The sequence below is a fragment of the Taudactylus pleione genome, unplaced genomic scaffold (genome assembly GCF_031769625.1).
Source record: "Taudactylus pleione unplaced genomic scaffold, aTauple2 ptg000726l, whole genome shotgun sequence".
Classification (NCBI taxonomy): domain Eukaryota; kingdom Metazoa; phylum Chordata; class Amphibia; order Anura; family Myobatrachidae; genus Taudactylus; species Taudactylus pleione.
In genome coordinates, this window is record NW_028285128.1 from 4,010,981 (window position 1) to 4,155,159 (window position 144,179).

General features: G+C 45.7%; 2 protein-coding genes across 4 annotated transcripts; both read right to left on the reverse strand.

Annotated features, from left to right (window-relative positions):
• Positions 1–5,069: 5,069 nt before the first annotated feature.
• Positions 5,070–65,012, reverse strand: STIMATE (STIM activating enhancer). Of its 3 annotated transcripts, XM_088456941.1 has the most exons (9): positions 64,734–65,003; positions 56,588–56,636; positions 53,160–53,258; positions 46,179–46,300; positions 33,727–33,839; positions 33,343–33,426; positions 31,845–31,994; positions 10,235–10,355; positions 5,070–6,500 (listed from the first exon to the last, which is right to left on the reverse strand). In XM_088456941.1, exons 1-9 carry the CDS (start codon positions 64,879–64,881, stop codon positions 6,394–6,396), a joined length of 993 nt encoding a protein of 330 aa, XP_088313067.1. In that variant the 5' UTR covers positions 64,882–65,003; the 3' UTR covers positions 5,070–6,393. The 3 variants fall into 3 exon arrangements, with proteins under 3 accessions (XP_088313067.1, XP_088313066.1, XP_088313065.1); XM_088456939.1 differs by lacking the exons at positions 5,070–6,500; positions 10,235–10,355 and adding an exon at positions 26,370–28,351 and having other exon boundaries at positions 64,734–65,012; XM_088456940.1 differs by lacking the exons at positions 31,845–31,994; positions 33,343–33,426; positions 33,727–33,839; ... (2 more) ...; positions 56,588–56,636; positions 64,734–65,003 and adding an exon at positions 16,154–16,246.
• A 46,914-nt stretch (positions 65,013–111,926) lies between these two features.
• On the reverse strand, positions 111,927–130,023 carry LOC148477309 (uncharacterized). Its single transcript, XM_088456889.1, has 4 exons — positions 129,557–130,023; positions 125,294–125,456; positions 119,797–119,909; positions 111,927–112,971 (listed from the first exon to the last, which is right to left on the reverse strand). The coding sequence occupies exons 1-4, from the start codon at positions 129,615–129,617 to the stop codon at positions 112,964–112,966; spliced, it is 345 nt and encodes a 114-aa protein (XP_088313015.1). The 5' UTR covers positions 129,618–130,023; the 3' UTR covers positions 111,927–112,963.
• Positions 130,024–144,179: the final 14,156 nt, after the last annotated feature.

Below are 144,179 nucleotides of genomic sequence, written 5' to 3' on the forward strand. Positions count from 1 at the left end.
TGTGTCCACTGCCATTCCTTGCCAGCCAACCCCCACCACACAGCAGCCAGCCCAGCAGCTCCTCATCGACCTTTGTGAGCCTTGGGCGGGGAGATGTCATGACGTCTCCCTCTCTCCTGCCCAGGCTGCCCTAATAGGTTGCCGGAGTAGGGACATCAGAAGGAGGCGGGGAGGCTGTGTCTGTCTGCCCTGCCTCCTCTGTGCTGGGCACCGCGGACACACAGCAGCAGCCGCCCGGCACTAGATAAAAGAACAGGGATTGCAATATACTATTATGAGATGGTGGGCGGTCGGTGTTCCGCCCTCAGCAATGTTGCGCTCTGTGCGGAGGCACCGACCGCACCACCCTAGCTACAGCCCTGGCTGCTTCACCTGTAATATCACTGGTGCATCCCTCTTCTAGAGTGGGGATTCAGGTAAGTGGTATTTTTTATTATTTATTACATGTTTGTGTGTACTGTGGGAGGGGGGCACTATAAGGGGGAGAGCACTACTGGGGACACTACAATGGGGAATACTACTGGGGGCATTACAAGGGGGGACTACTACTGGGGGCACTACAAGGGGGAGAGCACTACTGGGGGCACTACAAGGGGGGCTGCTACTGGGGGAACTACAAGGGGGGACACTACTACTGGGGGCACTACAAGGGGGGGCTACTACTGGGGGCACTACAAGGGGGAGACTACTACTGGGGGCACTACAAGGGGGATAGCACTACTGGGGCTCTACAAGGGGGGACTACTACTGGGGGCACTGCACAGGGGGGACCACTACTGGGGGCACTGCATAGGAGGATCACTACTGGTGGCTTGTATAAGGGGGTCCTCTCCTCTGGCACAGGGGGCACTGCATATGGGCACCACTACAGGGGGCTGCCCCATATCTTTATTTTTACTTTACATTAATTCCATATGGACCCGCCTCCTCCCTGGAACACTTGAGAGGGGGGCGCCTAAGCACGCACGTGCTCTGGACACCCTGGCTACACGCTACTCTGCCAGGGCCACCTGCATGCATTTGCCCCCCAGGCTAAAAGTTGCCAGCCAGCCCCTGTCTAGAGTGCAGCCTCTCAGCTACAGGGATATACTGCGACTCCACCCACTGTCTGCTTCCCACGAACCCTTCACTGGCCTCTATCTTTCGGGGTCCCCGCCTCCTCAGACAGCCCGGAATGTCTCCTCTCCACCAACACAGCTCCACAACTGTGCTGATCAGTGGCGGCTCTGTTTCCTCTATCCCCACCCGGCGTTCAGCTGCCACTGCAGCACCGCTCTGGCCGCTGGGACCATTGCTGCTGCTCACTCGCCCCAGGAAAAGCTTTTAGAAGCCGCTGCCACTAATTTCTTCCCAGGGAGCTGCTGACTGCTTTTCAGCCGCAGTTCCTCTCACAGCTCCTGCTGTGATAGGCTTTCTCTCCGGCTCCACCCCCCTCTGCCTGGCAGGGCACAGAGGGGTGTGAGCACCCAAGGAAGGGAAGTCCTGACTGTCAACTGCTGCTGACAGGAACCAAATCACTCCCATCCATATCACTCCGCCTCTCCTTCTACAGTGCATGTGTATTCCCATACACTGGGGTATATTTTTACCTCATTTAGAGCCCATAAAAGGTTTTACATACACAATGCATTACTCAAGTATATATTTCATGCATTACATACATCTACATACTTAGTTTTACCTCACAAATTGTACATTTATGAATATTGCATAAATATATGAGTGCACTTCTTCTTTTAACCCATAGCCAGGGTTACATACAGTTGGGAGGTAAGGTATACAGTATGTGCCAGGTTGCAGAGTTGGGCATATCTTGCACTGCGGCCATCTCTGTAACGGCATTTGCACCAGTTGTATGGATAGCAAACTGTAGTATACAGTATGTGCCAGGTTAAAGCCAGGAGAAAACACTAGTACAGTATACAGTATTAGCTTGGTTTACTGCAGGACCATCCAACCTGACGCACTTTGGGGCCACATTGGGAGGCCCTCAAACCTTTATAAGGGCCACACATTGGGATACTGTGATAATGATGATTCCATGTCCTGCTAGCATGATGGGTATCAATGATAAATGTGAAACTGGCCTTATTTGAAAGGTAATTTATATTTATACTATTGTGCTCATTTAATGGCTGGCCACTTCTCTCAGGGCAGATGGCCACACTCCTTTCAGCAACTGGTCACGCCTCTTAGTGTGCCCTTCATGCGCCAGTCTGGCACTGGTACAGATAAATATACACATCTGGTGCACAGCATATGACTAATCCTAGCATTCACTGCAAACGTTTCCCAAGTTAAGCATTGATAGTATAATCTTCCACAGAACTTATTTAGCATTTTATGTTATGATGTTTCATGCATGCTGCACTATCATTAGCCCTCTCGTTTTTTGTGTGTTTTAATCTATTGCATTTGTCCTTTAATGGTTGGATAAGTAACTGAGAGCAGCAGCTGGAAAAAAAGTTTTAACAAAGGATTTATTCCATTACATATATTTTCTGCATGTATTTATCACCTGAAGTGTAAATCGATCTGAGCACTGATTATAAGAATATATAATAAAGTGTGAGCGTATAAATATATGTGCCCTCTGAAATATAACCGGTACAAAATAACTGAAAGGCTTTCAGAATATAGTCGCATGATATCTATATGTTGCACACTTCTACCCTGACCTTTTGGTCCTTTGGGGACTAAAAACAAGTTACAATAAATTACAGGGGCAGGTCACCAGATATACATGCATAGTACGCACATCATGTCCCCCATTTTGCTACCAAATCACCATGACCATATACTCTCAGAATGTAGAAATAGTATGAATATCTAGAACTATACATAGAGTATTACTGCCGTGCTTAGTACGTATGATTTGTACAGTATGCGAGTGAGTTCACCTTCTAAAGGCCATATTCAATTAGCGGCAAAATCAGCCGATTTTCGCCAAAAATAGGCGAAAAAGTCAGGACAAGCAGGAAAATTGTGTCTGTACATTGGAAAATAATTTCGAAGTGTATTATTGGCTGTAATAAAAGTGTTTAGGCTACTTAAATTGTGTCAGTTGGAGGTAATTTACATATATGAAAACATTTTCAAAAATTATAGAATGCAAATTTTTTTCTATCACACTACTGTGCCACGTAAATTCAGGGTATGTTAAAATAGGTGCAAGTATATTTTTGTGTCTTAAAAGCGCACTTTTAAAAACCGGTAAGAAAGCACCCCTTCACGCATTCAATTCGCCCCCCAAAATACCAGACCCAAATAAGTTAAACACATTTTCAACTGTTTTTTTTTTTCTCCAAAAATTTGACTAGTCATTTTTTTTGCCAATTACAAAACTTTCAAAACATTTTTAGGGTAATTTATCATTAGGGGTGTGTCCAAAGGGTTCTGAAAGAAATCCCCACATTTTTAGTCAAAAATAGGGATTTTGCTTTTTTTTTTTCACCAGGTCTGAGATGGTGAAAACTTTTCGCCTGTTTTTTGGCAAAATCTTGCCGCTAATTGAATACGGCCAAAAGTGTTGTTCTTACCTTGCTGCATGTTGCCTCAGACCAGAGTTTCCCAACTCCAATCCTCAAGTGCATGATTTCCATATCTCATAGTTGATGCCCAGGTGTATTTATCACTGGCTGACACATTTTAAAGATCCGCAGGTGGATCTCTAATTATTTCAATTGCGATACTGAGGACATCTGCAAAACATGAACTGTTAGGGGTCCCTGAAGGCTGGAGTTGGGAAACGCTGGTTTAGACCAATGACACTGCTTCAAAGAAACAAAAAGAAATCTATGTAATAAGCGAGAAAGTGTGTGTGTGTTTGTCTTTCCTTAATGCATGGCCAGAATTTTGACCAGGATTAGGTTTTTGCCTAGGTTTGGACTTTGTCAGGGCCACACCCTGTCACAAAATCCCATAAAACTGGGACACTCCTAAATTACACAGGTTCTGGGGCTGAGGGTCTGGCTTTATACACCCACTATCACACTCTGGCAGGCTCATGAGCAGCTCAGCACTTGATACATTCAGACTCTGGCAGAGAGCATAATCAATTCACAATCATTGGTCCTGGCAAAGCTTAGCATATGGACATTACAGCAGGGGAGATTGATCGCAGCCACACAGTGCCACTGCGGATGGGCCCCCTTCTGTCTGGGAATGGGACTCCAGTCCCAGTATTCCCCCCTGATGGCAGCCCTGCTAGACATGGTTTTCAATGTAGGTCTGCAGAGTGATTTCAGTGGGTGGGTCAGCTGCAGACGCAGTGACCGGGAACAAAAAAATTCCCGATTATCGGGAATCTGCGCATGCGCCTGATTTGTACTGTGCAGTACGGGTCTGCTATCCCGCATGCAGTCTGGCAGTACACTGTCAGTGATTGATAGTCTGCTGCTTTTTGTGGGCACGGAGTGGGCATCAACGGATTCGTCTCCCAAAACGGAGGCTTGTTGCCACCGTTGGGAGGAGTGGAGAGGCCAGGATCTCCAGCGGCTGACAGATTTCCTGGCCTATTTTATTCATCTGCGGCGACCAGTTTGCGTAACCCCATGGTCACTGAGTCGGCCAAAGGGATTGCAGATGATACGATGCTACATCCTTGGACGCAGATCGAATCAGTATTGCATACAGGAGGCGTAACGCCTCCTGCTGCATTACCATATTACAGCTGCGATATCATATCCGTCCACAGCTGAATCACCCCCTCTGTTCTGCAGTGATTTCTGAAACTCAAGTGATTTGGAAGCTACAGTATACGGATTTCTGTTCTGTAAGTCAGTCTGCTCCTGATATACTCTATTCCAAACAGTATGAGCATGCGCCAGCCTGCACTGTCATTTACTCCTAATTTGCATAATTATCCAGTTTAAAGGTAAGGACAATATAAAAAAAATTAAGGCAGCAGGTGTAATTCAGTGTCCAGTCTTCAAAACCGGCAATGCCGGGTATCACAGATAGTAAATTAAAAAAAAAAGATGACGGATTATTATCTATAGATTGTCCAACACTAATTAGTTAGACATTTTAGGTGATTATTAAATTAACACTTAGCTGCACAACCTTCGTCATTTTTACATGTTTATTGGCAAAAAAAAAAAAGTAGAAAAACAGCAGAAATTAAAACAAAAACAGTAACCTGTACCCAAGTTAGGAAACAAAAGTGAAACTTGCTCAGAAAGCCAGTTAGCTTGAGGGTTATACAGTATGTACTGATGCTGTCTGTAGTTCTCCATAACTACTGAAGTGGTTAGAAGAGGATGATGGACTGAACTTGCTAGGCCCCATAAACACAGCACCCCTTGCAATGGCAGGAACTCCCCCACAGTATTTAGCAACATTTAGAGAGCAAATCCTTAGAACAAAGTTTTGTCTATGCATTATCTTGAGGGGATTTATACATAGCTTTCACTCATTGTATATGTACTATTAATAACAAAGGTGTTACATGCACTACAGCAGTGATAACATTAGGTGAAGAGTCAATTTGCCTCTAGGCCAGAGGTTCCCAAACTCGGTCCTCAAGGCACCCTAACAGTCCAAGTTTTAAGGATATCCATGTTTGACCTAAAACCCTAACTGTTGCGGTGCCTTAAGGACCACATTTGGGAACCTCTGCTTTAGGCCAATTGAGTCTTACATATATAAAAGGATAGACAAATAACAAAATGTATATTGCCTGGTTACATTAAGCTGGTAATTTTTAAGTCAATGCCAACAGGCATGAAGAAACGTAGAAATGGGCACATAAATCTGGATAGCACACCCTAATCACAGGCAGGGGCACTGAGAGCCGCGGCCGGGGGAAAGGGCATGGTCACGCCCCCTTCAGATTTATAAAAATAAATAAAAAAATTCAGCGCTGGGAGGGGGGGGTGTGATCCCCTCAGCTCTGCGGAAAGCCGGGGGGGCTCGATCAGTGTGATCGCCCCCCACAGGCATAGGAGACTGCTACGGCTGCTGTTCAGCTGCCGCGAGCAGTCTCCCACTGCAGCCCAGCACACAGCAGTGAGTGCTGGACCCGTGCCCGTCGGGCCTCTCCAGCAAGCCCGTCCCGGGTAATTAGTGCCCCCCTTGGCGCCGCTGATCACAGGTGCCACTTCTTTATTTTACAGTTTTGTCTAAAACTCTACTCATTTTATAACTAAAGTTAATTCTGATAAGTTCCATCAATTTAATTTCTAATTCTAGTTTCTAAATTTGATTTCATTCCAAGTGGCCATAGTCCACCCATGACTTGTATGCAAAATTAGGCAGCTTTCATCTCATATAAGCAACTGCAGCACAAACAACTTTAAAAGTTAATGGTTGAAAACAGCCAGCAGAATGTAAGACTTTCAGGCGGTGCATTCACAATCATAGATGTTAAAGTTCCTTTATCCTTAATGATATTCATCCAAATACACTCTTTGCCGGTCCTTCTTTTGGCTTCTCAAAGGCTGTCTCCACTCCCGTCCTGTTCTGGCTAAACACAGATGGAGCTGCGCATCCAGCTTGTTCTGGAAATAAATAAGGAGAAATTGAATATATGTAGAAGTTATCCGCTACAAAATGCAAGTCTCTGACTGCAAAGGTCATCTAGGTGGAAATTGCCAACAACTTCCTGTATTCTATTCTAGAAGTGACCCAGTGGTCACCACTATGGTCTCAACATCCAGAATGTTGACCCTACTTGTATGAAATGACAAATAGATATGAATAAGGAACGGGGGACAGGGTTAGGGTGGACACTGCCATAGGCATTGTGTGTAAATTAGTGATTGTGCCCCTTACAGGCACTCCAATCCAACATTCATTCCTTTAAATGTAAACAAAAAAGAAAGAAATTGGTAACATGGTCAAGTATGGGTGTTGATTATTATTTTGTTTTTTATATTTGTTTTTTTTTTGTTCCTTTGGGTTTTATATATTACTAAATGCTATTTTAATTTTGCATCAATTGCTCATGGCTAGATGATTACCTAGTTGCCCTATTTTGTTATAAATAATCTATTTCTAGGTCTTCTTGTTTGGTAATTTATCTCCACATTGATGTCTAGGAATGTCTGAGACGCTGCAAGAGCACAACAGAACCCTACAGTGGCGTAACTTCATCCCAGGTGCCCGGAGGAAAGATAAATGTTGGTGCCCCCCCCAAATTAAAATGTACCACCCCCCAGCACCTATGTCAGCCCCAGCTGCCACCACCCTCCCCTATGCAGTTCTTTTTATACAATGCCGCCAGTAGAGGTTCCCCTATGCAGTGCTCGCCTATGCAGTGCCTCCAATAGTGGTCCCCCTATGCAGTACCTCCAGTAGTGAGCCCCCAGTAGTTGCCCCAAGTAGTGAGCCCCCTGTAGTTGTCCCCAGTAGTGAGCCCCAAGTAGTTGCCTCATTTAGTGAGCCCCCTGTAGTTGCACCGAGCCCCCTGCAGTTGCCCCCAGTAGTGAGCCCCCCCTCCGCGCACAAACACAAAAAAACAAACACTTACCTTTATCCCCGCTCCAGTGCTGCTGCCGACCATCCCCGGCGTCCGCTCCTCGGCACTATGGGAGTGACGTCATGATGTCACTCCCATAGTGCACTGCGGGACCCGGAAGACAGAGCTCACTCCCGAGCTCCGTCCTCGGTGTCCGCTCCTTGGCACTATGGGAGTGACGTCATGATGTCACTCCCATAGTGCTCTGCGTGACCCGGAAGACGGAGGGAGCTCCGTCCTCCGGCTGCCGCCGGGGGTTTGAATGGGAGCCAGGTGCCCGCTGGTAACACACTCAGCGGGCGCCCGGCAAATGGAGGGTGCAGGGGGTGCGACTGCAACCCCTGCACCCTCCATCGTTACGCCAATGGAAGGTGGAGCGCCGATGAGCGGCGCTCCATCTCCATGCAGCTCCCGAGGACAATGGAGCCAGGTGCCCCCTTCAGGGCTGGCACCCAGCGGCAAATGACTCCATTGTCTCCGGGACTTCCGCCACTGGAACCCTATTTGTACTAGATTCACAGAAGGGAAATTTTCATATTCTCAGTATATGTATGATCCACACGCCAACAAGCATCATGTACTGCATCTCATGCCTTGAAAAAGTTACAGCACCTACTGCTCTGCACAGGAGAAGCAATTGTAAAGGCGTTACCAACCAATCCCAGTGTATGTCCTGATTTTCTTGGCCACACCCATTGCAGTGTCAGTCGTTTGACCACTGACTGAGACACATTCATTGTGTTTGCTGGTAGAAACTGTCCCAATATTAAGGAGAAGTTTTTTCTGTTGCTTCAGCTAAGTTCGATTTTAGGAATGTGGCTATTTTGTTGGTCGCTTTGGCTGGTTTAGTGCCCAAAACAACCACAACCTTGAACCTATTACAGATTGTAAGTACACTTGTGTGATTGATTTGGCTGCATCCTGCCTGTGTTAGCAGTCACCTGCCGGTCATAGGGCCAGATTAACAATGCTGCAGATGGGACTACAGCCCTAGGCCTCTACATAAAAATAGGCCCATCGTCACTACGGCATGATAATGACCAGCTGGATACATGGCCATATATAGTATAAAGGGTAACAAAGCAGAAATTGCTTGTGTCCAACCTCTTAAAGAGGACAAGTAGAGGTTCTGCCCATGGCAGCCAATCAGATTCTAGCTATTATTTTTGTAGAATGTTTTAGATAAAGGATAACTATAATCTCAATGGTTGCTATTGGGAACACCTCCATTTGTCATCTTTAGAAGGTTTTGTGCATCTCCCCATAGGGAAACATTGGGGCTGATGTGTGCCATGACACTGTACTCACCCACACAGTACTGGTCACAGCCACACAGCACTGGTTCTGGTCACCACTCCTCCGCTTCTCATAATTGGCCCTTCATCTTTTTCAGCCCCAAGTCCGTGTGACACTTATGCTGGATAAACATTTAAATGACGGACCACCATCCAAGCGGCTGATTTGTAAGCTACACACACTTACCAATCAGCTGCTCTATATGTCTGTTTATTAAGAGAGTGCTCAATCATAAAGAATGATTCAGCAGAACAGAAATTTTCCTTTTTGGTGCACTCTTAATGATTTTAATATCTTCCTTATGTTTAAGGATTATAAAACTTAACGTTTAATAAATCTTATATAGCACTTACTGACATCCTGACATCATAACTAGGTAGGCATTTAAATTTGCTAGTCCAGTTGTCATGTCAGTGTTGGCAGTCCTTGCAGCCAGTGTACTGATATATCTGCAAGATGTAACAGCATCGGCTGTGCTGCAGGGCCGACCTAATAGGTCTGTACACACCTGTGATATCTTGTTCGTCTATCGAACTATATATCGACAAGTGTGTACCCAGCTTAAATCCGGCTCTGGATGGCCATAAGTGTTTCCACATCAGTGGCATCACTATGGGGGTGCAGGCCGCAACGGGTGTAACCCTCAGAGGGGGTGACACCAAAATGCCAGCTCCTCCTCAGTGACAGGAGCTGAGCTACGTGCTGCAATATGACAGTATCCTGCAGCACTTGGCTCCTGTCACAGAAGAGGAGCAGACAGTGCAAGAACTAGTCCCCGGGGGCAGTCAAGCATCTCTGGGGATGCTGGGCACACCCCAAATGGATTTCCAATGAGGGCAGTGTCTCTTTTGGTAGGCCACGCCCCCTATTGACCCAGTGATGACTCAGGCCTACATGTCCACCAAAGGATCATCTGGAGTTCCGTGGGGACAAATTTGTAATCAACCACATGTGGCCAAACATTTAACAAAGTCCTTTCAGTGCTCAAACAGAACAAAAGGATTTGCCCACATGTGCATCCTTATTATTTAACAAAACTAAATCTCAGTGAAGTCATAAGATGCATACACACGTAACGATTTTTTGAACGATTTAACTATAACGACGTCGTTATCGTTCAAAAAATCGTTCAGGTTCTGAGTTATAACTATGAACGATTATCGTTCATGCGCGTTCCCGTTTGTAGTTTATTCTGACTGACCAACTGAACGATTTTCATTAAGGGACGTTACAAAAATCATTTTTAGTTAAAAAAATTGTTCATTACACTTTGCTGGTAACAAAATCGTTGTGTGTGCATGCAGCTTTAGAAGTAGGCTTGGTTGGGCTCTTTATAGCATACACATAAACAAGTGGATCTGTTGAGCCCATTGGATTGTTGTAATATTTGGCAAAACACAAGCACAAAAAGCTCTAAATATGGTTTTGGAAGATGTCCTGGCATTCTAATGCAAAACGTATTTATTATCCTGCACTCACCACATTCTTTCATAACCTTGTATGTCTTGGATTTGATCGGAGTTTGGTGGCCTAGCTTAGTTTTTGCCCCTTTGAGATCTTCCTCCTTCATCACTGGTCTCTTCTTTTTAATGGGAGCATCCTGGAAATGGAAAGTAAGTTTGAATCAACAATTATTCATCTGCAAATGCCAAAAATCTAAATATAATTACTAACACAAACAAAGCAACCTGTGTCTCCTACAGTATACTCTACAACTGAAATATTGTTATAGTCTGCTTATAAAAACACACTAGAAGGATAAATAGAAAGTTGAATGAACCACACAAAAGTAAACAGAATTACAGCCAAATAAAGCATTAACTTCACAATTGGTCTTTTAGAGCAAAATTTACAGATTTAGATCTAAAAAACAAAACAACTTTCCATGCAAGAAAAAATTAATAAATTAAAATCATTTAATTATATATTTTTGTAAATAAATAAACACATTATGAGAAGAAATATTCAAATGAGCAGATTATGCATTTACGGGGTGTTACGTGGCTAGCAGGTGGTCACAGAGGCCATTTCCCCCCCTTTATTGTTATATGACTTCAGAGAAGTCAGTAATTGGTTGTAGATCCATACCTTTAATAGAGGACCTTTTAATATCAGATTATAATTTTCATCATATATTTATAAAGACAACATACCTCTCAACATCTTAGGTTCAGGAATCAGGGCAGGGGATGTTGCCACATTATAAGTGAGCATGTCTATTGTCTTATTCCTCTAAACTCTCCCAATTTGAGGGTTCGTTCCCACTGTCCCACCCCTATACACAGGACAGCTGAGAGGTATCATTCGTTCACAGTTAGTAGGTACATGTGCAGTGGAATGTTACTGAAATACCGACGGCTAAATCCTGACAGCGAATGCCCGACAGGATGAAGATCCCAACTGGGCAGGTAAGTACCCTAACCTCCCCCCGGGGGTGCCTAAAGTTAACCCCCTCTTACCGCTCCCTAAACCTAACACTAATCTCTCTCTGGGAGTGCCTAACCCTCCCCCCCTAGAGGTGCCTAACCCTAATCTCCCCCCCAAAACCTAACCCCACTAGACTCCCCAATCCTACTAATCCCCCCCCCCCACACCCCCTTGAGGCTAACGCTAAGGGCACCCCGGACTTACCTTCGTTCGGGCTGGCACCCTCTGCGTTCTGGTATCGGGATTAAGATAGGCGTCGGTATTTCAACGCCTATCTTGAATCCCTTGCTGGGATTCTGATATCGGGATTGAGACCGGCAGACTGGAGGCCACCGGTCTCATAGCTACATCCCTGTGTAGTAAACGGTGTTCGGGTGTTGAGGGAAGAGAGATGAGAAGTGACTAAAAGGCTAACTAGATCTTCATATCCAGAGCCGTAACTACACTTTTTGGTGCCCTGTGCCAGAAAGAGCATTGCCCCCCCCCCCATTTTTTAAATAGGGACATAATATAGTGCACCTGAAAAAAGGCCATGGCCTCATGGAGAAGAGCCAGGGAAGAGATAGGGGAGGCCAGGAGATGCTGAGGATAAAATAAGAGGAAGCCTCAAGTGATAATGATAACAGGAAAATTGACATGCCCAAACAGCACCCCCTGCCCTACGGTGCCCTGTGCCATGACAGTGGTCGCACCACCCTAGTTATGGCCCTGTTCATATCAAACTCTACTATGAAAGCAGTTCCTGTGTGATAGGTCTGATTCCGAGCAGCACCTTTTTCGTGACAGGTTTGTTCTCCCCATGGGTGCTTCCTTTTCCTCCCATGCTCCAGACATACTGGTAGTATAAATTGGCTTCTGATGAAATTAACCCATGTGAGTTTGTGTGTAGCTCCATTGGGGCAGGGAGCAATTAGATATCATCTGTAAAGTGCTGCATAGTATGTAGACATTATATAAATAACTATAAATAAGTAGTATCTGATCTGATCTGAAAGTCCAATGAAAGGTAGGTGACTATTCCCAGCACACAGGAGCCGATAGGAGGAAATTACCATCCTCTATTTTTTCAGTATCCAATAGTAAATTTAGGGTGGTACCATTAAGAAACTGGTAGCTGGTACACTGTAATTGCTCTGGCCACCTTACCGCCATCATAAGGAGCACTGCAGACCAAGTCACAGCGCTCAACGGCAAGATGGACCCTGGCACCTGGACTTGCTAGTCAGTAACTGCGCATACCCCCAGCTTGCCAAGAAATAGGGGTGTGCCATGATGCGTCCCCCATGACCATGCCCTTGTGATGTGTGGCTGTGCCCATTTTTACATGCACGCACCTGTAAATAAATGTACCACATACCTGTATAAAATGTATCTACTTGAGCCACTGTCAGTACCAACATATTACACAGCACTTTATCAATTTATACCAGTGCTAACGTCCCGCCCCAGCTTCACACAGGAGCAATTGCATGCCAAATCCCTCTGCATCTCATAACCTACGCCATGTCACCACAGTCCTCTGCATATCACCAGTGTCACCGCAACCCCCACTGCTGCTGCCCTGCAGCTGGCTGGGGTCAGCAACTAGAATGTGCTGGGAAGTGCAGGAGGATCATGGATGAGAGATTTGTATTGCTACTACCGTAAGCATTATCAGCAGTATGTCCCAGGGTCCGGGGCAACTGTGCATATTTCCACAACCTCCATGTGCACTCCTTCCCAGCTGCTGAACATAGCTATAAACAATGTCCTCTTTGCACAATGTATCCTATATTTCCTGGGCTTCCTTTTGAACATGCTCAGGGTGATGCCCCTGTCCGAGAACAGCATTGACTTCCATGGGAGGTGTCTCCTGTTCACGAGGGTGTATGGCTGAGTGGGCACTTCACGGTGGAGGGGTAGTGACCAGAGTCCGCCTGCAGGTTCAGTGCAGGGATGTACAGTACATCGGAGTCCGATAATTACTAACCATCATTGTTTTTGTTCCAATGGTAGTGGGTTTGTTTACCATTTGATGTTGGCGGTCCAATGTTTTCCAACATCGGCATTTCATGGTGTTCCGATGGTTGTTTGTTTTTTAATTCCTGATAGCGAAGCCTCTCCTGGCTACTGTGTCTGCATCAGGGCATCTTCATGGGTTGATTGGAGGCTATTTCTCACTCTCAGCCTGCATGACCCTGCTCAGGGCCCGGCTCCCTCTTCTCTCTGCTAAGCAGCAGGGCATATTGCTATCTCTGATTGGCTCTCGCTGTCTCAGAGAGCCAATCAGAGTGCAGTCCACTGCCCTGTAGCAGCAGCAGTCAGTCACACATACAGCACAACAGTTTTTTCTGTGACTTGCTTCATTCCAAGCCTCAGTTTCAGATGCTCTCTTGTGGTTTCAGCACCCTGGCCAGCTCCTGTACAGTTGGTGCAAGAATAATTTCTGTGACTTGCTTCACTAAAATAGTCACTGCACGGCTCCCTTTTGTCACAGATGGATGATTCATACAGTTAAACCTTCCTCAACCAATGCTGTATAGAATAGTGAAAACCCCATCAAAATCTGTCCAGTAGTTTAAGAGACTAGCCAGAGCAAACAGATTCCTAAACCAGGGACTTTCTCATGTTATAAAAATAATTTTATATATATATATATATATATATATATATGTATTTAAATTAGTATTAAAGGAATCCGGTACAATATTGTCCATTATACACTAGGTTACATTTATCGGTTGAAAAACAGCTGTCTAATTGTGCCAGTAAAAATGTTATAATAACTACTTGGCTTCTAAGAGCCTTTCTAGGAATTTCTCCCTCTCAAGGGACGGAAAATAATCGTATACCACTGAGTGTTCTAACCAGTTCCATATCTCCGAGTGTTTATTCAGACCAGTTCCATTTTTGTATTTATTCCTGATGAAGTCCCGTATGTGGACGAAACAAGTAGGGTCATTGTTTTGAAAAACCTGCACCTACCACGTGAGGTCCACCTAAGAGCTCACATCCGTAAGGGTGTAGGTGGCAGATAACATCTATCCTTCTGTACTGGGCAGGTTTACTAAAAGTTGTTTTATGCTATTTATGTATTGATTTGTATTGTGAATTATTTTATATATTTTTACCTCTGTTGATATACCAAGAATAAAATATTCAGATATAAGAATTATTGGCTGCCATAGGGCTTTTATTTTATGAATAATATCCAAAGCATAAAGAAATGGTGATTTGAAGAGCAACTAGAAGGTTGTGTTTGACCAGCAATAAATCCCCCTAAGTGGTGTAAATTTCTACTATTCAATTAATATTCAAAGCCGTAGCGCACCAAAGGTACCTCCTTTTTTCATTTTATATATAATATATATATATATATATATATATATATACATACACATACATACATACATACATACACACATACATACATACACACACACAATTTGGACAAAAGTATTCAGACACCTGACCATTACACAAAAGGGACTGTAATGACATTGTATTCACATACTGTACATATACTTTAATATGGAGTTGGTCCCCCTTTTGCAGCTATAACAGCTTCCAATCTTCTTGGAAGGCTTTCCACAAGATCTGTGGGAATTTGTACCCATTCATTCTGTAGAGCATTTAGGGGGTTAGGCACGGATGTTGGACAAGAAGGCCTGGCTCGCAATCTCCGTTCCAGTTCATCCCAAAGGTGCTCAATGGGGTTGAGGTCAGGGTTTTGTGTGGGCCAGTCAATTTCTTTCACACCAAACCATGTCTAGCCCCAGTTGATATTACAGTCTAAATTCTCTACCACTAACCTTCCACTATGTTTTAGCACTGTGGGTAGAAACGTATACTAAATTATGTTAACACAAGAAATATTTTAAAACATACAATTGTGAGAAATTGCAGAGAGGAGAAGTTACTTCAGCAAGTTAAAAAGTGCTGAGCAACAAATCCCACCAGTGTGACTCCCCCATGTAACACTAGTTTAATATATGCAAAGGTAATGGAATTTAAATACAATTTCAAGTTACATAATAAGTTTACTCAATGTGAGTGACTGTATTATAAACACAGGCAAAGAAAACCTCACGTATTAGGATAACAGAAACCATTCACCCCTTTACATAGGCATTATGGCATGCTAAAGTCATTTAGATGGGGAGGGGTGAGATCATGGTTTTAACCCTCCAGTGCTGGGAGAAAGCTGCTCACTATGCTCCCATCAACTTTGGTATCTGGATAATGGTCAAGACATTTAGTAGTCACATCGCTTAGAAACAAGAGTGACAAAGACAAGAGTTTCTAATTTAGACACATTGAGTCACAGGGTCACCTTGGCGAGGTCTGATCCATCCACAGCTGAAATGGTGGTATACCTCATATAACATTCCCTTTGTGAGTGAGAAAGCTTTGCAGGGTTATAATAAATGAGCCTTATGACAATGTGTGCTGAAGTTGATTTAATTGTTTCAGTCGCAAAGTATTTTAGAATAACCTGGGATCTATTTATTTCAAAGAATAATCCTATACGAGAAAATTGTTCTTGACAAAACATTAGCATGAGAGAGAGAGAATATATATACACAAACACACATATATACATACACACATACGTACAGAAAAGCATGCATACACACATACTTGTTCACCAGCATAGTACAGTTACAAATATTACAAGTAATAGTGCCTGTAACGGCAACTCAAACAGTATTTGGTGGAGGCAAACGAGACAACCGTAAACAAAATATTTTGGAGATACCAATAATCCACAAGGAGACGTTTGAGCAATAGTACCATGTACACTAGAAGGCATTATATACAATAGGAACAATCTGTAAAAACAAACGCAAGATATAAATATATTACAGACTGCCGATAACTTCACCAACACTCTTGAATCCCAAAAGTTGTACGAGAGTTCCAATAGCAGAGTGATAGTGAGTTTCAGTATGAAAATGTAAAACGCAATGCTGTTAGCAGTACAGTACTTACCTCAGGCTGGGACATCTCTAATCTCTCAGTTGAAGAAAAGCACCAGCACAATGCCACGGAGAGGGTTCTGAGCCCACTGCTTGACAGCTGCATTTATACTATATGCAAGAAGGGGGGGGGGGGGGTACGGGGGGGAGTGGGTGTCACACCAGATTACAGGCACTGCCTTACCCAGAGACGCAGGATGCTGTGCTTATTCTGATACATGACTCCAGTGCAAAGAATCTAAGCAACTGTTCTACGTTACGACAGTTGCCATATTTATAAAAGAACACAACAGCCAGCAAAACATAGAAGACAGATTCCTTAAGGCACGCAGGGGGAGATGCACTAAACCTTAGAGCGTGATAAAGTGGAGAGTGATAAAGTACCAACCAATCAAGTCCTGCTATGTTACAGACTGTTTGAAAAATGACAGCTAGGAGCTGAATGGTTGGTACTTTATTACTCTACAATTTATCACTCTCCAAGGCTTCATGCATCTCCCCCCAAGAGAGTTAACAGACTTACCTTTATTTTGCTACAATACACATTGTGGCAGGAGTAAAAAATATTATTACTGTACAGCAGAGTGATCCATCTAAAATGGTATGCCATGTATAATTTCATTGTTCTGTTTAGTAGTGAATTTGCTTAACTGCCCTTCTTGAGAATTGTAAGGATGTAGAAAACTGCACCTGTAAGTGACATTGGCCCTCATTCAGAGCCATACGCTCTGAGCAGAGCGCACGCTCTGAATGAGGGCCGGGCTCCATTTTCATGGAGCGTCCTCCTGGACGCTCGTATAGCTGTGGGTCACCACCCACAGGCTATACGAGCGTGCATTGTGATGGTCGCGATGGTCGAGACCATCGAATTTGCGAGCCGGAGCCTGCGGTTGAGGTTTTCAACCGCAAGCTCCGGAGTGATTTTGGCTCTATCAGAGCCAAAATCACTCCCACTGACATCACTAGTGATGTCAGTGGGCCAGCTTCTGACGGGAGGCGTTCCCGTGGGAACGCCCCCGTCAGGGAGGCACGCCCCCGGCACGCCCACCAAAGGGGGCGTGCTGTCAATCAACATTGACAGCACGCCCCCTTTGATCGGACACAACGAGCGAAGGACTTTCCTTCGCTCGTCGCATCTGGCGCATGCGCACGACGGAGCTCCCTCCGTCGTGCGCATGCTCAGTCCATAACATCGACCCACTTGCGAGCGGACAGCCGCTCGCGAGTGGGTCTGAATCAGGCCCATTGATGGTAATAATTCATACTTTATGTAAACACAGAACTTTTGAAACTAATACAAAGTGTCAATTCGATTAGATGTGAGTTTGCAAAAGCACATTTGCATCACAAAAGTCACAAACATCGCAGCAATGTACGCACCCGAGAAATGCCAGATTCAATTAGAAATGAGGATTGGCAGGACTCATGGCGGGGTCGCACGACTTTTCTACATAAAGCAACTTGGCAGAAGTGCATGAAAGAGTAGGGAAATTGTCCTGTACCCCCAAAAAGTGGCAACTTAGCTAGCAGGCCTGTATAGTAGGCTGTTGGTGACCATAAAAAACAGTATTGGAGGTTCTTAAAAGGTGTAAAATTACTAATTGTTGCAATTTATATTAATAATGGAAAGATCAAAGCTAACAAATGATTTTCAGCAAATATAAGTCTTCACAATAGTTTGGCGGTATAGAAATATGTATTTAATGTGATTTTTCAGTTTTTTTATACAAGTTTTAAAAAGTTTAAAAAAATACTTAACTCCCATCTGCAAGTTTTAAAATTCCTCTCCATCATTTACACCTCCACATGCCTGTCCCACGTAATTCACACCTCCACATGCCTGTCCCACTGCCACATGCCTGTCCCACGTCAGTCCCACCGCCGCATGCCTGTCCCACGTCATACACACCTCCGCATGCCTGTCCCACGTCAGTCACACCTCCGCATGCCTGTCCCACGTCAGTCACACCTCCGCATGCCTGTCCCACGTCAGTCACACCTCCGCATGCCTGTCCCACGTCAGTCACACCTCCGCATGCCTGTCCCACGTCAGACACACCTCCGCATGCCTGTCTCACGTCAGTCACACCTCCGCATGCCTGTCTCACGTCAGTCACACCTCCGCATGCCTGTCCCACGTCAGTCACACCTCCGCATGCCTGTCCCACGTCAGTCACACCTCTGCATGCCTGTCCCACGTCAGTCACACCTCTGCATGCCTGTCCCACGTCAGTCACACCTCCGCATGCCTGTCCCACATCATTTAACCCATTATTGAGCTTTATAGAGCTTTCACCTGAACACTGACATGTCTTTATTGGCCAAATTATGCTATTTATACTCCCCCAAGTGCATGATTATTTATTGGGAGGGCTGTACCAGACGACCTGCAAAGTCCCCCAACAGTTGCAAATTTATTGTATTTATGTACAAACATACATAGCTTTACATAGGGCCGTATTCAATTAGACGCGAAAAGCCGTTATCTGCAGAAAAGTATCGCCGATTTCAGCTTTTCACGTGGTTGGAACTTATCTTCAAATTCAATTCCAGCTGGGTTTTGCGTACGCGGAAAGTCAATGCAATGTAAAAGATCCAACCGAGATTAGCAGTTGAAAAAAAGTGCAATTTTTTTATTTTGGTGTGCAGAGGTGGAGAAACCATTTAGAACCCTTGGTACCCCTCCCACCACCAAAAAAGTGGGGAAAAAACAAGGAACACCCCAAAAATGCCTTTGAAATTTGGGGCAAAAATGAAAAAAGTGGGGGGGACAACTTCAAAAACTAGCGAAATAAGGTTCTGGGGGTGCTCCAAGATGGGGCCAATTGTTTTTGTATTTCGCTTTGTCTAAAACTTCACTATACAGACATTAAAATATGCTAGTACCCATTTTCCAGTACCTCAAATTTGATGGAACTACTTATTTTCTCCAAAAAACACTGCCTTATGCCATTCTTTACCACTTTTACCAAGACACTAATAGCAAGCAATTATCACCACAAGTAGCCTAACTAGTTAAATTAGGTCTGATACTAGCATAATGATTTCTGAAGTCAGCCCATCTCTTTCTGGGGTACACAGTGATTCCCCCAATTCTGACAGTACTTTTCGCCTGTTTTGGAATTGAATATTGCGAATAGCGGGGATGTGCACGATAAGTTTCCACTTCTGAAACACGCGATATACTGTAGGCGATAAGTCCGGCAGGCGGAACTTTATCGCGGACGCTAAACTAATTGAATACCATCCATAGGGCCTGATTCAGACCCGGTCGCTAAGCTGCGCTCGCTCGATACCAAAAGGGGCAGGGTATGCAAATCCCGCGATCGCACTGTCTGGCTTAAGGAGGCCCTCTCTCTTAGAGGGCGACGGCAGTGAGCGTATGCAGGAGTATAAAGCCGCCGCTTACTTCTCTCTCTTAGCACACGTCATCTCCAGGAAGTGAGTGATTAATCGGTAACATCGAGACCCATCGGAGCTGCACGCAGCACTTGAGGTAGCCCCTACCCCACCGCAAGCACTGCGATCAGTTCAGGCAAAAAAATCAACCAAGTGACGTGTTCAATTACGCTACTTTGCTACTTATGCGCACCCATTAAACTCCGTGTTGACGCTCAGACATGCCTGCGTTCGCACATCCACTCCCCCTTTCACAAGCACCTTCCCCTGTCACCACCCTCAAACCGCGCTGTCATTCAAAGTAGCGTCCAGTCTGTGTACTAAGAGCGCACGATTTCCGACCGCAGTGACTGGTTCGCGCATGCGTATTTTGACGCATACGCATGCGCAGATGGGCGATAATCACCTCTAGTGAGCGAGCGCAGTTTAGCGACCGGGTCCGAATCAGGCCCATAATCTCTAATCGCATATGGCATACAATAAAGAGTGTTGTAGAAAAACTAGCCTATCACAAAAATCAACATCATCATCCCAAGTCTTCTCATTACGGGGTTAATGTAGAGTTGAACGTAAGTCAGCCATAATTGTAACTGCATTGCGCACACAAAACTGAATGCGGGGTATTTGCCCTTATACAGAGTTGTACACACCTGTGAGGCTGAACCACACTAACTGTACGCCTGCTTTGATAGCAGTCATGGTTATCCGTGCACACCTGTACCAGTCCTTACACACCCACATCTGCAACACGTCCTCGCTGAACGCTTCATTACCACCCACATACAGTACTCACCTGCAAGTGGATTGTGTACGACTCTGCATAGCCCTGCGTACACCCTGCTCCGCCGGATGCGCAGTGCCAAAATACGCAAGATCCATCCGCAAAACAGACATAGACTCAGCTCTGCATCATACCCTGAATGTACACACTTTGTCATGTCATAGGCAAGCGCTTCGCAGCTCCTTAAAGGGAAACGTTTGATGCTTAGTTTACCCAACAGGTATAACCCTATGCCAGGGCCATGATGTATGATTCATTTGTCATCAGCTACGTTATTTCTGAATAAATGTACTTTTGCACTTGTATTTCACAGACTCATTTTATATCTTTTGCAACGTGTCGGCTATACTGTAAATATGGCAGAGGCAGATTAGATTGTTTTTTTCTATCCAGTAAAAAAAAAAAAAAAAATTATATTCTTTTCAATTTATAATGACTTAGGGCCTGATTCACTACGGATCGCTATTGTGATCGCAGCTGCCATTACGCACAGAGGGCTGCTGCAAAAATATGCTAATGAATGCAATAGCAAAGCCGTCGCACAGCCAGCATAGAGATGCCCACTACCGCTATCTCACACCCGTAATACCTTGCAGTCCTGCGTATACATCGGCCCCTCACACACAATTACAGGTCTGACCTTACTCAGAAATTGCTAAACTCATTGTACACAGTGAGTGCACAAGCTGCACATGCCGTCGCAGTAGCTAATTTAGGTACGCCCATGCAACGGAGTTCAACTGGTCAGGCACGCCTGCGTTTCTCTGACCACTTCACCACCCCCAAACGCTGACCTCCCGTCATGCACTCTCCGATAGCCATCTTTCTGTGCGAGTGATCGCAGAGCAATCGCAATGCTAACTCACACACACGCACTGCGGTGCATACAGTGCGCACCATCTACCAATTTGCATACGCTGTTGCAGTTGCGATCCGTGATGAATCAGGCCCTTAGTACAGATAGTGTTCACAGTTAAAGTGAACCAAGTCCATTTTTTGCCCAATTCGTACTAACACTGCCATGGCACAGTAGAAGCCTCATGTTTTATAAAATAGAACAAACTAAACGTGGTACTACATTATTGAAGCAGTAAAAACAATTAGATGGTCGTGATTATCGCGACCATCGGCATTGCAAGGAGACCCTTGTGGTAGGGTCTCAGCACTCGCAATGCCATGTGGACTTCCAGCTCTAATAGAGCCGGAAGTCCACTAATGACATCACGAGTGATGTCAGCAGGGCCGCCTACAAAACGGGGCGAGCTGTCGATCAACATTGACAGCCGTCCTGTTTTGCTGTGAGCTCCGGAGTGAAGGTCTTACTCGCTCCGGGGCTCGCTTGCGTTGCGCACGCCGTGCGTGCACACTGGGCCACCATCAACCCGCGTGCGAGCGCTATGCGCTCGCAAGCAGGTTTGAAACAGGCCAAGTTCACTAACTCTGAACCCTCTATACAGACACCACTTTTTGCTTATTGTACATATACAGATGGCACAAGCCTGGCTGCAGCTGGAGGGAGGATGGGGCCAGTGCTGACGCCAGCTGCTTGGCAGTTTTTCATTTCTGTTGTACAGCAGAACCAAATAGGACATGTTAGTGAGGCACTAGCTTGTTTATTCTCTCCATGTATACTTTAGCTACAATTCTTTTCTTCAGAGATACACGTTGTTTTCTGGGGAGTTCTGCATCACAAGAAAGTATTTTCATTTGTATGTTTTTATGATATATGTAATTAGTACCTGTACCACTTATACTTAATGGAATGCGTGAAAACCATTATATGCGAGAGCACAGTTTTAAAAACAAAATTCACCGATAATTAAAATGCAAACAATTGTAAGGCTCCCCATTAAGTCAATACACTTAATATAGAAAATTACCTTTAGATGACCGCCTGGCAGGTCTATTAAGTTTACTCTACATATATACGACATTCAAATATATACAGTCAGGTGCATAAATATTGGGACATTGACAGAATTTTCATATTTTGGCCTCTATTCACCACAATGGCTTTAAAATGAAACAAACATTAGAGTGTTTGTCGAATGAGACCAGTGCGGTAGTTCTTTGTTGTCAACAAGATCTATTAGGTTTATCAGTATTTATAGCCACTCCATTTGTTGTGAACTCCATTATTGTAACATAGCTACCTCCAGCAGTACAATGCCCCTCAATGGTATGCCATATATTTAATATGGAAGGGTAACAAGAGCCAGGGGTAGATCAACAAAATGGGGCGTGTGTGAAGAATTTTGGGAGACACTTCATTGTTATTTTGAGATGGGGGGGGTGCTGTAGACAATCTAAAGGGGCAGGGCATTTAATCATGCTGCAAAACTGGCATTTTGGCTGGACATATATAATGTGAGAGGTTGGGTAGTGGTTAGGAAACCCTAATAGTCATGGGATAGGTGCCTAGTATCATGTAGGACTCCCTCTAGCCTGGCGAAGTGCGGCTCCTCGATGTGGTATTGATTCCATAAGTGGTCAGAAGACCTCTGGAGAAATGTTGACCAATGCCTCTCCACCATTCCCAAAAATGCTTGATTGAGCTCATGTTGGGCAAACATGGTGGCCACATCATTCGTCGGAACTCTCCAGAATGCTCCTCGAACCAATTCTGGACAACATGGGACCTAGCATTATCCTGCTGGAATATTCCATTGTTGTGGGTATACATGAAGTCCATGAAAGGCTGCACATTGTCATCAAGCAGTGCAATGTAGTGGTTACTGGCCAATGATGTATTCAGGCTTAACAGCAGACCCAACCCATGCCCCACACTATTATGGAACCACCACCAGCCTGCATGGTGTCTGTACCACAGCCAGGACTCATCAGACCGCACCACATGTTGCCAGTCCTCCAGGGTCCAATTAGTGGTACACACGTGACACAGTAGATTGAGGAATGTTGAATGGCAGCAAAACTTCAGAAATGGAATGTCCCATCTGTTAGCACCTGCTATCATGTCCCTTTCGGTCTTCAATAATTCACATCGCCTTGCCATGAACAGCCTAGCCAGTGTCCAAACTGACTCACAAGATGTCAGATTACAACTGAAGCAGGTCTGGGCATTTCCAAGACGTCATAGTACGGTGGCACCACATACATGCTGCTATCCTATGACTTTTGTTACTTCAGTGTACAGTACTGTTCTCTTCAGATAACATTTGGACAGCAATGCTATGAAGAGTACAGCAAGTGGCATGTTGATTAAAACCTAAACATTTTTTTTCCTTTATACTCTACTTCACAGAAAAGCCGTATTTACCATAGGTCATTATATTTTCAGTCATAAGAATGGATCGTTGATCAACAAGCAGAAGAATGAAACCATGTAGTTAATAAATATGAGCTGCAGCCAGGCCGTACCGTACACAACTCTCTCTGACACTGCCAATCAAAGCGCTGCTATCACACAGGGCTCATCTCTTCACATCTGTAAGCAGAGCGAACAGAAAGCTGATAATTGCATCTTTTGGGTGAAAAGTTTAAATGAATCCCCATCACCTACCCAAACTGGAGGAGCCCCCCGAGGAAATGGGGGGCAGAAAACTGATCTCCTGCGGCCTGCTCCAATGAAACACTGAGGTTACATTTACGGAGTAGGAATATTTATTCAGAGATGTGGCTTCTCAAGAGCTGCTGTTACCCATGGGATGCCAGCGGTCAGAATCCAGACGCCGCCATCCCATCATGTTTAGAATACCGACCTGGGCACCCCGACAGGGATAGAATACCAACACTTGTCAGTAAGTATCCTAACCCACCCCCTTCCCCTACCCTAACCTCCCCCCCTTAGTGCCTAAACCTAACCTCCCCCCTTAGTGCCTGACTCTAACCTTCCAACCCCACTACTTACCTTTGGGATTGTGGCGGTCGGGATTGCGGCGGTGGGATTCTGAGTGCCGGAATTCCCGCAGGCCGGATATTGACCGCATCCCATTACTTACTTACACTAAAGCTGGATACACACTACACAATATTTTGAACAATTTGGCCTATTCACACAGCCCATGCGCCAAACAGCGTGTGCGTACAGAGGGTCTGATGCAGATGTACACTAATGCCACCGCAGCTGACAATTTGTTTGCAGCGGACGCAAAAATATGCAAATGTCAGACTCCTGGATTTGTACTGAGACGCCCATCGCCGGCTTCACAAATCCAAGCAACTGCATCCTAAGACGCAGCATCAGCCCCATTACCAGCCTTCTAAATAACTCTACAGTTGCGCAAAATGGTTGCGGAAACTGAGAGACTGAAGCGATTTTTACGGCAGTCTCAGGCTGAGACAACCCTGTGGGTGGCAATGAATAAACACGTCTGAGTTTATTCATTGCCACCCACAAATGGTCCTTGCCTGTCAATCACCTTGTGCATAAATCCTCACTGAGGGCCTGATTCAGCAAGGAACGCAGTTGCTAATACGCTCGCAATTGGCCGATTGTTGCATACTGCGCACACATCAGTGCGCGTGCTAGCCACTGCAATCGGGATTGCAGTGACTACGCAGACCCATTGCAGTGTGATTGACAGGAAGTGCCATCTATGAGTGGTAACGGGTGGGTGGTCAGGCGAATGCAGGCGTGCCAGTGCATTTCAATGGCGTTGCAGCAGCATGCATAAATTAGCCACTGCGATGCCCTATGCAGCCTGAGGCCCGATAGAGTGTGTGGAAGTTAGCAAATTCTGAGTAAAGTCAGGGCTTGTGCAAGTGTGCGTGAGGCTGCAATGGGACGATGGTTTTGCAGTCCTGCTAAACATTACGGATAGCATACTATCGCAGTTGAACTGTGTGCGTAATTTCTATTGCATTCGCAGTTGCGTTCCTTGCTGAATCAGGCCCTGAGAGCAACAATTAAACTTGACACATGCGCAGATTACCAATAATCACTAAACTACGTAAACCTCGGCATTGCATACATCTCTGTATGAGGCCCAGAGTCACAGTAATGATTGAAGCACAAAGAAATGCATTGCAAATGTAATGGGCTAGTCAGATGCACAAAGATGGTCCATCTTATGGGCATGTTATGGGAGGGTGCTGAGGGGGTGTCAGAAGTGGTTGTGATCTCATAATTGCGTACACTGGAGGAGACAGACTGTGCTCCTAGCACGGGGTTGCTGCAAGTTTTGGTGGTGCATCAGATGGTTATGTGTAAAGACGCAACAAGCTGTAATTGAGCGTCACAAAACTCACACATGGACACCGCTACATCAGACTCAGGGGGCGATTCAGACCAGCTCGCTAAGGGAGATTGTCGCCCATCTGTGTGTCGCAGTGCGCAAGCCAGTCTGTGCGTTTGGGAAGTAATCGCTCGTAGCCCGCAGACTGAGCACTACTTTGAATGACAGATAGTGCTGTTTGTGGGTGGTAACAGGGGAAGGACCTTGAAAACAGGGGAGTGGGTGGGTGAACGTAGGCATGTCTGAGAGTTAAAACAGCGTTCTTTGGGCGTGCATAATTAACATGGAAGCGTCATAGTACACGTCAGCTGGTTGTATTTCAGCCTGCAGTGATCGCAGTGCTTGCGGCGGGGTAGGGCTGCGAGCAGCTCCGATGGCTCTTGATGTTACTAATTAATCATACACTTCCTGGAGATTACGTGTGATTAGAATGAAAAGTGGGTGTCATTACACCGGCATGCGATCACTCTGCTGTTGCTCTCTAAGACATAGAGGGCGTCCTTAAGCCTGGCCATGCGATCGCGGAATTTGCATATCCGCCCCTGATGGCTGCGAGAGTGCGCAGCATAGCGAACGGGTCTGAGTGAGCTCCTCAGTCCCAAAGGCTGAATAAAATTCAAGCAGTCTTAAAAGTCTACTACACATGAAATCCAAGTCTGCCTACGAAATGCCGTACAGTAACACATCTAAAAATATTCTACTACATGACAAAACCTAAAAGGTTTGGAATCATATGTACCCTTGCTGTTATCATGCTGAGTGTAAGGTACACGTCTTCTATACTATAACCAGTAATTGTCCTCAAGAGCAAAATATGAAATAGTTTTAAACACAAATAAAAACAATTTATGACCAACATTTGGAAACTTGTATTTATGGTGAACACAGAAAACAGTAACCCTTGCTCACCCCACTTCATTTGCTTTTACAAAAAGTGCATTCAACTGATCCTGTAAGGCAAAAGCACTTAAAGCAATGTAACATATTCCGTTCACATGTAACCACATGCCCAGCAAACGGCCTGCAACAGTCGGCTTCAAATCTCAAGCTTCTTTTGGCTAATAGTCTATAGGCTGAACACAAGTTCTATTGCAAAACTTTTTCCTTTCCATGGGAATTATGTACCAAATCCAGACAGAAATACTCTTGTACAGAAACACAAAAAGGAAAAAAAAATAGAATTAGGATGCATCTCCAGTGTATTTCTTGAAACACTTTCTTCTTTTACGAGGAAAAAAACAAAAACAAATTGTCACCTTTATGCAGATTTTTTTTTTTTTAAATTGTAAGAAAATATAAATTAAAAAAAGGTGCAAACACACAAACAGATTACAAAACGTCAACTGAATCGGAAACCCGGTGCTGCTAGATGGTAGAGCAATGCATTGCACAGCAATAGCTTGCTACCATCCCTGTGAGCAAAGGAATTAAGGAATGATCAAATGCTTAGATGACTAACAGTAAAACAGAGTTAAGGCAGTATAGTTCATACAGGTCTGGGGGAAGGGGGTGCAGGTGATTCTATGCATCACATGATCTGTAGAAGGCTTAAAACAGGGATTTAAACCAACATTTCCAACAAGTTGCATTTGGATCAGACAATTATAGCCAAAAGTTCTCTCAGGCCATCTGACGACACAAATGTGGCACTAGAATCTTTTTGAAGGTTCATTTAGTGTTTGAAGATGCTCTGTTCAAAGAATCCTAGATTATGTTAAGGACCTCTAAAAATATAGTTTATGCCTTAAGCCTAAACAAAAAGGTCAAGATGCGAATTATGGAGCCACTAACTTTGAATAAAGCTATTGCAGTTTGTTAAATACATCAGTAAGTTATGGCGGATAAACATTCCGTTACCAAAGTAAAGATGCGCGCCTAGCCTCCTGGAATTCCTCAGGTCATAGAAAAGAGTGAAAGCCATCAGTTGCATTTGTGCTGCAAGGGCCATGGAAGAAAAGTACCTTGGGAGTTTCAGAAAATAAAGCAGTTCTAGCAATGTTGTTCACTTTCTCCTGTAACAGTATGGGATGGGTGTTTTTATCATAGCAACTGGGAAAATGTCCATTACCACTTACACCACTTTAAAACATAGTAATGAAAAGGACTACATTGGAATGCTCGGAGCAGTAGATGTCCATTTTTCTCGTAGGATCTCGATACACAGACTTCAGGATAGATGTATCTGTGTATGTACATCACATTCTTTGACGGCTGATGAGCAGCTCTGGAGCTTGATGCAGAGCTTCTATAAAAAGGATATAAATAAAAAGCAAGCCCTCAGACTGATATATACATAGCTGGTTTAGGAGAATGGTCTAGATACAGACATTAAGATGGCCAAAAATATATTAAAAGGGAGGAATAAAAATTAAAGATGGGTGTAACGAAAAAGTCTTCTCAAACTGAAGGGAAAAATAATGTAACCAACAACCGCTCTTTAGAGAATAGCAGACAGTATCTCTTTTTCCCTTGTATGACCTGCATTGGGTGTGTTAGTGTGCAGCAACCTGTAGTGCAACGAAAGTCTAGTGCCCAATCCTTGGCATTCCCTATTTTGGAGCGTGCCTCCTGAAAACACAACGTTGTTGCACCCCCATCTCTGAAGCCAAGAGGACAGTACAGGTAATGGCTTGAAGAGTTCCTGTGCTAAGAAGCCAGACCCAGCCCTGCAAGCCTTAGTTCAATGGAGGCATTGTTGTGCAAAATGTGAAGAGGAGCATCATACAGGCAGGCCAAAGCGATGCTTCTTTTTCTTAAGAGCCTTGGAATTTGTTAATTTGCGCAAGTCCTCCTCCCCATCAGTCTCCTCCATTTCATCATCTGCCGATATAAGGATCTAAAGAAAAAGGAAAGAAACATCAGACAACTAAGTTACACTTTAATTAATATAAGAGCCCAAAACAATAAAATTCAGCAATAGACATTCTATGTGGAATGATGCAATATAAATACCTACAAAGCAGGAAACTTACCAATATAAAAGGACGAGAAGAATAAGCAAGGGGTGTGCGAGGTGACAGGAGGGTAGGAAAGTTAAATGGGGTTATGGAAAACACCTTAACAAGGGCCACAAGCGTATGTGCTAGCATTTCGGAAGGATTGTATAATTACCCCTCCCCTTCCCCAACACAATAGTGTATCCAGTACATAACTGGTAATATCTTCGCAGGCACTTCCAGATGCAGACAGCAAGTGAAGATTGGCTGTCGTTCCTACAGACATTTTCCAGAAAACAAACAGGCTTTGTCTCTAGAGATAGGAGGTGGATTCCACCAGGACAGAAGCACAGCAGAACAGTCAGTGTAAAGGTGCAATGTTCCTATTGACATGACAGGGTATGGCTTTAAAACATTTTCTAAAACAAATAAAAGACTGCACGGGAGAGTGGTTTGAGCCTGTGCCAAATGCAGCTATGCCGCAGGCCTCACGTACACTGATGGCATTGTGTGCATGGCCAGCGAAGTAGGCTTATAGGAAAACAACAGGAGTGAGCGGCTTCTTCTAAACAGTGTCTTGTACTGAAATCCAATGGTACGCGTTTGCAAACACCAAATAGCAACTTTATATTGCTCTCAACGGCAGAATTAAAGAGGACTTCACACCCATATCCTCCAATACTTTTCTTGCTTTATTACATAATTCTTTGTAAAAAAAAAAAAACCCAGCAAACTGTTGTCCCAGAACAGAACCGATTCTGTTTGGTACATAAACCCAATGGTGGATGAACTGCGCATGTGCAGAATGAGTCCTGCGATCACACAGATGGTCGCAATGGTGATCTGATGCAACATTTTTGGACGTAGCACTCTGATCGCAGATACTGACAGGAGACGTCTATTTCCTCTCACCACTAAAGACATCTGACAGCGGCTCTTCGCCATCGGTGTGGAATTTGCCGGTAATGTGCCTTGCTAGGAGGTGGTATCCAGAGGCTCATTGGGCTCACTTTATTTGCTTTGTGGAGTCTCTCCGGTCACTACGTTTTTTTCATCCTGGAAGGTTATTTCATTTCAGAGCCTATTTTAATTATTACTGCTGAGTCTCTATTATTTTTCTATTAACCCCATAGATCAGCAAGTATATCATGATTTCTTCTATTCACTTCATTTGAGACCCCTTCTATGTGGCGTGCTTATTGTCACTCAAATACTGTTTCAGCTTTTTATTGAGATTTGAACATTGCTCTCTTTTTGTCATTGTATATATTACATTTAACAATAATTGTTCTTTAATGGTCATGTGTGTTTAGATACAGTAAAACTATTATATACATTATACTGCCATTACTCCATTTCTCCAAGAGCCACCTTATTTGTGGTATAAAGCGTATTGTGCTTGAAAATCCCAGGTGATCAGCAGATTGAGATACTCATGCCACCCTGTCTGGCACAAACAATCATTCCACAGGGAAAGACATGTATTCCCCATTGTAGTGTTTGGTCCCAACAACAGCTGAACCTCTTCCCAATGTCTGCATGTTGCCATGCATTGAGTTGCTGCCACGTGGTTGGCAGAGAGGATCTTAGCATTAAGGAGCATTTGTACAGGTGTACCTAATACAGTGGCCACTGAGCGTATTTTAAATGCTGTATATTACGAGGAAAAATACCATACCATACCATGATGGTGGAACGCCATACAAAGTAAACAGGACCGCTATGCTCCCTCCCTCCTCTGCCGCAGGAGCCCATGTTATGAAGGTGCTTCTCACACACAGACGACGGTTACGGACAGGTTAGATGACGTTTTGACAAGAACTGAGAACATGAAAACGTTTTTATAATTGCATGCTCCTGATATTGGCGAGATACTCACCCCGGATTCAATACTGTGGGAGGATTCTAATAAATACATTTTTGAATTAAACAATTACACTGGATGGGCAGTCTCTATATTGACATATTCACTCATCTAGACTGAGTTAGAGGGTTGTTCTTCTACTGTATTCATCTTTACATGGAAAACCAATAAGAAAAATGAGCCTATATTGTTGGAATTAGAACCCATATAATTTCAGGGTTTGAACATTTCCATAAGTGGCTCCATCTCCAGTGCAACAAAATGTCAGGTTTTCACGGTACAATTCATATTTGAAAATGTGAATGTAGAATTTTAGGGGCCATTTACTTACATACAATTTTACAGAGGCCTTTGCAAATATTTTAGTCATTTTATGTTGGTGTATTAAAGCAATCTAACAACTGCAAAGACCAGAGAGATCTAATTTTATCCTGAAGAACTTAGCCAGCTTTTATTAAGCAAGAATGCTCATTTAGTAGAATAGTATTTAGCATGCAGCCAAGACTACTATAAGTCCAGTTACCCGTATGCATTAAAAACGGTGCGTCCAATTTGTATTTTCAATGAAAATACAATGCCTGCTGAAGAATAGAAAATAAATGGGATTGCATTCTGTGTGTCCAAGACTTCCATTTCCATGCATGTTAGCAAGGTTTTCTGGACATCGTTTATTCCATTTCTGTATGTTCAACAAACTTGAACTCTATAGGAGTGCACTGTGTACTTTTCCATTAGGGGTGGCTTAACCAGTTTTCTGCAGTATTTCCCCCCGTCCATTTTTATGGCACATTCATTTATCTATTCACTTATTAATATAGCGCACACATATTACACAGTGCTATTATTTGTTAATTGACATTAGTATGTAATTGGATTTGAGGATAACCAGAGTACACGGAGAAACCCGCGCAAGCACAGGTAGAATATACTAACTCCACACAGTTAGGGTCGTGGTGGGAATCAAATCCAGGACCTCAGTGCTGTCAGGCAGCATTACATTAACCATTACACCAACCATGCTGCATTTCAATGGAGTTGTGAGCTTCTTATAGAAACTCCAGTGACATGAATCGAGCTGCACAGCACAGATGACTGTTGTCTACCTCCACATCAATAGATTCAATATATGTTTTATTGATGTGATTTAAAAAAAAAAAAGGGAGTCCCCGATCTTCAAATAGTCAGCCAGTCACATTGCTGCTATCTTAGGATATCTGCTTGCGATTATCTGAGCGATGACTCCAGGGCATCTGATTTATCCTCATTCTTCACTACAGTTTGATATATCATATTTTTTTTTCTTGTTATGATCTGTAAAAGCAGTTGTTAGTACATCCTTTGGATTATTCTTTTGTTTGTTTTTTTAAATCGAAACAAAAACAAATATGCATTGGATTTAAATATCAACTGCCTTAAAAGCACATTTGGATTAAAAATACTTCAGAGGTGCCGCATTCCATATAAACTGACAGACTGTATGTTTCATGTGCGGTATATTGCTTAAGATCGTAAAATATCTGTTTACTCACTTCAGACTCTGATTCATCGTATGAGGCCGCCCGCCGATATCGCACTTTGTTCCCATTCCGGGATTCTAGGTTACCCACTTTCTCTTCCATCTTAGCCTTTGTCTTGCCTTTCTTCATTAGAAAGTTGTCCACCACCCAGAACATTAATGCCTGTTTGCAGAAGCAGAAATAAGTTCTGACTGATGTAGTTATTGCTTTCACATGGGACTACAGGAGTAATATGGAGACTTACATTGGGGTTTTCATTGCACTATATCACAATCCTTTTCTATCATTAAAAACACTGATTCCATAGGAGTGAATGGGGTAACAGCTGCATGTCAATATAACATGTACTAGATGTATACAAACAAAACAGTTATGGTCATCTTATATCCACAATAATTAAAAAAAAAAAAAAGTGTGGCATGAATTCATATTTTTAGCAAATCAGTTCAGTGTGTATACCTAGTCTTTATTCTGCATAATTTGCAAGATAATTATGGAGAGAAACTTGGGGCAATGTGTTCTCCAGCCCTTCAAATATGTAAAGAAAGTTTAAATAGTTATGAGCCACCACAAACTATCTGGCTGGACCCATTATACCCTTATTTAGTCTCACTTTACCATCAATCGAGGTACAATTTACTGAATCTGCAAAGTCCAACAGTTATCTCCATTGTCCACTCACACTCAGCTACTGTCCTCCCTCAACTCCCTTTCACTGTTCATCATCCTGCCATAACAATGCCAATTGATTACTTACTCCCGCCTCCAAAGATTTTGCCTGCACTGTTCCCAACCTTTGGAACTCCCTCCCTCTCCCCATCAGACTCTGCACCTCTCTACAATCTTTCAAACAAGCTCTTAAGACCCACTACTTCATTAAAGCCTTCCAGCTCTCATCCTAACTTGCTGCTACATCTTCCTTCCTCCCCGCCTACCCCATCTGTGTCACTCCTGTTTGTCTGCCCCTCCCTTAAAGAATGTAAGCTCTTTCGAGCAGGGCCCTCTACCCTCTTATGCTACTCCCTACTGTAATTTAATTTCTCTCTTACTCCCCACTAGGGCAACCAACACTCAGCTGCTTATGTGGGCGTAAAGGTCGCTAATATAGCAATGTTTATTATCCATGTCCATGTCCTGCTTTGTATTGTAAGTCACTGATTACTTATTTGTTCATGTACTTTGTAAGGCGCTGCGGAACACTTGTGGCACCATATAAATAAATGATATTATTATAATTATCATCATCAACATCAACAACAAGCAGGGTCCCCATAATTTGCTAAAACACCCACACAGAAGTACCCATTAGCTCCTATATGCTGTTACAGCTGCACACAACATCACCAAAATTACCGACACACTGATCTACTAAATAATGAAAATAATAATAATAAAAAACGAGATTAAGTAGAGTGCAGGAAACCTACAGATGTAGTTTGGAAATCAGTCTTCACAGATCTATGAAAAACACATCTACTGATTTAAAAATGTGAAAAGGGAAGTAACTCACATTAACAAAGAACGGCACAATGAGCATCACAATAGCCAACTCCAGCTCTGGGCTATTAGAAGCTAATGGATTTAACTTTGCAACCTGAAAAATAAAAATAAAACACAAATATTACGAAGTTGTGGTGTATTTTCCAGCATACCCGCCCTGTTTTACAATGTAACATTCCAAGTCGTTATACAAACAATATTGCTGAAATGTTTGCATGTTTCTCTAGTGATATAGGTCATATACGTTTAAAAGAAACATATTTATGGGAGAAGAACTCCTTACACCGACCTGAATGACATTATTACCAAGTATTATGAAAATAACCAGAGAGAAGGGTGGGCAGAATCAGACATACGTGCACACACTGGTATATGACTGGCACAGACACATCACCTCTTTCAGATTAGGTATAAGCAGGACAAGGACCATTGCAGTCTTCTCAAACATCATAATAAGGATGTAGAGGGCGCACTGCCCAACCCAAGCCTTACACTGGATAGGATCGCCTGAAAGACAGGAGGAAGTGATCAATTCAATGACAACAAAATTCATGGTAAAAAGAACAGTTTAGGAGCAAATTAGGGTTACCATTTTTACATTATATATTTAAGGTATAGATTTCAAAGAGGCTGAAATGAATAGCTCACAGTTAAATTGGTAAATGTTTTCCCAACATATTACTTTAGGAAGAAACCATCATTCAACTAACTTAAATTGACCTGAAAATCTATACAGGTTGAAATTATTCCAAAATAGGGAATACTCCGAAATACAGATTATTTTTTTTTAGCGCGACTGAGATTGTGACACCTTTGCTTTCTGATGGTTCAATGTACACAAACTTTGTTTAAGGCACAAAATTATTACAAATATTGTATAAAATTACCTTCAGGCTGTGTGTATAATGTGTATTAATTTCATGCACACAGACATTGTTTAAGGCACAAAATTATTACAAATATTGTATAGAATTATCTTCAGGCTGTGTGTATATAAAACAAATACATTATGTGTTTAGACTTGGGTCCCCATTCCCAAGATCTCATTATGGTATGCACAAATTATTCCAAAATACTTCTAGCCCCAAGCATTTTGGATATGGGAGACAACCTGTATCTAAGGGAAATCAGTCTGCACCCCATAAAAAGCTTCAGTGACCCTGGGAAACAATATAGAATAGTAGTAGTAGCCCTAATAATAGTATTTAGTGAACTTATTTTGTTGCAAAGGGCTGTTATATTTGCATATGTGTGGAAAAATTATAGAAAGCAATGTTTTTTTTCTGTAAAATAAGTACAGAGGTTGAATTTGGGGTACCTGAAAATGGGTATTAGTATATTTTGATATCTCTAAAATTAAGATTTAAAAAAATCTCACAAATACACCTGCTGCAGCCTCGTGCAATCCCAAAAACACCTGTCCCAACCATATAGCCCCCCACTTTTTTTTTTCCATTTTCAACATCTTTTTCAATTTCACCCCAAAAATGACATGTCATTTTTGGGGTGAATTAAGTTAATTGTTTTATTATTGTTTGCCCTATTAGTCATTAGTGGGTGTCCAAAGGGTTCTGAACCAAGTCCCCACATTTGTACCCCAAAATAAGGGATTTTGCACTTCTTTTTTCCTGCCTTTTACTGGTGAAACTATTTCTCCTGTTTTTGCCTATGGAGTTTTCATGTAGGTGAAAACTCCAGGGAATCGAATTTGGAGATACTTTGAAAACAGCCGAAACTTGCAAATTGGAGAAAACGTCTCCAAACGGCACTTTTCTCGGCTTATTGAATATAGCCCTAAGTGTGAAATAGCTGGTAAGAATTCTCTACTTATCAGTGGCGCTACTCTCACATAGACCCCAATAAATGATCTGGTTTAAATGTATTCCATCTTACTAGCATGGCTTCATTATATTCATTCCCAGAGAATAGTTTATGATGGCAGGATTAATAGTCTAGCATACACTTGTGTCGGTCAGTAAATAACAAAAAGTGTGAAAAACAGGATTTTGGTACTTACCGTTAAATCCATTTCTCCGATTCCACAGGGGACACTGGAGCTTCATGACAGTGGGGTATAGACGGTGGGTTGAGTTGAGCCTGGCACTTTAAAAATCTACAAGTGTGACTGGCTCCTCCCCCTCTATGCCCCATCAACCCCAGTTTTAAAGAACTGAGCCCGAGAGGAGACGGAGAACAGACTGAAGAACAGAGAAGGAGAACAGGAAAAGAAACATCCAACATACTGACACACTGCAAGAACACAGCAGGCTGCAGTGATAAACAGTCACACAATAAAACAGACAAAACTGCAACAGAACTGAAGCAGAACAAACAACTGAGAACAGGCAAGAAGCACTGGGTGGGCGTCCAGTGTCCCCTGTGGAATCGGAGAAATGGATTTAACGGTAAGTACCAAAATCCTGTTTTCTCCTTCATCCACTAGGGGACACTGGAGCTTCATGACAGTGGGGACGTCCCAAAGCTACCCTCCTGGGGGGGAGAGTGCTGAACGCCCTGCAAGACACTACGACCAAAATTTGAAGCAGAAGCCGCAAAAGTGTCAAATCTGTAGAAACGTACAAAAGTATGAACCGAAGACCACGTCGCTGCCCTACAAAGCTGTGAAGCCGAGACACCTCTACGTGCCGCCCAAGAAGTACCCACAGAGCGCGTAGAATGCGCAGAAATGGATACCGGCGGTGGTCGAGCAGAAGCAACATATGCCTGACGAATAGTCAGACGAATCCACCTGGCCAAAGTTTGTTTAGACGCCGGCCAGCCACGCCGATTAGCATCATAAAGGACGAATAGAGCCTCTGATTTACGTAGCCCCTCAGTACGGGACACATAAATGCGAAGTGCCCGAACCACATCCAAGGAGTGAGAATCCCCAGAAGAGTCCGACAACGCTGGCACTACAATCGGCTGATTCAGATGAAAACCCGAGACCACCTTGGGCAAAAAGGAAGGCCGGGTACGAAGTTCCGCCCGATCTTCGTGAAAAATCAAGTAAGGGGAACGGCAGGACAAGGCTCCAAGTTCCGACACACGTCTGGCCGAAGCCAGGGCCAATAAAAGGATCATCTTCCAAGTCAAATACTTCAATTCCACCTCCTGCAAAGGCTCAAAGGTGGATGACTGAAGAAAAGATAAAACAAGATTCAGGTCCCAAGGAGCCGTGGGTGGCACAAAGGGGAGCTGAATTCTAAGAACCCCTTGAAAAAAGGTCTGAACCTCCGGAATCAGAGCTAGGCGACGCTGGAAAAAAATAGAAAGAGCAGAAATCTGCACTTTAAGCGATCCCAAGCGTAACCCCGCATCGAGGCCTTTTTGAAGAAAAAGAAGAAGACGTGGTAAATGAAAAGAGGAAGTGGAGGATCCACGACCTTCACACCAGGAGATATAAGCCCTCCAAATGCGATGATAATGCGCTGATGTTACCGGTTTTCTAGCCCTAAGCATGGTAGGAATGACCGACCTAGGAACTCCATGGCTTCTTAGGATGGCGGTCTCAATAGCCACGCCGTTAAACGAAGCCGCCGTAAATCCGGGTACACACATGGACCCTGTTGTAGAAGGTCCGATCGTAGCGGAAGATGCCAAGGTTCGTCTGCCAGAAGGAATAAAAGATCGGAGTACCAAACCCGACGAGGCCAATCCGGAGCCACTAGGATGACGGTGGACGACTCTCGTTTGATCCGCTTGAGAATCCGAGGGAGGAGCGGAAACGGTGGGAACAGGTACACAAGGCTGTACAGCCAAGGGATCAGTAAAGCATCCGCTCCCACCGCTGCCGGATCCATGGTCCTGGAGCAGTAAAAGGGTAGTTGATGATTTATCCGAGATGCCATCAGGTCTATCTGCAAACCAGTTGATGAAAGACCTCGGGATGAAGGGACCACTCCCCGGGATGAAGATCCTGACGACTGAGGTAGTCCGCTTCCCAGTTGTCGACCCCCGGAATAAACACTGCTGAAATGACCTCTACGTGTCTTTCTGCCCACAGAAGGATGCGACTGGCTTCTCTCATTGCCATCCGACTGCGGGTTCCCCCTTGGCGATTTATGTATGCCACTGCCGTGGCGTTGTCTGATTGTATCCGAACCGGAAGTCCTCGTAACAGAGGAGCAGCCTGTATCAAAGCTCTGTAGACTGCCCGCAGTTCGAGAACATTGATTGGTAAGAGGGACTCCTGCTGCGACCAAAGCCCCTGGAAGTGATTGTCCAGAACCACCGCTCCCCATCCGCGGAGGCTGGCGTCCGTGGTGACCAAGGTCCAATTCCAAATTCCGAAGCGGCGACCCGCTAACAGATGCTCCGTCCGAAGCCACCAGAGCAAGGATATGCGGGTCCGGGGAGACAGACGCACCAGCCGATGCATCTGTAGGTGGGACCCGGACCACTGAGACAGAAGATCCAGTTGAAATATTCTGGAGTGAAATCTGCCGAATTGGATGGCCTCGAAGGAAGCCACCATTTTCCCCAGGAGACGGATGCAAAGATGCACAGATACTTTCCTGGGTCTGAGCACTAGACGAACCAGCTCCTGTATGGCTATGGCCTTGTCCCTTGGCAAGAATATACGAAGCAGAACAGTGTCTAGAATCATTCCTAGGAACTGAAGTCTCTGGGACGGCATCAACTGAGACTTCTGGAAGTTCACAATCCATCCATGTTGTATGAGAATCTGATGTGTAAGGGACACTTGGTGTAAAAGGACTTCTGCCGTCGGAGCCTTGATGAGTAAATCGTCTAGGTACGGAACTATCGTCACCCCCCGAGAGCGCAAGTGAGACACCATGACGGCCATCACTTTGGTGAATACCCTGGGAGCTGACGAGAGACCGAATGGCAGGGCCTGAAACTGGAAATGAGCTTCCCTGATGGCAAATCTGAGGAAAGCCTGGTGAGGAACCCAAATTGGGACATGCAGATAGGCGTCCTTGATATCTATCGACACCAGAAACTCTTCTGCCTCTAGTCCTGCAATGACAGAATGGAGAGATTCCATCTTGAACCTGTGAAATGAAAGATACTGGTTCAATGATTTCAGATTCAGAATGGGTCTGACTGACCCATCTGGTTTCGGAACCACAAAAAGGTTTGAGTAAAACCCTTGTTGCCTTTGTGCAGTGGGAACCGCCACAAGGACCTCGGCCAGCAAAAGTTTCTCGATCGCTTGACGCAAAATTAGTTGCTTCAAGGGATCGACGGGCAAACCTGTTGTAAAATAACGCCGAGGAGGAGTGAAAGCGAACTCGATCTTGTACCCCTGAGATACCAGATTTCGAACCCAAGTGTCTGGAGAAGTCCGTCTCCAAACCTCCGAGAAACGCTGGAGGCGTGCCCCCACCTTCGGATTTCCGAGATGGGATGGGAGCCCGTCATGCCACAGGCTTGTCTGCTGGCTTGGGATCTGGACGGCGGCCAATATTTGCTTGACGTCCTCTAGTACGGCCTCCTCGCCCCGCTGAAGACGAACCTCGCGATCGTCCCTGAAATCTTGCCGATGCTCGAAAGGAACGAAAGGAAGGTCCCCTAAACGAGCGACGCGGAGGAGGTGCTGATGAAGGTAGAAAAGTACTCTTACCTCCAGTGGCCAGCGAAATCCATTTGTCCAGCTCTGGACCAAATAAAATATCGCCTGTGAAAGGAAGAGCTTCCACTGCTCTTTTTGACTCCGCATCCGCTTGCCAGGCACGAAGCCAAAGTGCCCGGCGAGCAGAGACCGCCGAAGCAGAAATCCTAGCGCCTACCTGGCCGATATCTCTGGAGGCGTCTCCTAAGTATACAGCAGACTCCTGAATATGTTCTGCCAAGGTAATCAGATCTGCTCGCGGAGTGCTGGATCTAAGACCCTCAGTCAATTGTTCCGCCCACTTTTCCACAGCCTTGTTGACCCAAGATCCTACCAAGGCCGGGCGGAGAAGTGCACCTGCGGCCGTATAAATGGATTTCAAAGTGGTTTCTAATCTCCGCTCTGAGGTTTCCTTCAATGTAGTAGCTCCTGGAACAGGTAACGTGGTCTTCTTTGACAACCGAGAAACCGAAGAATCCACAGGTGGCGGGGTCTCCCACCTCTTCCTATTTTCCGCAGGAAATGGGTAAAGAGAGAAGAAACGCTTAGGAATCTGGAATTTACGGTCCGGATTCTGCCAGGCTGCCGTCATCTGTTCATCCAACTGGAGAGAAACAGGGAATGTGACGGCCATCTTCTGTGACCTGGCAAATAAGGAGTCTTCTAACGATTCTGGAGCTTCCTGGCCAGAAATCTTAAGAACTTCCCTTACCGCTAGAATGAGTGCGTCAATACCTTGCAATGCCTCAGGTTCTTGTGAGTAAGTCTCTACGTCTGATTCGTCCAGCATCTCCCCTTCCTCCTGAGACGAGTGATCCGCTGCCGAATCCTCATCCGACTGGAGAACCGCCGGAAGAGCCCTCTTTTTAGATGAGCGACTTACCGTAGCTTCAGGAGCTTTAGACGCAGAACCCATCGCTTGAGCAAGGCTATTCACCGAGCGGAATAAATTCTGAGCCCACGCTGGTTCTGCTAGAAAAAGAAGGGTGAGATGTGCCAGGTAGATCTCTGGCAGACTCCCGTTCCCTACGGGAAGCGGCTAATTCAGAAGAAAGGTCCGCCATGACCCCGGCCAAACTATTTATGAAGGAGGGAGTGACAGACTGCGTGTTAGCACTGTCTGCTTCACATGTCTCGCACAGGGAAGACCCTTCGGAGCGAGCATGGGTAAACTTCTTCCTGCACTTAGTGCAGGCAAACAGCTTTTGTGATGCAGTTTTTTCTGTCCTGGATGTCATCTCTATATAAAATTAATATAAGGGCTGGAGACAGCCCCTGTGCACCGGCTCTACTCGGGCACATTCTAAAAACTGGGGTTGATGGGGCATAGAGGGGGAGGAGCCAGTCACACTTGTAGATTTTTAAAGTGCCAGGCTCAACTCAACCCACCGTCTATACCCCACTGTCATGAAGCTCCAGTGTCCCCTAGTGGATGAAGGAGAAAAAGCTAATGAGGTCTTCAGAGATGCCTATATAGGAGAACATTTAAATAATCAAATAGACTACCACAATCAAAACCGCATCAGAGCTATGAAGTGGGTCAAACATTCATCCATTTCTCAAAGGGAAGCCGTAAGATTGCTTAAAATAAAACTGCAGGGCAGGATCCTTCAGTAGTGTATGTTAAAATGTATACACAGGTGTCAAATTTTGTTAACATACGGTTTCCTTTTTTTATATGTAAAAATCTATGCAAAAGAAAAAAAAAAAGTTATTGTATTTCCAATTTTGTCAAAAGAAAAATCATGTTTATTGTTGAACTTTACATACATGACATGTACTGTAGATCTTTCAGTTTGTAATGTAATGTTCGATGCTTTAATAAAAATATAAAAAAAAATAAATAAAAATGTATATACACAGTACAGAGAAACCCTACTGCAACATGCTTACTACAGAACATTCAACCACTGCACAGAGAAACCCTACTGCAACATGTGCTTACTATAGAACATCTATACAGTGTACAGAGAAACAGACTGCAACATGTGCTTACTATAGAGCAGTGATTCCCAACCTCGGTCCTCAAGGCACACTAACAGTCCTGGTTTTAGCGATATCCATGCTTAAGCACAGATCAGTGGCAAACACAGGATTTCTAGAGGGTGGTTTCCAAATGCGTGATTTTAGAGCAAGTGTGGCCTGTCCATGAAGAGGGTATAATTAGCACTTATCCAGCTATAATATGGGTCATACAGAGTATATTGTGTTGCATAATTCCAGCATATACAGGACCAGCGATCACAGTGAGCCATTAGATGCGGCAGTAGGTCCATCCCGTCTGAGCAGAATGTTTTTCTGCAGATGTGGTCATCATTCCAGAGCAGTAGAGCAAAACCTGGAGTCTGGGGGAGCCGCAGTAGAACCTAGCACTGCCCTGGACATATATGTACATATCGGTCTCCTTATGTACTGGATAGTGTATTATTATACAGTATTAATAATTAACCCTATTGATGGTCTATAGCAGTGCACCCCTAACAGTGCATGTTTTCCATATCTCCTAGTTGGTGCACAGGTATATTTATTACTAGCTGACACATTTGAAAAATTCCACAGGTGGTTCTAATCATTTCCTTTGTGATACTGAGAAGAACATGCAGCGCTAGTAACATTCTATTATATTACTATTTCTATTGTGGCCATGGTGTGTGCTGGGGAGGGGGGTTTCCAGGAATAAGACGGAAACCCCCCCTGCGTTTGCCTATGCAGATGGTTAAATCAAAATAACTAAGGTAATAATTAAGTCACCTGTGCTCAACTATGGCTATCCTTAAAACCTGGACTGTTAGTGCGCCTTGAGGAACGTGGTTGGGAACCCCTGCTATAGAACATCTATACAGTGTAGATAAACAGACTGCGACATGTGCTTACTATAGAACAGGGGTTCCCAACCACGGTCCTCAAGGCACACTAACAGTCCAGGTTGTAGGGATAGCCATACTTGAGCACAAGTGACTTAATTAGTACTTCAGTTATTTTGATTTAACCATCTGTGCACAATCATGGATATAACTAAAACCAGGACTGTTAGTGTGCCTTGAGGACAGAGGTTGGGAATCACTGCTATAGAACATCTATACAGTGTACAGAGAAACCCTACTGCAACATGTGCTTACTACAGAACATCTATACAGTGTACAGAGAAACCCTACTGCAACATGTGCTTACTACAGAACATCTATACAGTGTACAGAGAAACCCTACTGCAACATGTGCTTACTACAGAACATCTATACAGTGTACAGAGAAACCCTACTGCAACATGTGCTTACTACAGAACATCTATACAGTGTACAGAGAAACAGACTGCAACATGTGCTTACTACAGAACATCTATACAGTGTAAAAAATAATAATCAAATTAAAGTGTAATAATACAATAAAGAAAGTTGTTTACTTTAGACACAATGGCCGCGATTCATTTCAAAGCGCTGCTGAATAGCCCCTGTAGAAGACGATAGTGCACACACCCTGGTATTAGGGCGCGGGGCTCTCTGGGCTGGTGTGGCTGGACTGTTTCATGGCATCATAATGTACACTTTTTCACTTCTTTAGTTTGCTTTTTATATGTAGCATTTCATACACTTTTAATTATTACCCCTTACTTATGTAGGACTTAACACATAGGAGTTTCTTTATAATTCTTTAGTGTGATGCCATGGGGCGGTTCTGCTGGGTTGGCCTGGGGGGTCCTGTGCCTGTATTTGTTCCATAGGAGTGTTAGGGACCTGCCTGATAGAGGTCACCTGGATGCGGTGGACAGGCCCATAATTATGCTAAGAACCTCTTTGATGCAATATAGCAGTATTATTATTAGGTTTAGCATGGTTGGAGTGTGCACTCGCATTTTTTCTCTTTTTCTGCTTGTAGAATATCTGAGTGTGACTGGGCCTGTATACTAATTACAATGGAACTTGGATTGAATACAAGCCATGCCCGCTGCATCACTGCACTTCATAAACAGACTCCGTCACACACAGGTATAAGTGTCGCATATCAAATTAATCAGCGTAGTCTCGTGGTGCGTCGTAGACCGAAGAAGCTGCAAAAGAGAAGCTTGGCGCTAGCAGGGTCGCATGGTACCTAATGCGCCGAGAGGAACTGTTTGGCGCAGCTGCAGCAATAGTATACGAGGACTCATCTGGATGCAGAGAAGTCAAGTTTCTAACATAAGTTATCCAGTCAGGACAATGTTGCTATAAGTATTTTCACACTTCGGTCATTAATCCAGAAGTCAGAACAATGATGAAATGTATTACTAAACAATGCTCATACAGCACAATGAGTTTCTGTATGCGGAAAGGGTCCATCTTATGTTGACAGATGGAGAGACAAGGCTTCCATGTTTTGCATACAGTAGAACACTATCTGTGACTGGGATCATGTGTGTACTTTGTTACATTCAATAAGAAACTTAGTTATTTGCTGTTCCACTTGCTCCATTTACATGGACAACACCATGGGAAAAAGGTTTTATTGTGTGCTAATTAAATACAGGACAGGTCAAGGTTACTACCATATACTGATGTAAAAACTGCTTAAAACACAGAATTTCGCTGATGGTCATTTTTGCAAATCATACAGATGTGTCCACATACAATACTGTGCAAAAGTTTTAGGCAGGTGTGGAAAAAATGCTGCAAAGTAAGAATGCTTTAAAAAAATACAAGTGTTAATAGTTTATCAATTTACAAAATGCAAAGTGAATGAACAGAAGAGAAATCTAAACCAAATCAATATTTGTTGTGACCACCCTTTGCCTTCAAAACAGCATCAATTTTTCTAGGTACACTTGCACAAAGTCAGGGATTTTGTAGGATTATAGTCAGGTGTATGGCTAACTAGTCATACCAAACAAGTGATAATGATCATCATTTTCCCATGTAGGTTGAAACACAGCCATTCACTTAGACAGAAAACAGCTGTGTAGGAGGCTTAAAACTGGGTGAGGAACAGCCAAACTCTGTCTTCCACAAGCTCCCCTTTGTAGCAGTTTCATGTCACATGTCATACACTACGGCAAGACGGAGCACAGCAACAAGACACAAGGTAGTTTTACTGCATCAGCGAGGTCTCTCCAAGGCAAAGCTTTCAAAGAAGACTGAGGTTTCAAGATGTGCTGCTCAAGCTCTTTGAAAGACGCAGTGGTCGGCCAAAGAAACTTAGGGCCTGATTCAGACCCACTCGCGAGCGGCTGTACGCTCGCAAGTGGGTCGATGGTCTGCACTGAGCATGCGCACGACGGAGGGAGCTCCGTCGTGCGCATGCGCCAGACACGACGAGCGAAGGACTTTCCTTCGCTCGTTGTGTCCGATCAAAGGGGGCGTGCTGTCAATGTTGATTGACAGCACGCCCCCTTTGGTGGGCGTGCCGGGGGCGTGCCTCCCTGACGGGGGCGTTCCCACGGGAACGCCTCCCGTCAGAAGCCGGCCCACTGACATCACTAGTGATGTCAGTGGGAGTGATTTTGGCTCTGATAGAGCCAAAATCACTCCGGAGCTTGCGGTTGAAAACCTCAACCGCAGGCTCCGGCTCGCAATTTCGATGGTCGCGATGGTCACGACCATCGCGGCCATCAAAATGCACGCTCGTATAGCCTGTGGGTGGTGACCCACAGCTATACGAGCGTCCAGGAGGACGCTCCATGAAAATGGAGCCCGGCCCTCATGCAGAGCGTGCGCTCTGCTCAGAGCGTACGGCTCTGAATGAGGGCCTTAGTGCATCAGATAAAATACACATCATGCTTATTTCCCTTCAAAATCGTCCAGCAGCGCCATCAGCTCAGAACTGGCAAAAACCAATGGGACCCAGGTATACCCATCTACTGTTCAGAGAAGTCTGGCCAGAAGTGGTCTTTTTGGAAGAATTGTTTGACGAAGGGCTAGAGAGCGGTACAATAATGAGTGTCTGCAGGCAACAGTGAAGCATGGTGGAGGTTCCTTGCACATTTGGGGCTGCATTTCAGCAAAAAATGGAGTTGGAGATTTTGTCAGGATTAATGGTGTCCTCAATGCTGAGAAATACTGGCAGGTACTTATTCATCATGCAATACCATCAGAGAGGCGTTTGATTGGCTCCAAATTTATTCTGCAGCAGGACAACGACCCCAAACATACAGCCAATGTCATTAAGAAATATCTTCAGCGTATAGAAGAACAAGGAGTCCTGGAAGTGATAATATGGCACCCACAGAGCCCTGATCTCAACATCATTGAGTCTGTCTGGGATTACATGAAGAGAGAGAAAGATTTGAGCAAACCTACATCCACAGAAGATCTGTGGTTAGTTTTCCAAGATTTTTGGCAAACAACCTCCCTGCAGAGTTCCCTCATAAACTGTGTGCCTTCAAAACAGCATCAATTCTTCTAGGTACACTTGCAAAGGGTGGTCACACCAAATATTGATTTGATTAAGATTCATCTACTGTTCATTCACTTTGCATTTTCTTAATTGATAACAATAAACTATTAAAACTTCTATTTTTGAAAGCATTCTTATGCTGGGTACACACTAAACGATCACAAATAGAGCCAATCCCGCACCAGCTTTAAGGTACTTTTATATTTATCCTTTGGTCCCGTACTCTTTTCTCAATCATACTATGTACACATTTATTATTTTTCATATAGAGAATCAGTTTCCTTACAAGAGGTGCCACCCACAACTCAGAACAGACATTACAAATTAGCATAAAGAGAAAAAAGTGCAATTTCAAGGGTGCACAGAGACCAATAATTATTAAAAGAAAAATTCTTTATTAATATACTTTAAAAAGATCTCTCATTCATATCATACGTATGGTGAAATATTTAAAAAAAAAAAAAAGTGTGAAAAAAGGTTAGGAAAATGTGTGTATTAAAAAATATATAACAAATTTGGCTGTTGTCTCAATCAGTTCTTATATAAAATTATCTATTATTTAAGCTCATTGGCTTATTTGTCAATATTTGTATATCAGTTATGACCACCCCATCTGTCACGGTAAGTATATATTAATTTTAATTAGCCATTTCACAGTTTTAGGCATCCAATTCTTGCAATTATATTGGAGACAGAGTTCTAAGTGTAATTAATAAGATACAGTGGGGTAGATGTATGAAGCCCAGAAACGGTATCAGCGCACGTTATGTGCGCTGATACCGCTTCTGACCGATGTATGATTGGGGGTCTGGGAGGTAAATGACAGAGGCGATATCTGACAGAAATTTGTGTAGTGGATGGCCAGCTTAACAACATTATACACACATAAAAATTATTTTATGTACCATATTCTCCAAACCGCAAAGATTCCCACTGCCGCCACTCCACAACACAGCTGACCACTCGGACCCCTGCATAGATAAGTAACATACCGAGTGTAGCATCCAGGAGAAAGTTAATTAGGTACCTGTCAAACAAAAAGAATACAAACCATTACTTTATGCAATGTGTAGATATCTGTAAAACAAAGAACACATTAAAACAATGGTACTGTTTACGCATACCTGCCAACAACTGGCTAAACAATTGAATTGTTCCAAGCACAGTCAGAAAGTATGCAGAAACAAAAACAATACAGCTTGTGCATCAACAAAATCACCTGCTACTGATACACTGGGACAATGAATATAGTCCTATTCATGACCACTGTGGGTGGCATCACTCCTGAGCCAGACACTTCACAGTATCTGTTTCTTTATGTAATTGTATTGAATGGATAGCCAGATATAAAACTGTACTGAAAACTCATGTGTGACCATAACTTTAATTAAATAAATGGTAAACTAAACAAGCTCCCACTTTACATTTTCAAATCCCACAACTTATAGTAAGACTGAACAGCATTTTGTGCACCACTTTCTAATTATTATGGGAAGTGTTCTCCCCAGGCTGATTTTTTGCGGGCACACTGCCTGGCAAGCAACAGCCTACCATCCGGCACTTCCCACCCCACCCCAATGCACCACGTCCCCGCACAACTTACTGCCTGGCACGCCCTCCCGCCCCAAGGCGCCAGGTGGTGCAACTCGGGCCCTTCACAGTGCAGGGCGGTGTCAGGCTGGAGGGCAGAGATCCCTCCCCCTGTATAAGTGCAAAGGCGTACTGTTCGGGCAGGAACAGTCTCCTGAACACATTAAAGAGTAGTCCTGCATCCACTCTCTGTCTGTGTAGGAGCTGAAAAAAAAAAAAATTATCTGTGGGGACAGTATTTGGGAGCCTGCAGGTCATGTACGGATTTTATCATTTCCACATTTTGATATCGAAACACCAGTCTAAGACATTTTAGTAAGATAATAGGAGATATGGTAAGAACTTACCCTTGTTATCTCTATTTCTACGTAGTCCATAGGGTTCCACAGGATACCTTGGGGATATAGGTGATGACGTCAGGCACAGACACCACAGAGTTAAATTTTCAGCCTCCCAGGATGCACCAGGGTCCCCTCTCCTATACCCCACCCCCAAGCCAAGGCAATTCAGTTTCGTAACAAGCCATAGGCCGGAGGAGAACAAAGAGAGAGAAGAAAGTCTGGAACCCACAAGAATCACATTCTCACCAGAAGGAGACGGAGAAACCGGTGACCAGATCAAAGCCCATCTGCAGTACAGGTGCGACAGGGCGGGAGTCCTGTGGAACCCTATGGACTTCATAGAAATAGAGATAACAAGGGTAAGTTCTTACCATATCTCATTTTCTACTTCAGGGTCCATAGGATATCCACAGGATACCTTGGGGATGTCCCAAAGCAGTATCCTTTAAGGGTGGGGACGCTCCTGTGCTGTAAGGAGAATCCGCCGCCCGAAGGAAGCATCCTGAGAGGCGAAGGTATCAAAAGCATAATACCTTACAAAAATATGGACAGATGACCACGTGGCTGCCAATCACCGCTGAGGCGCCACGTCGAGCTGCCCACGAAGGACCCACAGACCTAGTGGAAGAGCTTTAATAGAGGATGGAACAGGAAGACCTGTGAATCCAACCTGCCAAAGTTAGCGTAGTGGCAGGCCAACCCTTTTTATGGAAACCAGAAAGGACAAAACCGAGAGTCTGATTTCCTAAATGGACTGGTATGGTCAACTTACATTCGTAGAGCCCGTACCACATCCAAAGAGGCCACACCAGCAGACAGGACTGGGGAAGTAAAGACCGGTACTATAATTCCTCATTGATGAGGAAACTAGACACCACTGTAGGTAAAAAACCAGGGCAAGTGCGAAACACTGCCCTGTTCCTAGGAAAGAAGAGAAAAAAGGGATTTGAAATCCACTGAGCCCAGTGGATCAAATGGCGGTCCTCGGCGAGCCCTAAGGACCACAGCCAAATCCCAAGGAGCCAACTGTGGAACAAAGGGATGCTGAATATAACGTACACCTTGCACAAAGGTGCGGACCTCAGGAAGAGTAGCAATCGTACGATGAAACCATACGAACAGGGAAGAAACCTGCACCCTCAGGTAAGCAAGGCGAAGACAGTTATCTAAGCCCACCTGTAGGAAAGCCAACACTCTGGATATCCGGAATACCCGAGGCGCACAGCCTCTAGGGCGACACAACTGAAAGTATGCCATACCTGATGGTAAATTCTTGCAGATAAAAGCTTCCGAGCTCTTAGCATGGACAGAGCCCCTGTTAACTATAGAGCTGGAAAACCCCTAGACCTTAAGAGGGCAGTCTCCACCACCACACCGTCAAGGACAGACAACCCAGGTCTGGGTATCAGCCAGGACAACAGGTCCGGGCGTAGAGGCAACAGCTTCGGAGTGTTAACTGAGAGGCTCCGAAGATCTGAGTAATAGTGCCGTTTGGCCCACGCTGGAGCTATCAGCAGGAGCGTGCCTTCTTCCTGCTATTACTGGAGGAAGAAGGGATAATGGAGGGACGAGGTACACAACTTGGAAGGTCCATTGGACCTACATACATCTACCAGAAGAGTCTCATCTCTGAAAGGCTCCACTTGTTCACCAGAAGATTGAACACCTCCGGATGAAGCGGACATTTCCCTGAATGCACGTCTTGACGGCTAAGAAAGCCTGCTTTCCATGTGAGGATTCCTGAATGAACACTGCCGATGATGGCAGGGATATAGCCTTCCACCCAAACCAGAATTCGGGACACCACTGTTAGTGTCGCCTGACTTTGGGAACCTCCTAGGTGGTTTACATAAGCCATCATGATGGCGTTGTCAGACTGTACCTGCACGGTATTTCCGTGGAGGACCTGTCCTGCATGCTGGAGAACCTTGAATACTGCTCAGAGTTCTCAGATGTTTATGGGAAGCGCATAATCTGCTGGTGTCCACCTGCCCTGGAACAAGTGTGGACCAGTCAATGCTTCCCAGCCACGGATACTGGGTCCTTCGTCAGAAGGACCCTGTCCGCAATCCCAAAGGGGATGCCCCTTGTTTAGGTGAGCTTTCCGCAGCCACCAGGCCAGAGAGAGACAAACCTCCGGGGAAAGCACTATTGACTTTATCCTATGTGGCAACCCATCCCATCCGGAGAGTATCAATTTTTTTTTTTCTAGAGGTTCAGAGTGAAACTGGGTACTCTCCACCATGTCGAACAGCGACACCCTGGAACCCAGGAACCACATTGCCGAGTGAATAGACACTCGGCGACTCTGCAGGCAACTGCGTACCTTTGCCTGTAATGCAGAGATCTTTTCCTCAATCACAAAGATCCTCAGATGTTGGGATATGGAGCATCCTCTGTGAGGAATCAGAGAGGACCATTTCCAGTTTATTAGTCAGCCATAACGTAGTAACACAGATACTTCAGTGCCATCTGCAACGGACAATATCTCTGGAGACCCTGGTAACAACAGGAGGCCACCCGGATAGGCTAACAAGTGGACCCCTGTTAAACCGTGAGGCGCGGAGGCCAGACCAAGGGGCAATGCCAGAAACTGGAAATGCTTATCGACCACTGCAAACCTGAGGAAAACACTGGTGTGCTAAGAAAATAGGGATATTCAGGTAGTCACCCTGAATATATCCAACGACACCACAAAATTCCCAGACTCCATTGAATGATGGAATGCAGGGTCCCCCTCCTGAACCGAGGAACCCTTAAGAATTTGTTGAAGGATTCGAGGTTGAGGATGTCCTGGTAAGACCCATTGGGTTTCTGTACCAGAAAGAGGATGGAGTAATACCCCGTTCCCCTTTGGGGCAACGGAATAGGTACTACACTCTATGCTCCAGGCAGGAGTTATAACCCCCTCAAAAACTACAGGGCCTTGTCTTGAATTGACAGAAGACCTGTAATGAAAAACCGGCTGGGAGGCCTTTACCGGGAGGAGAGGACATACCTTCAAGAAAATACTTCTCTTACCCCCAGTGTCCGTGGTGGTCAGACACCAGCACTGGGCGAACTGGAGAAGCCAGGCTCCAACTCTGGGGTCCCCCGAGAGGAGGCCCATCCCGTGAGGCTGAAGGCTTATAGTCCAACTTGGGAGTAGGACGTCTTGTACTCCAAGCCTGTTCTAATGGCTGAACAGATTTCCTGGCTACTGACTGTCTTGGAAAGCTGTATTTTAGACTTACCCATGCCTCACAGGGCCGAAAAGACGAAGCCTCAGACCCCGATGGGACTGTAGCCGATGGCAGACACGCAAACGAAGCTGCTGCCTGCAGGGCCACAATTGTGTCCAGATGAGGGCCAAACAGGACCTGTCCCGTAAAAGGCAAAGCATTCCAAATGGAATCTGCTTCCGCTTTCCAAGAGCTCAACCACAGGGAGCGGCGAGCCGCTACTGCTGCCGAGGAGATTCTGGAAAGGAGCAGGCTATATGTAAGACTGTCTCAATATGAACGTGGCTAAGTCTCTGAGAATCTGCCACTATTCACCTGCTCTGCTGGAGAGTCAGTGTGCAGAGATCCAGTTACCTACCCAGCGCTCCATGGCTCTGGCCCCCCAGCACACGGCCATAGCGGCCTGGACGCCCCTCCAGCAAGGGAATAATTGGATTTTAGATATATTTGCACCTTGCAATCTGTAATCTCCTTCAAGGAGGACCTGGAGGGCATGGGCAGCGTAGCACTCCTCACTAGGCGTGTAACATGAGAATCTACCCGTAAAGGTACCTCCCATTCGGAAAAGTAATTATCCGCAAAGGGGTATGCAAAAGGTCAACCGTTTTTGAGGCTGCAACCGCTCACCCAGATTTTCTACGCCTCCTCTAAATGATCCACCCGACCAGATAGAGGAATTACAGTGGCAACACTCTTATCCTTAAAGAAGGCATATTTGGATTTAGCCACGGGGGATATGTAATAACCAAAGCCGCACGGACTGCCCGTATAAGGCCAGGTATATAAACTTTAGACCCAGACTACGCCTCCTCTGCACTAAGGGGCTCGTGTCTGAAAAAGTCAATAATGTCACCGTCATCAGACGTCATGATCCTTAGCCGTCTGAGACCTGAAAGGCCGTTTAGAAGGCCGAAATGGTGACTCCCCCTGTAAAACGTCCATCAGGTGCTATACCATTTGGACAATAAATTCACCCACACAGGCTCCTGAGAGACCTGGGAGGAGCGAAAAAAGGATACACTGGGGTACCATCAACTGCCCAGGGACCCCGGCATGTGATGAGACCACCACTCGCTGCGATAACCCCTATGGGGAAACACAGGGAGCGTTGCCCACAAGGGCTGTAAGCATCTTAGCCAGCCGAGGGCGGTCCCTTTTTGTGTAGGCACAGTGACAGAAATGGGGCATGATATATTATACAACATGCCCTCCATAAACCCTCAGCGTCTACATATCCCTCCGCTAACTGCACATTATATCAGTACATTATAGCTGGAAGAGGATATCCTCGTTCACTTTCCGACATGAGGAGTGTGAACGGAGCGTATGTGACTTCCCACACAGAAAAAACACGTTTACTGTGAGGTAATAAACACCCTGCAACAGCGCACCGCAAGGGCTGTAGCAGAAGAAGAACAGGGATAGGAAAATGGCTGACAGTCAGAAATGAAAGTACAGGCAAACAGCGCTAGCATTTAAGTCACATACAATGCACAGAGAACATCCTGCATTACAAGCACTGCGATCAACTACACAGACCAGAGCCTGGTAGGAAACAGTGCTGCATACACTGACCTTAATTGAAGGAGAGGTATGCGGGGGACCCGGACCGCAATCAGCTTCCAGCAGCGTTTGCCATCCCCAGCACATGCAGAGAGAAAATGGCCACCGAGGAGCAGAGAGGAGGCGGGCCCGGGGGAGGAGCGCTGACACAGCCCGCTCTGACCGCTGTGGAATGGCACTGTGCAGCAGGGGAGACGCCGGCTGTGAGACAGGGAAGGCGTTCTCCCCTGGCCTGCTATTAACCCCTGGGACGCCGCGCTGTACCGCACATGCTGCGGTCCGCTGTCCCTGGTGGTCTAGTGGAAGGCGCAGGATCAGTACCTGGCCCCACGCGCAGTCGATCCCCAGGGAGTCCCTTGCCTGGGGACCAAAAAGGACTGTCACCGGCGGGTGTCCCACCGCAGGACCCCGCCGCTTACCTTGTCCCCCGTACATCCGGCCACAGTCCAGGTAGCCGGGGTCACCGCTAGCTGTGACCCCAGCTACCTACCATCATCCCCGGATCGGTACCGGCGTTCTGGTACCGGCGGGGTGTAGGAGCAACAGCATGGACGTCAGTACTGACTGTCCATGCTGTAAGGCTCATCTTGTGCAGCCACAGCTGCACTCTGAAGAAATCTCCTGGGGCTATTACAGCCCCCTCTGTGAATGTGAACCGACCTCTGGCTGGACACCCACGAAACTGAATTGCCTTGGCTTGGGGGAGTATAGGAGAGGGACCCTGGTGCATCCTGGGAGGCTGAAAATTTAACTCTGTGGTGTCCGTGCCTGACGTCATAACCTATACCCCCAAGGTATCCTGTGGATACCCTATGGACCCTGAAGTAGAAAAAAAAAAAAAAAATTATAACGTAAGCCCACCTGCATTTTAAAAGGTATTGCTCATATGGTCCCTCAAGGTTTATGATCTACCATCTAATATTAAACAAAATGTGAAGTAGGTAAATCATTCAGCCAAATTGCCAGCAACTGGTTGGAAATGTGCACACTGGGAGGGTGGGTGGGTCTAAAGCTGAGAGCCTTCATTTGTATGCAGACATTCTGCACTTTGGTAATATGGCCGAGATTACAGCTACAACTACCACAATCTGCCAATAGAGATATACACGGAAACAGCTAATGGACGGCTGCACGGACAGACACACATATAAAGATATTGCAGAAGTCTTACAGTGAACATGGGTCCTCCTCCCCTGTTAGATTTGATAAGTAGACATTTGCAAAGTGAATGAACAGCATTCCAATAGCTTGTTTGGACGTATCCAGGAACCTGCACAAGGAAGAGAAAGTGTAAGAATGCAGCTGTATACAAACAGGAAGAATCACAGACCACTATCACTTGAGGAACTCAAATATAAATTACAACGGGTTCTTGCTGAATAGAATAGACCAGAGGTCAATGAGGTGGTTTTCTGTACAGATGAAGCTCAGGCGATTGAAGGAGGTATACTGCAAGCATGAAAAAAATATTTTCTCTCGTTTTTTTTTTTTTTTAAAAAGCCAAAGAAATAAGTAAAAAAATTATTTCTTCCTTTTTTTTTTTTTGCGGTTAAGTTGTATTTTTGGAAAAGTTGAAAATTGTACCTATTTGTCATTTTTTTGCCAAATAATGTGGTCTTTGAGGACTTCTGTGATTATGTGTAGTTAATAAAGTTTGACTGCAAAAAAATAATTAATAATCCTACTCTATAATTACTTACACTCAAATACTGAGACAGGACCAGGTTTTGTAGCATTGTTTCCGTTTTTGTTCATGATAATGGTCTTTGCCTAGTAGTACTTCCTTCAACTCCCATATATATTCTGGATATCAGAAGCTGTTCTTAATAGCTATTCTTATATTCTATGCATTAAAATAGTAACACATTTAACCCTCCAACAGATTTGCATTCCGATTCCAGCAGTTAAACATGGGTTGGGTATGGGATGCCAGCGCTCGGGATCCCAGCGGTCAGAATCCAGACACCGGCATCCCAACAGGGTTAGGATACAGACACTTGCCAGTCAGCATCCTAACCCTCCCTGTCTCCCTAACCCTCCCTGTCTCCCTAACCCTCCCTCCCCAGTGCCTAAACCTAATCTCCTCCCAGTGCCTAACCCCTAACCCCAGTATTTACCATTGGGATGCCGGCGCCAGGATTCTGACAGGTGTTGGGATTCCGGCACCGGCAATCTAAGCACTGCATCCCGACTGTCTGTATTTTGACCAGATCCCATGTTGGATAGATGCAGGGCCCTTGTCCACTATAAAACATACAATAGGAAAGCCCCAAGAGAAATCCTGCTCTGTCATAACAGCAGTGATGATGAATGAGCTCAGCATTTTCTACTGGTAACCTAGCAGAGCTCCATTTTGCTGCTGTAAACAGACACTGCCATGAATATAGAAATACTTAGGATGGGCTCGCTTCTTTCAGATTGTATGACTGGAAACTATGTGAATAAGTAGTCTGCAAAAGACGCATTCGATCGCAAAGTGCACTTTTTATCAGTTCCCCTGGGCTCCCCCCTCATTTGAAACCATTAAAAATGCTTTTAGTCCAGAAAATATGTACTCTTTCCATTCGCCCTCCCCTCTATAACTTACATCATATTGTCTCAGCGCCCTGTGCATGTAAAGTAATATCACTGGCCAGAAGGAAAAGTGGAGGATTTTAAGCTGTTGAAAGCATATCTACGTTTCTATGTTAATCTTGCAAGAAATATCTAAAAATTTATAGTGTAAAAGCAATTATTCTTAATTTGATGTTTTTCAAAAACAAAATTGTGTTTAATACAATTGAAAATGTATTTAATAGAATATAAAGCCAATCGTTCCTTTTAAAACATAATTATTGCATGTTTGGGCAATATTATAAGGACACTAATAGCAATACACAAACAGTGATGGGATCACGAGACAAACAAGGACATGAAACTGAAAGATAATAATCATCTTTTATTTATTTGGCGACAAAAGGGACCACAGTGCCTTACAAAGTACATGAACAGAAACAGTATGAACAAAGCAAGGAATAAAACAAGTGACATAGTACAAAACATTGCAGAACGTGGACAAGGTTTATTAACATTGCTGCACCAACAGTCACAAGACTCCAATAAGCAGCGGGACGACCAAACCCAAAAGGTTTGCTGCTGTTGTTGGTAGATCAATGTAATATTTATATGTATTTGTTTCTAGATCACAGCAATATCTTACAGATGCAGGTCTGGTGTGTTCTTGTATACTGTATATGCTTTTCAGTGATGTCGTCTTTTTTGCATCACCAATTGCTACATTTACATAAACCACCTTGACGACATCATTATGAGGTAATTGTTTTACACATTTGTTTTACCACAGGGTTTGACACATTTTTTTAAAATCTAGGAGCCAGGATGAAAGTGTAGGAGCCAGACCACTGTACTCCCCAAAAAATTACAGGAGTGAGTGAGAAGCACAGCTCTGTGTGTTATGCAACTGTTATACACACTATACTAGTCCACAAAATGGTCACAGTTGAATGGATACAGTAAAACGGAGGCCCCCACACTGCTCTGCACAGCTCCCCTCTCCACCCGCCAGTAGTAATGGACCACAATTCACATAAAATGGTGCCAGAAAGTACAACAACCCCCACCCCCCCTCCCTCATGGTCACACCACTATCCCTCTGAAGCCGCTCCACAACCCCTGGCCACGCATAGACCCTACTACCGGAGAGCTCTATGCAGCCGGAGATAGGAGACATTAGACAGCCGGGACGTACAGGAGCATCAGCGTAGACTGAGTCAGACAGCATGGGTCAGAGCAGGCCAGGATGGAGAGGAGTCATCAGTGCAGCCCGGGACAGAGGCACAGCAGTCACCGCAGGCGACACTCAGCACATGCACTTCTGTGCATGATATGAACATCGCAATACTATAGGCATGAATCTCTGCCGGAGCTGATGAGGATCTGCTTCCTCCCTCACTGCAAAATCTAGTAGCCAGGCAGCAAAATCTAGTAGCAATGGCGACCTGGCCCCGAGATTTGTCGAGCCCTGTTTTACCATTTTGTAACACATGCTCATTTGTTATAAGCCGGCGATGAGGTTAAGGCACCCAAAAGCCCTACTTTGGGCAGATTTCTGCTCGCACATCAGGAGGTTGCAAGCAGAAACTATTCAGAAGCAATTGAACAGTACCGGGTCATTTCTGGTGGGAGCTGCGGTCGTGATAAACAATTGATTACACCCCTACATGTTCAAAATTAAATGGATATTTCCATGTCTGAGGGATGCAAAGATCAAAATAAGCCTAAAAGAAACCATCATTTATTTTAGGAGTTCTGCAGGACAGATGTAGCAGGTCACTGAAGATTATTTATGATATACAGTTTTACCTTGTTGGAATCTAGTCTGGCATTTCCCATGGATGGTAACAATAGTGTGTATGTTTTACTACTCATTAATGGAACACTCTTTATAGAGTGCAAATTTCCCTATGATATTGAACGTTCTAGCTATTATTGTTTCTTCTTGTAATATGTTATCATCACAACAAAACAATCACACCTGACTGCAGTCAACATTATTTGCATAAAGACTATAGTGCTGCATATAAATAATCCAAAACCTACCATATTCTCCAAGGACGTCGCTCGTGCTGTGGCTCTCTTAAACGTTTCACTGAAAAGCAAATTGTACACCATCAGTAGGTTGGTAAGTCATTGGACACTTTTCAGAGTAAGGTTGCATCGAAATACACTCATCCTGTCTCTACAGATCCGTCTGGTGGAAAAATTAATTGCAGCACTTGGATCAGGGTACAGTAACATTGCAATAACATATTTCACTATCAAATCAAGTACTTCTTTATTTAATTTATATATATATATATATATATACACACATGTATATGTATATGGTTGAAGATAGTACTAAAAGTACTGAAACGTTCTATTGATCCTTTGGTCTCTGCTTGATTTATTGAGAGGGGAGTGCTGCACCTTCTTGTTTCTATTTATCCCTATGTGAGGGCACCCCTGCAGGATTTGGTTTATTATCTGGAGTGCCGGACCTGGAGACTTTGTATAATAAATATATATATATATATATATATATATATATATATATATATATAAAAGCTGCACACATTTTACATTGCATTTGGGTGCTGCAATCACATATAAGTAATCTGATCATCCAGCTTCCAGCTCACTCATAGCAGCCAGAGAGAGACCAGCACGCCACCATATAGAAGTTCCAAAAAGTGCTTATATTGGGGAAAAAAAATAGCAGCATATTGTTCACAGCAAGTATGATGATAAAACAGTGGATTATCATGATACTCATCATGTCCAAGGGGAGGCTTGGTATAAAAGCAGATACCACCTTCCGCCCGACAGCTGTTTCGGTGGAATCCCACCTTCCTTATTAATTTATTTATTAAACAAGCATCATTTAATACACCTGCGAATATGGGCACAAACAAGGTGTAAAGCTACTACAGCCTGAGGAAGAAATTGCTCAGTGTACAGGTGCACGCCAATCCGATAATTGCCCTGTGTGATCGAAGCGTTTATCAGATCGGCAGCATTGATTGGATAGTGTGTCCTTAGCTTTACTTTCAGAACTGTTAGGTAGTAGACAGGACGCTGGACTCAACTGACGATGGATTAGAGTTTTAGCTCACATTTGCTGTGCACAGGGATGGTGAAGAGGTCTGTTGCACAGAAGCTCTTAGAAGAGCCGTTACACACAAACCACTACTTTAAGGTTATGATATTGTACACACTTTACCTGGACTTAATGTCCCTTTCTGTACAGTTTTACACAAAACACTGGCAAAATGAGTAAACCAGTATTGGTGAATTCTCTTATATCCGTTCTCTGCCCTAGTGCTATTAACTCTGGCCTGGAGATGTTATCTTTAAATCTCCTGTTCAATCTACTACAAGGTTAAAGTTGGGTACATACTAAATAGATATGTCTGCAGATCGAGTGATCTGCAGATGATGGTTGTTCCTACACACTGAACAACCATCATCTGTGTTCAGTGTGTAGGAGGTGGCGGGTCCCACTGGCCGGGGGGCAGGCCCCCTCCTCGCAGCTGCCGCTGAATGTGTACGGGCGGTCTGCAGATTTATCTGTCTATCGGCTGTGCAGCACAGCCAAGGAGATATGTCTGAACAACGCTGTTCACAGACATATTGCGGGTAGACTATGGCCGACGGGCAGCAGATATATTGGCCAATCAATTTATCAGCCAATATACAGTATCTGTCAGTGTGTACCCATCTTAAAAGTATGTAAACACCTCTTCTAATTTGTGTACTTGGTCATTTCAGCCACCCTCTTTGGTAATAGGTGATTGAAATCAAGCATTCAGCCATGCAATCTCCATATACAAACATCAGCAATAGAATGAATTGCACTGAAGAGCTTAAGCTGGGTACACACTAACAGATACATTGGCCAATCAATTGATCGGCCAATGTATCTGCTGCTGGCCGTCGGGCAGTGTGTACCCGCAATATGTCGGTGAATGCTGGCATTAACCGACATATCGCATTGGCTGTGCTGCACAGCCGATGGGCAGATATGTCTGCAGACATATATGACCATCGGTAGGTGTGTACGTGTGGTCAGCAGACCGCCCGTATACACATAGCAGCAGCCGTGAAAAGGGGGGCGGGAGATGCCCCTGCCCGCCGGGACATGCCCCCGACACACCCCCTGGTCGCCGGGACCTGCGGGCAGACACAGATGATGGTTGTTCAGTCTGTACGAACAACAATCTGCAGATATATCTGTATATAATGTGTACCCAGCATTAGTGACCTGCAACATAGTACAATCATACGATGCCACCTATTCAAGTCACTTTATCAAATTTATGCCCTGCTAGAGTGCAATGGGCAACTATAAGTGCCATTAACGTGAATTGGTGACATTTGGGAGCAACACAAGTTGACAGAATGGTACCACTAAGTGATGAAACACACAAATTTCACGTCGATTGCAACACTCACTACAGAGATCCAAACTACTCCTAGAAGTAACATCCGAGCAATAACTTCATTGGGAGCTTCATGAATTGGGTTTTCATAGCTAAGCAGCTGCACACAAGCCTCAGGTTACTGCGCATAATGCCAAACATCAGTTGGAATGGTGTGAAGCACACCACAGTTGGACTACAGACTGGCAAATCATATTTCACCAACTGTCTATCTAATACAGGGATGGGGAACATCAGACCCAGGGGCCGTATAAGGCCCCCAGAATCATTTGGTCTTGCCTTTGGAGATTTTGTCTGCTAGCCTCATCTGGATAGCAGGGTGCCTATAATGGCACCCTGCAGGCAGAATATATGCAGCAGTGCCACCTGGAGCATCCTTAGGACGATTCAGACGGTCACACTGCTGCCCTTAAAGCTCCCCGGAGCATCCTCAGGATGCTCTAGGCATTGCTGTAATCACTGGCGATTGTGGCCCTGTGCCCGTGTGACATCACACGGAGGGGACGTGGCCTGCACCGGGCCCGCGAATATTGTTATATATATATTAAAATAGCCCTCGGCAGAAAAAAGGTTCCCCACCCCTGATCTAATAGATACATTTGGGTTTGGCAGATGCCAGGAGAAAACTTACTGCCCCAAATGTGTACTGCAAACTGTAAAGTTTGGCATAGGAGGAATAATGGTCTGGGTCCTTAGTTCCAGTGAAGGGCAATCTTAATGCTACCGCATAAAATGATATTCTAGAGAATTGTGTGCTTCCAACTTTGCGGCATCAGTTTTGTGGAAAACCTTTTCCTGTTTCAGCATGACAATGTTCCTGCGCACAATGAGGTTTATAAAAAAAAAATCTTTTGCAGAATTGGGTTTGGAAGAACATAACTGTCCTGCACAGAGTCCTGACCTCAACTCCATAGAACACTATTAGAATGAATAGGAACACCAGGCCTGGTCACCCAAAATCATTGCTCAACCTCATATATGCTCTTGAGGCTAAATTAATGCAAATCTCTGCAGCCATGTTCCAAAGTCTACTGGAAAGCCTTCTTAGAACACAGAACACAGCAACACAAGGGGAAGGGGGATGAGACCAATGTCCATGGTTTTGGAATGAGATTGGTATGATGTTCAGGTGTCTACATACTTTTGTCCATTTAGTGTACTTCCAGCACTCATCTTCCAACTTCAAGTCAAATTAAGCTCCAGGAATTCACACCAGTCCTTATGCTGCTGGGTCACAATAGAAGGATCATGCCTTCCGGATGAATTCCAATCCAGGCAATGCTATTAAAAGGATCTGCAGTGTTGCAACTCCGATCCTCCTCTGGTAAAATTCTGAGAGTGTCAGCCTGAACACCACCAATTCCTTCTTGCAGCTATCACTCCTGCAGGAGTCATGAGAACCCTGCCCAGAATTACTATTTATGTACAAAGCACTATAGTGCCATACTTTGCAGGGTGGAGGGAAGGTAGACCCACAAATCTTATTTTATTTATTATTTATTTATTAACAGTTTCTTATATAGCGCAGCATATTCCGTTGCGCTTTACAATTGTAAGCATTAATAGAACAAAACTGGATAATAACAGACAGATATATAGATAGGAAGGCCCTGCTCGCAAGCTTACAATCTATAGGCCTTAAGCTGGGTACACACTGGCAGATATATTGGCCGATCAATTGAACAGCCAATATATTGGGTGTCTGTCGGCCAGTGTGTACCAACGATATGTCTGAAAGGCGTCATTCACAGATATATCGCATCGGCTGCACAGCCGATGGACAGATATATTTGCAGATATCAGCCGCGGGGAGGGGGTCGAGGTGCGTCCCCCAGCCAGCGGGAGCCACGGCTGCCTGGAAGATGATGGTCGTTCAGTGTATATGTACGACCATCATCTACAGATATATATATCTGTGCAGTGAATACCCAGCATTACACTTAAGCTGGCTAGACTTAAAAATTTGTCCCAATGAATCTTTGCTATTCTAACTTATACTTAAAAACAAACACAACTTAAAAGACACTGGAGAAAAATAAATATGTTTTGTACACAAGTTAATTTACGAATAACATTCGGATAGTCATCATACTTATATTTACAGTGGAATTTCATTGTAAGCAAGTTTTGTTTGCTCTGTCAGTTTCCTGTTATTTACCATTTGTACTCAGTGAAAAGGTCACTGCTAAAACAACTGGATGGGTCTGCTTTGTAAAGGCCTGCTAGGTTTACAGCGTAGACAAACCTCAGGGATATACTGTATAACACTATTGGTATGGCAGGGAAATTTAGTCAAAATGTCGTCAGTTAAGATGTCGACATGAAAAGTGTCAACATGTGAAATGTCTACATTGTCAGAATGTTGACATTATGATAAGGCTGCTGGTGGGTTATGCTGAGGGGGGTGGTCGCATGACCGCTGGGACCTGGAAGAAGCCGCTGCAGCCTTTGGGAGCAGGCAAGTCACCAGGGATGTGTCGACATTTCATTACTGTCTACAAAATGAACGTTGACATGGTCAACATCAGCGTGATGACCAGGTCGACATGATGAATGTAGACATTATGACTGCCGATACATCATACTCAACCCTATAGCAGGATATCCATAAATAAGCTAGCTTTCAACATCTTTTAGGGGTCTGTTTATGTAGGACCTCTCACTAAATGAATATCTATATCACCGTTTTTTGCTGCAAGACAGATTTTAGAAGCGCCGCTATTTAGCTATCTGGGGTGCCTCATTTCAACAGCGGCCTAGCACTGCAGGCGAATGGTACCGTAAAATGCGCAGCCAGTGGAAGATGGTGTTACTTAGTGGTGAAAAGTTTTATTGTCTGCAGCTTGTTAAATTACGCATACAACGTAGTCCACATTGCATGCTGTGCGAGTGCGATAAAAGCAAAAATATAGGGGCCGCAAGAGAATTAAAAGAATTTCTCTGCTGTAACCCTGTTGCTAAGTAGGAGAAAACTGTGATAACCCCTTTCTCTGGCGAAAAAAAAGGAGGTTACCACTGCTTCATATACCAGACCCATTTCTCAATGTAAGAAACATTTTAAAATAAATGTCCAAATCTGAATTTTCATTTTCAGGACGATTCTCTGTGTGATACATGGGACATTTGCATACATTTAAGTACGCGAACTGTTGTTTCAATAAAAAAAATTTTGTTCCTGGTGTCCAAGTCTTAAATACTTCATTGGTAGAATATATACACCAGAGTAAAATTCACTACAGTCAACTTTTTCTTTGGAATTTTTGAAAACTCTGTCTGATGCACAAGACTCATAAGGATGCAAATCCATTGCTTTGGATGCCCCCGCTGGGCATCTATATGAATAGGATGCCCTACGAAGCATTTCAAATGTTGCTCTGTTCGGATGCCTAAAGCTGTGGGGGGACATTTCTTCTCGCAGCCTCCATAAGATGCAAGAAGAAATATGGGCAAAGTCCGTTGTTTTGGGCATCCTAACTTCTTTAGGTCGGGTTTAGCCTCTTTGGGCAACTAAACCCGCTGGTTTTAGGCGTATTAAATACTAACGGACGCCCGAACGGAAAAACAATTGAATTGCTCCATCGGGCTTCTATTAATATAAATGCCCAGCAGGGGGCGCGCAAAACAATAGAATCGCCCCCATAGATTTTGTAATATAGTAGCAATGGAACACACGACATATGTTCGGGTGTGGAATGCCGGTTACATTAAAGACATTTATCATGGAACCTCATTCAGAAAGGAACTTTTCCCTGCCTGCATGTAATTATGTACTGCATATTGTGAACCAATTCCTCCAAACACAAACTAATGTGATAAATATAATTACAAGAGCAATAACATCTTCACAGTGTAAGCTTTAATAAGAAAATACAAAATGGGCTATCTAAACAACATAATTGGATAGGTAAAAATCACTAATACAAAATACTTCTAAACTTGATTATAATATGATATATGGTATGTATAAGCTGTTGGGTGAAGTCCTGGAAACACAAATTTGTCTATTTACATAAAGAAGCAAAAATATATTTCTTTAATATGTGGATCTTTCATTATAAAAACTTCCAAATTCAAGAACACTTCTTTGTAATGAGAATATATGTGTAAGATGCATATTTACAACGATTATGGTAGCATGAATGGTGTAAAGCAGGGGTCTTCAACCTTTGGCCCTCCAGCTGCTGTGGAACTACACATCCCAGCGTTTTGATATAACAGAATGCTAAAACTGTGGCAAGGCATCCTGGGAACTGTAGTTCCACAGCAGCTGGAGGGCCAAAGGTTGAAGACCCATGGTGTAAAGGTTAGCATTACTGCCTCACAGCACTGAGGTCTTGTGTTCGATTACCACCACGGCTCCATTTGTGCAGGGGACTGATGTGAATGGCCAAATATAAAACGCTGCAGAATATTTGTGCGTTATATAAATAACTGGTAATAATAATAGGTTCAGCCGCTGTTGATTGTCTGTTTCCCCCTCTTGTCAGAAAAGAGAGCAGTGATCCAGATAGCTGGGTTATAAAGATTATATTACCTAGTAAAGAACCAAGGTAAAAGCTAACATTTCCAAGGTTTTAATAATTCAAAGACCTCAAGAATACTACAGCAGCAGGCATACAGCCGCCCCCCCCTCCCCAAAGTGGGTAATTGCAAAACACGGGTCAGTAGAAAACCAAAGCATTCAGTGTCCAAAACTTTTACATTAATGAAGTAACACAAAATAATGAGATCTCATGGAAACATAAGTTCCCAGTTGTACGAATATCTCTGCACAGATCCCTTTTAACAAGCAACCAGCAGCTGTTTTTACAACCACTGAACAGGGCAAAGTTGCAACGTAGCTCAGTTTGCAGGGCTACACCCTTACTGCTAGCAGAAAGTAGTCATAACTGTAAATAACAGCAATAACAACATCTACAGTATTAAAAAGATGCATCTTACGTAGGAATAAAGGTTTTGGCAGTCTTGTCAAAGAGAATTCTGCTAGTAAGCCAGCATTTCACACATGCTACCAATGTTTCACAGTATATAACAATAGGCATGCTACAAGACATCTCATTGTGCTTCAACATCTCTATATTCAATTCCAAGCATGAGTACGTAGACTCGGAGTGATCACTAGATTGTAAGCTCTCAAGATCAGGAACTTCCACACATATATTGTTTGCCTGGTAGGTGCTTTGGTTTAAGTATGTTCTGCATTCCCCACTGCCACTTTTAAGTGATAACATACAATTCCCAAAATGTCACCGCAGAATAAAACAATTTAAACGTGTCACATTATAAATCAATAATAATTGGTTCCACTACAATAAATACAAGATTTCAACTACAGATGGAGGCTGAAGAAGTATTATAGATTGTCAGCATGCTACAAGGAACCTCCTACCCCTTTGTCTGTATGTTATTACCAAGTCTTATTTTACTCCCTGTTGTAAAGTGCAGCAGGAATATGCTGGCGATATATAAATAAATGATAATACGTGTATGAAAAGCCATGCATGTAACAGTGCAGGTAATGTTACTCTGCATATATGGGGGGAGACAACAGCACCACCCACACTAAGTAGCAGTATATGCCTGAGGGTAGAGATCTGCACAGCTGTACACAGCCATCTACACAATACATAGCAGAGGGGACCAGTGATCATGTAACACTCACTGCTCCACACACATATATAGTCCTAACTATAACTGACACCCATACACCGCACATGCTCTACACTGACAGGGCTATGCCATAAAGAGAGTACTGGGATACTCACACATAAGGATGCTGAAGGCCATCACCGCCAGAAGGCCCTGCAAGAAGATGCCAAAAGTGCCCATGAGGGCTCCATTGCCACAGCCCGGGGCTGAGCCTGTGGGGTCGGTGCCTGAGGTCAGGCTCCCATTCCCGGTAATGGGGTACATGGCTCCGTTACCGGGCCCGGAGCCAGCCCCAGCTGGTCACCGCGGCAACCACAGGACGGTAGCCGAGAAGGGACGTGTCATAGCGGCGTCTCAGACTGGGAGGCGTCACTCTGAGGGCGGCGCGATTGTGTAGTGTCAGAGAGCCAGGGGGGCGGAGCTGCGTTCTGTCTGAGCTGCTGACATGTCGCGGGGCGGAGCTAGCACGTCAGGGGGAGGGCGTTGTCTCATTCTGCCATGTCGCGCATACGATAAGCAGTGAGCACCCATCCATGTCTGCGACGCTCGTGGTCTGTGTGTACTGTATCTGTGTGCGGGCCACCAGGCTAATTATCATATCTGTCTGCAGGCCACCAGGCTAATTATCATATCTGTCTGATGCGTCTCACAAAAACCACATTTCTTCCACTCCAAAAACACCTACAATACTTGGCATCGAAAGTGCACCAAACTGCTGGATATACCCCTGACCTGAGATGTACCTGAATCAGTGCAAAGTCCTCAACTTGGGACTATGCCACCTAAATAGGGACTGTTGGGAGGCAATGATAGGGTGATATCTGAAAAATAAATGGCCCAGGCGCTGAAGAGTTAAAATATGTCCAAATCGTGAGTGTCTACTCACGATAATGCCGATGCGCGTCTCCGCAGGTTGTATACGGCATCTTCAGATCTTGCCTACAGCAGGCAAGATCTGCCAATCTCGTTAACAAGATTTAAGGTGCATATCCACTACACGAGAGTGGAGCGACTACGATTACAACATTGTAATCGTTCATCATCCTGTGCAGTGGACAATGGGCCTGATTCAGACCCGTTCGCTAGCAAGCGATCGCTTGGAGCGAGCAATGTTTTGCAATGCGTATGCATCGTAGTGCGCGAACTAGGCCGAGCGATCGGAAAGCATTCGCTCGCCCAACAGAAACAGCCCAGCTGAATGAGTAACAGGTCAAGCCATTTGTGGGTGGTAACGGGCAGGCCACTGGAAACGGGAGAGTGGAGGTGCGAACGCAGACTTGCCTGATCATCTTAACGTCGTTTCAGAGGCGTGCATAATTAACAGCCAGCGTCATAGTACACATCATCTGGTTGAACTATACACTGAAGTGCTCGCAGTGCTTGTGGTAGGGTATAGTCAACCTCAAGCGCTGCTTTCACTTCCGATGGAACCCGATGTACCGATGGTTGCATACACTTCCAGAAGATGATTTGCGCTAGTGGGCGTCTAAAGACAGGCTGGTGGGCGTCTGCATTCACACCGCCATTGCACGACGAGACAGTGGGCTTGCTTATGCCTTGCCGTGCGATCGCATGCCTTGCCGTCACTTAGCCGTATTTGCATATGCTGGGAGCAAGCGTACGCATCTAGCGAACGGTTCTGAATCAGGTCCAATGTGCGCACACTGAACGATATGTCATTCAGTGCAGGCACCCTCCCTCATCCCCGAACATGCACAACCTGACGATCTCGTCAGGTTGGCCTGTATGTACAGGCGATGACAAATGCCTACAACGACCAGCGGGAGCACGCCAGCTGGTCGTAGCCAGCATAATTACTGCACGATTAACGAGCAATTGAACGATTACGACGTCGTAATCGTTCAATCGCTCATTTTTCTCGTGTAGTGGATACGTGCCATTAAGGTTGTTGGTCAGATCGTTTGTCAGATTAGACAGTTTATTCCAAATATCGTTTGTCTGGGAGTGCAGGGGAGTTGCCGGGGGAGTTCAAGGGAAATCGTTGACGACTTTTGGGAGTCGTCTAAGGTGTACGTACCTTTAAAAGCTCTAGTACCATGCAGTTGTGTGAGGAAGTCACTCTCGCTTCAACACAAATAGATTTTGAAAAATAACAACCGCAGAGTCTGAAAGTAACAATTGAATTCACTCAAATCATTTACAATTACATAAAGTATTTAATAAGCAACAAAATCAATAGAGCATGTATCAAAATCCAATATCAGCTATGTATTGAATAAAAAGCACTAGATACAAGTCCAGAGAAGAATATGCTACAAGTGTATATTGAAAAGTCCCGGAATTGAGCCACTGGAACAGTTAGGAGCAATTTAAATGTTCCTATAAAGAAAAGTTCCAGTGGAAGTTAATAGCAGCGTGCATATTATCTGCTGGTTGAGCAGAAAACCCGTTGTAGGGGGTCGATGTATAGCAGCAAGAGTATTACCTGTAGCTCAGGTAAGAATGACCCGTCTTGTGCTTAATGGATCCTGCTGTGGCGGTATAGAGAGCCGCGTCCACCGATAGCTGGCTTCTAAGATCAACCCGGCACTCTGGGAGCTTGATGTTGTTTGCTGGATCGTTGCTCTAGAAACCCGTGCTCTGTTATGCCAAAATGTAATAGAGTAACAGAGGCCCCGATTCAGAGCCGGACGCTCTGACAGAGCGATCGCTCTGAATCAGGGTCGGTCTTTTTTTTTTTTAGAACGGCCTCCTGGCCGCTCGCATTGCTGTGGGTGACCACCCACAGCTATAGCGAGCGGCCAGGAAGATGGTCACGATGGTCAAGACCATCACGACCATCGGGATTGCGACGAGACCCTTGTGGTAGGATCTCGTTGCCGCAAGTCCCAGAGAGATTTCGGCTCTAACAGTCGAAATCTCTCCCACTGACATCACTCGTGATGTCAGTGAGGCCGCCCCCAAACGGAGGTGTTCACATGGGAACGCCTCCGTCTGGGCAGCCACCCCCCCGGCCCACCCACCAAAGGGGGCGTGCTGTCACTCAACATCGACAGCACGCCCCCTTTGGTACGAGACCTGGAGTGACGGATTGCCCGTTGCTATCCGGGTCTCGCGCATGCGCACGACGGAGCCGCCTCACCTTTGTGGGGGCCCAAACGAACCAATCATTTCATCCACAGTCATGTGGCAGACCCTGGCGCTGAAATGATTGGTTTGTTAAAGTGTGCATGTCCTGTTTATACAACATAAGGGTGGGTGGGAGGGCCCAAGGACAATTCCATCTTGCACCTCTTTTTTTTCTTTGCATTATGTACTGTTTGGGGCCTAGTTTTTCAAACTGCCATCCTGTCTGCCACTGCAGTGTCACTCCTAGATGGGCCACGTGTTTGTGCCGCCCACTCGTGTCGCTTAGCATAGTCATCCAGCTACCTCGGTGCAACCTTTTGGACATAAAAACACTATTGTGAGGTGTGACGTGTTCAGAATAGACTGGAAATGAGTGGAAATTAAGGTTATTGAGGTTAATAATAGCATAGGAGCAGAAAAACCCACAAACTGATTTTTTGTGGTTTTTATGCTTTTTTTCAAAAAAATACAGATCCAAAACCCAGAACCCAAAACACGGAAGGGTGGTTTTGGCAAAACCAATCCAGATCCAAAACATGAAGAAAGATCCAGATCCAAAACCAAAACACGAAAAGTGGCCAGTGCACACCCCTAGTCAAGACCATCGCGACCATCAGGGCTTGCAACGAGACCCTTGTGGTAGGGTCTCGTCTGCCGCAAGCCCCAGAGAGCTTTCGGCTCTAATAGAGCCGGAAGCTCTCCCACTGACATCACTGGTGATGTCAGTGGGGCCGCCCACAAACGGCAGGCGTTTGCTTGGGAACGCCTCCGTTTGTGAAGTCACCCACCCACCACGCCTACAAAACGGGTCAAGCTGTCGATCAACATCGACAGCCGCCCCTTTTGTAGTGAGCCATGGAGCGAGATAATTTCTCTCGCTCCGGGGCTTGCGCACGCGTAGTGCGGCCGCAGCGCATGCGCACAGCCAAACATCGACATGGGAGGGGGGGATAAGCTGCTGGAGGGAGAGGAGACAGGGACAGGGAGTTGCTGCTAGAGGGACACAGGGAGATAAGTTGCTGGCGGGAGAGGAGACAGGGTCATGGAGCTGCTGCTAGAGGGACTCGGGGGGGTAAGTTGTTGGTGGGAGGGGAGACACGGGCAGGGAGCGGCTGCTACCGCTAGAGGGAACATTGTGGGAGGGGGGGGTGATATAAGCTGCTGGTGGGAGAAAAGACACAGGAGCAGCAGGGGCAGGGAGCTGATGGTGAGGGACACGGGTATGGAGCTGCTGGGAGGACACAAGGGGGTATGGTGTTGGAGTGAAGACACGAGGATGGCACTGCTGAGATGCAAGAAGAGGTTCTAAAGAGACGGTGAGGGATGGCGTTGGAGAGAAGCAGGGGGGATGAAGCTGGTGAAATGCAGGGGGGATAAAGCTGGTTAGACACAAGGCGGATGAAGCTGGTGAGATGCAGGGGGGTGGTACTGATGAGTAGCAAGGAAAGTGGCACTGTAGAGATGCAGAGGGATGACGTTGGAGAGATATAGGAAGATGTCTCCCCAGGATGTTTGTTCAGAGATGTTTACATTTTGCCTTACCCCAAAACATACATTACTATGTATTGTATGAAGTTGAAACATTATTCCTACCCAAAACGGTGGCTACCGTACGTGTTCTTTTATATGCATACTGAATACTGGCTCAAAACACTGGCCCTCATTCAGAGGCGGTCGCAAGAATTGATCGCTCTCTCTGAATGAGGGCGGCCACTTCGTTTTTTTAGTGCGGCCTCCTGGTCGCTAGCTAAGTTGTGGATTACCACCCACAGCTTAGCGACTGACCAGGGTGATGGTCGCGATGGTCTTGTCGGGGCTTGCGACGAGACCTTAAGGTTGGGTCTCGGCAAGCGCAAGCCCCAGGGAGCTTCCTGCTCTGATCGAGCACGAAGCTCCCCACTGACATCATTGCTGATGTCAGTGGGGCCGCCCCCAAATGGCAAGGGTTCCGTCGGGAACGCCTCAGTTTGGCCGGCCACTCCCCCTGCCCGCCTCCCAAATGGGGCGAGCTGTCACTCACCATCGACAGCTCGCCCCCTTTGGTGCGAGACCCGTAGCGACGGAGCGCCCGTCGCTAGCCGGGTCTCGCACATGCGCACTTCGGAGCCGGCTCTGACGTGCACATGCCCATTGGGCAAACAACGACCCGGTTGTGAGCGCTCAGCACTTGCAACCTGGTCTGAATAAGGCCCACTGTCTGCCTAGGGAGGCTCAATATCTTTAGAGGTCCCTCACTACAGAGAAAGCAAAGGCGATACATAGTGTATGCAAAAAAACATGGGGCACCCAAGTAACATAGGCTTGTTTGTGGGGACCCCATAAAAAAACTCAGAGGCACGGCTAAAAAATAATTAAGAGTTACACTGACGATATAGAGCATTTTTTGTTTTCTCTTTAAGTGACCTAACATTGTAGACTCAGCTGATGGCAGGAGTGCTAACAAAGCCCCCAAAGATTCTGGCCCCTGGCCATTCACTTTAAAGTTTCCTATATACAACAGAATGTGTGTGTGTGTAGAGCAGTTGTTCTGGCCTCTCAGTAGCTCTGCCTAGCATGGGGGCTGGGGGGAGCAGGCAGTGGGGAGATGAGTTCCACCACCTCTCCAGGACCACTTTAAGCCCTGCCTTAAGCCACATACACATGGGATGATGTGCTGTATGAACGATATCGGTGAAAGATTTTCCTTGAACTTTCTGTAGTGCAGGACAAACGATATTGGGTGTACACACTGTCATCCTGCCATATCTCTGAACAAGCAATTCATGACGATATCGTCAGATTGGTCTGCATGTATGGACCACCAAAGATATCGTTATCGTCCAGCGGGACCGCGCATCGTTGGTCGTTCACTGCATACACACGGAACGATATGAACAATATCATTATCGTGCAAAGATATCATCTCGTGTGTATGCCCCTTCACAGATATATCTGCAGATGATGGTTGTTCATACACACTGAACAACCATCATCTGTCCATGGGTCCCACTGACCGGGGTCGCATCTGCTTACCTGCCCCCAGATCCGCCACTGTCTGGCCACACCCATTGCATTTCTCCCTTCAGCAGTTCATGTTCCAGTCTGACACTGGCAAAGCCCCCTTATAAAGTGCTCCATCCCATGACGGGAAATGCTGAGATATAGCAGCATGGCTGCAAAACTGAGGGCCTAAATCAGAGATGGACGCATATGCTGCTGCCGCTGCAGTGAATTTGTACAGAGCAGCTGTGCAAAAATATGCAAATGTCACAGCCGCCAGGATTTGTATTGAGACACCCACTGGCGACTTTGCAAATCCAAGAGACTGCATATAAAGACGCAGCATTGGCCGCAGATCAGTCGATAATCGGTTTCCTGAGTTACCCTATGGTCGCACAGAATTTCAGTCTGAATTGAGGCTCCTGAGCATTTTGATTGGATACATGATCACAAACAGTTGCGACATGCCTGCATTTGAGCTGCCACTACCCTGTTACCTCCTCATCTGATAAATCCTCTGAGACCATCGTGGCACATGCACAGTGTGACTCTTAAACGCACAGATCACCGATAATCGCTGAAACTGTAGGGACATCGGAATAGCATCCATCTCTGCATCAGGCCCTGAGGGCCTGATTCAGAGCCGGACGCTATTTGCGCTCGCTCGTCCAGAAAAAGGGGCTGGATATTTAAATTGACTGTTCGCTCTTTGCGGTCTGTTGACGCCTCTATGTCTGAACGAGCGAACAAAACATGCGGACGTTTTTTTATAAAAAACGCCCCCTGGCCGCTCGCATCATACGTCATCTCCGCTATTTATTTGATTAATCGAGTACATCGAAAGGCGTCTGAACTGCTCGCAGTGCTTGTGGTTGGATTTTCCTACCGCAATCATGCGAACAGTTCAGGCTAAGAGACAACCAAGTGACGTGGCCGATGACGCTGCTTTGTTAATTATGCACACCCTTAAAACGCCCGTTTTGACCTTTAGGCACGCCTGCGTTCGGATCTCCACTCCCCGTTTTCAAGCACCATCCCGTTACCACCCACAAACGCCTCATCCTGTCACTCAAATTAGCAGGCATTTGCTATTTTGCGAGCACACGATTTTCGGCCGCAATGACTGGTTCGCGCATGCGTACGAAAACCCATACGTATGCGCAGATGTGCGAACATCGCTCGGAGCGAACGAGCGGCCGCTTACGAGCGGCCGCTTACGAGCGGCTCTGAATCAGGCCCTGAGTTCCTGGATAGGAACTAGGGATGTGTGCCAATCCCGGTGTTTTGGTTTTGGATCTGTATCAGGTTTTGCAAAACCGCCCTTGCGTGTTTTCGTTTTGGATCTGTATTTTCTTCAAAAATGTATAAAAACAGCTAAAATCACATAATTTGGCCCTTTTTTTTCGTTCCTACAGTATTATTAACCTAAATAACATTCATTTCCAGTCAATTTTGAAAACTTCACAGATCACAATATTGTACACCAACATACAGTGCATCCGGAAAGTATTCACAGCGCTTCACTTTTTCCACATTTTGTTATGTTACAGCTTTATTCCAAAATGGAATAAGTTAATTTTTGTCCTCAAAATTCTACACACAATACCCCATAATGACAATGTGTAAAAAGTATTTTTTTTTTAGATGTTTGCTAATTTAATTAAAAAAAAAAAAAGAAATCACATGTACATAAGTATTCACAACCTTTGCTCAATACTTTGTTGATGCATCGTTGGCAGCAATTACAGCCTCAAGTCTTTTTGAATATGATGCCACAAGCTTGGCACGCCTATCTTTGGGCAGTTTCGCCCATTCCTCTTTGCAGCACCTCTCAAGCTCCATCAGGTTGGATGGGAAGCGTCAATGCACAGCCATTTTCAGATCTCTCCAGAGATGTTCAATCGGATTCAAGTCTGGGCTCTGGCTGGGCCACTCAAGGACACTCACAGAGTTTTCCTGCAGCCACTCCTTTGATATCTTGGCTGTGTGCTTAGGGACGTTGTCCTGATGAAAGATTAACTGGCGCCTCAGGTTTTCATCCAAGATATCTCTGTACATTGCTGCATTCATCTTTCCCTCTATCCCGACTAGTCTCACAGTTCCTGCCGCTGAAAAACATTCCAACAGCATGATGCTGCCACCATCATGCTTCGCTGTAGGGATGGTATTGGCTTGGTGATGAGCGGTGCCTGGTTTCCTCCAAACATAACGCGTGGCTTTGACGCCAAAGAGTTCAATCTTTGGTTTCTCATGGTCTGAGAGTCCTTCAGGTACATTTTGGCAAACTCCAGACGGGCTGCCATGTGCTTTTTACTAAGGAGTGGCTTCCGTCTGGCCACTCTACCATACAGGCCTGATTGGTGGATTGCTGCAGAGATGGTTGTCCTTCTGGAAGGTTCTCCTCTATCCACAGAGGAATGCTGTAACTCTGACAGAGTGACCATCGGGTACTTGGTCACCTCCCTGAATAGGGCCCCGATCGCTCAGTTTAGATGGCCGGCAAACTCTAGGAAGAGTCATGGTGGTTCCGAACTTCTTCCATTTACGGACGATGCAGGCCACTGTGCTCATTGGGACCTTCAAAGCAGCAGATATTTTTCTGTACCCTTCCCCAGATTTGTGCCTCGAGACAATCCTGTCTCGGAGGTCTACAGACAATTCCTTGGACATCATGTTTGGTTTGTGCTCTGACATTCACTGTCAAGTGTGGGACCTTATATAGACAGGTGTATGCCTTTCAAAATCATTTCCAAACAACTAAATTTACCACAGTTAGACTCCAATTAAGCTGTAGGAAAATCTGAAGGATGATCATTGGAAACAGGATGCACCTGTGCTCAATTTTGAGCTTCATGGCAAAGGCTGTGAATACTTATGTACATGTGATTTCTTAGTTTTTGTTTTTTTATTAAATTTGCAAAAATCTCGACCATCGGGCTTGCGACGAGACCCTTGTGGTAGAGTCTCGTCCATCGCAAGCCCCAATGAGCTTCCATGGATCGTACTGGCCAAACGATCCATGGCCCCAGCAATGGTCTCCAGGGCCACCGCCACCCTCACGAGAGTGGTCTCCATCCTCAGGAGAACACATCTGTTCTCCTGAGTTTGGGAGACCAACCTGGTGAGGAGAGGCACTGCTCGTTCAGATAGTTGCCCTGGAGTAGACTCCACAGGGTCCCCAGATGGAGTTCTTGGATCCTCCCCTGCAGAGTCTCCATCTGTGCTGGACCCAGACCTGACCTCAGGAACAGGCACTACCTCCTCTGAGTCTGGAAATAAAAATCTAAAAATTAGTTTTAGAAATTTTAAAAAATGCACACACGTTTTAGCTTTATACGTTTTAGAAACAATATTTACATTCTTGACCATGTGGAGCGTTCAAGTAGGCCATGTCAGTGTCCATAGTGGACACGCAGACTATCTCCTCTTCCGCTACACATCCCTGAGCCAACGTCTCCAACCTCGTCAAGGCCAGCTTCTCAGGGATGGGACCACCACCTGTCCCCGCAGCATGGTCCACCCTACTCCGTAGCTTCCTCTTGAGCTGGTATTTAAAATCAGTCCATCTGACAATGATAATTGACATTTTCTCAGGGTTAGTTGATTATATAAATATATCGCTTTTGACTTCAGTACACTCACAATATCATTTCCTTACCTTTTTTTAACGACTTTCATGGTTCTGTGGGTTGTCCCCACAGCATTAACAGCCCTGGATATCTCCTCACAAATCCTCTCTTTGGCTCCAGCCCCCATATTTCTTGGGGCATGTACAAGGTTCTCCATTGTCATGGTCACCAATGTCTCAAGCTCTATCCTTGAAAACGGAGGATTTCTGGGCCTTGGTCTACTGGGACCTGCCTCCTCCTCCTCTCGAGGTGGTTCTGGATTCACAGCACCTACACTAAGTTGTTGTTATTTCTTGCCAAATATTGCATTTTTGGAATATATTAACTGTTATTGTCAATTGTCAAAATGTGTTTCAAACTTACCTGGCTCATTTTGCCTCTGGGCACCATGCTCCTCGCTTGCCATTTTTCAAACTTGTGAGAGAGCATGAAAACTAGTGCTTGTGAAGACTATTTAGACATGTGAGTGCATCCCTGGATTGGTTCCCCGTGCATCCATCTTTCCCTACGCATAAAGCATACCTGTACGTCATTAATTAATCACTAAGTGGGTTGGGCGAGATGTGAGCGCATCCCTGGATTGGTTGCTTCTGCATCCCTATTTGCCTACGTACAATGCACACCTTGCCTGCATTCATTAATCACTAAGTGGGTTGGGCAGTATGTGAGCGTATCCCTGGATTGGTTGCTCCTGCATCCCTATTTGCCTATGTACAATGCACACCTTGACTGCATTATTCAATCAATGTGTTATTTGTGCCCTTATTTAAGGCAAAGCAAAATGGTCCCTTACTTGTGGGTTGTAGTTGGAGTTATTTTTGAGGCTTGAATGGATTTGGAGTGTTTACAGTGTTTGACGTTGTTTGAGTGGTGCTTGTGTGTGTTGTTTGAGTTGTGCTTGTGTGTGTTATTTGAGTGGTGCTTGTGTATGTTGTGTTGGTAGTTTGTGTGTTTGTTTTTGTGTTTTTTTTTATTTTTTTTATTTTTTTTAAAAAAGGTTACTTCGTGTGCTTTGGTGGCCGTGTATTTTTTTGGAAAAAGATCAACGTTGTTTGCAGACTCCAGTAAGTGATTCAGCCTACTGCAAGCATATTTCCATTGTGTGTTTTTTTTTCTTTAAGAAAACATTATTTCACCAATTATAGTCATGTTTTTTATTTTTCGTTTAGGAGTTTAACAGGCCAGTTTGTAGTTGATTCAGGTAAGTGTCTATTTATTTAATCCTAAAAGTTTTTAGATTTTTAAATTTATGGGTTTTATGATGAGTTTTTAGATTTTGAAAATGTTTGAGGCTGTTTTTTTTAAATTTAAACAGTGATTTTGTCATTTATTCATAATGCACAATTTCAAAGTAAAGGATTGTTTTAAAAATAAAAGTAGTAATATACTTGTGTATGACTTCTTTTTTTTAATTTTCCAACACTACAAATTATTCGGAACACAAACAACACATGTAGGGGTTCCAGAAGATGGCACAGCCCGACCTTGTAAGAATATGCACCATTATTACTAAGCTAAGTATTTTTTTATAATTTAAAAATAAACATTATCAACGCAACTAATTTTTGTAATTTAAACTTTACAGAGCGATGTTGGCCAGCTAATAGTGGCCATGTTGCCCCCCACCAACCTTCCTCAGCCTCCTCCTGGGCGTAGGCATAGGAGGCGTGCAAGGGCCAAGATATATAGAACACGTGTCACCCTTTTTGGAATGCCTGATGATGTGGTTTTAACCACTTATCGCCTGCCTCCAAAAATTATCCTAGACACTCTTTCAATAATAAAGAATGATCTAGAAAGTCAGATTAACATTCCTACAGCAATCTCACCACTTACACAGTTGTTGGTGGTGTTACATTTCTGCACCTCAGGGTCCTTCCAAACCACTGTGGGGCTGGTGGGTAGCCTATACCAGCCCTCATTTTCACGGATCCTGAGGCGTGTGCTAGATGCATTATTCAATCATCTAGCACATTTTATTAGTATGCCTTTGGATACAGAAGCCCTTGATGTGGTAAAGCAGAAGTTTTTTGAGATTGCAGGCTTTCCACATGTCATAGGGGTAGTGGATGGCACTCACATAGCACTTCAGCCCCCTGCATGCGGGGAACAAATCTATAGGAACCGAAAACATTTCCATTCGCTAAATGTAATGGTGCTATGTGATGCCTCCATCCAGATCCTCTCCCTGAATGCCAAATTTCCGGGCTGCAGCCATGATGCTTACGTGATCCAGCATTCAGGGATTTGGCCTAAATTAACCACACTGCAAGCTGGTGACGCGTAGCTTCTTGGTAAGTATAAATCCAGTATGTAGCTATAGTAAAAGTGTAAACATGGTTTCATTATAAATTTCACAAACTTATGGTGTCCCATTTCCAACAGGTGACAGTGGATATCCTTGCACGCCCTGGCTATTGACTCCTTATTTGAATCCCACACCAGGGCCACAAACTCAATATAATGCTGCATTTACTGCCACCAGGCAGGTGGTGGAGCGCTGTATCGGCCTTTTAAAGGGCCGGTTCCGGTGTCTCCATCACTCTGGTGGTGCACTCATGTACATGCTGGATATGGTTTCTCGCATTGTGGTCCTGTGTGGGATTTTCCACAACATTGCAATGAGGAGTCAAGTACCAATGCAGCCAGAGGACGCCTTGCCAGAGGATGACCCCCCGGAGGAAGGTGTTGTGATGCTGTCGGGGGGGGCCAGACGCAATGATGTGGTTTCCAGATTTTTTTAGGTATGTTTTTTTTTTTTTTTTTAAATTGAGTAAATTTTTATTGGTTTATAGATATACATTAACAAATAACCAAACAAAATAAATAATAAAAAATATATAATAAAAAATAATAATAATAATATATACATATATATATATACACATATACATACACACACACATATATATATATATATATATATATATATATATACACATACATACATACACACACATACATATATATACACATAAATACATAATCAAATAACAGTATCTGGAATATAAAACCTAGATCTGCAAACTGCATCCCAGATCCATTGCTTATAAAAAATATAATATTAATCTGTATACCAAAACAATAAACATAGAGAAAAAAAAAATATATATATATATATATATATATATATATATATATACATATACACATAAAATATATATATATAAAAAAAAAATTACCACACTATACAAATATTGGAATATTGTCAAAAATAACACCTGAAAAATTGGCAAAATCAACTAGATCCCAATAAATTCTGCTCTCAACTTATCACACAGCACATTACCTCCAACAAAGTAATAATCTACCTCATTATCCTAACAATAATATACCGGTCAATCATTAGGCAGTGCACGGGCATAACAGGATTTAAGCCAACTGCTCCAGATACGATCATACTTCTTCTCAGCTTTGCGACAAATAAACACATGTTTTTCATGTTCAACAGTGGTATGGACCAAGGACAGCCAAGCATTATAATCTGGTCCTGTAGGAGCCATCCACGACCGAGCCACACATACCTTAGCTAATGTACACATATTGACAATGTATTGCTTAAGATATCTGTCCACTACCTCATCGTCCATAGAGCCTAAACAGCACGTCAATGGCGTAGTTAAAGTGGGAGCAATACCTGTATTGGACAAAACTCTCAGAACCTTATTCCAAAAAATGCTAACCACCGGACAATCCCATAGAAGGTGCCAGAAAGTACCGCTACTAATTTTACACTTAGGGCATATGTCAGATGCTCTCCCCCCAAATTTTAGCAAACGAACAGGAGTTAAATAGGTTCGGTGTAGAATAAACAGTTGAATCTGTTGAAATCTTATAGAAGTCATGGAAATACGAGGAGCTTGTAGAGCATTATCCCATTCCGTATCACTTATAAGGCCAATATCTCTCTCCCACTTTGATCTAAGATGTGGTAAACTATCCTTATGATAAGAAGACAATATATAGGAGTATAAGTAAGAAAGCGTCTTCCGGGGACCTAAAGATAAAAGGAATGACTTCAATGGGGATATTTGAATTAGAGGAGGGCCATCTGAAAATGAGCCGAGAGAGCATGCCGTAATTGTAAATAGCTATAGAAATATGATTGAGGGAGATGATGAGCTTCTTGGAGTTGCGCAAAAGATTTAAGAATTGAAGTGTCATATAAATGACCCAATGTAGTTACACCGTTAGAACCCCATGTCACCTCAAGCTGTAAAGAGGCCAGTTCAGGTAATATAAGATAACTACATAGAGAAGTGTCTGGATCTAATCCCGTAAACTGTAGAATACTAGGTACCAATTTCCATATCTTAATAGCTTGCATCAACAGGGGAGGGCCTTTCTGTATAATTCTACCCGCAAGCAAGGCCTGTAATGGTGTAAAGTTAGGGAAAATCTGAGAAACCAACAAAACGTGCAGGGCATTAGGGGAGTCATCTTCAAGCCATAACCGTATATGTGCCATCTGTGCCGCATAATAATAAAATTTGAAATTTGGAAGAGCCAAACCTCCCCCAGACCTAGATCGGGTCAGAGCTACCAATTGAATACGTGGTCGACGATTCACCCAGACCAATGAAGAAAGAAGACTATTCAAATGCCTAAACAATGTATCTGTAATAAAAACAGGAGAATGCTGCAAAACGTACACAAATTTTGGCTGCACCACCATCTTGATTAGGTTAATTCTACCAGTAACGGTAAGAGGGAGCCGGCACCAGGACTGAAGTTTGCCCTTTAAGTAGACAAACAGGGGCTCAACATTCAATACTATATAGTCCTTTGGGGAATTAGTTATCCAGATACCTAAATATTTACATTTATTTACCCAACAGAGAGGGAGAGTGATAATGGGAACAGTCGGATACAACCCCCTAAGAGGAAGGATAGATGATTTGTCCCAGTTTATCTTAAGACCAGAAAAAATTCCAAATTGTTCTATGACTTGAAGAACCACAGGCATAGCTGTTACATAGTCAGACAAAAAAAGTAATAAATCATCTGCATATAAGGAAACTTTGTCCATTCTATTACCCAATTGTAGACCTATAATATCAGGGTGAGAACGTATAATACAGGCTAACGGCTCAATAGCCAATGCAAACAGGGTTGGGGACAAGGGGCAACCCTGTCTTGTGCCCCGAGACAGGGGGAAGGATGGGGAGATAAACCCATTCACTGACACCCTGGCAGTAGGGTACGCATACATAAGTTTTACCCATTTCAAGAACACTGGCCCAAACCCAATACATAACATGACTTCCCACAGAAAGGGCCACTCCACAGAGTCAAATGCTTTTGCAGCATCTAATGACACAATAACAGAGGACAATTCCTCGCCATGGGAGGCCTGCAAGTGAGTGTGCAGCTTTCTAATGTTCTCCGACGTCGACTTGCATGGCATAAATCCTGATTGGTCTGGGTGAATAACCGAAGTAATAACAGTGTTTAGCCGAATAGAAAGGATCTTAGCCAAAATGTTGGCATCTGTGGGAATTAGAGAAATTGGCCTATAGGAATCGGGGTATCTAGGGTCCTTCCCGGGTTTAGGGAGCACAACAATTATGGCTTCAGACATAGATGGAGAGAACAAATTCTCTTCATAGAGCCCATTAAACAGATCTAAAAGTCTTGGAACAAAGATACGAGCATGTTTTTTATATATCTCTATGGGAATCCCATCAGATCCGGGTGCCTTGTTACCGGGAAAGGAACTAATCGCAGCATCTACCTCCTCCAGGGTCAACGGGGCATCTAAATACGCCCGAGCCTCGGATGACAATTTTGGAAGCCTAGCAGAAGCAACATATAATGACAAAGCATTCACGTCCTCAGTCAACTGTGTTTGATATAAGTTTTTATAAAATAAACTAAAAACCTCTGCAATATCTTGTGTAGATGTGACCATAGAACCCTCAGGCCCAATTTGTTCCGAGACAACAGCAGAAGGACGATCAGCATGAACCAAGTGTGCCATAAAACTACCAGTTCTGTCAGCCTGCATATAATATAAATGAGAACGGAATAACAGTCTACGGTTCATTCTATCTGTCAAATGATCAGTCCACTCTGTCTGTGCTGTCAACCATTTTAAACGTGAAGATTCCAACCTGTCCTCCAAGTAATCCAACTCAAGATTTCTACAGGCCATCTCCAAAACACGTTCTTTTTCCCTGTAAAATGTTTTTAATTCTGCTACCCTTTTGATCAGAGACCCACGTACATAGGCCTTGAAGGCGTCCCAAACATTAGCTACAGAGGCAGATCCCACATTGTCAGTAAAATAGCCATCCCACATAACTTCCAGCTCTGAACCTGCACCCATTTGAAGAAGCCAAGAGGGGTGTAGTTTCCATAAACGGAGACCTCTAGGACTACACATATTCAATTCTACCAGAAGTGGGGAGTGATCTGAGATTCCTCTGGCTTTATATTCAATGTTAGTTATATTAGGTACAACAGATGGGGACACCAGGGCCAAATCCAATCTAGAGAAAGAGTGATGCGTGGAGGAAAAACAGGAGAATTGTTGTACACCAGGGTGTTTAACTTGCCACGCATCAACCCATCCCAAATCAGTTACAAACTTAGCAAAGCCCTCACCACATTTAGAAAAAGAACTTGAAGACTCACGCCACTTATCCATAGACTGGTCCATTATATTATTGAAATCTCCCAAACAGAGCACTGGCGTATCTGGAGAACGGGCCACAAATTCAGCAGCTTTTTTTAAAACATCATATGAAAAAGGAGGGGGGATGTACACTGCTAACAATAAAATGGGCTTAGAATACAGTACACAATCCAGAAACACATATCTGCCATAAGGGTCAGTTTGGACCACAGTAAAATAAAAAGGGACAGATTTATTAATAAGAACGGAGACACCCCTGGACGATGAAGTATGTGAGGAGTGATAAGCCCATCCCACCCATGGTCTTTTTAGAGCTAGTACCTTACTCTCGACCAAATGCGTGTCCATTAGACAAGAAATATCAGGGCCATATTGCTTAATCATTTTAAAGACCAAAGAGCTCTTTAAACGATCATTAACCCCCCAGACATTCCATGTTAAAAGTTTCACCATTGTAATACATTGAACTATAAAGCATAATTGAAGTTACCTTGAAAATAGTGTGGTAAAGAAAAAATAAAGAAAAACATTTGTAAGAAAAAAACTGGACAACCCATCCAAAGCCACCCCCCACCCTGTATACCCACCCGAACTTAGGCATACTTAAACCCAAAACTAAACTACACTAAAACCCACAGGATACAACTACTCGATCCTTATAGGTGTAAAAGGCACTGGGATAAAAATAACCACCAATGCAACGGAACTCTCCGGCCGTATTTTGACCGAAATATCAACATAAACAACAAATAAAAAAGAAAAAGAAAAATCCTACCAGAAAAAAAAGAAATATACCCAGTAAGGGGAGCGGGACATAGAACAATATCCTACCAATATCACAACATAAATACTATTGTAGAAATATAAATATTGTAATATCAGAAAAAGGCCTATTTAATGTCGTAATGACACTAGCAATTTCTGGCCATAAACAAGTATAATCAGCAAATGCAATCAGTGCAGTCATTCCGGTGTCATTTGCCTGTTCCCAGGAGATCTCCAGTCCAGCCACGCCGCAGCCTCCCGTGGTGTAGAGAAAAATTTTGACTCTCCATCCGCTACCACTCGCAACTTAGATGGAAAAATCATAGCGTACTGAAGATTTAAATCCCGGAGATGACGCTTTATTGGAAGGAATTTAGCTCTGTCTTTTTGGACATCCATTGCGAAATCAGGAAACACAGAAATTTTTACACCGTTGCGTTCCAGTGGCCCTTTATCTCGAGCCAATCGAAGCACAGTATCACGGTCCTGGTAATGAAGAAATTTGGCTATAAATGTGCGCGGTGTAGCGCCAGGCGGCAGGGGACGGGTAGGGATCCGATGCGCTCTCTCCATAGCAAATTGGTTAGTAAATGAGTCTCTGCCATATGTATCCCCCAACCACTTCTCAAGGAATGTTTCAGGTGAAGACCCCTCCTCTCTTTCCGGGAGACCAACGAACCGCACGTTGTTGCGGCGCAGTCTGCCCTCCATATCGGAAATTTTATGCTGCATTGCGGTCATTTGGGATGTCAGGGAGGCCACTTGAGCCTGTAGTGGGGTCTGGGAATCTTCCAGATTAGATAGACGTGTTTCTGCCTCCCCGACTCTTTTGCGGACCTGCTGGAGACCTTGATGAAGAGAAGATATATCGGATTGAACTTTCTCAATCTTATCTGCCAATTTAGTCTCGCAGGAGGTAACTGTTTCCAGCACTTGTTGCAGCGTAACTTCTGGTGATGAATCTGACCCAGATGCAGCAGGGGGAGGTGGGGTCACAGACTTGGATGTACCCTGGGGATCACAACACACTGGGGGCACAGGAGTGGAGGAACGGGCAAAGCGTTCCAGTTTTGCAGCAGCAGCATGACCTGTTTTCCCCATAGTATTAATATAATGTAGGAGAATAATGTAGGAGACAAGTTATAATGTATAAATGCACAGGTAGTGGCACAGCAGCAGCAACAGGCAGAGATCCCTCCAAACTTAGAAATCACTCATAGGAAGAGAAGTGTTGCTGAGTCCCACAGTTGCAGAGCTGACAGTTCTCCACACAGAGCAGGGAGAAATATTGATGTCTGGCAGAACTCCAGCAGTATCAGACTCAGAGATAACCTCCCTGACCCTGACTCTAAACACAAGCCAGGCAGGAGAAGCAGACCAGAAGCTCCCAGCAAAGCCCCCTTGTCAGGCACAGACAGGCTGTGTAATACAGAAGCCAACAGGAGAGGAGAGGCCTGGGTGCAGCTCTGGAGTCACAGGATCTGTAAACAGGCAGGCCCAGGGAATGCAATGGAGGCCCTCAAGAGCCACTCTCCTCACTCCACACAGCTCCAACCAAGTCAGCAGGTTCCTGGCAAGGTATGTGAGAGACAGCAGGGTAGTAACATTGATATAGGGGTCTCAGGAGGGGTAAGCAGGATTATCAGCCGGAGAGCTCAGAGTCTCTGTGTCCTACACTATTGCTGCCGTGGCCACGCCCCAAGTCTAGGTATGTTTTTTGATGATAAGTTTGTATTTTAAACAGAGCAAGTGTATTTTAAGGTGAAACTAATTTTTTTTTTTATCAAAACAAAACACTTTCCATAAATGAAAAACAAATGGAACCCATTGGCAATACCCTATACTGTTTTTGGACAACTAACAAAATTTTGCTGGATTTACCACCACATGTTTAGTTAAATTTGTTATATTTTGTGATATTTAAAAAAAAATATATATATTATGTTGAAGTTTACCTTTTGTCGTTTATGTCTGACTAAGCAAGATATTTACTTAAAAAAACACCTGAGGCCATTTTATTTCTGTTATTCTGTTATGAAATACTTTTTACAATTAAAAGCATGTTGCCAACATGTTTGTTTGTAAAAAATTATTTAAATTAAAAATGTTTTGGGGTACATTGTTTTTGAATCCCATTTTGAGGTGGATAATGTAGGGCAACCCAAAATAAACACAGCCAAACATTACTGCAAATGTTCTTAAGGTTAAAAAACACATTTCTGAATTAGTTATACTATGGGAAGGCACACAGCTTTGTTAGCAAACTATTTGAAATGCAGAATTACACCATTTAATTTTTTTTAAAAAAATAGGAAAAATGGTTTATTAACACTAAATTTAAATAAACTTACAACATTTCGAAATGTGGGAATGAAAATAAAAAACTAAGGGCCTGATTCAGACCCACTCGCGAGCGGCTGTCCGCTCGCAAGTGGGTCGATGTTGTGCACTGCGCATGCGCACGACGGCGGGAGCTCCGTCGTGCGCATGCGCCAGACGCGACGAGCGAAGGACTTTCCTTCGCTCGTTGTGTCTGATCAAAGGGGGCGTGCTGTCGATGTTGATTGACAGCACGCCCCCTTTGGTGGGCGTGCCGGGGGCGTGCCTCCCAGACGGGGGCGTTCCCAAGGGAACGCCTACTGTCAGAAGCCGGCCCACTGACATCACTAGTGATGTCAGTGGGAGTGATTTTGGCTCTGATAGAGCCAAAATCACTCCGTGCCTTGCGGTTGAAAAACTCAACCGCAGGCTCCGGCTCGCAGTGGCGATGGTCAAGACCATCGCGGCCATCAAACTGCACGCTCGTATAGGCTGTGGGTGGTGACCCACAGCTATACGAGCGTCCAGGAGGACGCTCCATAATTATGGAGGACAGCCCTCATTCAGAGCGTGCGGCTCTGAATGAGGGCCTAAAAGCGGAGCAGACTCCCCACAATTCACTGTAGGCAGCAGTAGGCCGCCAGAAGATGGCCACTTGCTCGAGTGAGCTCCTCTCTGATGCCTCCAAGTATGCTTGGTATATCTGTGGACATGATAATACATTTTTTAGGTTAAAAACATCTAAAAACTGACCCACATTTTAACAGTAAACATTATTCAATGTCCCAAACAGCATACTTGCCTACCCTCCCGATTTGGTCGGGAGCCTCCCGAAAATCGGGTGCCGCTCCCGACCTCCCGGGAAGGCAGGCAAGTCTCCCGGCAGCTGCCGACCCTTCCCACCCCCCACTGCAATTACAAGAAGCTCCCCGGCAGCGGGGGGGCCTCTGACGCGATTCAAGCAGAATCGCGTCATTTTGGCCCTGCCCCCTGCTTCACACTGCCTGTAATATCGGCAGTGTGTAGCGGGGGCGGGGCCAAAATGACACGATCGCGTGGCTCCGCCTTGCTCCACCCACAAACTCTTGTAGTCTGGCCGGCCCCGCCCCCATCTGCTGGCCACGCCCCCCCCACTCAAGCTGATCTGGCTGCTCCCTCCTGGAAGGGGCAGCCAGATAGTCGGCAAGCATGCCAAACAGTGGGGTGGACACAATGATGTTAGGGTGTGTTACTCCACACAACATTATTAATATGTTTAAACATTTAATGGCTGAAAACACAGGGAAACCCTAACTATGTGGCCTAATAAAAAATCCCTAGGGTGATTTGAAATCAACTGGGAGGTGTATTCATAAGTCATGATGGCCATAGCATTAAAACACACTGCACGTATTCACTTCTAGAATGTTCTTGATAATCCAAAAGTACAATGTGTTTGTTTGCTGTGGCTAACATCACTTTTCCAAATGAAGTTACATCTTAGTACTTTTTAAACAGTGTACACAACATTAACAAGGTTAGTCTGGTTCCTATCACCTTCCCAAGTCCTGTGACATGGTTTTTTTAAAAACATTTTAAAAATGTTTCTTAGAAATATTGAAATACCAAATTATAAAAATTTTCCCTTGAAGTTTCCCTTGAAATATGATCTTCCACTCTGAACGATTTGCAAAAGATCTAACAATAAACTATGTTGTTTTAATCTGTGATTGAGAGCTTTCAGCTATAGTGGGCAGATAGTGGTTCATCGTTTGATCGTTCAGCGTGAACGATGTATAAACGATTTGTAAGCAATCAAGTGAAATTGACCTGCATGTTCAGTCGATGGAGGAGACGATCAAACGACCAGCGGGAGCGCGCGCTTCGTACATCGTTAGAAACAATTACTGCACGATTTGCAAACGATGTTCAAACGATGTTTGAACGATTATCGAACGATTTGATCATTATCGTTCAATCGTTCAACTTTATCGTCTAGTGTATACCCCCCTTTAGAGTGCAAATTATCCTAACGCAAATGCAAATGCATTTTTTAAGTTGACATAAATATCATCAGTACATTCAAAGATAATAAACATTACTTTGGATTCGAAACAAACAAAATACATGATAATCAATAAAGTTTATTGACAAACTAAAAAAAGCTTGATAAAAAGAACAGCAAGAGTTAAACACTCTTAATTAGATAATTGACAACAAGCTAATAACAAGCTGATCGATAGTCCATGTAAACATGACATGTTGCCATCAATACAACACATACGGCCTTAACCATCACAACATAATTAGAATACAGCGATTGACAGCGCCTGACTACGATCGACTCGATCGTTAGATCATATCACTCAGTAGCTAGAGGAGGTGCAGTGCTAACGAATGGGCGTCACTTTGTTTACGATCGACCAGCCGTACGATCGCTTCCATTTTGGATTTTGCGGACGTAGCCCGTACGACCGTGCGGCCGCTACGACCGGCTCTGAATGAGGTCCTCTATGTGGGTTGGATACAATGTGGGTTGGATACAGTGTGGGTCTGATATAGCGTGGGATACAGTGCAGGCTAGACACAGTGCGGTACACAGTGTGGGTTGGATACAGTGTGGGTCTGATATAGTGCGGGATACAGTGTGGGATGGGTACAGTGCAGGCCGTATACAGTGTGGTATACTTTGTAGGTTGGATACAGTGCAGGCAGATACGGTGCAGGGTACAGTGTGGGTTGGATTCAGTGCAGGACGGATATAGTCTGATATAGTGCGGGATAAGTGTGGGTTGGATAGAGTGCAGGCCGGATACAGGACCTGATTCAGAGCTGCTCGCAAGATGCGGCCGCTCGCTCCCAGCGTATGCAAATCCAGCGCACACCCAGCAAGGCAGGCTATCGCACGGCAAGGCATTAGCACGCCCACTATGTCTTTGTGTATGCAGATGCCCACCAGCCATTCATAAGACGCCCACTTGCGCATGTCATCTCCAGGATGTGCATGAAACCATTGGTACATCGAGCACCATAGCTATAGGATGTGCTCGCAGCGCTTGAGGTTGATTATACCTGGCCTCAAGCACTGTGATCCCTTCAGTGTGAAATACAAGCAGGTGACGTGTACAATGACGCTCCCTGTTAATTATGCACGCCTATGAAACGGCGTTGAACACACAATTATGCCTGTGTTCGTACTTCCACTCCCCCGTTTCTAGTGGCCTGCCCCTGTTACCACCCACAAACGGCCTCTCCTGTCACTCATTCAGTTGGGCTGTCTATGGTGGGCGAGCGAGCGCTTCCCAATCTGTCGCAGTGGTTTGCGCACGGGCAATGTGATGCAAATATCGGCCAGCAGGTCTGAATCAGGTCCACAGTGCGGTATACAGTGTGGGTTGGATACAGTACGGGTCTCATTTAGAGATGAGCGGTTCGGATTCTGTGGAATCCGAACCACTCCGAACATTGGGGATCCGAGTCCACCCGAACCCTGTTCGGGTGTTCACCGCCTGACTCGGATCCCCGTTCGGGGCCGAACGGCGGCCGCCTGATGTTGGATTCTCACTAGAGAATCCGACATCAGGTCTCCTCGCGTGTAGGGCAGAGCGCAGTGATAGCGCTCTGCCCTACACAGACACACAGCCGCCAGCGGCAGCTGTGTGTTTGTTACAGCAGCCAATGAGAGTCACACAGACTCTCATTGGCTGCTGCACGGAGGGAGCCGGCTGGAGCTCACACATGAGCTCCGTCTTCCGGCTCCCTCCTCAGCGTGTGACAGAGCGGACGGCGCGGGAGCGGGGATACAGGTAAGTTTTATTTTTTTTATTTTTTTACTTGTCAAAGGTCCGGGGGCGCTACTGGGGGGGGGGGTCTGCACTACTGGGGGGGTCTGCTACTGGGAGGGGGCTATACTACTGGGGGGGCCATACTACAGAGGGGCCTGCTACTGGGGGGGCTATACTACTGGGGGGGTCTGCACTACTGGGGGGGTCTGCTACTGGGGGAGGCAATACTACTGGGGGGGCCATACTACAGAGGGGCCTGCTACTGGGGGGGGCTATACTACTGGGGGGGGGTCTGCTACTGGGGGGGCCATACTACTGGGGGGATCTGCACTATTGGGGGGCCATACTACAGAGGGGCCTGCTACTGGGGGGGGCCTATACTACTGGGGGGGTCTGCACTACTGGGGGGGGTCTGCTACTGGGCAGGGCTATACTACTGGGGGGGCCATACTACAGAGGGGCCTGCTACTGGGGGGGGCTATACTACTGGGGGGGGTCTGCTACTGGGGGGGCCATACTACTGAGGGGCCTGCTACTGGGGGGGGCCATACTACTGGGGGGGCCTACTACAGGGGGGGCCATACTACAGGGGGGGGCCATACTACAGGGGGGGCTACTACTGGAGCAGCCTACTACTGGGGGGGCCTGCTACTGGGGCAGCCTACTACTGGGGGAGCCATACTACTGGGGGGGCATACTACTGGGTGGCATGCTAATGGGGGGCATACTACTGGGGGGGCCTGCTAATGGGGGACATACTACTGGGGGGGCCTGCTAATGGGGGGCATACTACTGGGGAGCATTCAACTGGGGGCACTGCATAGTGGACCGTACTACTAAGGGGACTGCATAGGGGGCACCACTGCTGGGGGACATTGTGTAAGGGACACCGCTACTGTGGGCATTGTGTAAAAGGGTCACTACTGTGGGCATTGTGTAAAAGGGGCACTACTGTGTGTCGTAACATAAATAAGAGACACTACTTTATGGTGTAATGTGAATCAGGCCCTATGTGCGGTGTAATGCTAATAAGATTGTGCACTGTGACTCCTAGGGCCGTAGCCCACTTTGTAAACAAGTACTGTGACTCTGCTGGCCGTACCCCACTGGGTGGGTGCACTACTTTTCATTTCTGCCACTGCTGTGTGGCAATGTGTCATAGATGTGCTTTATACTGTGGTGTCTGTGTCGTTGTGCCGCTGCTTTGTCGCTTAGTAACCAGTCAGCTCACTGCAACCTTTGGCCAATAATGTTGAAAACAATATTATAAGCTGTGATATGGTCTAAATTGACTGGAAATTAATGTTATTGAGGTTAATAATACTCTAGGAAGAAAAAAAAGACCAATTTATGTGATTTTAGCTTTTTTTGTCAATTTTTGTAAAAAAATCCAAATCCAAATCCAAATCCAAAGCCAGTCACCGCAGTTTGGCAAATCCAAATCCAAAGCCGGACGACGAATTAGAACCAAATCCAAATCCAAATCCGGCAAAAATGGTCCGGCGCACATCCCTAGTCTCATTTAGTGCAGGATACAGGAGCTTATTCAGAGGCGGCCGTACGGTCTACGACCACACGGCCGCCTCGATGTTTGTGCAGTGCGCATGCGCATGAGGGCGCCGGCTCCCTCGTGCGCATGCGTGAAACCCGCTACGACCGACAGCGCTGGTCGTTGCGGGTCTCTTTCCAAAGGGGGCGAGCTGTCGATGTTGATTGACAGCTCGCCCCATTGTGAAGGCGGGCCGGGGGGGTGGCAGCCCAAACGGAGGCGTTCCTATGGGAACGCCTGCCGTTTGGGGGAGGCCCCACTGACATCACTAGTGATGTCAGTGGAGAGCTTCCGGCTCTGATAGAGCCAGAAGCTCTCCGGGGCTTACGACAAGTGAGACCCTACCCTAGGGTCTCATCGTAAGCCCCGATGGTCGCGATGGTCTCTGACCATCGCGACCATCACCCAAGCGGTCGTTAGAGCTGTGGGTGTTAACCCACAGCCTAACGACCGCAACAGAGGCGGGCGGTCAGGATGCAAGTGGCCGCCCAGTTTCTGAGCGACCGCTTGCATCCTCCGACCGCCTCTGAATGAGGCCCACAGTGTGGGTTGGATACAGTGCAGGCCAGATACTGGGTCTGATTCAGAAAGGAATGCAAAGGAGAGAACGCATGCACTTGGCCGATTGTTTTGCACTGCTCATGCATCGCACTGCACGTGCGCGAACTAGCCAGTGCGATCAAGTCATGTTACGCAGACTACACGCAGTGTGTACGCAGACCCTTCCGAAATTGATTGACAGGGAGTGCCATTTGTGGGTGGTGACGGGGGGTGGTCAGACGAACGCTGGCGTTATAACGCCGTTATGGGGCATGCATAATTAAGGCAGTGCAGCGGCATGGGCAGCCATACTGTAAGCTGTACACAGGAAGTGGCAGGTCAGGTCAACCACTATTGTCCGATGGTTCTCGATGTTACGGATGTTTACGCTATCTTGCGTGCTGATCAGTCTATGAGTAAAGGGAGATGGGTGGCTTAGTATGGGGCTGGGCGTCTCCATCTTTTGCTGCGGTCTGTATGCATTGATTAGTATATTCTCGCAGCGGACGGATACGTGTGTCTGCTAGCGCGCGTTCCTTGCTGAATCAGGCCCACAGTGCGGTATACAGTGTGGGTTGAATACAGAGCAGGTCGAATACAATGTGGGATACAGTGCGGGTCTGATATAGTGCGGGATATAGTGTGGGTTGTGCAGGTCGGGATCGATATGAAATACGGTCAGTCGTATCCTGGCGGTCAGAATCCTGACGCCTTGATCCCGCCAGGGTTAACATACCAACACTTGTTGGTCGATATGCTAACCCTCCCCCTCTCACTACCCTAACCCTCCACCCTTAGTGCCTGAACTTAACCTCCCCCTACTGCCTAACCCTAACCTCTAAACCCCCCCACCCCATTACTTACCTTCGGCATCCCAGCAGTTGGGCGCCTGGATTCTGACCGGCGTCGGTATTCTGGCGTTGGTAATGTTAGAGTCGGCATCCCGACCGCCAGGATGCTCAATGCATAACGCAGGCCGGATACAGTGTGGCATACATTGTGGGTTGGATTCAGTGCAGGTCGGATACAGTGTGGGGTACAGTGTGATTCGGTTACAGTGCATGTCTGATACAGTGCAGTTTATAGTGCAGGTCGGATACAGTGTGGGTTGGATACAGTGCGGGATACATTGTATTGTATTTATTGTTGTCATCAGCAAAACAAGTTTGACAGACGAAATTACATTGCACTTTTTTAAAACAGTGAATAGCAATCCATGGTAAAGGTTATCACAAACAATTTCACAAAAATAATAAAATTAAAATTAACTAAAGAGATACAATCATAGCATTCAACATGCGCACAGCAGATGGAAGAAAACTAACCCTCAAGCGACTCGTACGTGCCCGAAGTACTCTAAACCGCTTTAAAGATGGGAGCTTATCAAAAAATTCATGAAATGGATGGCTTGGATCCGATATGATACCTTTGGTTCTCTTTAGAACCCTAAGCCCATAAACATCATGAATAGTTGGCAACTGCACGCCAATGATTTTGCTGGCGGTCCTAACAACCCGTTCCAGTGCACTTCTTTCACTCGCTGTGCAGTGGGTTGGATAAAGTGCAGGCCGAATACAGTGTGGGTTGGATACAGTGCAGGTCGGATACAGGCTCTGACAGAGCGCTCGCTCTGAATCAGGGCCGTCCTTCTGAATTTTTAGAGCGGCCTACCGGCCGCTCGTATAGCTGTGGGTGACCACCCACAGCTATAGCGAGCGGCCAGGAAGATGGTCACGATGGTCAAGACCATCGCGAACATCGGGCTTGCGACGAGACCCTTGTGGTAGGGTCTCGTTGCCGCAAGCCCTGGAGTGCTTTTGGCTCTATCAGAGCCGAAAGCACTCCCACTGACATCACTTCTGATGTCAGTGGGGCCGGCCCCAGACGGTAGGCATTCCCATGGGAACGCCTCCGTCTGGCCAGCCTTGCCCCCGGCACGCCCACCAAAGGGGGCGTGCTGTGACTCACCATCGACAGCACGCCCCCTTTGTAGCGAGACCCATAGGGACGGCTTGCCCGTCGCTATCCGGGTCTCGCGCATGCACACGACAGAGCCGTCTCCGTTGTGCGCATGCGCACTGGGCCAACATCGACCCGCTTGCGAGCGGGGTCTGAATTAGGCCCACAGTGCGGTATACAGTGTGGGTTGGATACAGTTCAGGTCGGATACAGTGTGGGTTGGATACAGTGCAGTATACAGTGTGGGTTGGATACAGTTCAGGTCGGATACAGTTCAGGTCGGATACAGTGTAGGTCGGATACAGTGCAGGCCGGATACAGTGCAGTATACAGTGTGGGTTGGATACAGTGCAGGTCGGATAGAGTGCAGGCCAGATACAGTGCAGGTTAGATAAACCAATAGTGCACTTACTGTGACAGCATTGTCGGCAGTGCAAGATGCCAGTGGCGTCCTCAGTGCGCGGTGCTGGTGGTGACGGTGGTGTCCTCAGTGTGCGAGTGTCAGCAGTTCGGGGGTGCTGGCAGCGTCCTCAGAGCAGGGTGTTGGCAGTGTAAGCAGAGCAAGGGTGCCAACGGTGTCCTCAGTGAGGGGGTGCAGGCGGTGTCGGCAGTGCAGGGGTGCCAGCGGTGTCCTCAGTGAGGGGTGCTGGCAGTGCGGGGGTGCCAGCAGTGTCCTCAGTAAGGGGGTGCTGGTGGTGTTGGCAGTGCAGCGGTGTCCTCACTGAGAGGATGCTGGCGGTGTCGGCAGTGCGTAGGTGCCAGCGGTGTCCTCACTGTTGGGATGCCAGCAGTGTCCTCAGTGCATGGGTGCCGGCAGTGTCCTCAGTGCATGGGTGCCGGCAATGTGAAGGTGTTGTGTCCGCAGAACAGCAGTGTAGGGTGCTAGCAGTGTCCTCAGTGCAGGGTGCCGATGGTGTCGGCAATGCAGAGGTGCTAGCAGTGTCGGCAGCAGGGGTGCCGGCGGTGTCAGCATTGGGGAGGGGCAGTGGTGTCAGTGCGGGGGGATGGGTGGCATATTTCCTCCTCATCCTGAGCCCATTGAGTCTATGGGCAAGAGCTTATTGGCAGAGAGATGTGACAAACAGCTCTCTCAGCCAATCAGCGGCAAGCCCATAGACTTCAAATAGGGGGCATGGTCTATCGGCAAGGGGTGTGGCCTTGCAGGAAATGCCACACACGCGAGCCACGCCCTCGTTTTTGTCACGCTGGAGGCTTTCTCAGCGCTCCGGAAGCTGCTGGACAGGCCCCCAACCTCTTTAAGAGCCTGCACTGTGTATATAGATGACGTGCGCAGACGCACATCATTCATTCACCGCTGCTCAGCTATGCAGAACAGCGGTGTTAGCAGGTCTTCATCAAATTCCTCTTGCCCGCGGGACACTGCGGCCCGCCAGTGGGACAGCGGGACGGTGCCTCTAAAACTAGGCAGTCGCTGTGATGCTCTCTGCATTATATGGTGGTCACTATGACTCTCTCTGCATTATATGGCGCTCACTGCGATGCTCTATGCATTATATGGTGCTCACTCTCTGCATTAATAGGCAGTCGCTGTGATGTTCTCTGCATTATATGGCGCTCACTGCGACACGCTCTGCATTAATATGCAGTCGCTGTGATGTTCTCTGCATTATATGGCGCTCACTGCGACACGCTCTGCATTAATATGCAGTCGCTGTGATGTTCTCTGCATTATATGGCGCTCACTGCGACACGCTCTGCATTAATATGCAGTTGCTGTGATGTTCTCTGCATTATATGGTGCTTACTGTGACTCTCTCTACATTATATGGTGCTCACTGTAACGCTCTCTGCACTATATGGTGCTCACTGCGACACTCTGCATTACTATGCAGTCGCTGTGATGTTCTCTGCACTATATGGTGCTCACTGTGACATTCTTTGCATTATATGGTGCTCTCAGTGACACTCTACATTATATGGAGCTCTTTGCAACACTTTCTGCATTATATGGCGCTCACTGCGATGCTCTGCATTAGTAGGCAGTCGCTGTGATGTTCTCTGCATTGTATGGTGTTCACTGTGACACTCTGCATTATTTGGCGCCAGTGCTTAAAGTGGTGGAACTCACCACAACCCCACACGGCTCTTATAGAAAAAACGGGACAGTGTGCCCCATAGACGCGCATAGAAAAAAGGTGCGTGGTCTCAAAAGAAAGGGGCAAAATCACACAATATTATTCCCAATTCAAATTACACCACACAGTAGCACAATCTTGATTCACCCGATTCACATTACACCACACAGTAGTGTCCCTTATTCATGTATGTCACACAGCAGTGCCCCTTTTACACAATGCCCACATTTGTGTCCCTTATACACAATGCCTACAGTAGTAGTGCCCCTTATACAATGCCCACAGAAGTAGTGCCCCTTACACATAATGCCCATAGCAGTAGTGCCCCTTATGCAAATGCAATGCCCATTGTAGTGGTGCCCCTGATGCAGTTCCCCCGGTAGTGGTGCCCCTTATGCAGTGCCCCCAGTAGTGGTAGTACCCCTTATACTGTGGCCCCAGTAGTGGTAGTGCCCCTTATGCAGTGCCCCCCAGTAGTGGTAGTGCCCCTTATGCAGTGCCCTCAGTAGTGGTGCACCTTATGCAGTGCCCCCGGTAGTGGTAGTGCCCATAATTCCCATTTTTTTTATGTTTCTTCAATTACAACATTTTATATCTAGTAAATTCCCTCAACTCAACACATTCAGCGTCCTTCTCACACTAACGCTCTCCAATCATTATTACGTTTCTTGTCCTCTAATTCATTTCGCATTCGGCATCTATATCCTGATTTGATAGCGCAAGACCATATACGCCATTGGAGATCTCTTTCCTCAGCTTGGTATAAAGACCTGCCCGAGCTAACAGACTTCCCAGCCGCTATCCACTCCTCAGATAAAATCATGAAAGTGCTGGTTTCCTCATCGCTACAGGTTCACCTAAAAACCATACACAGAGCCTATGTCTCACCAATCCAATTTCACTATATGCTCCCTGGATATTCTGGTCATTGCCTGGAGTGTAATGCTCTGGGCTCAGACTTTATTCATGGCATGTGGTCATGATCAAAAATCCAACTCTACTGGAACAAGGTCTTACACTTTTAATTAAACAAAGGTTCCAGCTCTGCCTACCTCTCCACCCAATTCCACTACTATTTGCCAATTTTGACTTCAGGAAATTAATATCTGATATCAATCACCTCATCCCCCTCTTTACAATTATTGTTACAGTTGTGAAAAAGAACCTTCTTCGCAAATGGGTTAAAAACACTGTACCACTAATTGGTGAATCGCAGTCAGCCCTTCTAGATCTTATTTATTTGGCCCGCAGAGATGCTTTTTCGGATATACAGCGGGGTGTCTAACGTTTTTACAAAAAATGGGAACTTCCAGTAACCACTCAATCTCAGATTGTTAAAGATTTTGAGTCAACGACATGGCATTTGCTGCGCCAAGTCTCTTGATTTGGGATTTCTCCTACCTTTGTTTATATAAGGATATTCAGTTGTAACCTCATTTTTTTATACAGAAATATATATATAGATAGATAGATAGATAGATAGATTTTTTTTTTTGTTATAGAAACTTTGCCCCCCGACATTACCTGACTAGTTTTGATATTAAAAAGAGTTTATTGCAATATTAGTTTCTATTTAAATATTTGTTTTTGTTGGTGAGTTTTTTTAAATTCAGGATTAATTTCCTCGATCTCTCCTCCCCCTTTTTTGTTTATCTTTCTCCCTCTTTCGTTCCCCATCCCTTATAACAATGAATCTAAAAAATGACATTTCCTTGCTAATTCAATTGCTGTCATTTATTGTGTGGTTACATTGGTTCTGATCTGTTCTGATATAGTCGGAATAATTCTATGTAACTTTTTCAATTTAATGTATTTTGTATTTTATTGTGACAATTTTGTATGTTTTTGGAATGGCTCAATAAAGTGTATAAAAATAAAATAAAAAAACAGTGACATAACGTAGACTAATTTAATAATGTTTTGTCAAACACCAAATACTTTCAAAAAATAAAAGTGATCCTAAGCCTTTTTTATTGCCTAAACACCTGATTTGAACATACTGTGTAATCCGCTTTGTAGAATGACCCTCTGTATTTGTTTTCCATTATAGATTTAGGTAGGGGAATATTAAGAGAAGAAGCCTGTGTGCAGCTCCCTCCTCTCTAGCCGGCAGTGCTAATGGGTGGAATCTGGTGCTGTACCAGAGTCTACTGCACATGCCCAGGTCTCCAGGAAAAAGGCGCGGCAGCCATTTTTTTACTGAACATGCGCAGATGAAGCATCGCGCTGCTGATGTGGGACTCTGGAGAGGAAAGCATTAAAGAGTGTGAGCAGTCTGGGCCCCCTGGACCCAAGGTTCCATGTTCACTGGGTATGTAGTTATGTGACCGGCGGCCTAATCCCAATGGCAGAATGCCGGCTAGGGATTTATGACAGGCGTCGAGATACTGATGCCCGTCATAATCCTGACGTCGGAATCCAGGACGACGTGGACCGGAACGTGGTGAGTACAGGGCGCCCGTCCTGTTAGCCGCGGGAGGTGGGGGTTAGATTTAGGGCACCCCAGGGGGGGTTAGGGTTAGGCTAGGGCAGGGTTCTTCAACCGTTAAGGCAGTGTGGGCCACAGGGCAACTTATACCCCTTTTACACCAAAATCCCAGGTCCGACCCTGGAATTTGAAAACTGGTCAATCCCGGGTCGAACTCGGCTTCAGACCCCGTTTACGCTGCAACTTGACCCGGGTTATTCCCGGGTTTGCCCCGTTCACACTGAACCCGGGTAATCCCTGCTTTTCTCTACAGAAGTCATTAAAAATGGTCTGTTTTAAGGTCTGACAAAGATGGTCACAAAAGGCAACAAAAGACAGGGGTGGGGACTGCTTACAGCATTGCTACAGGTTGCTGTTCTGGCTGTGGCAGGCTGTGTATCAGCCTGTGGTTGTGGCTGCTGGTCAGGCTGTGGTGCAGGCTGCAGTTCTAGCTATGGCAGGCTGTGTGCCTGCCTGCTTTTGTGGCTGCTGGTCAGGCTGCTGTTAGGCAGGCAAGCGATGGCTTCATGTGCATCTCTCTGCAGGGCACTGACAAATTACATCATCTGCCAGTGCCCCAGAAGCTCCAATCAGCATCTTTCAGAGCTAGCCAGGTCAAATAAGCTGGTTAGCACCCGTTCACACTGCCGCATGACACGGGAACAACCCGTGTTCACCCCTGCTCTCAACCCGAGTAAGATTCCCGGGTAAATCAACCCGGGAAATTTTTCTGGAAGCCGTTCACACAGAGCATCGACCCGGCAATAACCCGGGTTATTCGGTTGGTGTAAAAGGGGTATAAGCTGTACTGCGGTATTTAGACTCTGCTACCTCCTCACACAATTATGACCCATAACTGCCCCCTCCTACAATTTTAATTATGTCCCATAACTGCCCTCCTCTGCAGTGCCCTCAGTAGTGCCCCATATACAGTGCCCCCAGTAGTGGTCCCCCTTATGCAGGCCCCAGTAGTGATCCCCCCTATGCAGTGTCCTTTATACAGTGCCCCACTAGTGGTCCCCCTTATGCAGGCAGCCGCTTGCAAGTGGGTCTGAATCAGGGCCTAGGTTCCAATCAATAGAGCTACATTAAAAAGTTGACAGTGTCTAGATAGACACCAGGGGGTAAATTCACTAAGAATCGTGTCTGGTCTCAGATTGCCTGAATTGAAACTCGATTAGCATCGGTGAAACTCGGATCATTTTTGGCAGATAAAACTCTCAAATTTACTAAGAATCATGATTTGCTGAATCGAGTTTTTCAATTGTGTATGTGATTGAGATTCTCTGCCAAGTTCCCTGAGTCTGACCCCAGCCAAACTCTCCCGAACAAGCAGCCTGCACATATCAGTGAGATACGTGAGTTTTAAAACAGCACCGGCCTCAAACCTAGCTGGGGTGAATGCCACAGCCAGGGGGCCCTTTCACTGGGTCTCCCCGGTCAAAGCATTAATAACCCAAGCTAGTCAGCCCAAGCCAGGGAACTCAGGGGAGAGGGTCCCCCCTCTCCTGAGCACCCCAGGCTTACGCTGAAGCCCAGGGCTCTTTTCTGCATCCCTGGCCGGTGGGTGCAAGGGTAATAGTGTCAAATATAGATAAATACTATTGTTTTTTACAGTGGAACTACAGGTGCCAACGTGTCTGCCCTTTGGCACTTGTGGAACTACAAGTGCCAGCAGGTGGCCAGCATCCATTCCCCCACTGAAAGAAAAATAGTAAAGACATGAAAATAAAAGTTTATTACATACCTAACACACTCACATATACTTTTTTCCCCCCCATATTTTTAGTACCAGGACTGGCTCAGGAGCCTGGGGCTGATTTTGCTTTAGGGGGGAACCCCAGGTCATTTTTTTTTTTCAATTAACAATTTGAGAGTAATTACAGGCAGAAACATACACAAAACATGCCAAACTTGCAGCTCAGGAAGTAGTCTATTTAAAACTTCTGAGTTTGCTTAAATTACACCCGTGATTATATTCACGATTCTTGGTAAATTCCCGAGTTCTATAATTTCCATGGAAAGTACTTGCGAGTTTGGCCGATGGTGTATTGAATCGGGGTGCATTCTCTCGCAAAATTTACAGTCTCAATGGAGAAATCTCTCCCAAGTTTGCCTTTAGTAAATTTCCGTGTTGGAGAAAATGGATAAACTCACCCGAGATTTCATACTTGACCAGGCACGGTTCTTAGTAAATTTACCCCCAGATGTTAGATAGGTAGACAGGGACAAAAGATCGGCACACAAAAGGTCAACATTGATGAAGGTTGACAGGTTCAAAATGGTCAACACATTTTTTATTTAAGGGTTAGGGCTAGGCACTTATAGGAGGGTTAGATATATGCTCTAGGAGGGATGGTTAGTGCTCTTACCCCGAAGGTTAGGCACTAGGAGGGACAGTTAGGATTAGGCACTTGGTTTAAATCTTGTTGAACTGTGCTCTTCTGTGATGGCAGGCGAGATGATCTGGTGTGTGGGGGGTGGTAGTGAGCAGGGGTTGGTAGGGGGTGTGGGGATGGGATGAGGCGGGTGGGGTAGGATGGGGGGTTGTGCGAGGGATGGTGGTGGGTTCTGGGAAAGGTATTGAGGGAGATGTATGGGTTGTAGCAAGTGCTGCATCTTCATGCAGGAGTACTAGGTCCTGTTAATGGTCACTGTAGAAAGAGGAGATTACTTGCGCTCTTCCTCTACTGTGAAGTTGTGGTGTATCATGGGAGTGGGAGTGTGGTGGGTATTTGCGGTGGGGGAATGTGAGTAAATGAAGGACCAGACAAAATGAAGGTGGCCAAATAATTTATTGAACCAGACACAATGCTACTCCGATGAGGGGGGGGGGGGTGGATGGAGATGGAGGGGAAGGATGGTGTGTGGTGAGACTCTGGCACCGGGATGTACTAAAGAGAAAATGGATAAACTCACCCGAGATTTCATACTTGACCAGGCACGGTTCTTAGTAAATTTACCCCCAGATGTTAGATAGGTAGACAGGGACAAAAGATCGGCACACAAAAGGTCAACATTGATGAAGGTTGACAGGTTCAAAATGGTCAACACATTTTTTATTTAAGGGTTAGGGCTAGGCACTTATAGGAGGGTTAGATATATGCTCTAGGAGGGATGGTTAGTGCTCTTACCCCGAAGGTTAGGCACTAGGAGGGACAGTTAGGATTAGGCACTTGGTTTAAATCTTGTTGAACTGTGCTCTTCTGTGATGGCAGGCGAGATGATCTGGTGTGTGGGGGGTGGTAGTGAGCAGGGGTTGGTAGGGGGTGTGGGGATGGGATGAGGCGGGTGGGGTAGGATGGGGGGTTGTGCGAGGGATGGTGGTGGGTACTGGGAAAGTTATTGAGGGAGATGTATGGGTTGTAGGAAGTGCTGCACCTTCATGCAGGAGTACTAGGTCCTGTTAATGGTCAATGTAGAAAGGGAAGATTAGGTGCGCTCTTCCTCTACTGTGAAGTTGTGTTGTACCATGGGAGTGGGAGTGTGGTGGGTATCTGCGGTGAGGGAATGTGGGTAAATGAAGGACCAGACAAAATGAAGGAGGCCAAATCATTTATTGAAGCAGACACAATGCTACTCCGATGAGGGGTGCGGGGTGGATGGAGATGGAGGGGAAGGATGGTGTGTGGTGAGACTCTGGCGCCGGGATGTACTAAAGGGAAAATGCTGTAAAAACCCGGAAAACGGGGTTTTTACCGCATTTCCATATGTACTATCGGTGCATAGGGTAACGCCAGAAAAACCTGGCGTTGCCCTATAGAGGCCTATGGGCTTCTTACCGCACCTTGCTCCCTCCGGTTCGCCGCTGCCTCGCCGCCCCGCCATCGCCCAGCGCTAGCCCCACTCACCTGCTGTCCAGGGTCGCCTGCCTGCGCTCCTCCTGGGTCCTCCGTCTCCTCCTAAGCTTCTTCCGGGTGCAGGGAGGAGGAACCCAGGGCTTCCTGCACAGGTTACCAGCAGGAAGCTCTAGGGGCTCGGAGGGGGCGGGGTCCCCCGTCACCCGGCGTCGGGTACTTCGCAAAGGGCAGCTCTTATCGCAAGAGCTGTCCTTTGCGATACTAATCGCATATGTTAGTACATATGCGATTAGTAAGGTTGCGGTGACTGGCCGAATGGTCACCGCAACCTTAGAACATCCCGCCCTGGGTGGGAAGGTAGGTGGACTCTTACCGTGCGGTTCAATGACCAGCACTTCTCCCCTGCTGGACCTATGGTCTACAGTCTTTGGAGTCTCTGGTGGTGTGCTTGCAGAATCAATAAGTTTGATAAGAGCACCCAGGCGGCATCCCGCGCGGTGGTAATTTAGTCTCAAAGTACTTACAGTTTTGATTTGTTGTAGGTGAACGGGCCGTGTTGTAAGGGGCTGGTGTTGTACGGTGGTTATCCTGGCCTGCTCCACTGGTTCGGTCGTCGGACCGTGAGATGGCAGTGCATTTGCTGCGGGAGGTTGCCGGACCGGTTGCTTGTGGGAATGGTCAGCAGGTGTGTGGTGCCCGCGGCGTATGCTGGGCGCTTGATCCCCTGGGCCTGCTGGTGGCTGCCGTGCAGTCCGCTGGGCCGGCAGTGGGGATGGGCTTCCTCTTCAGAGGACACATGTGTTTTGTGGTGTGGATCTGACCACCCTCACGGAGAGGCTATTCAGGATTAGGCACTTACTGGAGGATTAGGGTTAGGCGCTAGGATGAACGGTTAGGATTAGGCACCAGGGGGAGGGTTAGGGTTAAGCACTAAGGGGAGGGTTAGGTTGAAGGTTAGGGGTAGAAAACAAAAAAATGCATCGGCCATTTTTGTGAAGAGTATTTTTGTATCGATCATTTGACACTGTCGACCTTCATCTATTTTGACCTTTTATGTGTTGACCTTTTGTCCCTGACAATCTTTTTTCCCTGTCGACCTACTGCCTAACATCCATTGTCTGTCTAGACATTGTCTATCTTTTTATTGTAGATCTTTTATACCAAACCTGTTATAACAACTGTATATCACAAAAGGTCGACATGAATGAAGGTTGACAGGTCCAAAAATAGTCATCACAATATTTTGTTGTCGTTTATTAGGGTTAGGGCTAGGCACTTATTGGAGGGCTAGGATTATGCTCTAGGAGGGATGTTTAGTGCCTGTAGACAATTTGTTTTTGTTATTAACAATACAAACATCCAAATGACATTATCACTTAATAGCATCATTAGGCCCCGCCCCCTCCTCACAGACCGCCAATTCCTGGTAAGATTCCCCCCATCTTGCCAACTTCACTAGGAATTGGGTGGGATGCAGGAAAAGTGCCTACTCTTCTGGGGTTGCAGGGGATTACCCAAAAAATCGGGAGCCTCTTGCAGGTTCGGGGAGGGTAGGCAAATATGCTTAAAGCCAAACCACTTTGGTCATTAACTTTATGGGGTATATATTTACTAAATGTGGGTTTTTAGAAGTGGAGATGTTGCCCATAGTAACCAATCAGAATCAACTTAACATTTATCTAGCACCTTCAAGAAGATAATAGCTAGAATCTGATTGGTTGCTATGGGTAACATCCAGAGACGGTTCTAGGGGCGGGCTAACAGGGCCGTCGCCCGGGCTGCTGCTGCTACTGGTAGCCGAATTTATATAGCAGCAGCAGCATACTCGGAGGCTGAGACTCAGAAGCTCCGCCTCCTCTGCTCTCAGTGTCAGTGCTCTGCTCTCTGGGAGCTTCCCGCCCAGGCATGGCTGCTTACATCGAGTGTGTGGGAGGATGACAGCAGACTACACAGCCAACTCGGACCGGAGGACCAGAATCAGGTAAGGACTTTTAAAAAAAAACTAGTGTACTGTTGTAAGTGATGTTGGGGTGTTGGTAAGGGGGGGGGGGAGAGAAATGTGCAGCTGGGGTGTTGGTAAGTGATAAATAAGGGCTGGGGTGAGGGGGATAATTAGATATATAAGGGCTGGTTGCGAGGGGGATAATTAGATATATAAGGGCTGGGGTGAGGGGGATAATTAGATAAATAAGGGCTGGTGGCGAGGGGGATAATTAGATATATAAGGGCTGGGGGTGAGGGGGATAATTAGATATATAAGGGTGGGGGGTGAGTGGGATAATTAGATAAATAAGGGCTGGGGGTGAGGGGGATAATTAGATATATAAGGGCTGGGGGTGAGGGGGATAATTAGATATATAAGAGCTGGGGGTGAGTGGGATAATTAGATATATAAGAGCTGGGGGTGAGTGGGATAATTAGATATATAAGAGCTGGGGGTGAGGGGGATAATTTGATAAATAAGGGCTGGGGCTTTCATCTCACTCGTAAAACTTAGCTGAGATAGCAATCTCGAATCAAACGACCATCGGGCCAAATCGGGAGTACTTTTTTTTTTTTTTTTAATTTCTTTTATTCATCACAGCAATAATACAACAAAAATACAATTGTTTACAGAATTAGCAGGCAACACATGGAATAAAGAATCATTAATGGCAGCAATATACAAATAGTGTTAAATCAATAAAATGTATCACATTTTCCTCTTTGAGTAGAACCTGAATAAACATATATTCCCTAAGTAGTCTAGACACGACCGGCACCCCCCTCAAAAAATAACAAGATATCCAAAATCCAACCGAAGACAGGTTTCCCCTTAACCCGTGATAGGAAGCACAATAGGCGGATCGTCTTGTAGAATCCTTGTTTCGTACCAAGAGGTATGTCTAAAACATAAATAAATTTGGCTATGTATTTCCACCGCAAGGGAGTCTATAAAACCTTCCCATAATTGAAAAAATTCTGCTGTCTTAGCCTCCTTGTGTAGTGTAGTCTCTAGCCAGTCCATTTGAAAAGCGAAAAATAATTTAGCCCTAAATAAAGAAAGCGACGGGGGATCTGCATGAGTCCAGCTCTGTAATATACATTTACGAGCCACCGCTGATACAATCATTAATAGCTTTTTACTATCTCTTGTGCCCGAAACATATGATGGTAAAATACCCAAAATCGCCCATTCTGCCGACAATGGGAGGTAATTAACCAGAGAACTTGATGCGAATCTATTAACCATTGACCAGAATCTACGTATAAGGGGACACTCCCACATACAGTGGGTGAAAGTTGCCTCAGAGGCCCCACATTTAGCACAGTTACTATCATCAGACAATCCCATCAAGAACCTGTGGTGAGGGGAGAAATACCCATTATGATAAATGTTATAAAACATTTCTTTGTACATGCTTGACGAGAGTACTGATTGAGAATAGAGGAATGAGCGCAATAGACCCTCCACAGTGATATGAGGGAAGATCCTACACCAAGTAGATAATCCCGTAGAGACTTTGGAATGATCTAAAGGAATCTGAAGAATTTTGTAATGGAGGGAAATTACTCCCCTGCCTCCCATAGGTCTATTTAGTAACAGATCCAAGGAGTTGGACCAGTCTGCTGGAGAAAAGAAGCGTATCATAGAGCTCACATAGTGCTGTGCCTGATACATTGCCAGAGAGTGGGAATGGGGCAAATTTTATTTATTTACCAGTTCCGCCACTCGATGGGGTCTACTGTTCTCAATGTCGACCAATGCCCGGACATAAGGTATTCCCCTATCTGGCCATGACAGAAAAGGCACAGAAGCCTCTCCGTTTTGAAACTCGGGATTTAATAAAAGTGGGAGGAAAAGAGAATGGTGAGAATTTAAATTTCTTTGTTTTCGAGTGTATTGCCAAACTCTCCATGCAACCATCAGTAAGGGATTGTTAATAATATCCTCAGAAATCTCCTGTATATGGGAATGAAGGAATGCCAATATGTGTTGGTCATGTAAAAAAAATTGGTCCATCTGTGAATCAGTATATAAATCAGTCTTGTGTATCCAATCTCGTATGTATCTCAAAATTCCAGCATGGCTATATAATTTTAGGTCAGGTAGATTGACCCCACCGTTAGCCCTAGTTTGCTGAAGTTTCACTAAACCAATACGAGGTCGTTTGTTCTTCCAGATAAATTCCCTAAATGTTTTATACAGGAATTTTTCATCTTCCTTGGAAAGCAAAATTGGCAACATCTGTAAGGGATATAACAATTTCGGAAAAGATATCATTTTCAATAAATGGATTCTACCCAAGTATGATAACATAAGATGTCGCCATTTAGACAGATCCCCCACCACCTCCCGAATGAGTGATTTCATGTTAAGATCATATAAATCCCCAATATTTCGAGGTAATTCAATTCCCAAATATCTAAGTGAAATAGGGACCCATACTACCGGATATAAATCCCCTCAATGCGGTCTCACTGTAGGACCCAAGAACAATGCTTCTGATTTATCAGAGTTAATACTAAAACCTGAGACCTTAGCAAAATCTGACATTTTATCAAAGATTTTTGGTAGAGTTTGTGCTGGATCCGAGACATAAAGTAATAAATCATCAGCAAAAGCCTGGACTTTAAGTTCGTGAGAACCCACCCGGATACCTGTAAAGTCTGGCCAAGACTGAAGAACACGCAACATTGGGTCTAGGGCAATATTAAATAATACTGGTGACAAAGGGCATCCTTGTCTAGTGCCCCTCATCATTGTAAAGGAGGAACCACAAGTGCCATTGATCATCAGTGTAGTGGTCGGTTCATGATATAGAAATCGAAATAGAGCCGAAAAGGGTCTACCGAAATCTCGTAATTCAAAAATTTTAAGCAAATGATTCCACGACACTGTGTCAAATGCCTTTTCAGCATCTAAGCTCAAAAGCATTTCTTCCAGATGGGATCGGGAGCTAGAGTGAGACACTATAGCTGCTAAAGCCGTTCTAACTCCCTTTACCGAAAACCTACCTCTTGTGAAACCCAATTGATGGTGTGTTATGATGTCAGGCAAAATTAATTGAAGACGATTGGCCATAATTTTGGTCAGTATCTTGAAGTCTTGATTCAAAAGTGTATTAGGTCTATAGGATGTAACTAATTCCGGGTTTTTAGAGGGATTAGGTATGACTATGGTAAATGCATCATTAAAATTTGGATAGTGTAATTGACCCTCCAATATTCCCTTGAATAAGGTAGTAAGAAATGGGACCAGTTGGGGTTGCAACATCTTATAATATTCCCCAGCAAAACCGTCAGGGCCTGGAGATTTGTTATTATGAAGGTAAGAAATAACCTCTGAAATCTCTGTTTCTGTAATATCTTGAAGTAAAATATCTCTTTGAGTTGAAGTGAGTTTCGGAAGCTCCGCTTCATTCAGCAGATCTCTACGTAACTCAGGGAATTCTGGGGTAGCTGTATATAGAGACTTATAATAATCTTGGAATGTGGATACTATTTCAGGTGTAGATGTCAAACGAGCAGCTGTAATAGGGTGTCTTATTGTTTTAATGGTATGTCGATTATTGTGCACCATCACCATATTAGCCAATAGACGTCCCGATCTATTGCTCCATCTATAATAACGATTTTTTGCATAATCCATCTGAGTCCGAGCATTGGTCAACACAAAACCCTCTAATAATTGACGATGTTGTTTGTAGATCGCAAAATTGTCATCAGAGGGGTCAGTCTCATATTTAATATAGGCCGAATGCACAGCATCATGTAATACGCCATATTTACTCCGATATTCCCGCTTCCTCCCAGCTTGATAAGCCAGTATATGACCTCTAATGACCGCCTTGGAAGTTTCCCAAAAAAGGACTGAGTCCTCCCAATGCTCTATATTGTCATCTACGAAGTCCATCCATTTGGATTGGAGATACTGTTTAAAGTGATCTGATTGGCTAAGGAAAGATGGGAACCTCCAAAATCTATGTGACGCCTCATACGACTTAGTTCGGATATCTAAAGAGACCGGAGCATGATCTGATATGACTATGCTATGGATATCGCTAGAATGTACAGAAGGAATCAATTGATCATCCACTAATATGTAATAAATTCGGGAGAATGATCTGTGCACTCGAGAGTGATAGGAGTGTGTCTGTCGGTGGGGTTAAGAAGTCGCCACACGTCACACAATTTGTGAAGCGAAAGTAATAGCCCCACACCCCCCGGTCCCGGTGATGATAGAGAGGCTGAAGATCCCAGTCTATCAAGTGTCTCATCAGCCACCCCATTAAAGTCTCCCCCCACCAGCAGGTTCGGAGTGGATCGACCCAATAGCAAATTAGAAATTGTTCGAAAAAATTCCAAATTAGGAGAGTTGGGGGCATAAATATTCAGGAGGGTATAGGGTTCCCCCCGCAAAAGCACATCTAATAAAATATATCGGCCCTCCGGGTCACATTCTGAACTAATTTTAGAATAATCTAAACGTTTGTGAAACACTACGGCCACACCTCTTTTCTTAGTGACAAAGGAAGACGAAACGCATTCCTTGATCCAGGAGCTACGCAGACACATATCATCCGAATGCGCCCAATGTGTCTCCTGCAAAAATGCTATATCCGATCCTAATTGTTTAAGGTGTGTAGCCACTCGTCTACATTTAATTGGAGAGTTTAATCCCCTCACATTCCAAGAGACCATACGGATAGAATTATGTACTGTGGAAACTAATGTAGAATTATCAGCTGAAGACATTACTATTATCTAACCCCAGTCTAGAGACTGAACCCATGCAGATATTATGAACCACCTTGTCCGCTCCCCATCCCAGCGAGTGGGGAGCCAAACTAGAAAAACAAAAAGGGGGGTGCCGTCCGCCACTCCCAAACCACTCAAGATGAGAAGAATTCCATATATTACCATTAAAACATCATTTTGCTCTGACAAACTCCATTTTCTATTTTCCTCCAAACATATAAACAAGGAAACATGTAGTACATTACATATTTCCATGACACATAAAAATAATACAACTAAAATGAGAAAAGTCAGAACCCAAAACCGAGGGAACCCAACTTCCCATAACATATTTTATATAAAATAGAACAGTACACTATGTGTGTCCCTCTTTTGTAAATAAAGACACAGAAATATCAGGCTATCAAGCATTAGGTCTCGTTGAATCAGCAAATCTAATGGGCAGGGAGTGCACGTATGTTTTGGCCTTGTCTAAAGGCCCCCATACATCAGAGATTGATTGCAGCAATCGTGCAATTTGCAATCGATTGTGTATAAAAATCTTTCCCTTTTACAATCGATTGCAGATTGCAGAATTGCCACAATCGATTGAAAAAGGGAAAGATTTTTATAGACAATCGATTGCAAATTGCATGATTGCTGCAATCAATCTCTGATGTATGTGGGCCTTAAGTCATCATACATATGAACTACTCCATCCACGGTAACTTTCAGTTTCGCAGGGAACAACAGTGCAAATTGGATATGGTTATCAAAGAGTATTTTGCAAAGTGGAGAGAATTCTTTTCTTTTTTGAGACCCTGTGGCCGAGAAATCCTGGAACATCAAGAGTCTGTGACCCTCAATAACCAGAGACCCTTGTCGTCTATAGGACCGAAGTACTAACTCCCTGTCTCTAAAGTTTAAATATTTAGCTAGTACAGGGCGGGGTCTAGAAACGTTAGTAGATCTCTCTGGTCCCAGTCGATGTGCATGTTCAATAATCATGGGAGGAGACATCTGGGTTATACCTAAGGCATTATTGAGATCATTTTGCAGATATTCAATTAAGGCAAACCCTTTCACCGTTTCCGGAATTCCCAGAAACCTAAGATTATTCCTTCGATTTCTATTCTCCAAATCATCTATCTTATCTAGGAGAGCCTTAATAGTATCTCCCTGTGAGGTAGAAGACGACTGTAGAGCCGACATAGTGTCCTCCACATCGCTTGTGCGTTGTTCCACTGCATCAAGCCTCTTTTCATGAGACTCTATTTGTGAGGTCATGGACATCAAAGTGGAGCTAAATTCCTTAAATTGTTGTTCCATTAGGGGCTTAATAACCAAAAGCATCTCCTGAGCCGCTGCTGTAGCCGTAGGAGCTGCCAAAAGCACTGAGTGCTGTGTATCTCCCTCCAAGGCCAAATTAGGTGACGATGGGGGAGTGATAGAAACACCAGGGGAATTAGGGGGGGAAGACACCGCGGACGCGGATGGCTTCGCCTGAGACATAGTACCCTTCGCAGATTTCCTGGTCATTGTAAAATATTTTTGCATACCCAAAACGGCCACAGTGAGAATGAAAGATAAAAACGTATATATTGCTGTATCTACTTATGCGCACACATATATATATATATATTGGTTGTAGAGGGACTACTACATATAATCAAAAATCATACATCATGACATGATGTATCCTGAAAGTAGAGAAATATCTCAAAAATACAAATAATGCACAACATACATTATAACGTGAATTGCAACATTCGCCACTAGATGGCAGTAAGATCACATAGATCAATAAAATAAGCCTCCTAAACTGTGAAAGTATAATCCACTATGTAGAGGTATTAGGAAGGAGACATAGGATTGGTAGATTTAGGGAAAAAATTTTGGCCCCAGATTTAGGAAAGGGAGGGGGTGCAGGGGGTAGAAAAATCACAGACAAGGGAGAGACCTGAGGTCAACAACCATAGAATAAACACTTGCGTAATTTAGCTGTGTATCAGGACAAATTGACAAAAGGATAACAACTCCGCCTGTATGTATCCCAAAGGTAATCTCCCTCCTCCACCGTTTGGATAGGTTTCAAACTCTTCGTTCAGGGCAGGCAGGACATCCACGATCAGGTGCAGCCAAACAGCTCAACCCCAGCTAATGTTGCGAGGCCCAATATGCAGATCTCAAATTCCGTGGGACTCTGGATCGAGAAGCGGTCACCCCAGACATCCACCACATAGAGCGCCGGCACATCAGACACCGAACCCTCCAGCAGCACAGCCGACAGCAGCCCTCCAGAAGTTCAGGCAAACGAGCACCACAGAGGGAGATCAGGTGTGGTCAAAATGGGCGCCAAGTTCACGGGCAGGCAGTTTCCCTCCGCGTCTCCCCGGCCGCTGATAGCTCCCCAATAGGAGGAAAGGGCCGTTCCGCTCAATGGGGCAGCAAGGATTGTCCCAGTCTCTGGGTCCCGTCTGCGGAGTCAGGGAGAATTCAGCCCTCTCACCCGCGATCCAGGCAAGCCAGGTAAGTCCGCACCACAAGGTCTGCTCCCGCATTCGTTAATTAGGCACTCCCCCGCTAGAATTTCACGGGGAGTATTCTCCAGGGCTGAGACCCAACTGAAGATGGCCCGTCCAGTCTCCGACCAGCCCGCTCTCAGGAATCAGGCACAGTTCTCCGACTCCCGCGCAGGATCTCCCACGCCAACAAGATGGCGGATAAGCTGAGCGCTCAACAGCGTAAGCCGACTCCGGGGATAAACTACAGCCGGGTAAGTGAAATGGCCAGCATCCCACTCCCCGCCGGGTCTCCAAAGCCTCCTGCACCATTCAGGGTAGATGGACCCCCAGATATCTTATCTCTGAAGGGTCTAATGGGAATCCAAGCTAAGGAGCCCTGGTAAATTGCGGCCACATACGAGGCCCGCCCCATCGGGAGTACTTTTCACCGAAAACATACATCTCTCAAATTTACCAAGAATTGGGATGACAAGCTCGGGTGAGATAGGAGCAAACTCTCTGTCCAAATCACTTTTCAAACTCTCAACCCCCTGAGCTGCGAGATGGTCAGAAACATACACAAATCATTCTTATTTGTGTATGTTTCTTTCTGTAAATGGTAAAAAGAGGGTTCATTTTTAAAAAAAAATTACGTGAGGTTCCCCCCAAAAACACTAACCAGCCTCGGACTTGTCAGCTAGTCCTGGTTCTTAACATTACAGGGAAAAAAATGTGTAGGGTTCCACTGTAATTTAAGAACCAGCACCAGGCAGCAGGGACAGAGCTGGTTTTAAATATATGCGGAGGTACCCTGTATATTTAAAACCAGCCCTGGACCCTTTCTAACGGGGGACTGATGCCACAGCCAGGGGTGCCCTTTCACCGGGCCCCCCAGCTGCAGCATCAGCCCTGACCATTAGTCAGCCCAGGCCAGGGATCCCTGGTGAGTTGGTGACCCCCCCAATAAAGGGGTCACCCTCTCCAGGGCACTCCTGGCCTAGGCTGATAGCCCGGGGCTATCCCCGCCACCCCTGGGCTGGTTTTAAATATATATACGGGGTATCTCACGTCAATTTTTTTCACTGTATATTTAAAACCAGCTCTGTCCCTGCTGCCTGGTGCGGTTTCTTAAATTACAGTGGAACCCAACACATTTTTTTCCTTGTAATGTTAAGAACCAGGACTGGCTGGCAAGTCTGGGGCTCGTTAGTGTTTTGGAGGGGGACCTCATCTAATTTTTTGTTACAATTAACCTGTTTATTACAGGCACAACACAAGCAGCTTACACATATCTCACTGATATGTGCAGGCTGCTTGCTAGGGAGAGTGGAGCTTGCTTTAAAATCACCCGAGAATCTCGATCTACATCACCATCGGCAAACTCGTTTTTCAACAAAACGCCTGTTGGTAAATGTGGTAAAAAAAAAGTGAAAAAAATCACCCGAGTTCAGGAGAGTTATGCTGAGATGAATCACTTTGAAAATCGGGTCAATCCCGGTTCTTAGTAAATTTACCACGAAGTGTTTTTTTACTCCAATCTAGAGTGTCAGCAGTGGTATGGGTGATGCTGCATACCTACGGGATACCCGGTAAACCTATTTGGAGGTCCCGCTACTATTACTTCCAAGTGTAGCTGAACGGAGCAAGCTATCTGTGCTGGGATGCCAGCACAGATATCAGGATTTATCTACATTACAGGTATCATTTCAAAAGAGGCTATAATTGTTCTTTTTAAATGGATCCATGAAGTGGATTTATCTATAAGCTACTGGACTTTATATATTAAGAACTAAGCACATTCAATATATATAGTATTAACAGCATTACTATATTATAGATCTGAATTGAAACCTATTCAGCTGCTCTTTCCAATCAGCAACATTGTATTCATATATTTTGTGTGTTACATTATGTATCCTTGTGATGATTAACTCTGATCAATTGCTTATACTGTATGTGCAAATTATTTTGTGTTTATTTTAGAAGTAAAAATTATCTATATTTTAAACCAGCTGTGTAAAGACAGATCTATCTACAGTACATACACTTACACATATTTACTCATCGACTTACCGTGATTACAGCGCAGTATACATTTTGTTTTTTAGGTTATTTTCTCATCTGAAGTTTGCACTAAACTTCTAAATACTTGCTGCTTTATCATGGGTGATTCCTAATTATAGTTTATGAGTGCCGGGATTTTGGTAGTTCTTTACCATCTTTATTGATGATAGTGTAAGTGTCTCCTCTTTCTTTGGATTCTGAATGTGCTTTCCTGATTTGCTACACTATAGATGTTATTTCAATTCATTTTTACATAAAAACACCCTACAACAAGCCTGGCCAACCTGTGGCTCTCTCACTGTTGTGAAACTACCCCCCCAACCGATCGGCTAGTACCAGACCTGCCCGAGCATATAATTATCTGCATATTGTATCCAAAGAAGCATAAGAAAATACTTTAAAATGTTTATTTATAGTCTAACCCACATTATGAAGCTGTATTTGTACAGAAAATACAAAAACAAGCATAAAAAAGCCAAAACAAATACAGAAAGTTGTACAAATTATATAAAAATGTAAGCTTAAAACAAACAATGTAATAAATACGTATTCATAAAAAAATAAAATACGTATTAATCACAGGAATGTAATATATCTTCAATATTTTAAAGCAAGTTGAAAACCTGTCATGTTCTAAAGCTATAGAGCAGGCGGTATGGGAGAATGAATTACCAGTCCAATACAATTATCAGTTCAAAACCAGCATGGATGCAACATGAACTAACTTTCCAGAGATTAAGTAATAACTATCATATGAATGTATTAAGCTTGACAAAGAAAACTCCTTCTGTTCATCAGTGTGATGCTAGTCATTTTGGTCAGACACTTTAGAATTAATTTGTGCGATTTAAAAGCAATTGAATGTACCGACAGTATATATAGCAGGGATGGTTTTTCAAGATTTGAACCTCTTTATTGGCTAATTCAAAATGACCATTGATAATAGTGGTATCTACCTACGTAAGACATAGGGATGTAGCATATAGTTTTAAAGGCATGAATATGTTCTATGCAGAAAGCTCGGGTTGAAATAAGTCAGCTTATGTTCTCTGCACTCTCCAATTTGAAGATTTCTTCATTACATAAACAAGACATTTACGTAAAAGGAAGTGGGCAAGAGAGTAGAGGAAACAGAAGAGACCAATGTCGTTGGAATGGTCTAGTATTTACATGGTGGATAAACGGCAATGTTTTTATTGTACAGTCAGGAGATGCTGTCAGTTAGGCCCAGTACCTTTAGGACACCGGTCACATCCTGATCAGTATGTCTGGCAAACAAAGGCCACAATGTATAGTTCCTTCTCGATATCAGAATCCACAAAAGGATTTCCAAAAGACATTTTAATTACTATAGGGAGTTGTCCAGTGCCAGAATCAGTCATAGGATTACTGTGGAACTTCATTTTCTTCACCGAGGACATCGTGCTCTTAATATGGTAGAATCCTTTGGGACAACTTCTTCGATTAGATATCTTGAAAAATATAAATTGAAGAATGTCAGATACAGATATGGGAATAGCATCACAGAATCATTTCTACAACCATCCCATTCTCATAGCAAAGAATTTATATATCGTAAACTAAGTCCAGACTTGATGTGTGTTACAAGTTGATTGTCAGGATGCGGCCTGGGATCAGTCGTTACTTACACCTACACCGGCGTCTCCATGCTCCTAGGCGTGTGGATGCCAGGCCTAAGGTTATGTAGTGACTGAGCATTGTCCTCGGGGTCCGCTAGAATCCTCATGTATGCGTCTTGGTTCCCATTAGCATTGAAATGGACGCTGCCATGTTGGGTCATGTCATCTGACAAGTATCCTCCAATGGTATACCTACGGTTGGACAGCTGTCTCATTCGACCTATGACCAGCTACTTAAGGGTATTTAAACTTGACTCTTGGTGAAGGAAGTTGCCTTTGTAACTTCGCTTCTCTTGTGATTACTCGTGGAGACTGCATTCCAAGGATCACACTTCTCTGAAGTATTTCTACTAGTTGAAAAACCTGAGTATAACATCTTTATCCAGCATCTGGTTACTCTCTGGTTAACATCTCTAATCAGCGTCTAGATACTCACCAGTTACATCTCTATTTAGCGTCTGGATATTCTCCAGTCTAACACCTTTATCTAGTGTCTGGATACTCACCAGCTAACACCTCTAACCAGCGTCTGATTCACTGATGGCTGTCGTCATTATCCTGTATCCGGTGTTGTTCCAGTTACACTGCTATTGAGCATCTGCATACTGATCACCTTGCAAATACCTCCTAGATGTATCTGCACTAGTCTGAGTCTGACTGCTGATTCCAGTTCTTTACCATATGTGTCTGGTTCTCTAGTGTACTGTGTTCTTTGTCTTCTGCTTTTCCCAGATACCTACCCCAAGGGGCCGTGACCTGTTCACTCGTTGCCGCAAAAACCCATATCCCGATTGGAGGGGTCACTGGTGAACACCACTGAGTGGATTAGACTCCGCGCCCTAGACTAGGTCTCGTAAACATCTGGGAATAGCTTATCAGGAAGACCTACATCCAACCACCCCGTCTCTTGCCTCCAATACACCTTAGCCCCCCCGGCTACTGAACCCAAATCTTGGGATCAAACATCCCTGGGCCTGATGCTGATACACAGAGATTCCTTACTACCTAAGGGGTCTACTTACTAAGCCTTGGATGGAGAAAGTGAATGGAGATAAGGTACCAACCAATCAGCTCCTAACTGCCATGGCACAGAGACTGTGTTTGAAAAATTACAGTTAGGAGCTGGTTGGCTGGTACCTTATCTCTGTCGACTTTATCTCCATCCAAGGCTTAGTAAATAGACCCCTATGAGTCGTATTCAATTTGAGCCAAGCCGCGATACTGTTTCACGGCCTGGACTTTTCGCCTACTTCGCCTTTTTTGCAGACGGAAAAGTATCACGAAAACGGGACCCGGCGAAACTTGAACAGGCGGAAAGTACTGTCAGAATTGGGGAAATCAGCCTGACACCCCCCAAAAGATGCTCTGACATAGGGGTTCCCTATGATACCCCCCGATTTGGCTTGCTGAAGGTATTTGGTGTTTTTAAACGGGCTCAATAGCTGCTAAATAGCGTTTTTGTATACGTGGTGCAGAATAGTATTCAGGAGTATTTTTTCCAGAAAATAACTTATCCCAGCAAATTTGGGGTACTTGAAAATGGGGGTCAGCATATTTCAAAGTTGCTAAAGTGAAGTTTAAAAAATCGTGAAAAATCCACCTTCCGCAAGCACCTGCAACAAAAAAAACACTTGGGCATACTTGGGGACTTCAAAGTAATTTTTTGGGGTGTCCTTAAGTGTTTTTTTTTATTTTTGACAGTTTACCTTTGGGGGACTGTCTGAAGGCCGCACGGGGGTTCCCGCAACGCTGCACCCCAAAACCCCAATTCTGCCCTTTTTTCCGCCTGCCATTCATAGGCGAAGCTTTTTCGCCTAGTAGATTGCATTGACTTTCCGCCTAGGCAGAAAGTCTTTCAAATTGAATACGGAGTAAAAGCAAAACAAGCGAAAATGACGTCATCGGCGAAAAAGTATCGCGGATCCGGACTTTTCGCCTCAAATTGAATACGTGCCTAAGTCTTCTGTAGTGACAGGAAAAGTATAGTTAGGCAGACAGCTCAGTTTGCACCTTTAAGGGTAATACATTTTAGAAGCAATTCACTTTGGTCAAAAAGAGAAGCTGGTATCTGTTATGTAGAAAAACTAACTAGGAAACCTCATCTTCGTTTCTAAAATTGAAAAAACAAAAATAAAACCATAACATTGGCCCTTTTTTCCCCAAACAGAAGTTATAAAAAAATAAAAATAAAAATGACATAACAGTAATATGCAAATCATGTTAGTATTAGTTGGAGTGTGGAGACACATCGACCTTGTACTTTCATTCTGCCTCTCCCACGCTGACTTTGACTATTCCAGTATATCTGGTCCTGACCACAACACCACCACCAGCCCCTTCTATTGTACCTAGGTCAGAGTTTCCATGAAGGTGGGTACACACCTGGCCAATCGTTCAGCTGATGTGTCTGTGCTGACATCACAACTGGGCAGGCATATAAAGTGCCCGACTAGTGTCATACCCCGAAAGGGGCAAGGTGATAATAAGGGTGGTGTAGCAGATATTTCCTTACCAGTTCCTCAGTTCTGCTTAATTCTCTACCTTCCAGATGGTGATACAGGCAAATGTAAGTACTCACAGAAAGTATTTATTTTCAGGAAAATAACTGGTAAAGGCAATTCTTCACAATAACATTGCATTAACACATTTACAATACATTAGGATGGACACTCTTTTAAACAAATTAAAGTACACTCTGATCCGTTTCTTTATTATGCAGGATCTCAGGATACGCTAACCAACTGTGGAATCAATAGGCGATTGACATATGAACATATAACATTTCCCTTTTAGACCGTAGTTTAACTCAGAACAAATGCCTCACTAATACCAGGTGCACCTGAATATGAAGTACCCTAGTCTGTAGTCTATCCCTGCATGCTAGAGATAATTGGCTATTAAAATTGATACAACGTTGCCCGGGTTGACGAGTAGATTAACAGAGGGAAAGTATATAGATCCTTTATAAAGATCCGGCAATTGTCACTTGTGGGATATGTCTGTTATCTGTCCTGCATTCGAAAGGTGAGGTAACTCCTCTAAAGGTTAATGATTTTTATCCAATTAAGTCCGTTTATGAATTAATTGTCTTAGTCTCTTCTGACTATACTCCTGGATAACTTGGAATAGTCCCTTCTGGCTATGCTCTCTGGATTAAGTCTGAGAGATTTGATAACTCCACTCGCTGTCCTTACTGAGTTCTATTCTGAGGTAAAAGTGGTATCAGTTCAGGGAGCACTGCCTTCCGCTGAGCTTAGTTTTATTCTGAGGTAAAAGGGGCTGTCAGTATGCTTAATTATTCTTGCTTGTGAGAGGGCAACACAGTCTTGGTAAGGTCTATGCTGAGAACTGACACTTACAGCTGACAAGTTGAGGGAAGAAGGGTTACTGTCACTGCCTCTGCTTTATAGATTTGTGCTATCACTGCCGGACTTAGGGCTGGTTGGGGTTTGCTACACTGGAGCAGGCACAGTCTTTTATGTAAATATGTGTTAAGTGGTGTCCTGATAGTAAGGCAGTGTCACTATAATGTGAGGTGATTTCTGCTATTTTGCTACAGACCTCTCTGGCAGCTGTACATCCAAAGGGAGGTCTCCTTTTTCAGACACCACCTCTGACACCCTCCTCCAGTCTCTGGGTCAGCCTCCGTCACTTGCCGACGCCCACAGCCCGCCTCAGCCTCTCTGCAGCTCCGCCTCTGCTCCTTGCTCTGGCTGTCACCTCACCAGCCCCGAGGGAAGGTCTCTGGGCGGCTCCCTCTGACTCTGCTTCCTCCAGCAGAGCCCTGACAGCTTCCTGCACATTCCGGACCAGACTCTTAGCGGCTGCTGCCTCACGATGTCTGAGGCTTTCCTCCGGGTAGCGCGGCACCCGTTCCACGCTAGCCGCTTCAAGTAAGTCCCGCTCCCTCCTTCCTAGAGCTCTCCTCAGGACCCCACTACCCGGCAGTCCCCGCGGGCGTCTCCTTATATACTAGCGGTCGCGTGCGGGGTTGCTTCCCGCCGACCGCACGCGCCGCTCTGTCCAAAGGCCATCTATGCAGGAATTGGGCAAAGGGTTCTCCCCTCTGCTATGACTGAGCTGTCCTGATAATGGACCACGCGCCCAATGACTCCCCATGTCCAGAGCGGGCAGCCGGCTCCATTTGCTCCCCTTGAGGGGTAGATCGATCCAAGGTTCCCCAGGAAGGGGTTAACATATATAAATAAACTGGCATACACATCAATTAGGTTATAAACACTTTAGGGGTACCACACTAGTTATGTCAGGCACCAGCGGGTCCCTGCAGCAAGTGTACAGGCAGTCGCTGGGTCGCCCATATACACAGCCAGACATGCATATAAATCTGCAAGATATATCAGCATAGGCTGTGCTGCAGGACAGATGCAATATGTCTGCAAACGACATCAGTCACAGACATACCTTCTGTACATACCCGCCGATATACTACAGATATAGTGGGCAGTATATCGGTCAGTGTGCACCCAGCATTACAGTCCCAGGTTTTAAGGATATCCATACTTGAGCCCAGGTGGTTTAATTAAATTGCCAGATGTGCTAATTATTCCACCTTTACTCAAGCATGGATATCCTTAAAACCTGGACTGTAATGCCAGAATTTGGGAACCTTTGACCTAGATCAGAGGTTCCCAAACGTGGTCCTCAAGGCGCCCCAACAGCTCAGGTTTTAGAGATATCCATGGTTGAGCACAGGTGCTAAAATCTGCGATTTAAAAAAAAAAAAAAGGAAAATGTACTTGGTAGAACCACAGCTTTAAGTCTGTTGGGGTAAGTTTCCGCCAGGTTTGCACAGTTTTGGAGTGATTTTTACCCATGCTTCGCTGGAAATTTGCCCGATGTTATTCAAGATGATTGGATGACACTTGTGGACCGAAGTTTTCAAATAGTGCCAGAGGATCTGGACTTTAACTTGGCCATTGTCGAACACAAAACTACACAAGGGTTGATATGGCCCTGTGCTAATGATCACTGTCCTGCTGAAAGGTAAACTTTCTCCCAAGCTTTGTTTTTCTTTCAGACTGAAACTGGTCGTCTTGTAGTATCTCTTTGTATTTTGCTCCATCCATCAGTTCTTCAATTTTACCAAGATGCCCAGTCTCCTCTGAGGAAAAGCATCCCATCAACATGATTCTGTCACCCCCATACTTCACTCTTGGGATGAGGTTTGCACAGGAATGGGCAGTATTAGATTTGAGCCACACATAGCTTATGAGTTGGGTCCAAAAAGTTAAATTTTTGTTTCACCTGACCACTATTTACATGTTGCAGCATAAAATGAGATTTGTGAGATCAGACAATATTTTCCTGCCTTCAAATGTCCAGATTTGGTTGAGCTTGTGCCCACTGTAACCTCTTAGCTTACAATAACTCAGAGTGGTCTTCTTTTGTTTATTCCTTCCACTTTAAGGTTCTACATGCTGTCAATTTGGAGATGCTCTTAGGCATACCACTGTTGTGACACATGGTTGTTTGAGTTACTGTAACATCCCTGTCAGCGTGATCCAGTCTGGCCAATGTCCTCTTACCGCTCTCATAAGCCAGGCATTTTGTCCACAGAGCTGCTGCTCACTGGATGTCTTTTGTGTTGCGCACCTTTCTATGTAAACTCTAGAGACTGTAGTGCGTAAAATATCCCAGGAGGCCACTTGTTTCTAAGATACTGAAATTAACCCATCTGCCACCAACAATCATTCTGTTATCAACATAGACGTGCGCAGGTGCCGGCACAGGGGGTGCTGCTTTGGCACTTCCCCCTCTGCTGGGTCATGGAATACCCCATTCCCTCTCCCTCCGGAACATACACTTCTCATATGGACTCACCTGGCCGTCCAGGTGAGTAGTCTATGTCCCGTTGGGAGGTGTGGATGGGGTTGTCTATAACCCGGCGAAGGGGGAAGTGCCAAAATGGCACTCCTTGTGCTGGCATTTGTGCACGCCTAGGATTATCGAAGTAATTTAGATCACATTTACCACCATCCTAGTGTATAAACAGCTAAACCTCTTGACCATGTCTGAATGTTTCTATGCACTCAGTTGCTGCCACACAATTGTTTAGACATCTTTACATATGTGTGCAGGTTAATAAAAAAGTGGCCACAGAGTTTTGTTGTGTGTGTGAGATATATATATATATATATATACACAATCCAGCGAAATAAAGGGCACTCAGAGACAGCGATATATACAAAGTCCGTGTGTATAAAAAAGTTCAAACATTTTCAGGGACACAGCCCCATCATCAGGAACATACACATACAGCCTGATGACGGGGCTGTATCCCTGAAAACGTTTGAACTTTTTTATACACACAGACTTTGTATATATCGCTGTCTCTGAGTGCCCTTTATTTCGCTGGATTATACTTCATGTTTATTGGGTGCACCGGAGCAAGTTGTCTAGTGATTTAGTGAGTGCCGGCAGATTATGTAACTTTGTGTATATATATTATATATATATATATATATATATATATATACACACACATACACACACACACACACACACAGATTATATATTATATACAGTAAATATACTGTTTCAAGTTTGATAACACTGCTTCTTTAAACACATGCCATGCATCTTCCAGGTTTTCTAAATTTGATATAGATTATAATGTTATCTAGGTTGATTACTTACAAGATGAATGTGATGCTCTGCAACACAGGAAAATGGATTTGCAGAAACAGGCGATGACTCCACCGATGAATATTATGGAGAATACAACACTAACGCCAATGATCACATAAAGGCTGTTGAAGAAACACAGTAACAAAAAGTTTTGATAAAACAATATTGGCAAGAGGAAATAAAAAGCAGCCAATTCCTAGTTTAAATGTAAACACATTTATGTCATCCAGAGTGGTTTCTTTTTTTATGCCAGCCTTACTTTCACTGTCTGATGCATTGTGTACCACTCTGCTCTTTTTTCTGTCTTAGGCCCGGATACAGAACCGATCGCTGCCGCAGGCAGCTCGCAGGGTCTGTGGGCATTTTTTTTTCGTCTCCAGGCCACTTGCAAAGCTGTGGGTGTCCACCCACAGCTTGTGCGAGCGGGCTGGAGACCGTCACGATTATCGCAACCATCGGGCTTGTGACGAGACCCTGGGGTAGGGTCTCGGCTGCCGCAAGCCCGAGTGGACTGCCTGCTCTAATAGAGCAGGAAGTCCACTACTGACATCAGTAGTGATGTCAGTAGGTCCTCCCACAAACGGCAGGCATTCCTAAGGAAATCCCTGCGTTTGTGTAGCCACCCCCCCTACCCACCTACAAAACGGGGCGAGCTATCACTCACCATCAACAGCTGCCTCGTCTTGTAGCGAGCCCCGCAGCGACTGAAGTTCAGTCGCTCGGCAGGGCTCGCGCATGCGCACGGCGGACGCGGTACATGCGCAGTGGCCAAACATCGAGCGGCTCTGAATCAGGCCCATAGTGCATTGTTGTATTACACCCCATCTACACATTACCTCCAAAAACTTTTGCGGGCAGGATATTGCTTCATTTTGTAACTGATTACATAATTGTCACTATGGGCCTGATTCAGATTAGGGAATAGAGTAAAGGCCCCCATACACGGTGAGATTCAAAGTTGGTAAGATCAGTTGTATGATTTCCCTTGAAATTCCTCCCTTGAAATTCTTCATAAGATGTGGTCAAATGGTGTACGATTGATCACCAAGATCATAAGATAAGATGCATAGAAGTGTATCACATCGTACACGATCAGTTGAGATCTCTCTGCAAAACCATCTGATCTGCGATCCAACTAGACGACGGCGGGGACGCGCATCGGGGTTGCAGAAGACTCAAAATACAACTATTTGCAAACGATTGGTCTGTCCAACCTGTAGAAACTGCCAAAATCGTGTTAAAAATCGTCCCGTGTATGGTCAGCTTGAGAAAGAGCAAGTAACTATCACCCTGGTAAAACCATGCTGTACTGCAGGTGGGGTAGATGTAAAATGTGCAGAGAGATTTAGATTTGGGAGGGGCGTGTCCAACCTGAGATCTAAATTTAAGCATAGAGAAAGAGGAAAGAATGTCTCTTTCTTTCCCTAAGCTTAAGTGTATCTATTGTCTCTGACAGCAACCCCAGAACTATATTAAAGATATTGAAGTTCAAGATTGAGATAACTGGGATAATTCAACTAGCAATATTAATTACATACTGGTGCAGCATTTGTGGGCTACGTGCAAAAGCAGCCAGTATTTACACTGCATGCAAAAAAAAATAAAACATTTATTTGCACCCCTTGCATTGCAACATGGTTTGTCCAGGTACGCAGGGCCTGATTCAGAGCCGGACGCTCTGACACAGCGCTCGCTCTGAATCAGGGCCGGGCATTTTTTTTTTCACAACGGCCTACTGGCGGTGACCACCCACAGCTATAGCGAGCGGCCGTGATGATGGTTGCGATGGTCAAGACCATCGCGACCATCGGGCTTACGACGAGACCCTTGTGGTAGGGTCTCGTTGCCGCAAGCCCAAGAGAGCTTTCGGCTCTAACAGAGCCGAAAGCTCTCCCACTGACATCACTTGTGATGTCAGTGGGGCCGGCCCCAGATGGTAGGCGTCTCCGTCTGGGCAGCCACGCCCCCGGCCCGCCCACCAAAGGGGGCGTGCTGTCACTCAACATCGACAGCACGCCCCCTTTGGTACGAGACCCGGAACGACAGAGTGCCCGTTGCTATCCGGGTCTCGTGCATGCGCGTTCTGGCCTACCATCGACCCGGTTGCAAGTGCACAGCGCTTGCGACCGTGTCTGAATCAGGCCCACAGTTACGCACTTTATATTAAGGTTCGTACACACGGTACGATAAAATCGACCATCGACCATATAGTTATCGTTCAGATCGTTAATTTTTTGGTGCCCAACGACCAGCGATGCGCGGGAACGTATGGTCGATAACGATATCGACCATCGTCCGTGCATGCAGGCCAACCTGGTCAATATCGACCAGGTTACATAGGGACCCGCGAACGTTGATCGCGGGTCGCTGGCCCGTCGTTGGCGGTGTGCTGGGTGAACGATAACGATCATCCAGCACACCGGGAAGGTGCAAGATGATCAGTCAACGATATCGTTATAGCTGACTGATCGTACCTTGTGTATGTACCATTACTCTATTCCCAAATCTTAATCGGGTTCTATGTTTGGAGTTCACTAAGATATAGGTGCGCAGTCCTACAGTATCTTCGTTTAGTGCATCGCTGCCCAATCCTAGTATTGCAGAAATATATTAAGGAATGTGTCTGAACATCCCTTAGCAGCAGGAAATTAATATAGTTAAACAGAATTCCTAAACAACTGTCCCTCTATGGAAATCATGCATAAATGGAGATGGATGGACCTGATGTTATATGCAAAGTGTATCTAACTAACAATTAACAGGTAAGTCATTCCTTTATATAAATGACCACGCAGATAGTGACTGCAGTTCAGCCTGAACACCAAGCTACAGAATCACTGCCAAGCTTGGGCTCACACATAGGTGGTTTGGTGCTTAGACCACTTGCAGATGTGTCCTCATATCTGTATCCTTAATACGCCATGTGGCACGAGTACCTGGCATGAGTCAGCCACTAGGTTCCGTGCGAGACTGCAAGCACAGGGACACCATTTTGTGTCTTTTTTTTTAGCGGTATCTTAGTCATAATGCAATTTAGTAGGACACACCAGGAGACTGCACTGATTCATGGCAACATGGGCTAGGTGGGCGATCCTGTTAGGCTCGCCAATCACTGTGTCATTGTGTCTGGGGGACAGACTAGTGGGGCGCCACAGCTCCAGTAAGATCGAACTGCAGGATTTGGATTAGGAACTCCTTTCATTGTGGTTGGGGTGACAGGTGGAGAGATGGGCCAAAGGCTGTAGATACAGGGGGTGCATGTAGCAGGTGAGCCCATTGGCTACAGGAAAATTCACTTTCAACACCCACAGTTGGGAATCTTGACTGGTTGCTTGACATACAACCATGCTAATGAAAGCCCAGCTTGGTGTGGTCTCATGTCATGAGATCACACCAAGAAAGTGGTTAATGTTAGTTACATATGCTAAACAGATCACATCTAAACAAGCCCAATTTGTCTGATTGTTCATTCTAATTTAATATAATGACTTTAAACTAACTTTAAGTTCGTATACACCTTCCTGGTAGACAGATGCCCAAAACTGTACCCTTTATTCAAAATATGGTCTCAAGTGACTTCTACCATGGTAAAACTATTTTTGCATCACCCGTATTAATGCTTTATTTTATGTATTATTTTATTAGCCTTTACAGCAGCTGCTTGTTACTGAGTGCTTCTATCCAGCATTGTGTATTTTCCTATTAATCAGGGTCAGATTAAGGTTTGTGGGGTCCCCTGCCAATACTATTGCTTGCAGTCAGATTGAGTCATGTCAGATACCCATCATGACCCTCCAGCTGGTGTGTTGAGATGAGAGTGACTGATGATCTGACTGCAGCAGCGCTGGGGCGCACGGTCAGTCGTCTGCTCTCAACGTTTGAACAGTATAATTCTGCATTCCCTCCAAGGACAACATACATACAATAGAGGCGCTCCATCGTATTTTATTATTTAACAGGTGATCGGGGGCAGGGCTAGAAAAGCAGAGAGATAGCAGAGCTGGCACAGCTCCAATACATTGCATGCCACACCAGATGGGAGATCGGACAGTCGTAAAACTTGTCAGTACCCTCGGGTGAGTGGGGGTCCTGGGGCTTGCCACACCTATAACAAGTTGTTTATAAATCCTTTCCTAGCTCAGATTTCCTTAGTTGAATCCAATTTAGAGGTTAAGCAGCAGCATTGTTGCAACTTCCCCATCCCCATCTGCTGACCTAAATAGGCCACGGATCAGAATAAATCTTCAATACTTACTGTTACGATTTAAAGGAAGGACGCCTATTGTCTCTTTGGGGCTGATTCAGAGGTGGGCGCAGACGCAGAGCATGTTTTCTGACACAGCCACGTCTTTATGCTAATGCTGCACCCAATTCTATTAATACAGGTTGAGTCTCCCATATCCGAAATGCTCGGGACCGGGAGCATTTCGGATTTTGGATAATTTTGGTTGATAGAATACCTTGCAGGGGGGTCCAGAAGATGTCACAGGAGGCCTGGCGTGTGCAGCGGAGGGGTCCGGCAGGTGTCACAGGAGGCCTGGTGTGTGCTGCTGGGGTGTCTGGGGAATGTCGTGAGTGATCCGGCGGGTATCGGGTGAAGTCCGGCAGGTGTCACGTGAGGCCCGGCATGTGCGGCGGGGGTAGGTCCTGCAATAGGGTACATCAGGTGCTGCGGGGGAGTCCAGCGGGTGTCACGAAGTGCCTGGCTTGCGCTGCAGTGGGGGGAGCGCGGCATATAGACCATGCCCACGCCGCTAATGATTGGTCATTGATCTGTGACGTCATGACGCCAGGTCACGTCATGACGTCACGGCTGCCCAAAAAAACTTCAGTTTTTGGAATATTTCGGTTAATAGAATTACGGATATGGGAGACTCAACCTGTACTGAGATGCCCACTTGGAGCGGCGCTAATGAGTCTCTCTCTGCGCATTTTTAGACGCACCATCGAAGCTTGCACCAGCCCTACAGCTGGCGCATTTTCTCCGACTGAAAATGGCCTCCTGTGTCAGCGCTACAGCATCTTTAGATGCAGTCTGGCTAGCCACCCAGTTACCTCCAAAGAATACCCACTGAAATGCATAGCTCTTGCGTCCAAGCTCGTTCCGCGTCTCCCTGCGGTAACCATCGGTACATATATATGCAGTGCAATTTGGATGCATGCACAGACTTACATCGGCTAACTGTGTTCAGCATCAACACTGTGTCCACCTCTGCAATTAGTTCCATTTGGAGGAGGTTGGGGGGGTCTACACCCTCTCTTTTTCAGTTTCTATGGGGCAATTCAATTGAACGAGATGTGAATAGTGAAGGGGAGGGGTTACAGGAGCGCCCCCTATCATTGCTGTGTGAATGTACAATTTACAGCCTGTTTTTTTTTTTTTACATCAACAAATAAAAGGTAAAATCAACTATAACTGTACAAAAACAGTCTGTATTTTTGTATCTTTTTTTTTTGTGGAATGTTGGGAAAGGATCGTGCTAGCAGGAATGTTTTTATTACTTACTTGGTTAAAATACACAGGAACTGATTTTGATCCAGTGCCAATGAAGGCAGTATATTACAGTACCGGTTTGTGCAAGTCCCAGAGCAGGTGCTTAGAAAACAGGTCTGATATGGATGGACTTTTAAGTCTTCACCGACATAAGGTGCACAGTCATCAGCCAGCACTGCAACAAGATGAGAGAAAAAAAAATCTGAATTGGTCAATGGGATAAATTCTCCATCCCACATACACTGGCCTTCTGGATTAATTAATAAACTCTGTTTTGCCTGATTATAAACAAATGAACATGCTGTGAAAAACTTCTCACTGTCTGACCACTTCTAAATATATATATATATATATATATATATATATAGGGAGATTAATGTGATAGTTATTTGCAAGCAAACAAAAAACAACAAGCATCCCACTGAATATGTATTTCCTTTTGTGCAGGTTCTGCTACTCATTCCCTTCTGAATCACATCTGCAGTTTAAGGAAATGTTGAGTTTGGAGAATGGACTTCCTCCTTCAGCCTCCAAACTATAAAATGTACACTCGCTGACCTTTGGGTCGGGCCGGTTCTAGATCTTGTGGAGCCTCGGGGAGAAAGTTGCCTTGCCCGCCCCAACCAACAAAAATAAAACATGAAAAAAATCAAAGAGGGCGTTCTTCTGCACGTGCGTTCCCAAAAAGGGTGTGGCTACATGACACACCCCCTGTTCATCACTCTAGGGAGCATGTCCAGCAGAAAGTGATGTGATGCTGCTCTATCCCCCCCCCCCCCCCCGGCCCCTCCCAGAATGCCATGTATGACGACCTTATGCCCGGCACCACCAGCATTCAGGGAGACTGGGAGGGATTGGGAACAGTAGAATAGTTTGTGAATATGGCGCTGACAGAGTTTGTACGTTATGCCAACAAAAGTACTCTTTAAACACATTATGCCACACTGTAGCAGTGCCCCTTATAACACATTATGCCATGCAGTAATGCCCTTTACACAATATGGCACATTGTGTTGTCCCCCCCCCAGAAACTCACCTCCTCCGGTGTCCCTCCAGACTCAGGCTGCTCCTCTGTGAGTCGTTCCGCTCTCTTCCCTGTGGCCGCTCCCAGTTCCAGAATGCTATGTGCGTCCGCGACGTCACTCCTCTCAGTGGGCACCAGCATTCTGCGAGACAGTGGGAGCTGGGAGGGAAGAACTTAAGATCATGGCGGCGCTGCGCTGACTAATTAGGCGGCACCGGCGGGTCGACTGTGGGCGCGCCCTCAGGCAATAGCCCTGCTTGCCTGCCCCTAGAACCACCACTGTTTTGGGTGCAAGCAGCAGGACCTCACTCACTGGGACAAACATTTGGGCATCATGCTAAGGATTAATGGGATGTAGTTAATAGACCGGCGGACTAAATGCCGCAGGTCTATATCCCGACACCAGAAGACCGGCAAGTGACAGAGTGCCGAAGGACGCTGGACTGATATCGACGTGAGTACCGCCCCTAGCACTTAGCCGTGCGGGGGGGTTGTGGGTTAGGTTTGGGCAAGCCCGGTAGGCTTTAGGCATAGGCACCCCTAAGGGAGGGTTAGGGTTGGGGGGGGGAGAGAGGAAGGTAAGGTGACTGATCTGCCGCTGTCAGGATTTCCTCCTGTCGCGCTGACGTGGTCGGGATTTGAATCAGCCACCGGCATTTCAATCCCATTCCGGATTAATCTCTGTTGATTTCCACTGATAATTTGCTGCCACAAACCTGAAGGCTGGTTACAAACTTAGGACAGAGCACCTGCCCGAACGGCAAATTAGGTAAGCTATACACACTTACCAAATAGCCCATCAACATGTCAAGCCAGACAGCATAACTGGGTTGGCTTTTAAATTTGCCCACCCAGTGGTGATGTCAGTGTTGCTGGTCCCTGCAGCCAGTGTATGGGGGGTCGGCGGGTCACCTGTACACACATGTACAGATATATTTCTGCCAAACCGTTATCGATATATTGTTTGCTGTTTGATCAAACAATATTTTTGGAAGTGCTGTACCCAGCATTAACCTTAAAACTACATATTGTTTAAACTGGTAAATATGCAACCTGAGCTGATGTCCAAAACTTTGTTGGGTCAGTGGCCAGCCTAATAAACACGAAAGGGTTGTTATGTTTAGAACTTCCTCCCAATGCTTCAATGTGAAATCAGACACCCAACTTTATTAACTGAAATAAAAGTTACTATAATAAGAGGATAATGAGTGAATACAAAACTGGAACTGGAAAGAGAACCCATCAGTCTCAGCCTCATGTACGAATATGCTTAACTTCTATAAAGTAACAAATACATATTTTTTTCAAATTATATTCTAATATTCATTTACTTTATGACTTTGAAATATCTCTCTTTGTATCAAAACTTTACACCAGGCAACAAATGGGAAGCTTTTCCTGCTGTCACATGCGTTACAGCTTGTATATGTTTGGGGAGGCCCCACTGGGCACAATTCCATTTAACGCGAAGTGAATAGCGCCGGGAATTAGCTCTCGGAGCTATTCAATTCATATGCGCTGCTAATCCTGGCTAAGGGTACGATACAATTAAACGCAAAGTGAATAGCGCCAGGGATCAGCTCCCGGAGCTATTCAATTCTGTGAGAAGTTCGGTCGGGGAAGGCTCGTTCTCGCGCCTTAAACAAGATGTTTAGGGGCAAGAACGGGCATTCTCTGACTAAACTTCCAGGCGCGATGCTGTTTTCCCAGCGCTAAGGGCAGAAAACAGCATCGTGCCTGGATTTTTGTCGGATTTCTGCTCGCACCCCCGTAGTTTCCACAATACTTTTTCGCCAATGTCGTCAGTTTCGGCGGTTTCAACTTATCCCCGTATTCAATTCCAAATACTTTTCATCTAGGCAGAAAGTTAATGCAATGGACCTGGCGGAAAAGTTTCGCCTATCAATAGCAGGCGGAAAAAAGTGCAGAATTGGGGTTTTGGGGTACAAACATCAGAAAACCACCCAGCCCCCTTGGACAGCCCCCCCCCCCCCCAAGGTAAACTGTCAATTAAAAAAAAAAAAAAGACTTAAGAACACCCCAAAACAGTACTTTCATTTTGGGTGCGAGAAAACCAAAGTTGGGGGACAAACTTAAAAACTAGCGAAATAGACTCCAGGGGGGTCCCCAAGTATGCGCCAGGTGTTTTTTAGATTGCAGGTGCTTGCAGCAGGTGGATTTTTCACGATTTTTCAAACTCCAATTCAGCAACTTTTAAATATGCAATCCCCCATTTTAAGGTACACAAAATTTGCCAGGACTAGTTAATTTCACCAAAAAATCCTTCAAAATGCTATTCTTCACCACTTCTGCAAAACCGCTAAATAGCACCTATTGAGACCATTTAAAAACAGCAAACACCTTCAGCAAGGCTATTCAGGGGTACCCATAGTGATCCCCCGTGTCAGTTCGTCTTTTGGGGGGCGTCAGGGTGATTTCCCCGTTTTTGACAGGACTTTTTGCCTGTTCAAGTATCACCGGGATGACTTAACGCCTGCTTTCTAATTGAATACGGCGAAAAAGTGGGGGCACGCCCGATACCTTTTTTGCATGCAAAACACGCGATGTAGGTGAAAAGTCCGGCAGGCGAAAAAGTATTGTGGGTGAATTGAATAGCTCCCGGAGCTGATTCCTGGCGCTATTCACTTCGCGTTATATAGAATCGTGCCCTAGGGATTTCTTCTCGCATCCCAGTAGAAATCTGCCCTTAGCGTCGGGAAAACAGCATCACGCCGGGAAGTTTAGTCGGAGAATGCCCGTTCTCGCGCCTAAACACCCTGTTTAAGGCGCGAGAACGATCCATCCCTGACCTAACTTCTCGCAGAGTTGAATAGCTCTGGGAGCTCATTTCCGGCGCAATTCACTTCGTGTTTAATTGACAACCTCGTGGGAGCCAACTGCAATAAGGAGACCTAAATCCGAGTCCTGCTTGCATCCAGCCACCTATTTCATGTAATGCAAGCACCTACCACCTGCTGATATACAGACACCTATCTCCAGCTGGCATACAGACGCCTACCTCCTGGCATTTAGACACCTATTTCCTGGCATACAATCATCTACCTCCTGGAATCCATATACCTATTTCCTGACAACACGTGCAAGCACCTACCGCTTGGCATAGACACCTACCTACCTCTTGCTGGCATACAGACACCTTGCTACTGCCATACAGACACCTAACTCCTGCTGGCATACAGACTACGATCTCCTGGCATCCATATTCTATTTCATGGCGAACAAGCACCTACCTCCTCGCATGCACATCAGACACAGAGCAGCAATCGTTGTGACCATTAGTATCTTATCCATGGTGAGCTCAGCTAGTCAGACAGGGTCCTCTTCTGTGTTGCTGCTGCCACTAAAGTCCTGACTCCTGGCTGGGACTGGGAGGAAAGGCTGCGAACGCAAACAAGCTCTTGATGAAATGAATAAAGAATCCGAAACCAGACAGCTACGATGTAGGAGGTCTACTGTACATCTAGCGCCCCCTCCGGCTATGCCTATTACTGCAGTGCTGATACTGACTGAGAGCATCCGCTGAGCGATGGATGGCATTTGGGCTGCTTTTTCCTTAGCTTCCTATTGTGTGTGTGTGAATTCCCTGTTTCTGGCTGCATGGCTGGGAGACATTAGTGATTTGTTTTATCTGTTAGGCTTCTGTGTATGTGTGTATCATGTAGAACTCACTTGGATGCTGTGTAGTGTGTAATAAGCCATTTCTTTGTGTATGACACATGCTTTATGTATTTGTGTCGTTTCTCTGTACTGTGTTTCTGCTCATCCCCCAATCCTTCCCTCCTCCACCCCACCCTAATTCCCCCTCCCTTTTTTATGTGTGACAGTGGGAGTGTCAGATACGTTTTCATTTCTTACATTTCCCTCTCACTTTTCTGGAATCGATACTAATACTGATGATTTAGTTGTAGCTAATGCATTGCAGTGGCCAGCCTAATAATAATAGGAAAGGGCTGTCTTGTACCGACCCTTCTCCCCAGCTCCTCTGTGTGAATTCAGACATCCAACTTGATTAACTGAAATAAAAGTTCCTAGTATAAGAGGATAATAAGTGCATACAAAACTAGAGCAGGAATGAGAGAACCTATATCGGTCTCATTAGCCTCACGTACGCAGCTGATGTGCGAAAGTATGCAAATGTCGCAGACAGCGAGCAATGTACTGTGACGCTCACCTGCTGCTTTGCAAATCCAAGCATCTGTGTACAAAGACAAAGCATCGTCGCTGATCAGTCGATTATTGTTTCTCTGAGAAACCCTTTGGTTGCGCAGTATGGCGGCAGGAAATAAGACACCGGAGACATTTTTATTGCGTATGGGATCGCGTACGCAGGCCGTGACACATCTGCGTTTTTTGCCACCACTCCCTGTTATCTCCCCCAAATGCTCCGTGGTTGGCAATCACACTGCGAGTAAAAAGTCGAGAACACTACAGTAATGTAACTTGATGCATACGTAATACGACTTAGATGCATGCGCAGTTACAGGCAATCACTCAACTGTATAAATACCGGCTTAGCGTACAACCCTGAATCAGGCCCTCAGACATCCACATCCTAAACAACTTTTAAAATTCCGGGAAAGATATAACATTTAAAGATACAAATTATGCAAATAACAAACTAACATGTTTTCATTTGAGGTTACATTTTACAGGACCATCCTGGTCCCCAGCGAACTTGGGGATCTTTCAGTTCCTACCGTTCAGTAGGGCTTCTGGGCCTGATTCAGCAAAGATAACTGATGTGATCGTGGCTGTAATCGCGTACGCAGTCCTGCTGTGAAAGTATGCTAATATGTGCAATCACAAATCACTCTCACAGACAACATGCAGACACCCACTTCCCCTCTCTCACATCCGTAATACCTTGCAATCCAGCAAAAACATCGGTAACATCGAAGTACATCGGAGCCACTCGCACATTTAAGGTAGATCTGACTCTACCACTAAATTGCTAACTTTTCTGCACGCAGTGAGAGCTCTCAAGCTGCGCATGCCATCACAGTGGATAATTTATGCACGCCAGTGCAACGGCGTTCAAACGCACTGACACGCCTGCGTTTCTCCACCCCCCGTCATTACCCACAAACGGCACTTCCTGTCAGTCACTGCAATGGGTCTGCGTACTCACTGCGATCGCAGTCCTGATCGCAGTGGCTAGTTTGCGCACTGCAATGCATATGCAGTACGCAACAATCGGTCGATTGCGTGCATATTAGTAACTGCGTTCCTTGCTGAATCAGGCCCTTTGTCCACTCACGAACTCTCTTTTTGCAGCACTTATCTTCATACTGGGCATGTGTGAGCAGAAAAGGTTGCGTTGCCCAGGAAACGCTTTGGGCCTGATACAGAGGTGGACGCTAATGTCACTGCGACAGTGGCTATAATATGCAAATACCAGTTTCAGCCCTGAGATGCCAACTTTGAATGCCCGTGGACGGTGCAAGTCCGCTGGTGGTTCCAAACACTGCACCATCTCGTTCACCATCAGACGCTTGCACCAGCCTATGACAGGCGCAGTGTCTCCTAAAATTCCACTAAATATATCCACTGCGGCTGTGCGTCTAGGAACGCAGCTGTGTCCAATAACACGCCCGGGACACTTCCATAACACACCCCTGATACAGCCTTTTTTGAGTTTACTTCAAGCCACCTCCCAGTAACGGCCATGGTATTGCCTAGCTGTTTCTAATGCCTGTGCCTCCAGGGTATCGAGCCATACACTCAAGGGACAAAATTTACTAAGCGGCAGTTTGACGGTGGTTTCTATTCTATTCTAAACCCCGGCGGGTTGGTGGCGGGTTCTATTCTATTCTAAACCCCGGGGGTTTGGCGGCGGTTTTGAGGCGGTTTCTAAATGACAGCCCTGTTCTATTCTATTCTAAAATGTGTTTTGATGGCAGTTTTACAGCGGTTTTGGACTTAGTAAATCTGCAGATAGCAAATCCGCTGCCAAACCACAGCCAAAGCAAATTTTAGAATAGAATAGAACAGGGCTGTCATTTAGAAACCACTGCAAAACCGCCACCAAACTCCGGGGTTTAGAATAGAATAGAAACCGCCACCAAACCGCCGGGGTTTAGAATAGAATAGAAACCGCCGTCAAACCGCCGCTTAGTAAATTTTGCCCAGGGTGTCAAAGGACAAGGGGCCTGATTCAGAACCGGACGCTATTTGCGCTCGCTCGTTCAGAAAAAGGGGCCGGCTATTTAAATTGAGCGCTCGCTCTTTGCGGTCTGTTGACGCCTCTATGTCTGAGCGAGCGAACAAAACATGCGCTCGCTATTTTGGAAAGACGCCCCCTGGCCGCTCGCATCCTATGTCATATCCGCTATTTATTTGATTAATCGAGTACATCGAAAGGCGTCTGAACTGCTCGCAGTGATTGTGGTTGGATTTTCCTACCGCAATCATGCGAACAGCTCAGTCTAAGAAACAACCAAGTGACGTGGTTGATGACGCTGCTTTGTTAATTATGCACACCCTTAAAACGCCCGTTTTGACCGTTTGACACGCCTGCGTTCGGATCTCCACTCACCGTTTTCAAGCACCTTCCCCTGTTACCACCCACAAACGCATCATCCTGTCACTCAAATTAGCACTCGCAATTTTGCGAACACACGTTTTCCGACCGCACTAACTGGTTGGCGCATGCGCATTACGACACATACTCATGCGCAGATGTGCGAACATCGCTCGGAGCGAACGAGCGGCCGCTTACGAGCGGCACTGAATCAGGCCCTGAATCAGGGCCCTCCTACCTAAAATTGGAGCGGCCTCCTGGACGCTCGCATAGCTGTGGGTGACCACCCACAGCTTATGCGAGCAGCCAAAAAGATGGCCGCGATGGTCAAGACCATCGCGACCATCGGGCTTGCGACGAGACCCTGCGGTAGGGTCTCACTGTCGCAAGCCCAGGAGTGCTTTTGGCTCTATCAGAGCCAAAAGCACTCCCACTGACATCACTAGTGTGATGGACCCAGACCCTACCGCCTGCGTCCGGCCCCACTGACTAGTGATGTCAGTGGGGCCGGACCCAGATGGTAGGTGTTCCCATGGGAACGCCTCCGTCTGGGCAGCAACGCCCCCGGCACGCCCACCAAAGGAGGCGTGCTGTCACTCACCATCGACAGCACGCCCCCTTTGGTGCGGGACCCATAGCAACGGCTTGGCCTTCGGGTCTCACGCATGCGCACGACGGAGCTCCCTCCGTCGTGCGCATGCGCACTAGGGCACCATCGACCCGCTTGCAAGCGCTCGCGAGCAGGTCTGAATCAGGCACAGGGTCCATTCATTATAGCGCTACCACACCACTTGTTAAAAAGAAGTATTATTATAATGACAAAATGTATCAATTACACCTGCGGGACTCACAGGGACATTTAAGAGTAATCGTTTAACAAATGAAGGACTAAGAAACACAGCTAAAAGACCCGCTGCAAAAGTCTATAACTAGGTCTGTTCATCGCATACAGGAGAGTTACCATAGTACCAAGAACGCTAGGGCAATCAGTTTGCTATCAATGTATATTTGAGTTAAGGCAGGATATTTTAAGACCAAATCCCGACAGCATCATTCACCACTTATGCCAAAGAATATCAAGATCTTTATTTGTCATAGGTAATGGGAAGCCAGAACTAAGGGCCTGATTCAGAGCCGAACGCTCTGACCAGAGCGCTCGCTCTGAATCAGTGCCCTCCTACCTGAAAATGGAGTGGCCTCCTGACCACCCACAGCATATGCGAGCGGCCAAAAAGATGGTCGTGATGGTCTTGACCATCGGGCTTGCGGTAGGGTCTCGCTGCCGCAAGCCCAGGAGTGCTTTTGGCTCTATCAGAGCCAAAAGCACTCCCACTGACATCACTAGTGTGATGGACCCAGACCCTACCGCCTGCGTCCGGCCCCACTGACTAGTGATGTCAGTGGGGCCGGACCCAGATGGTAGGTGTTCCCATGGGAACGCCTCCGTCTGGGCAGCAACGCCCCCGGCACACCCACCAAAGGAGGCGTGCTGTCACTCACCATCGACAGCACGCCCCCTTTGGTGCGGGACCCATAGCAACGGCTTGGCCTTCGGGTCTCACGCATGCGCACGACGGAGCTCCCTCCGTCGTGCGCATGCGCACTAGGGCACCATCGACCCGCTTGCAAGCGCTCGCGAGCAGGTCTGAATCAGGCACAGGGTCCATTCATTATAGCGCTACCACACCACTTGTTAAAAAGAAGTATTATTATAATGACAAAATGTATCAATTACACCTGCGGGACTCACAGGGACATTTAAGAGTAATCGTTTAACAAATGAAGGACTAAGAAACACAGCTAAAAGACCCGCTGCAAAGGTCTATAACTAGGTCTGTTCATCGCATACAGGAGAGTTACCATAGTACCAAGAACGCTAGGGCAATCAGTTTGCTATCAATGTATATTTGAGTTAAGGCAGGATATTTTAAGACCAAATCCCGACAGCATCATTCACCACTTATGCCAAAGAATATCAAGATCTTTATTTGTCATAGGTAATGGGAAGCCAGAACTAAGGGCCTGATTCAGAGCCGAACGCTCTGACCAGAGCGCTCGCTCTGAATCAGTGCCCTCCTACCTGAAAATGGAGTGGCCTCCTGACCACCCACAGCATATGCGAGCGGCCAAAAAGATGGTCGCGAAGGTCTTGACCATCGGGCTTGCGGTAGGGTCTCGCTGCCGCAAGCCCAGGAGTGCTTTTGGCTCTATCAGAGCCAAAAGCACTCCCACTGACATCACTAGTGTGATGGACCCAGACCCTACCGCCTGCGTCCGGCCCCACTGACTAGTGATGTCAGTGGGGCCGGACCCAGATGGTAGGTGTTCCCATGGGAACGCCTCCGTCTGGGCAGCAACGCCTCCGGCACGCCCACCAAAGGAGGCGTGCTGTCACTCACCATCGACAGCACGCCCCCTTTGGTGCGGGACCCATAGCAACGGCTTGGCCTTCGGGTCTCACGCATGCGCACGACGGAGCTCCCTCCGTCGTGCGCATGCGCACTAGGGCACCATCGACCCGCTTGCAAGCGCTCGCGAGCAGGTCTGAATCAGGCACAGGGTCCATTCATTATAGCGCTACCACACCACTTGTTAAAAAGAAGTATTATTATAATGACAAAATGTATCAATTACACCTGCGGGACTCACAGGGACATTTAAGAGTAATCGTTTAACAAATGAAGGACTAAGAAACACAGCTAAAAGACCCGCTGCAAAAGTCTATAACTAGGTCTGTTCATCGCATACAGGAGAGTTACCATAGTACCAAGAACGCTAGGGCAATCAGTTTGCTATCAATGTATATTTGAGTTAAGGCAGGATATTTTAAGACCAAATCCCGACAGCATCATTCACCACTTATGCCAAAGAATATCAAGATCTTTATTTGTCATAGGTAATGGGAAGCCAGAACTAAGGGCCTGATTCAGAGCCGAACGCTCTGACCAGAGCGCTCGCTCTGAATCAGTGCCCTCCTACCTGAAAATGGAGTGGCCTCCTGACCACCCACAGCATATGCGAGCGGCCAAAAAGATGGTCGTGATGGTCTTGACCATCGGGCTTGCGGTAGGGTCTCGCTGCCGCAAGCCCAGGAGTGCTTTTGGCTCTATCAGAGCCAAAAGCACTCCCACTGACATCACTAGTGTGATGGACCCAGACCCTACCGCCTGCGTCCGGCCCCACTGACTAGTGATGTCAGTGGGGCCGGACCCAGATGGTAGGTGTTCCCATGGGAACGCCTCCGTCTGGGCAGCAACGCCCCCGGCACACCCACCAAAGGAGGCGTGCTGTCACTCACCATCGACAGCACGCCCCCTTTGGTGCGGGACCCATAGCAACGGCTTGGCCTTCGGGTCTCACGCATGCGCACGACGGAGCTCCCTCCGTCGTGCGCATGCGCACTAGGGCACCATCGACCCGCTTGCAAGCGCTCGCGAGCAGGTCTGAATCAGGCACAGGGTCCATTCATTATAGCGCTACCACACCACTTGTTAAAAAGAAGTATTATTATAATGACAAAATGTATCAATTACACCTGCGGGACTCACAGGGACATTTAAGAGTAATCGTTTAACAAATGAAGGACTAAGAAACACAGCTAAAAGACCCGCTGCAAAGGTCTATAACTAGGTCTGTTCATCGCATACAGGAGAGTTACCATAGTACCAAGAACGCTAGGGCAATCAGTTTGCTATCAATGTATATTTGAGTTAAGGCAGGATATTTTAAGACCAAATCCCGACAGCATCATTCACCACTTATGCCAAAGAATATCAAGATCTTTATTTGTCATAGGTAATGGGAAGCCAGAACTAAGGGCCTGATTCAGAGCCGAACGCTCTGACCAGAGCGCTCGCTCTGAATCAGTGCCCTCCTACCTGAAAATGGAGTGGCCTCCTGACCACCCACAGCATATGCGAGCGGCCAAAAAGATGGTTGCGATGGTCTTGACCATCGGGCTTGCGGTAGGGTCTCGCTGCCGCAAGCCCAGGAGTGCTTTTGGCTCTATCAGAGCCAAAAGCACTCCCACTGACATCACTAGTGTGATGGACCCAGACCCTACCGCCTGCGTCCGGCCCCACTGACTAGTGATGTCAGTGGGGCCGGACCCAGATGGTAGGTGTTCCCATGGGAACGCCTCCGTCTGGGCAGCAACGCCCCCGGCACGCCCACCAAAGGAGGCGTGCTGTCACTCACCATCGACAGCACGCCCCCTTTGGTGCGGGACCCATAGCAACGGCTTGGCCTTCGGGTCTCACGCATGCGCACGACGGAGCTCCCTCCGTCGTGCGCATGCGCACTAGGGCACCATCGACCCGCTTGCAAGCGCTCGCGAGCAGGTCTGAATCAGGCACAGGGTCCATTCATTATAGCGCTACCACACCACTTGTTAAAAAGAAGTATTATTATAATGACAAAATGTATCAATTACACCTGCGGGACTCACAGGGACATTTAAGAGTAATCGTTTAACAAATGAAGGACTAAGAAACACAGCTAAAAGACCCGCTGCAAAAGTCTATAACTAGGTCTGTTCATCGCATACAGGAGAGTTACCATAGTACCAAGAACGCTAGGGCAATCAGTTTGCTATCAATGTATATTTGAGTTAAGGCAGGATATTTTAAGACCAAATCCCGACAGCATCATTCACCACTTATGCCAAAGAATATCAAGATCTTTATTTGTCATAGGTAATGGGAAGCCAGAACTAAGGGCCTGATTCAGAGCCGAACGCTCTGACCAGAGCGCTCGCTCTGAATCAGTGCCCTCCTACCTGAAAATGGAGTGGCCTCCTGACCACCCACAGCATATGCGAGCGGCCAAAAAGATGGTCGTGATGGTCTTGACCATCGGGCTTGCGGTAGGGTCTCGCTGCCGCAAGCCCAGGAGTGCTTTTGGCTCTATCAGAGCCAAAAGCACTCCCACTGACATCACTAGTGTGATGGACCCAGACCCTACCGCCTGCGTCCGGCCCCACTGACTAGTGATGTCAGTGGGGCCGGACCCAGATGGTAGGTGTTCCCATGGGAACGCCTCCGTCTGGGCAGCAACGCCCCCGGCACACCCACCAAAGGAGGCGTGCTGTCACTCACCATCGACAGCACGCCCCCTTTGGTGCGGGAACCATAGCAACGGCTTGGCCTTCGGGTCTCACGCATGCGCACGACGGAGCTCCCTCCGTCGTGCGCATGCGCACTAGGGCACCATCGACCCGCTTGCAAGCGCTCGCGAGCAGGTCTGAATCAGGCACAGGGTCCATTCATTATAGCGCTACCACACCACTTGTTAAAAAGAAGTATTATTATAATGACAAAATGTATCAATTACACCTGCGGGACTCACAGGGACATTTAAGAGTAATCGTTTAACAAATGAAGGACTAAGAAACACAGCTAAAAGACCCGCTGCAAAGGTCTATAACTAGGTCTGTTCATCGCATACAGGAGAGTTACCATACTACCAAGAACGCTAGGGCAATCAGTTTGCTATCAATGTATATTTGAGTTAAGGCAGGATATTTTAAGACCAAATCCCGACAGCATCATTCACCACTTATGCCAAAGAATATCAAGATCTTTATTTGTCATAGGTAATGGGAAGCCAGAACTAAGGGCCTGATTCAGAGCCGAACGCTCTGACCAGAGCGCTCGCTCTGAATCAGTGCCCTCCTACCTGAAAATGGAGTGGCCTCCTGACCACCCACAGCATATGCGAGCGGCCAAAAAGATGGTCGCGATGGTCTTGACCATCGGGCTTGCGGTAGGGTCTCGCTGCCGCAAGCCCAGGAGTGCTTTTGGCTCTATCAGAGCCAAAAGCACTCCCACTGACATCACTAGTGTGATGGACCCAGACCCTACCGCCTGCGTCCGGCCCCACTGACTAGTGATGTCAGTGGGGCCGGACCCAGATGGTAGGTGTTCCCATGGGAACGCCTCCGTCTGGGCAGCAACGCCCCCGGCACGCCCACCAAAGGAGGCGTGCTGTCACTCACCATCGACAGCACGCCCCCTTTGGTGCGGGACCCATAGCAACGGCTTGGCCTTCGGGTCTCACGCATGCGCACGACGGAGCTCCCTCCGTCGTGCGCATGCGCACTAGGGCACCATCGACCCGCTTGCAAGCGCTCGCGAGCAGGTCTGAATCAGGCACAGGGTCCATTCATTATAGCGCTACCACACCACTTGTTAAAAAGAAGTATTATTATAATGACAAAATGTATCAATTACACCTGCGGGACTCACAGGGACATTTAAGAGTAATCGTTTAACAAATGAAGGACTAAGAAACACAGCTAAAAGACCCGCTGCAAAGGTCTATAACTAGGTCTGTTCATCGCATACAGGAGAGTTACCATAGTACCAAGAACGCTAGGGCAATCAGTTTGCTATCAATGTATATTTGAGTTAAGGCAGGATATTTTAAGACCAAATCCCGACAGCATCATTCACCACTTATGCCAAAGAATATCAAGATCTTTATTTGTCATAGGTAATGGGAAGCCAGAACTAAGGGCCTGATTCAGAGCCGAACGCTCTGACCAGAGCGCTCGCTCTGAATCAGTGCCCTCCTACCTGAAAATGGAGTGGCCTCCTGACCACCCACAGCATATGCGAGCGGCCAAAAAGATGGTTGCGATGGTCTTGACCATCGGGCTTGCGGTAGGGTCTCGCTGCCGCAAGCCCAGGAGTGATTTTGGCTCTATCAGAGCCCAAATCACTCCCACTGACATCATTTCTGATGTCAGTGGGGCCGGCTTCAGACGGTGGGCGTTCCCATGGGAACACCTCCGTCTGGCAGCCACCCCCCCGGCACGCACACCAAAGGGGGCGTGCTGTCACTCACCATCGACAGCATGCCCCCTTTGGTACGAGACCCCGAGCGACGTATTCCTCGTCGCTCGCCGGGTCTCGCGCATGCGCACGACGGAGCTCCCTCCGTCGTGCGCATGCGCAGTGGGGCAACATCAACCCGCTTGCGAGCGTCCTTTGCTCGCGAGCGGGTCTGAATGACCCCTAAGTTAATTAACACCAGAGACTTAGGGTCTCATTCAGACCCTGTCGTTAGATGCAAGCGGTCGCTCTGATTGAGGGCGGCCGCTTGCATCTTGAAGTGCGGCCTCCTGGTCGCTAGTTAAGCTGTGGGTTACCACCCACAGCTTAGCGACCGACCAGGGTGATGGTCACGACGGTCAGGACCATCGCGACCATCGGGGCTTGCGACGAGACCCTAAGATTGGGTCTCGGCACTCGCAAGCCCCAGGGAGCTTCCTGCTCTGATCGAGCAGGATGCTCCCCACTGACATCATTGCTGATGTCAGTGGGGCCGCCCCCAAACGGCAAGTGTTCCATCGGGAATGCCTCCATTTGGCCGGCCATCCCCCCCGTCCCGCCTTCAATCAACATCGACAGCTCGCTTTGGTACGAGACCCCGAGCAACGGAGCGGCTGTCGCTAGCCGGGTCTTGCGCATGCGCATGTCAGAGCCGGTTCCGACGTGCGCATGCCCAGTGGGCAAACACCGACCCGGTTGTGAACGCTCAGCACTTGCGACCGGGTCTGAAAGAGGCCCTTAGTAACCAACAATATAGACATTGTAACCATGTTTAAAGAGGATTCCAGAATGATAGTAATTGAACCAATCTAATGCTGGGTACATGCTAGATGACTTGCAAACGATGCAATTGTCGTCTAGATTTCCCTTGAAATCCCGGACAAACGATTTTGTGCATTGACACTGTGCAATCTTCCAAATGACGAACAATATGTTGTGCATTGTTTGGTGGTTAGATCGTTAACTATATAATGTTAAACATATTGCCTGGTTGTTTGGTAGAGCGTACACACTGCACGATTTGCTGTAAATCGTTAACAAGTTTGTCAGATTGAGCTGCATGTAGGGAAGACCCGAAGATGCAACGGACGATGCAGCGGGAGCACGCATAGTGTGTACACACTTCACGATATAAACGATTTGTCTTCCGATGTATCAGAATCGTCTAAATTGTGCAAAATATCCTCTGGTAGTGTGTACAGGGCTTAAGAAACAGGGGCTAGGTACGACTAATCAAAACGGGGAGGGACATAGAAACATGCAAGTAGCATGGCAACTATGCATAGCAACAACTATACCTCCTGTGGAAGTTACATGACTGTGACAAAATGCATTGGGCCACACCCCTTCAATTGAGTTACTGTTACCTTTGCATGGACAATCTAAAGTTGTATATGTTTTAACACGCTGTACTTGTTTTAATGGGTTGGGTATGGATTGCCGGAGGTCGGGATGCTGCTGGCCAGAATACCGACAGCAGCATTCCGACAGTCAGAATCCTGACACCCATAAGTAAGTATGCTAGCACTAACCCTAAACCCTACCTTAACCCTCCCTCCCTGATGCCTAAACCTAACCTCCCCCTCTAGTGCCTAAACCTAATCTCTCCCTCCCCGAACCCTAAACCTAACCCTCTCTCCTCGATGTCTAACCCTAACTCTCCCCCTAACACCTGATACTTACTTGCGAGATGCCAGGGGTCAGGAAACTGCTGTCGGGATTTCAGCGCAAGTATTTAGACCGTCGGCATTCCACACGCCGGGATGCTGACTACATCCTGTTTTAATTAATGGCACGCCACTCTGAGCAGTGGTTATGAGAGTGCCTATTCTATAATATATCTGAAGCTTGTTTAACAAGCCGGCATTGTGCATTTATTTATCCACACCACCCCCCATACATTGATACCAGTTGCAGCAAGCAGAGGATCCATTACCAGGACCTGCTGCCAGCAGACCTTCTTGGGTGAGTAGCACATCTCACTTAACATATGTTAGAATAATGGGATACATTCTGTATCCTGGCACAGGGGATGCTGGCGCTTAGAATACTGGCGCCGGAATCCCGACACCTGTCAGAATCCCGGTGCCGGTATCACAAAGTACCAGGGTGGGGGAGAGGGTTAGTGGTTAGTGTTAGGCACTAGGAGTAGGGATCTGGTTAGGCACCAGGGGGGGGGAGAGTTAGGTTTAGGGTGCAGGGAGGGGGAGGTTAGGTTTAGGCACTAGGGGGTGGTTAGGTTGAGGCACTGGGGAGGGAGGGTAAGGCTCGCAAGTGGGTCGATGTTCCCCCACTGCGTATGTGCCGCCTCCGGCGTGCGCATGCGCGAGCCCCAGCGAGCGACAGCAGCCGTTGCTCCGGGGCTCACTACAAGACGGGGCGGCTGTCGATGTTGATTGACAGCTCACCCCGTTTTGTAGGCAGGGAGGCGGGGTGGCTGCACAAACGCAGGCGTCCCCTTAGGAACGCCTGCCGTTTGTGGGCGGCACTACTGACATCACTCGTGATGTCAGTATTGGACTTCCTGCTCTAATAGAGCAGGATGTCCACTCGGGCTTGCGGGAGCCAAGACCCTACCGCAGGGTCTCGTCGCAAGCCCAATGGTCATGATAATCGCGACCATCGCCAGGCCGCTCGCACTAGCTGTGGGTGTTCACCCACAGCTTTGCGAGCAACCTGGAGGCCAAAACAAAAAGAAAACCAAAACGCCCTGATTCAGAGCAAGTGCTCGCAAACAGCAAGCGCCTCTGAATCAGGCCCAGAGATATTTCCGATTGTTGGGTACTGTGCATGCATATGCAGCGCAGTGCATATGCACAAAGGCTTCACTGGGATCGGACTGCGATCGCAGTGTACACGCAGACCCATCACAGAATGATTGACAGGAAGTGAGTGTTTGGGAGTGGTGACGGAGGGGTGGTCGGCAAAACGTAGGCATGCCAGTGCGTTTGAATGCCGTTACAGGGGCGTGCATAGATTAGCCACTGCAATGCCATAAGCAGATTGAGCTTTCACTGCGTGCGATGAGCTTAGCATTTTCTGAGTAAGGTCTGACCTTGTGCAAGTGAGCGTGAGGCTCCGATGGTACTCGATGTTACCGTTGGTTTCGCAGGCTTGCTAAGTATTACGGATGTGTGTATGGGGATGTGGGTGTCCTTATGTTTGGCTGCGACGGCATAGAAATCCAAGACATTAGCATATTTTTGCCGCGGGACTGCGTGCGTAATCGCAGTTGCGATCCGTAATAAATCAGGCCCATTTTCCTTAACATCGGGTCATAAGACTTACGGTCCTGACAGACCTCAAGGCATTTAATACATTATCAAAATATGGGACTACCTTTCTGGACTTGTGTTTGCTATAATTTTCATCGCTTTTTTTGCATTACATTTTTTATTTTTATTTTCAATTTGTTCATTCATTTCATTTTTTTTTTTTCCATTTATAACTTTTGCAGTTTATTATTTATATACCTATTTTTTATTTTCATATTTCTGCACAATTTTTTTCACTAGCTAAATTACACAATATTCATGGTCCTAGAGCCTGTCCCTGCAGTGTGTAAGAAGTAAAAGGGATTGCTAATGCGATCCCTTCACTTCTCCTTCGGCAGCAGTTCTGTGCATGCATAGTCTGCTGACCACTCATGTGCTAATGGTGAATATCAGGGAAGTATCCTACAGATTCCTCTCTGTGGCTATTCAAAGGCTTATTGTCAGCGGTCTGGCTACGATATTTAGAGCAGGATGCATCAACGCTAAAAATGCGGTCAAACCTCCGATAATGCAGTCTTCAGAGATTTAACTGCATTTTTATATTCACCGAGCTTCGGAAAGCGAAGCTTTCCAGAGTTTGGACCCGATAGGCAACGCCTGCCTAATAGAAACCTATGGACTTCTTATCAGAGCTTTCCCCATGAGGGACCCAACAGGATCCCTTCCAGGGTGCTGCTTGTAAACCCAGAAGTCCCCACACCATAAAGGACAGCTTTTATCAGGAGAGCTGTCCTTTGCTAAAATCTTCATGCATATGCCATTAATAAATGCCGGTATGCATGTGATCATTGGGGAGGTGCATTGTATCCAAAATGTGATTCTTGATGCATTCAGCCCTTAATATGAAAGTAATATTCAAAACAAAACCAGGAGTGTTTTGGATTTGATATTTGTGGTCTTTATAAGTGGGGAGGGGCATCTCAATGGATGAATAATACAAATATTCCACTTCTCATTTATGACAAACACATTTATCCCACTTCACATTTGTATGTAGGTATGTGTAATTGTAGGAGACTGTCAGGTGATAGTGTGCTACAGAAAAGGGAGAGGTTGGCAGAAGTCATTAGTTTCAAGTAGCAGCATGTGCCAAGCAATAGAAGTGGAAATAAATGTGTGGTGCAGAAAAGATTCAGGGGCGAAGGTTCAGAGAGCATTGAAAGGTTTTTGGAAGTTCCTGAATGAGGGCTAAGCTAAGTGTCATGTGATATCATGAATAGGAGGC

Coding starts and splice junctions, on each gene's coding strand:
- STIMATE (XM_088456941.1), bottom strand. CDS start 64,881: ATGTACCCCATTACCGGGAATGGGAGCCTGACCTCAGGCACCGACCCC. Junction 46,301..53,159: donor GAGGAGGACCCATGTTCACT/GTAAGACTTCTG, acceptor TTTGTTTGACAG/GTACCTAATTAACTTTCTCC. Junction 33,427..33,726: donor TTATACCTAATCTGAAAGAG/GTGATGTGTCTG, acceptor TTTATTTTTCAG/GTTGCAAAGTTAAATCCATT.
- LOC148477309 (XM_088456889.1), bottom strand. CDS start 129,617: ATGGATAAGATACTAATGGTCACAACGATTGCTGCTCTGTGTCTGATG. Junction 125,457..129,556: donor TCTGATGTGCATGCGAGGAG/GTAGGTGCTTGT, acceptor ATCTTGTTGCAG/TGCTGGCTGATGACTGTGCA. Junction 119,910..125,293: donor TTCCTGTGTATTTTAACCAA/GTAAGTAATAAA, acceptor TTTCTTCAACAG/CCTTTATGTGATCATTGGCG.